The 144,179-nt window shown below is 32.8% G+C and overlaps 4 protein-coding genes across 13 annotated transcripts in view; 2 read left to right on the forward strand and 2 right to left on the reverse strand.

The window, feature by feature from the left end:
* LOC128671767 (uncharacterized) overlaps positions 1-610 on the reverse strand; it is a 3,768-nt gene extending 3,158 nt beyond the window's left edge. Inside the window, exons 1-2 of the mRNA XM_053748514.1 lie at positions 490-610; positions 1-159 (exon numbers count right to left, since the gene is read on the reverse strand). The exon at positions 1-159 is cut by the window's left edge and continues 67 nt beyond it. Coding sequence (XP_053604489.1) covers positions 1-159; positions 490-544 — 214 coding nt within the window. The 5' untranslated portion in view covers positions 545-610. The remainder of the gene's footprint in view (positions 160-489) is intronic.
* A 2,612-nt stretch (positions 611-3,222) lies between these two features.
* On the forward strand, positions 3,223-6,735 carry LOC128671843 (uncharacterized). 2 transcript variants are annotated; one of them, XM_053748643.1, is made up of 5 exons: positions 3,223-3,378; positions 4,040-4,226; positions 5,253-5,371; positions 5,655-5,801; positions 6,195-6,735. In XM_053748643.1, exons 1-5 carry the CDS (start codon positions 3,324-3,326, stop codon positions 6,338-6,340), a joined length of 654 nt encoding a protein of 217 aa, XP_053604618.1. In that variant the 5' UTR covers positions 3,223-3,323; the 3' UTR covers positions 6,341-6,735. The 2 variants fall into 2 exon arrangements, with proteins under 2 accessions (XP_053604618.1, XP_053604619.1); XM_053748644.2 differs by having other exon boundaries at positions 3,315-3,414.
* Positions 5,426-11,132, reverse strand: LOC128671841 (juvenile hormone-binding protein-like). Its single transcript, XM_053748642.1, has 5 exons — positions 10,973-11,132; positions 10,382-10,610; positions 9,449-9,573; positions 7,984-8,136; positions 5,426-7,605 (listed from the first exon to the last, which is right to left on the reverse strand). The coding sequence occupies exons 1-5, from the start codon at positions 11,028-11,030 to the stop codon at positions 7,442-7,444; spliced, it is 729 nt and encodes a 242-aa protein (XP_053604617.1). The 5' UTR covers positions 11,031-11,132; the 3' UTR covers positions 5,426-7,441.
* Positions 8,319-113,308, forward strand: LOC128671840 (alkaline phosphatase-like). 9 transcript variants are annotated; one of them, XM_053748634.2, is made up of 14 exons: positions 24,380-24,653; positions 24,797-24,998; positions 26,592-26,698; positions 96,546-96,742; positions 99,134-99,215; positions 100,121-100,262; positions 103,020-103,194; positions 105,490-105,668; positions 106,271-106,478; positions 109,739-109,915; positions 110,831-111,025; positions 111,965-112,159; positions 112,575-112,705; positions 113,059-113,308. In XM_053748634.2, exons 4-14 carry the CDS (start codon positions 96,646-96,648, stop codon positions 113,287-113,289), a joined length of 1,812 nt encoding a protein of 603 aa, XP_053604609.1. In that variant the 5' UTR covers positions 24,380-24,653; positions 24,797-24,998; positions 26,592-26,698; positions 96,546-96,645; the 3' UTR covers positions 113,290-113,308. The 9 variants fall into 9 exon arrangements, with proteins under 9 accessions (XP_053604615.1, XP_053604609.1, XP_053604611.1 ...); XM_053748636.2 differs by having other exon boundaries at positions 24,797-24,984; XM_053748635.2 differs by having other exon boundaries at positions 24,928-24,998.
* The last annotated feature ends 30,871 nt before the right edge of the window (positions 113,309-144,179 follow it).

Consider the following 144,179-nt stretch of genomic DNA (forward strand, 5'->3'; position numbering starts at 1 on the left):
TTAATGCTTCTTCGGGTACATCCACTTCATCAAGGATCATAGGGTCCATTGATTTTACTCCAAATTCAGTACTGCCTCCACTCAGTTCGGTGAAGAATTTCTTCATTCTTTCTTTCCGACATTCTATTTCTGTCTTTGTACATTCTTTATATACCGGACCTATAATCAATAATAGAAATAAGTTCATAAATTTATTATACATATAATAGTAAAGTCGTAAAGTTTATAGCTTTTTGCAATGTGATGTTAATACCCAACATACATATTCCTACATTTCTTCGAGATCTCTCCGAATCCTATCCTACTAATGTTATAAATGCGAAGTTTTATGACGATGTATATGTTTGTTACTTTTCAGGCAAAATTTACTGGATGGATTGATTGTACACGGGTAGAATATAAACTGGAATAACAATGGGATACTTTTTATCCCGAAATTCCGAGCGTAGCTAGTAATTCATATAGGAAAAATAATAAGAAAATACTTACGTCCGAAAACGCAGGTAACAAGAAGAAGAGCCGTCGTGAATTTTAGAAAGTACATATTGATCACCAACCAAATTCGAACAGTAACTGATCAACTTGTTTATATTTCTTTTTTTATACCTATAGCACAACAGATGATAAAGAATATAAAAATCTGGTCAACAGTGACTGAATTCAGAACTAACGGTTCCGTATCAATACGAAAGAAAGAAAGAAAACATTTATTTGCCAAAAACATGAGTACAAATAGTCAAAATGAATTAGACCTACACGTTTTACCGAATATAGGTATGCAAATATAAATAAATAAAGAGGAGCATGCTATCCACTACAAATCCAAAACAAAAAAATAATTATAATGTACTTATACTAGCCCTAAATTCTATCCGAGTCTATCATTAAAGAAATCATTTAAAGTATAATAGCATTTATCAGTTAATAAAGACTTGAGGTGCTTTTTAAATAGATTTAAATTTAAGCTTTTGTATTGATTTGGAATTTTGTTGTACGGTACGGTTTTAATTATTAGGTTTGCTCCACTAATGCAGCATGAAAAAAATATTTTACCCCTTTTACCATCAAATAAAAGAAATAAGGTAAGCATTTCTCACTTACCAATACTGGAACTCCTAAGTCAATAATTATTATAAAATGAACAATCATATTTGTGTAAATATGTACATAATTAAAAATAGTAGAAATAAAAAGGTAAATGTACAAACAATAGTGAGCTTATCACAAAGGGATTTCTTCCAGTCAATCAGTATTTAATTCTTGATTGCGCTGACTTTACATTTAGAAGCTTAAGTTTTTTACAGCTTAAAAGGATTATCTTCTTTTTCTGAAGAATTAGAGATCTTAGTAATAATGTATAATTGTGTAACTAATATATAAGTATTTTACCGTGATAAAATCGCGGATTCTTGAGAAAAAGGTAGTCAGATATGTGAATAATAAAATGAAGAGTTATTTTTGAGATATGTTACGGAACCCTAAAATTTATCATCTAAAACATAAGGTCAGGTATGATAATATCGAACTTATAACTTTGTATGTGTTTATGTCGTTATTTAAATTCTATTTGTAAATATAGCATTAAATTCATAATAATATTACTAGCCTTCCTCCGATATTTAGTTGATCTCCATTTCTCGCCTACTTGTATGGGTTTTTATGTTTCTTTGCTCCTTATATTATTTTATTATGTTTTAGTTGATATTAATTAACTACTAGCGTCCCGTCTCGGCTTCTCTCTCTCTCTCGGGTAAAATCCTAAATCCCCTTGACAGTCGAGCGCCATTTTACATCTGTCATGTGCTGGTTTCAAATTACACCCCGTTTTCCTCGCGGCATAAAAATTTAAATAACTTAAAAATTTTAGCCATTACTATATTGAAACTTACATACACGTCCCGGCTTCACTCGGGTAAAACCATAATAAATATACATTTAATCCTTTCTCAGGAATATCTGTTACAAAATCCGCGTCAAAATCCGTGGCGTAGTTTTAAAGATCGAAATGTACATAGGGACAGACAAACAGCTAGAAGCGACTTTGTTTTATACTATATCATATCAAATATCATTGTATTGGACTGGAATAGAAACCCAAAAAATATGTAACGAGGTAATAAGTGTTTAGGTACTTTCAAAGTTTGTTCTATCTCATTCTAACGTAGGTATTTCAGGTTGCAATTAGAGCTGCAACACTCCAAAGACCGAGTCAGCGTGTAAAGTTCCTTGCAAAATTTCCTGTCACATTCTATTTATCGCTGTCCTAAAATGCGTAAACATGATACCCACAAGAAAACACAACTGAATAATGAAACCCCAAAAGCATCTTACCAATTTCGCCGGCGCAGATTTCTGTCATCATTAGCAGATAAGCCTAAAACACGAGGGCATTACTTAAGATGACAGATTTTATTGCTTTCTCGTTTTCGTTTTTATGACATCGCAATTTATGGGCCTTCCAGTGTGCACTTATTCCTTTTTTATGAGCGCCAACTCTTAATTTTAGTTGTGCTTTCTTTTTAGAACTTATTGTCAATTTGACTCGTTATCAGGTGGTTCACAAATTAATGATGTATAATCTAATATAATTAATTACTCTAATTAATAATGTATAATATAATACATTTAAATGACAAGGTTGGTCTCATATTACTGCAAAAATTTGTTTTTTTTTTATTTTTAAGGTAAATCCTGGGTTTCTAGATTAAAACCAGGATCATACTCAGATGAGAGAGAGAGAAAGAGATTACGAGTACATAAGTACATGTCATTTTAGTTAAACTCACTCTCAATTACACTCAAACGTCGACGGAAACGTAACGTCTAACTTCAAATTACATACCTACGATTGATCCGGTATTATAAACGGTATATTTTACATGCCGGCTCCACACTATCGAACTCGGACAGATGCCATGCTACATCACCGTCGCGATTGCATAAACATTGTATAGTTTGTATGAGTGCTTTTATTTACCGCCATGAAGAACCAGTAATCTATTGTATGTACGTCGCAACTGCACCATTTGGTTAACTGATTGCCGATAGTGTTGAGCTGGCAAGCATTCATTTTAATGTAGCACGGATGGAACGTTTTCTCTTTGTGGCAGTTTTTCCAAGTTTGGTTTAGTCCATCTGGGGATATTCCACAAATGAAAGTGTTGTTTTGATTGTTTTTATATTTGCATTAAAATATCAGATAATGAGAGAAAACATGACCTGGAGGTAAGTTGTTATGATGGTCATTATCTTGCACTTGCACCTATAAAAACTCGAGTTTGTGAAGAATTTGTAACTAGTGACTGCGAAGTTTGACCGAAAAAATGTGCTCTGTTATGATATTGAAGGTTCTTTTGTTCGTTAATGCCGTCTATGCGGGTGAGTTGAGGAGCTATTACTAGCTGTGGAGTCGAGGTTCGTTTAGGTACTTTAAATTTAGAATCCCATGCTCTTCCCTGGATGTGAAATGCATAAAAGTATGAATTTATGTTATGTACATAAAATATACTACTTTCCATATCTAGTAATAAAGTAGACGTTCATTTGTTTTAGACCATGCTTACATTTTTAAGTAAAATCATTTTCACTTTATATGTCAGTTAGTCATCCCATTTCTCAGTTGCGCTGCGACGTCCTCCGTCATGTTGACATCCGTCGCCGGATCAACGCAGAACAAAGTAGAAATTGTATGAAGTTTCGACGTACGTCCACTGATATCAGTTTCAAACCCTAAACAATGGAGCACGACGGAGCACATGTGTATAGTCAACAGCACATCAACCTACCCACCGCTACCAAACTCGCCGCTATTACCGTGCCATAAAGGTTCATGCAGGGTAACTTTATGTGATGTTGACTGTACTGCATAGTCGCAATGGAGCGCAACTGAGCAATGCGAACGCGGCCTAGCGCAGCTGCGTTGTGATGCGCACAACGCACTTTTTTACCTACCTACCTTAAGTTTTTATAAGTGTGTGTGTGTGTTGTGTGTTTACATAAAGACGATTCTATTCTAAAATCGTTTTTATTTCTTTTTCAGCCAGCTTGCGGGAAATTGTCGAAAATGTTTTCAGTCATAGTGATGGCACGAGGATAACTGGGATGCATTCTCTAGATCCCGTCACTTTGGAACATTTCCACGTACTAGACGAGGGAGTGGGCTCAAAAACCCACTACACGAACTGGAAAGTTACAGGTTTCAAAAATGCTATAATGTCCGATTACACGTAAGTAAAACAAGTTTATTATATTGAGTAAATATACTCTCTAAAACTAATTGCTGGGAAGAGATCCCTTCATGGAATAAGTCCGCCATTATATACATATACTCGTATTTACCTTCTTGTTATGTATGTATTTTAACACGTGTTCTTTGTACAATAAAGATAATAAGTACAAACAAGTTTCTACGAGTTCTATACTTACCTAATTTTGAACATTATTCCAGTTGATTCCAGGTGTCTCTTTAAAAGTTAATTTTAACGATTTGAGCACATTCTTTTTGTTTTGCTCCTATATACGATTCTCGATTTTGTATGTGCCTACTCGTAATGTAGATAATGTGTGTATGCCATTACTGCCTTTAGACGCGGTAGGTAGAAGTAAAAGTCACATCAAATACCTTTAGGCGACTTGAATAAAATCTGACATCACAGTGTTAGTAATTAACATACTCGAAAAGAATGAGAAGATTTGTATTTAATAATTTCGTTAACAAACCATGAATTAATTACTCGTATAGGTACATAAAGTACTCGTGTAGGGTACATTGCATAACTTAGGTTATGTTTACGTGAGAGTATGAATATTTCTCGTTATCTTATGTATATGTTATATACCAAGTTATTAAATATACAATAACAGATTCAATACCAACAGTAGATATTAACTCAATTTAGCTACATATATGGTAATCATTTTATTCAGATTTTGAAATACTCTTGTTTTTTTTTAATGTTATAATCTACTAACTCATATAACACATAAAATGACTTTCTGATGTTAGTTTTGAAGATGTTAAGTTCAGCGTCCTTTAGTAGGTATGTTTGGAAGCTTTTATACACTAATCTTTTGGATAACAATTCATAAAATTACTAATGCTTGTGACACATACAAAATATTGTATTAACACATAAAACAGATCTGTTTTGGGTGTTAATAATAAATAAATTAAAAATAAAAATAAATAAATACAGGTAAGGATTTATACTATTTATATCGCCATGTTTGACTGGTATATTTTTTTTTTCTAGTGAAAACGGTGAAAATGTCAAATTCACAGTTAAATTCGACTTCATAGCTGAGGGTCCAGTAAGAATCGAAATCTTAGATAAGGATAAATCTCTTGAAGGAAATGTTAAATACGAAGGAGGTACGCCTATGCTCAATATAATAATAAACATAAGCATGAGTAAAATAACTAGAATAAAATAAACGATACCGTTTTTAATTTAGAAGAAAAACATTTAACTACACATTTAATTAAACAGTAAAAAAAAGTTTGTCAGTATATTTAAAATACTTACAAAAAATGCATGACTGTATAGAGCACTGTCACGGATAGACAGGGGCTTGGGTTCGATTATTGCCCAATCCTAGATTTAAAAAAATCTGTTTATTATTTTCAAAACTGACATAAATTATTGTTGTTGTAGGTTCCACTAATCACATTACCTTCAGTTACACGAAAAAGAAGGAAAATGACTTCGATTTGTATGAAATCGGACATTACAACATCTCGTGCGAGTCGGAGCACGCCAAGTCAACTATAGCTGATGATCTACGTACCGCTCTGAATAACGGTTGGTATCTATTATATTAATTATTTGTGGCTAGGACTATTATACGTACTAATAGTCCTAGCCACAAAACAGAAACAAGAAGAGACGCCTGAAACCAAGAGCCATTTATCTAACCAAATTTGTGTAACGATATGTGAGACTGAGGCAGACGGGTTGGAAGAGGTAACTTTCATAATAACAGTGCACAAGTTCATGAACTGTATTATGCTTATACTTTCAATCATCTTTATAAGTACAATACAAAACAAAGTCTTTTGCAGCGTATATCTGTCCGTTTACGCTAAACTCAAAGACACGGGTTTTTATAGTTTCCGAAAATATTTGCAGAATAATTAGTGAAAATCTTTTCACAACGAATAATTAGTGTAAATTTTTGATTAAAATTATTTTCAGATCCTGACGCGAAGTCTAAAGAATCTGATTACGAGAAGAATTACAAGACTGAGCACCAAGCGAAGGTTGTTTGCGCAATAACGAAGGCTGTATTTCATGAGTATTTTGAAAACCTTCAGATCCTCGGACGTGAAAGAAACCAGTGAACAGTTTTATTTTGATTCGATTTTTTAATTTTAAAATCATATGGGTTAATGAAATTTCATTGTTTTATTTATAATACTAATTAGGACGTGTGGTAGTTGATCTTGTGTTAGAAAGTGAAATAAAACTTTTGAAAATATGTTGCTCCGCACAACACTACTCCAATGGACATGAAATACTAAATAACTTATCTACTGATACATACTTTACTTTTATTTGTTATTTTGGGCAACTAATATCCTTTTATCAAATATTTGTCCAATGTAAAGACCAAAGAAATTGAAGAATTATGAAGGATTTTGTAAAATGTGGTAGCAACACTGATGTTTTGTTCATATTTATGATAATTATATGTTATAATTTAGGCTGCTAATAAAATTTCATAGATTCTTTCAAAGACTGACCTTATTTCAAGATCATATTTAATATCAAGTGGAACAAGAAAACCAAATTCCTAGACAACGTACCTCTGGCGTAAGTAAGGAGACACCTCTGGCGCAAATGTACGAGAAGACCGACTCAAAAGAAATAAATGAAGAAGGACAAAAGTCAAGTGGTATAGGCAAATATGAAAATAATCCTACTGACATTTTATCAAATTTATTTCACATTAAAATAACATACTTGTTAAATGGAATATCACCTAATCGACACATTCCATTAGAAAAATAAAGAATAATGTTTTCATTATAATTTTAATAGGTACTGTTACTCTATGGGTTTATATACTGTTTTATTATTTATGGAATGGTTTTTCGTGCAGCAAAGACTATAGATTGGAAATTATAATGATTATTTATAAACTGCTTATCCAGGTCTATATACATCTTAATAGTTCAACAGTTCCATTAAGCGACTAGTTGTAATAGTGGGAATGAATGCTAATTTTTTATGCACTTGAAAGAATAACTCCCACATCAACCATGTACTTCATTATGCACATTCATACATAAATAACTATTAAAAATATTATAATTCAGCCGATTAGATAACTCTGAGCTGTCCTGTCTCTTCTCTCTTCTTTTCACCTGTCCCAAGCTGTATAAACATTTATATAACAAAATATTCGCCGTAAATTTTACAAATCATATTTAATTTATGTTCTAGACATCTTTGAAATAAGCCGATTTGGGCAAAATTCTCGCTGAAGCCCGAATGTTGTGAATGGCCGTTATGTAAACTGTTTTCACGACGTCACAGATAATCTTCCGGCGAGTTTTCGTGGCTACTTCTAGGTATTTCTCTCGTTCTGCTTGGAAATCTGCGTCTGAAATATTTATAACGGCGAAATTTTATGAGAATGTTCGTTACGACTGTGCCAATTTTTCGATATCTTGATATCAGCTACCTCAATACCTAAAAATCGCGTACTTTTTATCATGAAAGTACGCGATTCCTTCACGGTTTAGTCAAGAAGCCTGATTTGTGCTTTATAAAGTAAATGCCGCTAATGTGTGTAAACGTAAGTATTATTTTAAATAATTGCAAGAGTGTAGTTACCATAGGTAGGTACAAAATGTACATGTGTTATATCAATTAATTAACATACAACTAATAAAGTTAATACACACTATTGATGTCAGCATAATTTTTTAAAAATTGAATTAATCAGTTAATTAATTCTAGGAATATAAATAAAACATACCATTTTGAATAGCTGACATGATTTCTGGGTTCACAGTGAACTTAGGATCGCCGAACACTTCGCAGGAATTCGTTTCGGGGCCCACTTCGTAGTGTTCCACGCCATTCTCATCAGTCACGAAATTGTAAGTGTACTCGGCATTACCTTCTGCATCTAAATTCAGGAATTATAAAAAAACATATAGACAACACTCAACGGCTCACTCTATGCTCTAAGCAAGCATTGCGAGTCCGATGGACAATACTGGCAAATACAGAAACGAGCACAACACACCCAGAAACGCAGATACAATAATTACAGATAATAATTTGTAACTAACAGGTAGTACAATAATTTGCCCGAGCTGGAAATAAAACCCTGGACCAGGTAGCAGACGGGTGTGATGACCACTACGCCACGGAGGTCGTCAAGAATAAGACGAAACCTAAAGGTATGCCAACTTTGTATTTATTTATTTTATTACCTGCAACTACCATTACAGTGTTTACAAGAACTTTCAGCTACCATACAAATGTGTCATTATGGTTCGCCCTACCTTGATAATCCATAAAAAACAGTACAGGTGTACAGCAGGTATACCAACATATTTTTTCAAATAAGATAGTTGCAAAGATTCGAAAGCTTTTCAGTTTTTTATAATTATTATAGATTTCATGCGATATTCCTCCCTTGTATTGTTTGTCTCACTTTATGGCAAAAATTATATAATATACCTACAGTATAAATATTTATATATATATTTTTTTTATATGTCACATGGTCTTCAACAACTTCTTTTTAGTAGTTAGTTTTTCTAGTCGATTTTTATTCTAAAGTACAGATGTACTTTAGAATAAAAATCGAAGCAGTTAATGGTTGTTTCGGACATGAAACTCATCAGTTAAGAAACTAACACATTTATCTTATTATCCCAATTAGAATATAGGAGCTTTACTTAAAATAACTAATTAATTATACTCTATCAAAAGTAAGCATGTTTAATTTTGAATAATGGATAATGACGTTTGTTATCCTTTATTATGACAGATAACATATTATCACAATGTAAATTAAATTGTGTTCGTTAATTACATAGTATAAGTCGCTCCTCGCTGTCCATGTATGTCTAGATCTTTGCAATGGATTTTGATGCGGGTATTTTTAATACATGGAATGATTAAAGAAGAAGGTTTAAGTACGTAGCTTATAATGGTCGGGTAAAACCCGAGCGAAGCCGGGACGGGCCGCTGGTAATAATACATATGACTTTAGTCTTCCAAATGTAAAGATTTATTTTTACGTGGGCGCCTAAGTTTCGTGGCTCATAACGCCACAAAGCTCAGCACCTTTTCATGTTTATATATGAAATTCCCATACTCGTCGTCAGAAAAACGGACGCAGTTTACCATTCATCGAATAAAAATTAAAGTTTACGTAAGAAATTCAGACAGACGAAGCCGCAGCGGAATATAATAAAAGCACTTACTGGCTTTAGCATTCACAGTCCCTGATAGCTTTTTGGATGGTTTGTGCAGCTCCACGACAACATCGCTCTTGAGGGTCAAGTCAACCTTCGTTTTCAAGTTTACCGTTTTGTAATCCTTATTAAGCCTGAAAAAAATATAATAAGTACCAATAACTAATTATGTAATTATAAAGTTATTAGATTTTGTCCGCGGCTTCGCCCACGTGAATTATCTGCGAAAGCGGAACAGACATGATTTTCATACAAAATTTCACCCCATTATAGTCATTTAGGGGTTGATTTAAAAAAAGTAGTCTATGTTTGAACGTGTTTTTATAATATCTTAAAATATTAATGTTTTACAAAAAATACAAAAAAGAAACAAGGTTAATTGTTGTCGTTACATATATCGTGTAAGTGAACTATTGAGTAGTTTCCAGGTTGGGAGCTGATCCTGAGTGCTCTGAAATATTTCCACGTCGCTTTAGTTTCGTGACAATGCAATATTATCATAAGCATGACGTAATGCATGCTTATCATAATAATACAATGTCATGGAAGCTGAAGCGACGTAGAAAATTTCATCTCTGTAGGACAAGCGGAAGTAAATTAACTTGCAATGTCCCAACAATCTGTATTAAATACAGGCTGTTGGGACATTTAAATGTATTGAAAAGCTTCATAAAATGATTAAACTTAGTAACTAAACTCTTCTGGAAGTCGGCAGTAGACTTTTTTGACGTCAGTTAATAATTTGTATTATTGTAAAGTTCAGTTACATCAGTCAATTTTGTCGTTAACCTCCGCATAAAAGTGCTAAGTACGCCATTTCATCATAACGCTCGCGCTGCGGTTACATTAACCTCAAAGTTGACTGATGCAACCCACCATAAGTTGTATAATTTCAATAGACATTTATATTTCGGAAATGCTAATAGATAAAAATTTACTTACTTGAAATACGAAATCTTCTGATCTTTAAATCCATTGACGACAATATTTTTAAAATGAAATGTGACTCCAACGCCCTCTGGCGTTACATCCAAAGACGATATGGTTATAGGGTCCAAAGGTTTGATGTCGTGTTCTGGTATTCCACCACTAGTGTTGTCCAAAAACACCTGAGTCACTTTGGTAAGGCATCCCATGTCTGACACGGAACATGGTTCAGGTAACTGCAAGGCTGCAATAAAAATATTAGCAATAATATACTCGTCACATTTTCAATAGTAATTCGATCTTGCCAAAGTCACAGTACGTTTAGGTAGATTTTGTTAGAGAACAAAACGATATGAGACTAAATGGCAACAATAACAATTCTCTTTTCGATATGAGACTAAATAACAATTCTCTTTTCGAAACTGAAAAGCGAACAAGACCATAGTCACTGCAACTGTCTTGTTATTGACTGCAAAGATCAAAATAAAAACTAGATTCCGACATCGACTTGCATTTTATTTTTATTTCTACGTTAACATACACTAACCTATTTATAAATTTTTAAATACCACTGTAGACTACAAACTTTTCAGTACGTATACATACCTGCAAGGACAGTTTGCAGAAACACAAAACACCAAATAACTACGAAATATACAGACATTTTATCGAACAGACTTAACACACTTAAACTGGCACAGGGACTGCATAAATTTATACATAATTAGACATTAAATAATAATCTGTGTGTAAACACGGACCGAGGAAAGAATGTGATAGCATAGGTCAGAAATTATCGGCTGCATATGTCAGCAGGGTTGAGCTATATAATCTTAATGTGATGTCATTTAACGATATAAATGGATAGAAATGACAACATAAATCGTCCAAATCGTTAAACGACAGACATATCTATAAGACTTATTCCTCAAAAATTTCATTCCCTTGATTTCCTTGTAATCAATAGACCGCTTCTCATTTTTGATTTTTGTAATATCTTTATTGTACATACAAAATAGGAAGTTATGTACTTATTATTATACAAAGGTAGACTTGTCCCATGAAGGTATCAATCTCTTCCAATCAACCAGTGATAGCTTGAGACGATATAATATATAGGATCTTGGAAAAAGAGTACAAGTTAAACATTAAATTTATAATGCCCTTGGATTACGCAAATAGCGGTATTACTCAGATTCACTGCGGCATAACCACTGCTAATACAAGGCAGGAATGGGAGAAGATAACAATGTAATGATGTGGTACTTTTTCAGAGGCATATACAGAAGGAAACATTAGATAAGTTGGTTGGAGACGGATATATAAGATCTATATATCCTGTGTATACAAAGAATGAAAAGACAGAATTGGACAATCTTTTAATAGCCGTTTTATCTTATTCTGGTATGACTTAAAATGTAAATATTATTTTTGGTGTAAAATATACATTAACATATTTAGAATCAGAGAAAATCAACAAGTGCACTCCTTCTATTTTATGTCCTAAGTACCAATTTGGTAATGCAATTCGTTTTCAAGACCGATCTGATATAAAAACACTTTGCTTTGCTTTTGCCTCCGAAAATAAATTTTCAGCATATTTTTCCAAATATTGCTGGTTGATATAGATGTCTACTGTTTATTGTTCTCTTAGCACATGCTTGTTTTTAAATATATAACCTTTTAAATACTCTTGAACGTACCTTTTCCAAACATAGCTAAAAATATCCCCTCATTCTGTAGTTGGGGTTAATAACGAATCTCTCAGTAAGTACACACTAGCTGGTATCTTGATAAATATGTATATTTAAATTTATCTACGAAAGTAAATGATATTAATAAACATATCAAACATAATTAAAATGCCAGAGCGCGTTGCTATTTTCATTTCGTTAAACTTTTTACATGTTTTACAACATCACACATTGTTTGTATAGGTACTTTGTGAAATTGTTGACGATATTAACTAAGTCATGATATTAGTTTCATATCACTAATTTCGTAACAGGTAGGCTTAATTTAACCAGCATTTGTAACCGTAATTGTATTTTATATGTAGTGTTAGTAGCTAGACACTTTATTGCCCCGAAGCAATATACAATTTTTTTGTAGAAATTTCAGCAAATAATTTTTTTCTGGAGCTATTGAAGTCCTTACTTGAAGAACCTCATCCTCTTTGTGCCCCTGCATAATTATAATTCATAAACGGTCCAGGTTTATGGCTATTATGTCAGTCGAAACTAGTCAAAGTGGTGGCACTTAGGATCTCATGCACGTAGCTCCTGGCAAATGGTATTATGACGTGCACTGCTTATACCATCTAGCGCAAATTGTAAATGAGGCACGGGCACTCACTACGTGTCCAATTTAACTAGAAACACAGTAATGTTATTAGGTCAAGTGTTGATATGACTGTGTTATCCACAAAAATCTACTGATTTACTGAAATATCTCCAAAAATAATCTTCTGATAGTTTTTTATTAGCCAACAAGATCCCACTGCTAGGCCTTTCTCTCCTACCTCCATTTATGAGATCCCTTTATCGAAGTGACATAAAGGCCAAAATACAAACTACTTATGGGCTGAATATAATAAGGAGACTTAAACAAATCACACAGATTGAATTAGTACTCTCAAGTAAGACTTGTGTTATGCGACATTAACTCAGAGATACTATATTTTATATTATAGGTAAACAAATATAGATAAACATCCTAGGTCAATCTGGAAAAGATCATTTTCCATCTTAACCGGGGTTCGAACCTGGGACCTCCAGTTAGAACATGGTATAATATTCTGACCTGTTTGTCAAACTGTAGGTACCTATTTAATTTGTTAATTAAGCAAAAACAAACAAAACAATTGTACGTTCATAGTCACCCAAAACTCGTATCCTTATTTGTATGGCAACTTTGCATTACCACATAAAACAGGTACACAATTTTCATAAAGGTCAATGATGGCAAAGTTTAGCCCTAAAAGCGACGGGAACAACAGTTTAGGAACAATAATATTGCTTCTTGCAGAAGTTACAGATACAGTATTGTTTGCCCTTTATCTTGTCGTTGTTTCTCACTTATCACTTCGTTCGATCTAATTTCTTTGGTAATGTGTGTTTTGCTCAATACCATTTAGGCAAATGGACATGCCTCTGAGATTCAAAAAATAGTTGTTGTTTAGAATCTCGTGACCGAGAAGTTACTTTTTATTTTATACATAATAGCATTTTATTGTCTTTACTGATTTTGACTAAACTATCATATTTAACATCTGATGACGTATTTAGATATGTTTTATTTTTTGTAGTGAATTTTTTTGAATAAAGATTAATTAAGTTTACGTAGAAAGTTTATTATGCTTTTACCTTTTTAAGGAACTATAAGTAGGTACTTTTATTTTGAAATCGAATATCAAGTATATTTCAGAAAAAATGGAAACCCGTTCCCCTTTAATTCTCACAAGCATTCTTTATTTACATTATTTGATAAACAACAATTTGTATGAAAATATTCCTATTTATCTAAAAAATATTTAAATAGCGTTTAGTTATAAATATGGGTTTTTGCTGAATCACATAAAATTGCAGGTAGATATTTTATAGAGGGCTGTCCTAAAGAATACATTTGATTTAGTTATCAGCCCCTAACCTGCTTTATGAGGGACGAGTCCTGCATACATTTAAAAGAAACCCTGATGCTACCTTTTTCTTACCTTCTAATTTTTCGTAGAATAGAAAGAGAGGAAGCATGAAATGTAATATGTATTAGAGGAAAATGTTTTATTTTTATATTTGTTACAGAATATGTTATGTCACATTTTATTTAAAATTGATCAATGTCAGCTTGTAAGAGCGCCCTAATATTGTTTCGCCTGCTGTTTTGTTTAGGATATTGGTAGTGACAGGCAAATATATGTATTTAAGGTTATTCACTCACATTGCGAGCGTCGACGCAACGTAGCGCAACAGGCTGAGAAACAGGCTGAGCGGCCATGTTTGTAGGCAAACAGATAAACAAAATATTCTTTGCATTTAGCATGAGTCTACAATATTCTTAGTAATCTCGCGTGTATATAAAACTAGCTTTTACCCGCGTGTATCTCATAGAAAAATCTCAGTAATTTTATCGCGTACTCTGTAACACTGGTAAACATATATGATTCAAATTAGCATTTTTTCTCATCTTTAGTTCAATTTCCCGTTTCCCGCTGTGTATCTCGTCCCACAAACTTGTCCAACTTGTCCGCTTCCTGCTATGTAATGTAGAATTGTAGTTATCCCGTACCGTTTCTTACATATTATGTGCCATCATGTTTTTCGCAATGTGTCCCGTCCCGTTATCCACTACGTGTCTCCTTCCCATTTCCCGCTCCGACTCCCACTCCCGCTTTCTGCAACACGTGCCGCCCCATTTTCCATGACGTTTTACGTCCCGGTTTTTTATTAACCACAAACATAAATGAAACATTTTTTGTATTTACTATTACTGTTAATTACTATAAAAGTAATAAGTAATTTCAACTATTTAGCTATCGCGGTTGATGAGATATAGCCAGACAAACAGACATAAAGACGTTGCCCGCGGCTTCGCCCCGTAATGTGTCTTTGGTCTGTCTACACCGTAAGAGATAAAGTCGTGTGAAAAAGGTTTCTATATAGAAAAAGTATAGCAGGGTCAAATCACACGATCTTATTGGCCTTGGAGAATTGACCTCGAAGGGCCACCTCGTCTGCTGTAAAATGGACGACGTAATGCGCGCAACGTTTGCACTGACGAACACCCAGGCTTTGATATAATCATAACAACCCCATTCCACCCTAATAGGGAAGATGGTATTTCCTTCCACCACGTTAGATTTCAAATACGTTGTTTTATTCGTAATCAGCGAACCGAAAAACCGTACAAACAATACCCATGTTGATATTTGACTTTATTAGCCCCTTTTCCCCCATTTAGGGGTAAATTTTTGAAAAATCCGGAGACCCGTATTTACTCATTTATTGATAGAAGTAATCCTGTACATGTAAAAGACGTAGCGTTTTAATGACTAATTATTATAGACAAGTTTTATCCCGCGGCTTCGGCCGAGTGAATTTTCCACCTATACCTATCTTATGATATTCTGCGTACTCCTATGCGAAGTTTTTGGATCATTGGACGTTTAGATAACAAATGATGAGGTAACAAACAAATAAACTTATTTGTTTACAACAATAACAATTATTTTCATGTAAACATTTTGATCTTAATGAGTTGTCAGCTGCATGTAAATGTCCGTATAATAAATAACCCAATAAATTATCTGTTAACAAAAGGGACCCTGTAGTAATATTTTATCTTTTGACAAAATAATGATTTTAGACTAAAATGTAATGATAATTGTAATTTATCAGTTATCATAATATTTTCCTTTTTTGTAAATAGTTGGGTATAATTGTTTATAAACACACATAATTTTTCCAAGATATTTACCAAGAATGTTTATTCTCATCCTTTGCTAGTCGTGTATAAAAAGAAGCAATTCTAAAATTAAACATTCTGTTTACAAATACGGAAACGCAAAACGTAATTCCTTTTATTGTGCCCGTAATCTGCTTTTACTGAAAACTCGGCGTAAATTTATTGATATTAAGGCCAGCAGGAAATTAAGGAGAGGCTACATCCAACGATTATCTTCTGAAATGACTATATTTTGCTGAGTAATTTTAGCGGGAGGTTGTTCCGTGCTGAATTAAAACTTTTGTCAAGACAACAGATATTAATTCGATTCATTAGAAACCAGAATCTACGATTTTGTTTGTGTATTTATCTCTAATAAGCTGCCTGCTGTAGTTTCACTTGCAATTTAATCTCGAGACACGTCAGGAGAAACCAATAGCTCGGCTGATTTTATTATTCGTTTTATTTATTGTTATAAATAAATATTTGAACAAGTGTAATGCTGTCCATGCATATACTTTTATTGATTTGAAAATAAAAACTTTGAATAAGATTTAGCCTTGTTCTTCAAACTAAAACTTTTCTTTGCTATACACCATAACAATATCGTATCGGAAAATGTTTAGTAAATAAGATGAAACAAAACTTTGAAAGCTATAGACAATGTATATTAATAACTATACGACTGAAATAAAGTATTTTATTTTATATTAGATCAGGTATGATCTGATGATTACTACAAATAGGTAATATCAAACCGTTCATATTTTTAAATGTTGACGTCAGGTACCAACCTACCTGACGGATTTACTAGAATAAAATATTTTGACAATCGCGTATACACTCGATGATTACTGGGGATGATTAATGATAAACACTTTCCACTCGTCATCAATATCCATTAATTTCATCAATTTAATATATTCTACAAAAATATGTCAGTTGAAAATCCCTGCAAAACACGTTTAGTCCTCGACAAAAATAATAATGTAAACCTACCAGTGATTGTACCTATATATGATTAGAATTGAATAGGTACCTACTGTTTTTTGTGAGAATGATAGACACCTTACTATTACAGTATAATAGTGTGTTAATAATTAAATACATATTTTATAAACTTGACGACCTCGGTGGCACAGTGGTGAGTGAGAGAGAAAGTGCTTGCCTTTGAACCGAGAGGTCCCGGGTTCGATCCCCGGTCGGGTCATGATGGAAAATGATCTTTTTCTGATTGGCTCGGGTCTTGGATGTTTATCTATATATGAATATGTTATAAAATATAGTAGTTGAGTTAGTATCCCATAACACAAGTCTAAAACATACTTTGGGGCTAGCTCAATCTGTGTAATTTGTCGTAATATATTTATTTATTACTACCTGCAAGTAAGTATATAGGTCCCGATCAAGCAATCAATCATTTAATTGCATACAAAAAAAAAACAGAAGAACAGTAATCTACACTGAGCCATTTGCGCCATACGAAATTTTATCAGGTGGCCTGTTGTAAAACCACAGCCGCATGTTTGAAATTTTAAGGTTATTTCTGAGGCTTACCGCGGGCTTCATGGCGTCACAGCCCCCAACGAAGTCGGTAAAGATAAGAGAGGTTTAAAAAAAAAATCTCTCTTGCTTTTATGCATATCAAATTTTAAGTGAAAAGGTTTTCAATCAGTATTAATTAAACTGTGAAGTAAATTTTAACTTTATCAGGTAAACAAAACCTGACAATACATTGTCAGCGATATTAATAACACAAGATTATGTTATCGCGTTTTTTAATTATCTATCTTGTTTACAAAATCTCACAAAACCTAATATCATTACCATTATAGGTATGATTAAACTGTAACTGGTATACTTTTTATCCCTATTCGAAGAGCCCAGGTGAAGTAAGCAAAGACGAGAGAAATTATTGTAATCTGTCGAGTTCGAAAAATATTAGAATTTCCATAGATAGACTATTTAACAGTGGGTTGCACTAGTCAACTTTGACGTTAACTGTAACCTGAGCAGAAAAATCTACAGTAGGTACCTACGCTATTCTGTCAAAAACGTCAGCGGTGCGGAGGTCAAAGTCAACGTCAAAGTCGATTGGTGCAGCTCACACTAACTGTACAATTATTTTAACGGGTTGAAACTTATTTGAATTTGGTATTATAGTTTTCGGCCATTCACTGATTCAATTAAGTTAATTTATGAACGCCAAGGGAACACCCGCTTTTGTACTTCTGCATTTAATTTCGCCCACTAAAACTGTACAATTAATAAAATTAATTAATGCTTATACATAGTTAAATGTACCTACGCATACGAATTCATAAATTTAGGTAGGTAGTATGGAGTAGGAATTTGGTTGGGATGACGTGCTGTTGACTGTAACAGCACAGCAACCCACTCAAATTATAAGTATATTTAAGATTTTATTTATTTTAAAAATCATATTTAGGTGCAAGTATATGAAACTAAAACGGATTTTATAGTTTTTCAAATATAAAGCTTATTTATTTTTAAAAGCTAGTTAAGTGCATATGTAACTCCATTTAGAAAGCTTATTCCACAGTGTATATACATAAAAATATCATGTATGCTCATCAAATCAAAATGTTTAGAGAGGAGGAAATAACTTTACGTTTACGTACACCACGTACTCTCGTGTACACATACTCAGTATGTTACCTGAGTACATTATTTATGTTTATAGTTTTCATACTAATTTTAATTAAGTTACTTACCTCGAAGGCCACGTTTAGCCGTACCTATTTCGTAATACAACTGCAGTGATAAAAAATAAATGTCGATATTACGAAAATTATTCCAAGTAAATATTTAATATTTAAGTCGGTAAGTATGTCTATTTTTTTTATAAATTAAAATCCTCCCCATTTATATTTGGTCATTTACAAAGGACACCAAAAATTACAGCTATAATTATAGTGGAACTTCCGATTTTACCTAGATATTATACTACATACATACTGTTCTCTTTTTTAGAGTAAATCATAAAGCGTGTCTATAAAACTTTCATGTCGCTATTCATGTAAGCACCTTTACCAAATGGCTGTGGGAAATGCGAGACGGCTATAAAATAGGGTGAGAGAGGCACATGACGTCGAATTTTGTGGAATAAACACTCTGTGTATTAAATAGTTACTAAAAAAACAGGTTAAATCTTTAAAACTACGCAATGGACTTTGTTGCGGGTTTTTTAAATAGATAAAGTGATTCCAAAGGAAGGTTTACATATATGTGTAATTCATAATATTGCGCCCGTGCGAAGCCGGGTGGGTCGCTAGTTGAAGATAACTTGTAAATATAGAGAATATAAACTCATGATAACCTCATTAGAAAGTCATTTTCAGGGCAACAAATGTGTTTCTTGGATGAATTGGGCCATGAAAATTGGTGAATAATCGTATAGTTAGAGTCAAACATTATCTTATTCTCTTTAATCTTCACACGTTTTCCGTCCATTTGCAACTGCGAGGTCAACAAGCCCGGGGTCAATGTAAAGATTCAAACCATAAAATTTTAAGGATTCACCTGTGATTTTACTACCAGTAAAAATAATCTTCTTTTCGAGTCGAATTTTTCTTATCTGTTATTTTTAAGTAGGTATGAAAAAAGGTTTTCATTTTCTATTAAAATTTTATCTAACTAGACATCTTTTTGATCCACAGATCCTAGTGCCATTGACTTCATGAAAAAGCTTTTTGAATTCCATCCGAGCCTGCTAAAGCTAACTTGAAACTGAATTTCGTTCCGGCTGCCATTTGTCTCAGTTCCGAACATGTGATAGCGAAAATGTCTTTTATTCATAACTGCAAGAACGCGTTTTGAATAATAAACGATTTTAAATTTCCATGTAAGTAATATTTCATTTCTTATATTATTACTTCAAATATTTCATATTATGTTAATTTAATAACATTTTATATTTTTGATTGCATTGTAGATATTTGTGGCATAAGTAAGTAATCACGAATGCAAATACTTTAAATTAACACTACAATTCAAAACTATTTTTGGTGAATTAAAAATTTAAAATAGATTAATTTTCGCAGCAAAGGAATATTTTGTTGTGGATTTTCAAATAAAAATCTTGTATAGTATTTTAAATTTTAATACTTACTAATTTGGAGTATATTTATGGTGCTCAGAACAAAAATCGAGCTATCTCTTTTATGGCAAAAATCAGATTAGCTTGAAGGACAAACAGGTATATTAAAAAAATATACGTATGCAAAGACTGCTATTCTAATTGGTGCTCTGAGAGGAACTTCTAAAAATCGATTACATACCAAACCGTTAACATTCAGATTAAGCCACAAGGACAACCATTTCAATCGGAGCCCTTCTATTGTGGGTGCTCGGTTCTGCTCGTTAGTCACCGGTGTGATATTTCAAAGGGATTCTTGTAAAACTGTATCGTTTTTTAGGGTAAAACGCTGGGCTAGGAATGCGTAATGTAAGTAGATCTTATTGAATGATTAAAGTTAAAATTTATAAATAAACCTCGTCGCACCTGAAGTTTTTCCATAAAAAATATAAGCCGAAAATTATATAAAAAAATTTATGTAATAGTTAATATATTTTAAATTTAAAAATATTTAGCTTAACGCCAAGTCAAAGGAATCAGTAAATTGGTTTTATGTATTACAAAGTTTACTATAGTCAAGTAAGAAACAAGGCTTCCAAGGAAGCTAATTAATTAATTATTGGGTTTGTACGAGTATATAGTGTTCAACTTGCTAACATGAAAATTATAAACTAAATTACTCTATTAGTTGGCGCTACAGCTTCGACGATATCAATTTTCCCTTATCAATCAATCATCCCTCTCCTGGGTGGATACTTAATGTTATTGACATCATTTCACTATATCATAAATTCTTTACTATCTACATAAAGGATAAATTACAAACCTATCTATTAATTTGGGTGTTTACTAAATACATACATATTTTACGATATGTAGTTTTAATTATAAGCCGACATCAAACAGAATATTCCAACACACAAATACTTTAGGGTTTATAATGTACTCTTTCCTACATTTTTTTAATTCTACGACACTACTTGTTTAATTGATATATTTAGTTTACCTTCTTATCACCGTTTTATTGTATAGAATTTGTTTTGTCCCCTGTACTTAGTAATGTACCTATTTCTTTTCCTGGTGGTACAGTGTATTATTATCGTTACGATATATACTATGTTCGATATATTTTTTTTTGTATAGTATATCTTCTCTATGCAATAAAGTTATGTCAAAAATATTATCGGTAACGAATTATCGAAGTCTTGAAAGTTTTTACATACAAATATATATTATTATTTTTTATTTTCGTGTTATCTATAGATATAATATAAACATTTTCATCAATTTTAATGTCATGAGTACTGGGGCACTGGCCTTCCTTTACAATAAGTACAATGTACCACGATCCACCACGCCTAATGCACATTGAAGGAATACAACCGGCTCCAAAAGCTTAAAGTTACAAAACACGTAAAAACTAATAATAATCCATTTTGGTCACCCATCGAATAACCAACTATTACGAAAATTGTTTAGCTGGCTATGAAACGAGCGCGAAAATCACAGCTCTACCGAGCGCCTAAATAATGCAATCAAAACATTCTACGAGCGACCTGGCCACGTGGTCCGACTGCTTTTGTACTACCGATCTGATGACAAGATATTATTTTTCGATTAACAATTAATTATTTTAGGCCACATGGCCCCACCAATCGAAATACGTGATCATAAAATGCAGAGGTACATCAAAATATCATCAGGCATTAATTCCACGTCAAGTCGTCCTTTCATAATATATTTACCCATTAAGAGCAAGGACCCAATTTCCTTCAAGAGTTAATCTCGGCATAACAGGTCCATTAGACGGACGCTCCTTTCGTTATGTTCATAAATATTATAAGCTGTTACCATATCAGACAACCGGAAAACTTGATTATCACACAAATAACTATGTAGGTGTTGATTTTATGAATCCAATTTATCTATTTTACTACAGTAATGTAGCCATAAAATAGGACCACCCTATATTCTTTCGTCAAAATACGAGGCGACTAAGTGACATGTAGCCTAGGCAGCAGATAAGCAATAATAGCTTTCCCAAGTAGGGTTGACGTGAGATTCTAAACCAAACCGGAAACACGAGCGGACGAGAACAATGATTACGAAATAACTATGAAAATAAACCGTTTGAAATGAACATATTACCAAAAACTTATTTAGATTCCGCTGTTATTGCTTATCGTCGATCCATGAGTGGAAATGAAGTAAACTCAGATCTATTTTAAGGCGGCAGCTACACGGGGACCCGGGGCTTCGAAACGCCATACAGCCAATTATGCAACCCCCATAGGAATTACACTGGCAAGAGAGAGAACAAAACCCAACGACTGTTAGTTAAATAAAATATTGTTTTGTTTAATTAACATGGCCTCGTTAATTTTAATTGCGCTTAAAATGGATAAACTATGAGAGGATTAAAACATGATCCCTTGTTCCGCAGTAGATATGCGAAGAACATAGACACAAAAGCAATATTAAACCACATGTTACTATTTTACCCAAAGATTTTAGTGAACATTTCATACTAGCACAGAAAATTTAGGTTGCAATGATTGAGTTTAAGGAAACAATGCAAATTCGTGATGTGTGGGTTACTTTATAATTCACTACAAATTTCCTTTAAAAAATCTTAAGTAGAGAATCATCATTAGAATCGTCTGTCCTCTTTCCCGAACTGTCCCTCCAGCTCAATAGAAGACTTGATGAATTTTAATTTTAATTTAATTTTAATGTTGTTTCGACTCGAAAAACGAAAAACATCTTAATTTGAGTGTGTTACTTAGTTCATGCTAGTTACTGCTGGGATTTGCTTACGTGGATATTAGAAGTTACCTACAAAGTTATTTACTGTACGAGTAGGTATGTGCCTTGTAAAATTATCCCAGCTATTTATTTATTTAAACTTTTTTGATAGTAACTATTTAATAGGTGACCATTATGCCATGAAGCATTCTCTGCTAGACTAAGGCAAACTTTGGGACCAGACAGAAATTGGCAAAATGAGATTTAATTTTACTTATGTTACATAATTTCAAAGTGTCCAAGAGATTAACAACAAACTTAAATATAATATAACCGTTCTATTCATGTACATTGAAAATAAATTTTAATATTAATAATTCATAACTACATAAACGATGAAATATCATGACGATATTATGAGGAAACTGTGCCGAGTGACTAAGTAGACAAGCCTGCCAAGGGCAATGTTACACCTCATTTGTCAGTCTTTACGAAACAGCCCTATAAATCTTCATGAAAATAATTCCCGAAGAAATATAAGGCAATACACGTTACCAACTTGTAGGTGCGTGCCATAGATAAAAGAAGTGCGTGCGGTAAACTGACAAGAAAGTACTAATGTGACCGTGCGAATTGGAGGACACAAAAAAGAAGGCGCAGCATGATCTACGGCGGCGGATGAAACACAGATTAAGCACAGATGGGTGAAAAGGTGAAAGAGAGGACAGAATGCAGTTGTTTACTGTTCTTTTTAATTATCAAGGTTTAATTTTTAGGCCAACTCGGGGCTTTGCTGCATTATAGCCCCAAAAAAGACCTGGAAAACGTTAATATGAGAGAGAGGTAAAAAAAAATCACTAAACACCTTTACACCACACGAAATACCTTTATTTCATAAATAAATAATGAATCAGTAGATAGAGTTCTCACAACAAGTCCAAAGTGCTCATGCTTAGAAGTTGTTTGCAATCCCCAAAGAACTGAATCCTGTACCTCAGTTGCATTCCAAATTAGCTACTGCACTAAACTTGATAATGAGATGAAAACTAATTTCTTTTGTTTTTAATAGGTTAGTTAATAGGTTTTAAGTAAAATTAGTTATTTTTCTATAATATCAAAAACAATATTTTAATGTAAACTTATTATCAACGGAGCTGATATCGACAAAAACTCTGCGGCTACCCTCCTCAAAAAAATTAAGTACCTATATTAGTAAACATCACTATACTAATTTAATTTTTGTAGTGTGAAATACCCTATCAATTCAATGTCAATGTAAAAGGCTTAACAGTTATTTGATAGAAATTGTTATAATTGAAATAATAATATTTTCTACACTGTTTAGATAAAATAAGTTTACTTAGCATATTTCAATTATAAATCATGAGCAATTAAAATCGGTGCGTTCGGGTATAAGATAAGATCGTGTTTACCTCTGTGCATGTTTATGAATAATAAAACATAATAATCATTTTCAAAGGATGTTTAATAATCATTAATAAGGAAATGAATGAGATTTCCGTAAACTAATTCATATCACGTTTCGGAGCTAGGAAAGTTCAGCCAAGTTTTATTAAAAACACTAGCCAAGTTTTCCAAGTAGCATTGTATCTGTATTTTAAATTTATCCAGGTTTTATGTTAGTATACTGGCCACTGATAAAAGAATAAATGTCAATGTGTTCTTAGTTTAAATATTTTTTCACATATTGACAGATAAGATTGCCGCCGATGGTCTTTAACATGTAAAATTACGATTTGTTATTTTGGAAGTTCAATATAATTATTTTTATTACGCTAGTTTTAATTTATTATAGACCAACTATTTGAACATTTTGGTACTCGCGAGTCGGATATTTATGCTAGCAATGGTTAGTTTAAAAGTGTTTGTATTGTGCACTTGATATTGGGACAACAATTGATGTTGTCGTGCTTCGGACCGCTTATATTAATGGGAAGCAAAGGAAAGACTAGTCAAGAAGAGGATTGAGCTATACAGTGTGAGGTATATACGGCGGCCGGGAGTTAGATTCCCGGAGAAATAACAAATATCTCTATATAGAGATATTTGTTATTTCTCCGGGAATATTCAATAAATCCATATGGATTTATATATCGATTTATATACGGCCCAACTATTTGGATTAGCGATTGGAAGTGGCTGAGATTGCAGTAACCAACACCAGGATGTACATATTATATATAGTGTTTAGTGAATCGCTTTTAAGCGATATGGTATGGAGAATAGATGCAAGCTATTCTGAAACTGTTTCCCACAGGAGATACGGACCCCACGGAACCTTGGCCAGCCTCATTAGTGAGTGATATACATAGATGTAAGTGAGAAATTGTAAGTACATTTGTTTATCTACATTTGATGATGAAGAGTTGTTTGTGTAGTGTCAGATTTGAATAGTGCAGCTCATATCGGTTTTGATTAAATGAGGTTTCACTTGTGTTTACTTATATATTTTGTTATGTACTGTACAATAATTAAATTATAGACCAGCTATTTGAATAAATGTAATATGTTCTTTATTTATCGTAAAAGAACAACAGACGGACTTAATGCTAAAAGCATTATCTAACAATCCACATTTGGTTCATACAGAAGTTGAATTATGGTATTGCAGTTTTGTACATAATGCTTTTGCTGTATAAATTACCTGATTAAAGTCGTGAGTTCTGACAATTTTGAATATTATGTCGCTCTTCTCTGGAAATAATATCGTTGCAAGCAATACATAAAGCCGCCAAGGCTATGTAGGTAAAACCTTGGATTTCGTACGACTTCTACGAGAAGAGGTAGGTCTTATTTGGAGCTATGACGCAGCGAAGCCCCGAGTTGACCTAAAAATATTCAGTAATGAATAGACATATAAAGAAGAATAAGATGAGACGAGGAGCTTAAGGGCGCAGCGTAAACGCGCTAAGCCTGTGATAACGGTCGTTCGATGGATGACCAAAAATGTGTCAAAATCTTGAGCTACTCTATGCTTCACGTAGTAATACGTTAAGCCATTGCTGGTGAATCGTGGCGCGTACTCCTTATCCGTCCATAAGGATGACAAGTTTTAGCAGTTGGGACATTTAAATAGGTGATGGTGATGATTAAAATAACGTTGAGTAACATACTACATAGGGTACTTTTTATCCCAAAATTAAATAAATATCATTTTACCTTAAAAGTCCTTAAAGTACATTCCCGTGAAACGTCATAAATGACTATCACTTGCTTGTAATTTTACAAGTTCTATATAAATACGTTCGTGCAAATAAGCAAGATTACATTTCACTTTATGGGTATATATTTGTGGATTACATACCGCAACAGAGGGTGAGCCCCAAACCCTCCCGTATCTATTTCTGAACTACAAAGTAAGGGTCTATAATTAATGTGTGATACACCATGTAGGAATGTTAAATACCTATATAACACAATGAAATATAATTGAAAAAAAAAGTCATCACAATCATGGTCAACATATAATTATGCATAATTACGTATGTAAACCCGCGAAAATAAAAATAACTGGGTACTAAAAATCACCGTAAATCATAGTATATTTATTGATTATAATATGAAAAGGGTTTACCAGTTGTTGAATTTTAAAACCTGTTAATTAAGTTTATGAAATTGATTGGTCTTTGTTTAGGATTGACAATGGTAGAAATTATCAATTAGTAGGATAATTTAGAAATAGCACTGGTTGTTATTTTCCTTATTAGTATGGCAACTCAGTGTGACACTTCCTTCGGTTCTTCCGGTTATATAGACACTTCAACTTTCGTATAGCTAACTTCTTGGCGTTCTCGTTTTTCGGTGATCCGAGTGCATCTAAAAGATTTTCGTGCGAAAAAAGGCAAATGATTAAGCCACCAATAGTAGTAAAACTAACTTTCCAAACGCCATTACGGCTGGTATCATCATTTTGCATTCGAGAGGAAAACCGGCACAGTGAGTTATGGTGAACACAGGTCGGATCCTGACGGAACCGTGATTCGGTTGGACCTGCTGAAGCTGTCGACGTTTTCAAGACCAGCCCAAAGGTGAGCCAACAAAAAATATTTCGGCTGTTCATATTCATAGAAATAAAAATCTTGTAGGGTAGATCGTACTGCGCAACAAGGGTGTGGTTTCGTATAGAAATCCTGTCTTTCGTTCCTACAAAAAGCTACAGTCCAATACAGTCATGAAAGTTTAGATTTTTTGAGTCAGCCATTTTCGATACAGCAGCGAAGAATATTGTGTTCCTTCCATTAAAATAACCTATACACATAGCAAAAAGTAAGTTAGATTCTAATTATTTGATTTTTATCACTGCTCTACAATTCCACAAATGTTGATTTTACTAAAATTCAATAATACATAATCTTTTGTTTCAGTTTGAGACATGAAAAATATTATCTCGAATTAACAATGGTATTTACTGTATTATAAATTTTTTGGTTACGATTTTCATTAACAAGTGTTCAAAATTAAATATTAAGTTGCAAATATTCTGGTTCAAAATTATTTTATAACGGAATATCCAGGAGATTATGAAATGAACCAATTAATATACAAGACGTCAGGAGCACTGTTCTGAGCAATAAATTTGGAAATTCAAAGATATTACTGGCCATTTATTCATTAATTTATCAACACTAAGTACCTTCAGAATTTTCATTACCGATCCAATTAGACTGGCGGAAATATTTCCACTGAATTATGTATTTTGACCTACGTCAGTGTTAAAATAACTTAGGGCTAAAAAAAGTTTTGTTTGCATGAACTTCAAAAACATAATAATTCTGCATTTAAAAAAGTAAAAAAGGACGTTATTTTCGAATCTCCAATATATAGGTTTATTATTAGTCTGCCTAGTTGATCCGATAGAGTAAAAACATACTCTTAATCCCAAAATTCCCACGGGATCAAAGCCTCGATGCGTAGTTTGTATAATTATATGATGAAGTAGCCATGTCAAAGGCCTTCTGACCTAATTATAGGGGGTCTTTAGCGTGAACTGGGTTCAACTGAGTAATAAAATTGGCTCGATAAACAAGTCAAGGCTGTTTAGTTATGATATACTAATATTGTTTATTTGTTCCTATATATATTATATGTATATGCTTTAACTTACACACATACTTCTATGACGCAATAGATAAAACTGGAAAAAAATATTAAGTATGAACTTTTCTTCAGGATGTCTTCATTCGTAGTCCGACTTCTCTTTATTATATTGCTCTCAAGAGCGGTCGTTCCGAAATATTAGTAGTTTAAGTAAATTTTGACAAACACTATATAATTTTAAAGTTGTCCCTTTTTTCGCACAAATTATTTTGATTGTTCTTTGGAATACCGGTTTTGGCGTGAAATATTGTGGTGTAATTATTGTTTTTTGACATACGAGTAAATGTGGCATAATTAACTATTAGGTTAGTTACGATTGAAATAGTTATACATAAACCGTTATGCGTAACGTTATGCTATAATACAGTATACTCTATTACATTATGGCTTAAATTTTTATGCTAATAGATAGAAACCCAATTTATAAATGACAAAAAAGTGAATTTAAAATGTATGTTAAAAAAGTTTGCTGTCACGATACCCCAACTAAACCGCTGGATTGATTGATTAAATTTAAAATAAATAATAATTTCGATAAAATTACGGACAAAAGCAAAAATAATATAATATTTTCCTTAAACGTAAAATATTTGAAAGTTTTTCACAAATTGTAAGTTTTTCAAAATTGGTGCCTTCGAAATAAGAAGATAATTTTGTACCGTCTTGTACACAAGCTTCAATTTCATTTTTACTGTTATTACTACTACCTAATGTGAGACTAGACGCGGCCCCAGGACTTTGCCAAATAGACAAGTTTAAATAATCCCTGCAATTCCCTTTGTTCATTTTACGAATTTGGGTGTTTAATGAATGATAACATTTCTTCGTCTTCATGTATTTCTTTATATAATTCCAACGAATTGAGATATTTCACAAAATTATTTTTAGTTACTTATTGTACAAATTATCATAATAAATTATTTTAATTAATAAAAATACAATTTTAAATGTAAGAAAATAAAAGTAAAATAATTTTATAAACCAGGATTTTACACTATAACTCACATAGAGAGACAGCTTTTTGATGCATTTTTCACTTAAATTAATTTCCTAATTTGTATGGAATCTGAGGTGTAGCGTGCTGGCACTTTGCCAGTGAGTCAGATAAGTCTCGTATTTAGAATTCAGAAGGTATAATATATAGTTAGTAATAGTTGATAATTACGAAACAATTCTAGAAGTCAGAAGAAAAATCGATTATGTGCTAGCTAGAGAGCTATGAGATGATTGAGATTTTTAACTCGCGTTTAATTCATATTTTCATTATTGCTCGATTGATTACTAATTGCTGGTTTTCTTATGAGTAATAATTTTAAAGAATATATTTCTAATTAAAGGTTTTTTTTTTAATGAATGTAGAGAAACGACGTATATATTTTAAACCATGTATTGTGTAGAAATAATTCTCAAAAATTTTAATTAATGGATAAACTCTTCATATATACGTATACGAGCATACTTGGGTTCTTAAAATATTTTCATAAATTAGTGGCTATCAGTCAGAATTTTAAAACACCTAACAGTGCACTTCTCGGAAGCAGCCCTCGTTATTTAAAATATTTGGGTGATATTAATTATGTTAGGTTTGAGCTTTTACTAGCAGAGAAAAAAAAACTCTTTTAATATCGAAATATATTTATAGCCAACTAAATTCAATATAAAACAGGTTTCATCCAATAACCATACAATCGGTTAAAAGAGAAAGGGTAAAAATAAATTTAAACTTTCTATATATTTGTTGTTCAGCTATAAGCCTTCCTAAATAGCAAGAACTAAATAAATATATAAAAATTTGGAACAATCTAGAGCCAAAAGAATATTTCTTACGGAAATGAAAAAACTTCTTTGCATATGTAGTAGTAGATAGGTATATCTTTTCTATGTCTATGGCTTGCAGTTTCGTAACTCAAACAAAGTTTATGCCTAGCACATACACGGTACAGTCAGCAACGGCAAATTTAAGAGCAGTTTTTCACTTGCACGGCTCATAACTGCAGAACGGCCGCTGGCTTTAGGCTGTTTTCATAAATATTTCCGGGCGAAACAGCACACATTCCCAGCAGTTTTGTATTATTGGCTTTTTTTGTCTAACCTGGCTTTAGATGAGTAGAATTTAAGTTATATATATAATGATATAGAAAAAATGCTAGTCATAGTTATTCGTCGAAACTTCAAGATGATAATTTGTTTTCATTTTTCAAGAGAAAACTACAAAATATTGATGACTAACAATGTATTTTCAAGTTAGTGAAGTTTCTCACTTTTCGATAGTGTATTAAAAGTTCTCGTCAATTTTTATTTTAAGACTCTTCGTAACTGTAGGCCGCGTACGTGCTTCATTCGAAGTGAAAAATGGTAACATCTGTTCGTGCACAATTTATTGCAATGTGCATGGTCAAAGAAATTCATTGTTTTTATGGTAAAAAAGATAGATAAAGGATATAAGTGAAAATAAACAATAAAGAACTCGTGCTGTACAAAGTTAACTCAAACAAAGTTTTAAATTAATCGCTTGGTAAAATTTAATTTATAATAGTTTTCTGTGTCTGTTCCTTGAGTGTCTGGAACGCTGTCATTTATAAGTCACTTTCTGGGAAGGTAGGTATTTGTTGAAATTATAAATCCAAATGACAAAAAAGGATCTTTGTATTGACTAAATTGGAATATGTATCTAATCATTAGTTCTTTGAATTCACCTAAATCACCTCGTTCATTTCTTGGTCGTTCGTTCGTTACCATTAAGTAGTTGTTTTGTGTGTTTTCTAAGTTTTGTAGTAAACAAATAAACAAATTTTCTTTCTATGTTACTCAATCAAGTACAATTTTACACATTTAGATTAAATTAGATAAAAATAATATTTATTTAAACACATTTTAAATTATTTTCACGAAATTCAAACAGAAGCAAAGCTCCTGGGCAGACTGCGTGAACAATAAATACCTGATACACAAATTTTCCCCATTAAATACGTAAATTTCAAAATGGTTTCGATATTGTCGCGTGCAAATTATCACCAAGCACAGACACTCTCTCGGCCAGTGCACATGACGTTAATTGAATTCGAAGCTCTCGACACGTAACGTGTTTACCTACAACAACAATTTGTCGGCCACACTGGTTACCTTTTATGAAGTTATTCCGATACCACACAGGCATCCACTGTCAATGTTGCTATATTTCATTCTGTCTTTTATTTTAACAAAGTCCTCTAAGACGTCTGTCTGTTCGAAATTAACTCAAACTCTGCTTCACGGACTTTCATGCTGTTTTCACCATAAGATAGTATGATTCCTGAGAAAGGTTTAAGTGTATATTTTTTTTATATTTTTACCGTAGTAGGTATATAGCAGATGTTACAGTACATAATGATATACATAATTTAGAATATTTTTGGTAAACTGGATATTACTACACCACAACATTGCATAACAAGTGCAGGTTATTGAATGTAATCAGTGAAATGCGGTTTAACTTTGAGTCGTTATTACATTTTAGTTTGTTAGTTCTAAACTTCCTGAACACTCGTCATTAGCAATGAAATTGAAACTATGAAATAAAATCTCATTTAATAAACTAAGGTTGGAAATTGTAGACAATAATACCTATTTACACTTTATATAGAAAAAAAGCTTTGAAGTGTTAGTAATATATTTTGAACTATTGTACCTGTTTAAGTTACCGTACTGCCAAATTAGTAATTTTATTTTCTGAGAAAACATACAGTAATTAAAAATGACAACAATCAGTGAATAGCCGATAAATTCAGTTAAATCCAATCTAAGAAGCTACATAGAGACTTAATTCTAGGATACCTATAGTGCGAATCTTCCAATGAAAGTTTTCCAAAGAACTGAATTGTTTGCACCGATATCTCTTTGAATAAAATAACTAAGAAAATATTCCATTTGCATTCCCTCAAGATAAGTACCAGAAATATGATAAAACATCGCAGTTTTTTGTCAAAATTGTAAAAAGTTTTGAAAAATAATAAAAACTTATTTAAAGCGATATGCAAATGAATTAAACTTTTAATAGCCACAACTCCTGCGGCGTCGTAATCTTCGGATTATATCAAAGTTATCTTACTTTTATTTTATAACAAAAAGAAAGTTATTATTTTTTTAAAACAAAACCAAGACTCTTTATACCTAATGTCTCTCATTCGTAGGATGCCTTCTGCTATTTTAACGATTACTATTCATATATTTTTGTTTTGCTTTTCACGTTTCTGTTGTATTTGTATGCCATCTCAGATACATTACTGACTCAAATACGTCTACGTTTTAATATTGACAAAATTGTCTCATCAAAGAGATTGCGTCGCGAGCGGTCGTTGGCAAAAACCTTAGAATCAAAGCGTTAACACGACATTGCGAATAAACAGTATTTATGTCGCGGAATATGGAGAAATATGTATTGATTCTTATAAAACCCTGTTGAGAAGCGAGGTTTAAAGCAGCTATGAATATATTTTTCCCCAGATCATTATACATTTTACTGAAAAATCATGTTAGGATCTCACGGCTCAATCACCTAAAGACTAACGACCTAACTGTTCCAATTATTATTTAACTAGATGTTGCCCAGGGCTTCGCTCCCGAGGAATTTTTTAGATAAAATATAGCCTATAGCAATCTTAGATAATGTACTTTTCTAATGGTGAAAGAATTTTTGAAATCGGTTCGGTAGTATCGGAGATTACCCGCCTCAAATTTACAAACTAACAAACTCACAAATGCTTACCTCTTTATAATAATAGTACAGATTACATATCAATGTTATTTCATTTTATGAAATACAGCTGAACTACTGTTTATGATAATAAAAGTCAATGGCATTTCTAATCATATTGCACATTGTATGAACGTTGAATGATCATGATTTAATATTAGGTATATGAACATTATTCATTCCAAAATCAGTTTTGTGTAATCGTTCATAAATATTTTCAGTAAAGGGAGCATCATATTACTTAGGTCGTTAGTTCGAGACTCGTAGTATTAAAAGAAAATTCAATATACGCTAGAGAATTTTAGTGCTCTTTCAGTGCTCAAAAGCTGGCTGAATATATTAAACGTAGGTACCATCTTTTAATCAAATAATATCCACATTTTGACCTCCGTGAAGGAATTTGTGGATACGTGAAAACCTGTGTAGTGGACTGGTGAATTGAATATAATATTCTCATGCCACACATTGAGTTTCGTAACTCTTCACTTGACTCTGTCTACCCCGTAAGGGCATACGTGACTCTGTATATGTAGTAGTAGCAATCAGTTATTTATTCTCGAATGGTTTAGTCAATCAAGTGACGTCATTATGTTTATTACAATAATTTCTACCACACAGGTCTTATTTAATCTTTACTAGTTAGTACTTAGTTGTAACTAATACTATATTATTTTTCAAAGAATGAAGTTAGAAATTTCGTGGCTGAAAGATAAATATTTCTTAGTAGAATAATTGCAATTGTGAACCGGTGACACAATGCATATCTACATTTTTACTTCTTTTCATTCATTCATTGCTCAGTTCACCATTTCCAAGCTCAGGCCAACTATTTCGTCATACGATATTTGATACTACAAACGATTACATACATTCGCAAATAGTTGCCATCTAAGACGGGGATAAATGGCCAAAGTTTCCGTGAGATATTGGTTGTTAAGTTTAATTTGAGAACATAGCCGCATTGCACAGCAACCCACTTCAAAAAAGAGTGTTCTCATGAAAGTTAACTAAACATAAATTAAAGTGCGAATTGGCAAATTGTTATTGTTTAAGTTCACGGTAAATTTGACTGGTGCAACTCACTCCAAGTATTGGAATATTAGAACAAAAACATTTCTGCATGAAAACGATTAAATTGAATATACCGATGCCGTAAATATGAACGGAAAATGGTACCATGTGTACGTACAGTGCATAATGTGCATTTAGCCAATTAATAACTTGTGGGATTTGACACATGTGGGTGGGAATATTACATTAGCACAAATACATGCAGTATCGTTTTGATTGGCATTCAGTAATTAATGTTTTAGCACTGCTAATTTAATAGCTAAAACAGCTAAAATGTATATAGCTAAAACTTTTATTTGTGTATTACTATTTAGAAAGCCTTACAGATAAATGAGAGTACGAAACAGAGAGCCAATGAAAAGTATCCACGGGTAAAATAAAAGTAAGAAAGAGAGAAATCCAATAAGCAAGTAGACATCAAATAGGTCAATACAAACTTGTTCACAAGTGATGATATCGTTTATTGAAAGAAAAGAAAGCGCTTTTAGCTTTGACATTAGTACTTTATCACTAAACGGCACTAAAAAAAATAAGTAGCATACATAAGGGACTATGAGTACATTTCTTCGACTATGTGTGCGATAAATTTATCGACGGAGGAGCTTTGTAATTATGTATTACCTACTTACTACTTCAGGTGTGTTGAACTAGTCAATTTTGACGTTAACTTTAACCTGCGCAGAAAAGTACGCCATTTTATCTAAACGACGATGGTGCGCATGTAAAAGTTAACGCGAAAATTGACTGTTGCAACTCACTCTTAAAAACATGTTTTAATCATAATCATTAACCGTTTTTATATCCCCAATTGGGGACACTGGACAATTTTTATAGATGTATATAAACAGTTCTCATATCAAATTACATTTTGTTTAAGTAAATAGAAATAACCGACCATAACCGTTAAAAATAACGAAAATTAAAATTTCTCTAATAAAAACAACTAAAATAATTGGTTTTATATTTGAAGTGTTTGATCTAAATAAGCAATATCCTGCTTATTTCATAGCTTCCGGGGTCGATGGTGCTCTTGAAAATTATATCACGGAATTTATAGGGCAGAGGTAAAGGTATCCTGACCGGAGATTCATTATTAACGAGAACAGTTTTACTATCACTGAATCCCAAAACATTTTACCCGGGTAACACTTAGCTTAGGGTTGTGCCTAGTTTTATTCGGTTTGACTTAGCGATGTTTAATTAGTTATTAGTTTCGCTTTGTATACAATTTTTATAAATTTTACATTTATTTCAATGGAATTGAATACCAATGTTATGTATTTTTTGGCTATTTTCATTAATATTAATGTTATTATAAAAACATTTTTCAACAATATTTTAAAAAAGGTATTTGCTCGTAATAGGAAATATATTTATAACAAAAAAATATTTACAAATTACATTATATAGTGGTAGTTTGTTTTCATCCAAATGAAATCGAATATCATTTGAATTCAAATTATTCAAATGATATTCGATTGGAATACTTCAATGTTAACTGAACTTATTCAATCAATAAATCAATTTATTTGTCAAACATAGTTACAATAATACAGATTATTTAGTAAACACATTATTAGGAATATAATTTATCATTACTTTCTAATCCTAATATATAATAATAGACCCGTACGCTGTGTTGAAAATGCAATCTCATAGTTTTCCTCATGGATGAGTATCATTATACAATGATAACGTGGAATGAAACACGACACAGACGAGAGCTCTAACCTCTGATCTAACGTATCGCTAAGATTCGATTTTTTAAAGTTAATTTTAAAATAAATATAAAAACTATACCATTGCATTTAAAATAGTACGTTGTAAACTGATTTTCATTAAATTTTTCCACCCGCCTGGTTGTTCGCTTTCAGTTACATAATTTCACATTCTATATTTAGACAAGGAATATAATTGTTTCCAAGCAGGTGACATATAAAATAACTTACAATATACAATAACAATTAACGTGATAACCCTATCAAGACATTTGAAAACAAGATCTCAACTTCCTTTTTAATAATGAATGTATGTCCTGTTCTTTCCGGTGAGTGGGAAACTATTATGGTAATGACACTGTTGGGAATAGATTTCTTTAATTCCCTTTCTACTTTCATCCCCTAGGTCAGCATTCCATTTCATCTGATTAAATAATGATACTGATTGGTGTTACTTAACATTTGTTACTAACAGAAAGTGGGACCCTTGTTATTTTTGAAACTAATAAATTGAAAAGAGAAAAAGTTAAGTAAAATATAGTTCATTCATACTGAGTGTTACAGCTAACACTGGTGTCGATTTTTATTCAAGTCGCCTAAAGGCACGACTTTTATGACTACCTAACGCCATTAGTGGCAAGTAGTCGCAAACACACTCATGAACTAAACTGTCCGCAAATGTGCACAGGTTTTTTTGCAAGTTTCCTCACGATGTTTTCCTTTACTGGAAGCAAGTGGTAGTCCATGAAAACTACGAGATAAGAGTTAGATTGGTGGTATACAAACACATGTAGCACGAGTAGGATTCGAACTTGGGACCTGTCGGTCATAGGCGGTCTGGATCGTACTGGGTCACCACCGCTTCAAATATATTTGAATGCATCTTAGCATAAAAAATCCTTCTTTTGGATATGTTGTTTAGTAATAGTTCCAGCCTATGAATAATTTGCAATGTGATCATTATTTTAGAAAAGAAAAATCATTAAATCAAGACAATACCAATAGTAATTCTTGGATGTTTTAATGACAGAGCGAATTTTCCTGGTGTGTGAGAACACCAAAGAGGAAATTAAATACGAAAGGGATGCGAAAAGGAATCAACGCAGTGTTTCCCAAAAAAGCGCCTTAAGACGATTTCTTTTTAGGTATTTATGTCACATTTGACAAATCAAAGATCTTTAGGTCGCGAAATTTGGATGGGATTCGAGAAAAGATTTTACGTGTATAGTCAACAGCACAATAACCTATATAAAATCATCACAAATTCGCCGCTATGCCATTACCATGGAATAAAAAGCCATGCAGGATAATTTAACAAGCGATTGAATCACTTTCCTGATTAAATTTAATATAAACCGTCATTACATTTTGGGTGATTTTTGGATTAATAGGAATTGTGTTACAATCATATGATTTCATTTTTGTATTACTATAAATTGATATGAATACGTTTTTGTTAGCGTAATTAGAAATTAATTTACAGTTCATTTGGGACAAGGCACCGAACATTTTAAGAAGAAATTAATCTGGAAGTGTGACCGATATTCACATTTAACAATTCTTTTTGCCTACGTACCCACGTACTACAAACTCGGTGAATAAAACTAAATTCTTACAGTGGCAAACAATCTCTCTCAATTCTCCATGTTACCAGCCACCACTGTGGCTTCTAACGCTCCAACAAAAGGATATTTGTGGCGACTTTTAAAAATTGTTTGCTCCAGATTTTGCCTCTTTGTTCGGGTCACTGTCCTTCGGGATCGCCGCCATATAGCAGTGGCGATCTGTTTATAAAGAAAATGCCTTTTAAACATATTTTACTGGTCCCATTTTGTTTGCTGCTTTATTGTACCTGTTCGACAAAAGAAATACGTTGGTTTAGGTCTTAAAAAAGGGTCAAAGGTTTATAATTTTAGAAAAAATGATTCAGAAATAGGCGAAGTATCGAGTACATTTTACAGTTCATGAATATTGAGTACATTTTTTTAAAGATACATTATATACGTTTATTTTGAACTCCTACGTTAAAACTAATAAACCTATCTAATTAAAATAAACGTCCTTAATTTCTTGTGGTCTTAAAGAATATTATTCTTAATAAAACTTTTATGACTTTAGTAAAATGTGAAACAGAAAGCTAAAATTCTTTGAACTCAACTACTCTATCTAGCATAAGTTATAGACAAGCATCCCAAGCACAGATTGCATAAAACTATAATAGTTTCCGAAATAATACAAGAATGTAAGAAGAGCTTACAATGTTCAAAAATATCGCAGTATTCAAATAAGCTGAGACGTCACTTATTTCCATTTAATCTTCGGCGACAGCACAAAGACGAGACTTAATAGCAATTTATTCCAGGAATAACCATTGTGAGAATAATATAAATTTTATTTCATTTTTTATTACAGCATTGTACAGATAATGTAAAAAAATTGAATTAAAGCTTCTTTTTCTTCTTTTGTTTTCTTTGGTTGCCAGGAACTGACATATTTGAAACTCGCGATTCATATGTCTTAGTTATTCATGCCTTAACGAAGAATTATTACTACATTATTTACTAGTTAATTGACGTCTTTGTTGAAAAGGCTACTTTGTGGAATCTAATGATCTAAATACTAAATTGAATAAATAATTTAAAGAAGCATTTACACATAGCAGTACTTTATATCTTGAAATTTTATCACAGCTAATTTACGAGTAAAAAAAAATACAAAGATAATACGAACGACAACCAGTTAATCCAAAACGTCCCAGTAATAAATCTTGGGAACTATCCTGAATTTTTATATAACGGCGAATGTTTGACATTTAAGAGCTGTATTTATCACCGCCGTAAATATCACGCAGTATCAAATATAGTGACTAATTAGTCGTGATCGTGGGACGTGGGTGGAAATGTAAATTAGCTGGGCTTCTATGCCAGTATAGATGATAAACTCTTTATTGCACCATTCACAAAGGAGTTATAATGTACGACAAGATATTCATATATTCATCAGTATGTTATTTAGCAATATAAAATGCTAATGTAGGGTTATAGAAAAGCCATAGCGACTCGAATAAAATATGACACCAGTGTTGCTGTTGTCAAAATTGTATTCAAGTCGCCTGAAGGTATTTGACATGGTTATTACGACTATCGTATCGACGACGTAAACGTGGCAAGCAGTCGTACTATATGAGTCGGATTGGTATACAAACTCATGTGGTACGAGTAGGATTCAAAACTGATATCTCGGTCGTTCACAAGCGGGTGGTCTCAACCACTTGACCACCAGACCGCTGGAACTAAGAAATCCGCGCAGTAGATTTCGCGTGACAGAGTAACAAACATACACACATATGTATTTGTGGATGTTTCCACAAACTTTCGCATTTATAATATTAGTAGGATATTACTACCCAGTATAATTTTTAGTATTCGATTTTAAAATACTATACTAACTGTTCGGCAGTCTAACGGGTCATTTGCTCGCAAAAACCGACGAATACTTAGGTATACTAACTACAGTGCCAGATTTGGAAGTCTAGAGGCCCTGGGACAATGAAGAAGCGGGATCCCGTATATTTTCTGAGAAAATAAAGTATTAATATAGAATTGTGCAGCTGTTATTCTAAAATCCTGGTATAGTTATTATCTTTGAAAATACTATGTAACTATTTAATTGAAATAAAATTGTGCTACTTTGACTGTATTTAGATTTTCATTACAGGATTTGATGATAAAAAGCAGAAAAATAACAGAATTAAAAATGTGCAAAAAGATAATTCTTAGGTAATATCTACATTTGTTTCTTTTTCTACAGTGGTCGTCTTGTGGCCCAAGGCAGTAGATCGGCCTGCCTTCTCATAGATATGGCCCTGCCTAACTACTTACTATTCTTATGCAAAGCTAGTACTGAAACAGTTTAATGTTAATATCCTAGAAGAGACTCGGATTCGCGAAGACTATATTATTACAAATAACTTATTCCTTCCAATTTTAAATTCAAATACTTCGGAGCGTTGAATGCAGCCGCAGACACCAAAAACTAACACTTTCAATGGAATATTCTTTGCCTTAAAAACCAAACTGAGTTCTGTGTTGTCGTAAGTGGTTACTTTGTATATCAATTTAAGTCAACTGTTCTGATTATCTTCACAATAATGTAAGTAAGGTAGCTCAGATTTTGGCAAGATTTTTTTATTATTTGGTGTGATCCGAAATTCAAAAGACCCAAAAAGAAGTGAAGCTCCTGGACACGGTTCTGAGAAACAGAAAGAAACAAAAAATATTGTAAAATATTTATTTTTCTTGATGCTTAAAAATTGGCACAAACGTAGTTGCAACCGCTAAAAGTGAAGCTAAAATAGAAAATATTTTCATTATATATATAACAAGATTTCGATCGAAGATCAGCAGTGCTTGCATTATTTTATTGCGATTTGGAGGGTGAAGAGGAGAGGATTAAGGAGAAATGTTTTTTCCACAATATAAACAAGATAATAACAGATTTGATTGCACATAACAAACTATACTAAAATTCCCTCGGCCTTAAAGTTGGCAACACGCGTGTAACACCCCACTGGTATTGTAGGCGTCCATAGGCAGCGGTGACCACCTCCCATTAGGTGGGCTACTTTGTATAGAAAAAAACAATGCTTAGCCAAACAACAAACAGCATATAAGTATTGTTCATATTAAATGACAATAAATAATTTTAAAATATCAATAATATTCAAAAGATTTAAGAATTACTTTGTCTTTGCAACAATTCTCGCACCGATTCTACAATTATCCTTTATAATGGGCCAATCAGTGGAGTAATCGACAAAAATACATTGAGCAATCTAACAAATTTATCTTAATGGAAACCTTCAATAGGATAAATCGCAAACAATACACGCGATTTGATTGAAAGATAACAACTGGAATCGTTTCCAATTATTCGATTAGAGCCTTTTTTTGTACGCTATTTTTTGGGCTTTTGGAGGGAATCGACGTTGAAAAATGAGACAATTCCTGTTCTGTAGCTTCCACGTTTATAACGTGTTGTCATGTTGTGTTCTTTTTTATTTTTCTGAAGATGGACATTATTCGTGGGCATCAAAGTGGCTACACAAATAAATAAATATATAAATATTGCCTTCAAATAGCACGCGGAAAATAGCAAATAAATTTTAACATGTGTGAAAACATCTCGATTTTCATTATTTTTCACTACATAATAATTTTTGTGGATTCAATTGTATATAAGTTCAATTGATTAAGATTCAATTGTTATATATTGTTTATGAAACATCAATAAAACGAAAATGGCTAATTTTTGGATATCGGCATGTATGTTCGTACATACAAAAATAATATCGAAGGTCGTACCTTCGATATTATTTTTTATTTATATATATTTACTTTTAGTTATAATGAAAGGCTTTGTAATTAATTAAAACTTAATTAACTCGTAATTTTCACCTCATTTCCCCGCTCGTATTGAAATATGTATATTCGTAGATATTATATTTTCGAATGCATGACTATTTATTGGCAATTAAAATGCAATGCTTATTAGCTACGTAAGAACTACCTACTGATGCAAATAATGTTCATTAATATCTTTTCCCGCGGCTTCGGTCACCTTATTATTCTAAATATCTCGGGGTTTAAGCAACTTATCACGATAAAACCCATATCAAGTTAAACTATCCGCTATACTACTTTGAAAACCAAATTCAATTCCATTCAGTAGTTTTAGCGTGACGCGCGAACAAACATTTTAAAAAATGGTTTTCCTTCTATTACATAGTCCATTTAAGAACCCCCCTAATTATTGTTCTTTAATATCTCCTACCTATGTACAGACAGCCCACTTACAGTTTTATTCTATGTATAGATTTCCCGTGTTGAAACAGGCGGGTTGATGAATATGATTGTCTCCAATTTCGGTATTACTGAATTGTGACTTAATTTTTGTAAGTAATTATTATGTTAACTCTAGATACCTCTCTACGGTCTCGACTTTGCCCGTGTTTTCACGTAATAAAAGTCTACTTTACTTCTGAATGTCGAGTGTATCATCAAAAATAGGTTTTGTTCTTTTTGAGTTTATTTGATAAACAATAATATAAATTTTTAGTCTTTATAAAATTATTACAGAATACAGATAGATTAGTCAGAATAAATTAATCTGCTAACTTTCTGTCGAAAATTGCAAGAAAATCTATTCAGTAGATATTTTGACCGACGATTAACAAAGAACAGACAAACATACAGGCACTTTAATAATAGTAGTTGTGATTTAATCTTCTTTGAACCTTGTGCGGCCTCGTACAATCATAAAATATCTTGTGTTCATTCCACCTGTCTTTTATGCGGTCGTTAACGGCGGCGTAACGCTTTAAGTTTGCGCACAAATCAAAGTTTTGTTATTATATAATGCGTATTTGGCGATTGATGCACAGATTAGTAAATATTAGGCTAGATACAGAAAGTTACAATTAAGTGTGGGTTACACCAGTCAACTTTAAAGTTAACTTTGACCTACACAGAGGGGTTAGTGCAGGTTAGAGCATTTCACTTCTCACCATCGAATCGATTCGAAGTGAAATGTAGCGAACCAATGACATTGCCGACGCAACGACAACCACACGGTTATCGTTGCGTCACAATGGCGTAATGTGATTGGTACGCTGTGTCTCGTTTCAAATCGATTCGATGGTGAGAAGTGAAATGCTAACCCGCACTTCGCCCACAGAAATCGTAAAGTACCTACGCCACTTTGTCTAAGCGTCAGCGGTGCGCAGGTCAAATACAAAATCAAACTGATGACTGATCAATATGGCTGGTGCAACTCACACTAAACATTCCTTAAACCAGCTATTTTTTTAGCTTTAACCTAAATAGGGACATACAGTTGATCCGGCCGCCGGCCCTAAATCAAGGATATCGAAATCTTTGATTTAAGACCGGTGTTTACCTACTACATAATGACATATGAATCGGTGTTTTTGTTTGGAATGTAACACTGTGTTTAAGATTTTCTAATTTTTTATTTTCAGTAAGTTGGAGAAAATTGATTTTGTTTTATTTTATGTAAGAAATATATAATATCCTTACACATAAAAATAAAAATATTATAATTTAAATATTAATATATACATCAGTAAGGTTTCCACCATTTACTCAAATGTTTGAGCAGGTAGATGAACACGTTGCAAACATGATACCTATTACATTATAGAATATAAAAAAGTGACTGTGACATACGGACGGACGGACAGACAGACATGACTAATCTATAAGAGATTTTTCCATTTGGCTACGGAACTCTAAAAAAGGGTTCCTCGTTTACTTCGGAACCCTAAAAAAGTGACAAAAATGTTATAGTGATGAAACGAACTTTGATTTCCCGATAATCAGACCCTTTATGGGGAACAGTGGTTGATCGTACCTAAAGGGTAAAACTACTACCTTCTGACTAGAAGTAGTCTATAGATATGTATTTATGTCGTCCCAATAAGTAATGTTCCAAATGGCGAGGCATGTTAGGGTCATTACGTGAAATCCCTTTAGACAGCTTGAAATATTTCACACTAGTGTTGGCGCACCCGAAAGTGACATTAAGCCTATTGACTTAATAGAAGCGTTAGAATTGTCGATCGAAGCGTAATATTATATGTTGCTACTTGGTCTAAAGCAATAATCCTAATTAATATTAGGATTATTGCTTCAGTTTGTTCGTTTGTTATCTCTTCACGCTCTATCTACTAAACCAATCTTCTTGAAATTTTGCAGTATGGAGAAGGACATAGGGTACCTTTCATCCCGGAAAATTAACGCGGGCGAAGCCGCGAGCACGCTAGTAAAGAATAAGTATTTATTAAGCATTTTAACAGTCGGTACCAGATCGCACTGCCTGTTTGGAGAACGGACGGACCGACTCCGGGTTAGTACTGGGAGATGAAAAGAAAATCGAGTTATGCTGTGGCTGCAAGTATAACTGCAAAAAAGAAGATCGCACTGGGGATCGTATCTACGCAAAAATACCAGTGTGCATCAAGTGCTTGTTTCATATATTTTGTCGCGAGTTTCCGACCTGTGATCTTACCTTGTTAGTTATAACACAGTAACTACCAGCCGTTATTTTTTCTAAAATCTACAATCTTCTACAAGAAACAGTCTGATAATATTTTTCTGAACTGATAACAGACACATAGGTATCATTTGATTAACCATAATAGGCAATATTCAGTATGTTATTAAAAATAATGTATGCACATTTATTTCAAGTAATTGTTACAAGCTTAAGTCAAGCCCAAGCTGAAACAATTGTGAGGGTCACAAATGTGATATCTCTCAACTACGGCCCAGCTCGACACAATTGTAAGCGTCAGAATTGTGATTTTGCATGAATATGGCTCTGGTTACACAATTATACGCCCCCGGAAAAACCAAAATGGCGGCGTGAAAATTCGGTAATGTGTGCTCGAAAATGGATAGCTTAAGTCATTTTACATATAAAAAAGTTTGAACAGTCTTCTTACATCTTACTTTAGTATTTTATGCTTAGGTCTGTAAGAGTTATAGGCCCATGTAATAATTTTATTACCTACTTAAAAAAATCGAAACAAAAATGCCTTTGTAGAAAATAGATTTCTGCCCTATGGATGGGTACAATTTCCAATAAGGTGTTAACCAGGTGGGTGACATGCAATTTCCGCATTTTGTCTGCATCCGTACAATGCCGCGGCAGTCTTTTGTACAAGTGGTCGGATACGAACTAGTTTACATGACCTTTTGTGGAATCTCCAGTTTGGTAGATTACGCATCTATAGGTAATATGAATTTGCGGCCTCAAGATTGGACGACAATATTTCTTGTAAAATATTGTAAACTTACTTAAAATTTCTGTAATAAGAAATAAAATCTGGAACTAATCGTTTGATAAACATAATATACGCCGATAAAGAAAATATAATCACAAGTAGAAAATCTACTTAAAATATGTGATTATTATATTTTCTGTTTATTAAAGAATACAATGAATACAGACGAGCTTATATTAATTGGAAAACCAATAGTTGTGGAATTTCGTATACTATATTTTCAAATACATACATATATTTGTTATTGCAATATTATTATTTTGTCAAAAATGAAGAGGAGTTGTATGTATCTGTCAGACATGACCGCAAAACAAACCCATTTTGAACATTTATCATGTCTGATGTCGCTAGGACATGATATATGAGCCGGATTTTAACTGACTGTTGTCTTTAAATGACAATTCAATTACAGCTTGTTTGATACCGAATAAGCTAATACACAAATACAATATTAATATTTCAGTCTCATGAAGAGTTGTTTGCACTAGTAAATTTTGACGTTAACTTTAAACTGCGCGCTGAAGCTGTAAGAATATTTTTTCACGACGTGTAATTTTTTACTTTCTAGTTACAAACTTTGTGTCCTAAGTGAGCGACAAAAGTGAGTTCAGCGTCAGTGTAAGAATACATACATAATATAATACTATCACACCTGTTTCCTACAGGGGTACTCTAATCATAATTGAAAAAAAAAATCAATGGATCACCAATGCTTGTGTATTAGCAAGATAATTGGTTAATTTTTTTTTCTCCCTTGAATGTCATTGATCTTCAATATAGATGAAAACGTTTTCAAGCCATTTAATAACTTATTACAAAGTAAAACATTTCAGGGTTGGAAAGAAATGATTGGCGTTCCGGAACCAGAATGTTTCCTCGAACAAGTATTCACAATATAAAAGCCTTTTACTGTTATTTCCTATTCTTTTGTACAAAAAACCTTCCGGCAGTTGTTTTTGGTATTTCGATTTGCGCGAGCGTATACAGCGATGTTTTGGAAATAACATTTTTTTTATTATAAATGCAACCCCAAAAAATATACGTAAAGTTTATAAAATCCTGGCACGTAACCTTGTTGATATTTGTCTATGGTATTGTGTATGATGTGTTTACTATTTGTGTTTGTGTCCTTCCTTGACAAAACCCATTGTGAATTAGTTTTGTCCATTACTTTATTTTTTTTATCAATATTGCTGAAGTACCTATAGAAAATAGTTTTTCTATAGGTAGTAGTATCTTGAAGACCAATTTTTTCCCACAGACATATATTTATAAATATTATTTTCTCATATCTTCTTAAACGAAACCACGCAACTGTAAACGAAATGATAAAACTTATGAACAAAATAAATGAAAAAGAACCATAAAAATGGTTTTGAAAACTAAATGAAAAGATTATGAATGAAAAATATGAAATAATTTTATGCCGTGGGTGCTTAATTTTATAATGCAGCTTGGAATGCTACCATAAATCAGGGTGGAATGCCCGAAGTTGTATATACTTATAAATATAAGGAAGATACAAATTATATTAGCTTCGATATATCACATATATTAATGTGATTTAATACGTAGCTTCGTGTTGAAACTTATGTCTGGCTTCGCACGGGTATAATAGCATATTATGTACAGTCTGCCACAGAGAAATCTGACACCCCCGCGATTTGAACACCATCTCTTAGGGCACATTCACTCTGGTTCACTCACATTTCTCTGTGGCAGACTGTACATATAACCTTCCTCTTGATATCTATTAAATTACTACTACTCTAGGTATCTATTAAAAAAAGACTGTTTATATTATGTAGTGATGATACTTTTAAGAATTAATTAAATTAAATTATGAACTTAAAAAAAAAACCTATTCTTTCCCTAATTAGCATGAAGAATCCTCGCAATGTAGGTTTATCGTTGTTCATTTGAGCTCTGGTGACCACATGAAATTTATGGAAACCTCTGGACGCTGCACAACTTCGGGCATTCCACCCTGATTTATGGTAGCATTCCAAGCTGCATTATAAAATTAAGCACCCACGACATAAAATTATTTCATATTTTTCATTCATAATCTTTTCATTTAGTTTTCAAAACCATTTTTATGGTTCTTTTTCATTTATTTTGTTCATAAGTTTTATCATTTCGTTTACAGTTGCGTGGTTTCGTTTAAGAAGATATGAGAAAATAATATTTATAAATTTATGTCTGTGGGAAACAATTGGTCTTCAAGATACGATAAACAAGTTAATTTCGTGAACATGCTATTGAATTTTTAAATATGAAAAGTTGTGATATTAAAAAATTTGAAGAAACTTTGAGAATTATATAATTATTTTCTTAGAACGCTCGAATTATTATGAATAGAAAAATAGGTATATACGTTTGAAATACATAGAATTACAATACAACAAAATTACATCGTCAATGATCATTAATTGTGATTGATGTCGAAAGATTCTTGAGTTGTGTCCAAGCTTTAAGCTAGTCAATTAAATGTTAATGTAATATTTTTATTATTAAGGGTGGACACCAGTCAACTTTGCCGTTAATTTTAACCTGAGCAGAACAACGCCAAATACGCCATTCTTATCTAATCGACGGCGGCGGCGTCAAAATTGACTGGTGCGCTCTCACTCTTAAATAATACGATAAGTTAAAACTGTGAATAGTGAAATCGCACGTTCAAACGATCAAGAACGAATTTCTCCAAAACGTGATGTAGACAGTGCACGGAATTAGCCGGGGATTGTTCGAAATATTTCAACTGTAACGTCTTGGCTCTGTTCCAGACCTAATAACGACAATCGAACCTTCAGCTGTACGAGATTTATGGCCCTACAGATTGCCTTAATAAATGAGTGTTAATATAAGTAATTAAGTACTTACGCAATCTGTTCATTCATCATGATTCTTGATATAGCTGATCGAACGACTTTATTGACATATCAAAGAATCTGGAATAAGATTTTTGGCATGTTCCATTATTTATTTGTCCTTAACACCTTCAAGGTAAGGTCAGTTAAGTCTGAATCTAACCAAGGAGAAATTTGTTAACTTTGACTCTCTTTTACCTTTTATTTTGATTTCGCATTCATTATTATACAGTTCATGATACTTAAGTCGCAAAATTACATGATTTTGTATTAGGTATTAAAACCGTTTATGAATGCAGTGTAGTTTGCCTAAAACTTTAGTACTAGTAGAAAACAGAACTTTGCAGTCTTGTTTTTGGTGTATAATTAAGGATAATTCAACATAGATTGTATCAAAAAATAGAACAGACAATATAGGTTTAGGGTGCAAGTAACTGGCAGTCGCCCAAAGGAAGTAAAAAAACAAACTCTAGTGGTAACCCTCGGGAAAGGAAAAAGAAAAACATACGAACTGGCAACATTGTAGGAAGTGCAGCTAATAAATACACTCGTGACTTGTGATTTATCTGCGAATCTTGTTACTCTCTTGAATAGGATTCATAGTAGTTTTAAAAGAAGTTGTGTTGGTTGGATTCTGAATGGACGGTCATATGTTTCAGACGAAGCCAAATAATATGTGTCTCCTGAGTATATATATACATATTTGATACCTAAGGCGAATTATTTAATGGGTCAAACAAAATGTGAAAAAAATAAATTCAGTTTCAAATATGATTTTGAATGATAGCCATAATTCATGAGGAGGGCCATGGGTTGTCCAGAATCCTGGATTTCCCAAGGAGGCAAAGCCATGAGGCATAGCTAGTTTAGATTGTATAGTATGTTATTATTTAATTCAATTCAACTTTCGGGATTAAGATGACTAAATAACTGTGAAAAAACTGCATCAAAGTCCGTTTAGTGCGTCTGCTTCTAAGAAAGCTTAGAAGCAGGCAAAAGCGGAGAGTTATTTTAGTTTATATTATTCTATTCTGATCTTTTCAGCAAATTTTATAATTAGACATTATTGTTAACCAGTCGAGTGCGTGGAATGTGGAATAGACTTCATCCATATGGCTGTTAAACAATGTAACTAACGATGCCGACGCGAATGCGTGAACATAGCGTAGTTTGTATACGAGAGCTTTTATTCACCGCAATGAAGAATCAGCAATGTATGCCGAATAGCCGGGATAACGTGTAGGCGGCATAAGACTATCCTACATCCCACGCACGTTGCTCTCTTTAGGAAACCATATACCTACATAATATAAGTAATGAATGGATTTCCTTACAACTATGTAAGTTGAGTATAATGTAGTACAAACTTACGGGTGTAAATCCTTTGGATGGAGATAAATTTTCATTCGACCTTTGCTTTGTCTATAGTTTCAAGTACGATATGAAATTTTAGCCGATATCGGAAATTCTTATAAGATTAGAGAAACACAGGATCCAAACAACTGCACCTTTCTGTAATATCTGTGTCATACAATGGTATTTAATTATTTACAAATTTATCTATAAAAATAATAAAACATTATTAAAGCGAAATAAATTAAACTTAAACCAAAAGTTCACAAATTAAATATTTACCAATATTTCAGTCCCAGCAATTCGTCGCCTTGAGGTAATGTGCCCAGAAGGCTGACAGCATTACCATGTTGTAGGGCAATACTCATCCTCTGAACGAGATATATCCAGCCCTCTGGTCACCAGTCACCTCTATCATTTTACAATGGCTATTAATTTGTATTGGCAATCTAAATTCTACAAATTTATTTATCAATACATGTAATAAAATTGAAGAAAGGCCAAATTTTTTTAAATTCTTCATGTTATATATATTTACTGATATAGATGACGAAAATATAGTTTTGGAAATTTTTGCCTGTCTGTCTGTCTGAATGCGCATCAATCGAAATCTACTGGCCCGATTTGCTTGAAATTTGGTATGTTTGGTATGTATTTGTTGGTACCTCATATACCGGGTTAATATCTTAGATACATTTCATCTTGGTAAATGGTCAGGTTCCCGTAGGATAATTGCAAAACTAATTATGAATCATAAATTTCTCAGAATCCCGGGTTAACATCTTACAGACATTTCATCCCGAAAAATGAGGAGGGTCCTGTAGAAAAATTAGATACATTTCATCCCGGTAAATGTTCAGGTTTCCGTAGGATAATTGAAAAACTAATTATGAATCAAAAATTCCTCGGAATCCCGGGTTAATACCTTATAGGCATTTCATCCCGGAAAATAAGAGGGTCCTGTAGGAAAATTAAAATAACAATCCACGGAAACGATTTACATTAAAATTTTGTAGAAAGGTGTAAACAGAATATAAACAAATTGTTTTTATCGATTAAAGTCTGATATAGATATAATGGGCGCAGTATGTATCAATATATCAGTATAAAACTCCGTTATTGACTGACAGACAACATACACCCGTAAAACTGCTGGGCGGGATGCTGAAATTTGGCATGTGTAGGTGAGCACCCATTCGGAGTAGAATTTCCAAAAAGGATTTTTGGAAATTGTACTCCGTAGTAGAATTTGGAAATTGAAAGGGGTGAAAAACTGTAAATATGAAAGTTCTACACCGTTGAAGTTAGTGACTTGAAAATTTGGATTTTGGTTGTTTACAACATAGTAATGAATACGTGTTTCAGATTTTTCTGAAAATTAACCGTCAACTCCTTCATAAGGGCACCCCCCTTATGAAGGTAGGTAGGGAAAAGAAAAAAAGATTGTATGGGAGTTAATACAATTTTCAAGATAAAAAGCTGAAAATTGGCACACTTACTTTTTGTAGTAAATAACATAATAGTAAATACAAAAAATGTTTAATTTACGTTTGTGGTTAATAAAAAGCCGGGACGTAAAACGTCATGGAAAATGGGACGGCACGCGTTGCAGAAAGCGGGAGTGGGAGTAGGAGCGGGAAATGGGAAGTAGACACGTAGTGGGAAACAGGACGAGACACATTGCGAAAAACATGATGGCACAATATGTAGGAAACGGTACGGGATATCTACTTAACATAGCTGGAAGCGGGATTGGACAAGTTTGCGGGAAGAGACACGCAGCGGGAAACAGAAAATTGAACTAAAGATGAGAACTAAAGATGCGAATTTGAATCATATATGTTACAGTCTTACAGAGTACACGATAAAAAAATTAGGGAGATGTTGCTATGAAATTCACGCCGGCGAAGCCGCGGGCAAAAGCTAGTATTTTAATATTTATGTAATACTAAGTTAAGCAATACGTCTCTAAATCTCATTAAAAGTTGTATCCTCATTATAATTTGCAACTAGAAAATAGCGCCATCAAGTTGTGCCATGCCCCTCATATTAATTTATTTACAAGTATGCAATTCCCCTTGGCAACATCTCCGGTGACGAACTTTGATACAAACCCTTATGCCTTAGGGAATAAAGTTTACACATAAGTTTTGTATCTTTCATACATGAACCTTCGTTGCATTGATAGGGCGTGACTTTACTCTTCCATATATAAAATTAATTCATATTCGTCATTTTCTAATTTCTTATCGTAATAATGCTTAAGTCACAAATGTATTTGGAGTGAGCATCGAAATGTTAATTCCTCGCGAATATCTTAGAGCCATGCAACATTGCAAAAATATAAAATGTAATATCCTACTAATATTATAAATGCGAAAGTTTGTGACGATGTATGTGTGTGTGTGTACATTTGTAACTCTTTCACGATGTGTGTTACTCGTGTGACGGATAGTAATGAAATTTGGTACACGGGTAGAATGTAACTTAGATTAACATATATGGTACTTTTTATCTCAAAATTCCCATGGAAGCGAAGCCCGTTAGCCAGTTATAATATAAAATTATATCGAGACAATAGACAATATCGAGAGATAAAAGTTATGTTTATTAAAAGTACATACAAATTTTAGAAAAACCTTATGGATGACATTACCCTTACTTCAAACTACTCCTGAAACCAGCTATAGACAAAAGTTAGTACGTAATAAAACCAAACGGTCTACATCCGCAGAACTCTATCTTAAGGCCACAGATGTGGATTTGAAAGCAGTTACAACTGGTTTAAACTAATTAAAACTACAATTGCATACTCAATGAAAGCCGAGCATACGGTAAATATACTAAACTTACCGTATAATCCTTGACATTATAAATTACTAGCTGCGCCCCGCGGCTTCGCTCCTGTGGGAATTTCGGATTAAAGAGTATATGTTATTCCAGTTTATATTCTACCCGTGTAGAAAATGTAATAACAATCCGTCCAGTAGATTTTACGTGGAAGAATAACAAACATACACACATACATCCTCCTCAACTTTCGCATTTATAATACTAGCGGCGCCCCGGGGCTTTGTCCCATGAAAATTTCGAGATAAAAATTACCCTATATGTTATATTCCAGGTTATATTATACCCGTGTACCAAATTGTATAACAATCTGTCCAGTAGATATTGCGTGAAAGATTAATAAACACACATACATCCTCACAAACTTTCGCGTTTATAATATTAGTAGGATTAGTAGGGTTCGGAATTTGTAAGCTGTAATTTACAATTACACTAATTGGGGACTACAATAATAACTTTTTGACACAGTTTCAAATGTTTTTGGAGTTCCGTACAAAAAAAAAAGGAACCCTTATAGGATCACTCTCTCCGTTTGTCACAGCCAATTTGCTCCGAATTTACTGGACCAAATTAGGCGTCATTTAGTAAGATTGGTGCAGTTCTATGATTACTATGAAATTAAAATGTTTTGCAAACCTTCTTGTGTTTTATATCAAATGAAAGGGCTCATTATAAGGATCTCAAATTTAGTTTTTGTTATTATTATAAAATAAACAGTTTCAACATTAATAGTTTTTATGAAAAACATAAAAATACAAGAAAATGAATTAATTTGAAATAAGTAGCACCCTTGTATACTCATTTTTACAATGTATTTTTTAAAATTACTGAGCCTAAAATTTTACGAAAACACACACACACCAATAAAATTCTATAAATTGTACGGAACCATCTTATAGATCGTTAGTAAAATAATTATTTTTCTCTCACACCAAAAATACAATTTTTTTTGTTAAACTTGTGTGTATGATGTATAGGTATTTAAGGTATACAATTAAATACTATTTCTTCTGTTGAGGAAAAAATATAGTTGGATATAGAGTGGGTCCTGATACTACATAAAATATAATGCAATTTATAAATTGATATCTCGCAATAATAAAAGATACCTCTATTTGAGGTTGACACAGTTTTTTCAGAAAAGAATGAAACACGAAACTCTGTCATTTAAAAATTCTATAGTGCGAACTCGTATCTTTTACATTGCAAGAAAAAGCGTTGTGCTGTGCATAAATCTTTTGTGGAAGAACACTTATAACTCTTTGTTACTCTGGGAGACATTTCTACAGAATTCGTGAATATAATTTATTTCACATGTCAAGTGAAATCTTTATTTGTTTTCTTTCTTTGTGCAACTGTCTTATATAAATATGGCGAGGTAAAAGTATAAATTATCTATTTGACTATAAAAAATGCCCGAAACCGTTAACATAATTTCGGAGAAACTAGTTATATGAAAAAGTATACAAGAAATGCTCGTTTATCATATATGATTGAACAATATTGAAACAATAAATCTCGATGAAAATAATCATGCCTTTGCATAACAAGAGCGATTTAAAACCTCAGTTTAAAATCCCTCGAGGCAAAAGCCAGAATATCCACAAACGAAAATTAAAAAATGACTCACAGATATTATTCATAAAAATAATTACTACTTCAGTGAGTTTGAGCCCAAGATGAATTTGCAATTGTAATATTGTCCAAAAGTGACATTTTCGTTTGAAGTTTTAAATACCAATTTTATTGAAGTCCAGTCTATTTGAAAAATGATAATTTTAGGCTTAATGCTTCTTTCATTTGCATTTATATCGGAATTTTTTGGGATGTTCAATTCACTGTTCTAAGCCACGACTTAAAATAGGTGCGGGACATATATTTAAATATTTTGCTTATCGTTGCAGACTCACCGGAAAGAAAAATTGCCCGTGGTCCACCCAGGTAAACTTACAAAGCAAAGGATCACGCTCGACGCTTCGACATTTTGACAATACTTAAATGTAGTTTGTCTGTTTTTAAGTACGTATAATTATAATAATATTGTGATAAAGGTACGTATTAAATTATTGATTTCAAAATCAGTGCTAACTTTTGAAACAAAACTTTATCCTGTAACCAAGAAAATGCTTATAGAAGTTTTATTTTTTTATCTATAAGCTAGTTACGAAATTGAAAAGGTGTCCTCAGAACGAGTGCGGTGAATTTATACATATTTTATTTTTATTTTAAAAATATAAGCGAATTTATATAAAAGTGAAACTGAAGTGCGAGTACATATTTCCGAAGATAATCCTAAATAATGCAAATTTATTATGAAAGAAACACGAAATCGTTCAAACTATATTAGAAAGCTATATACATGAAACCAAACTAATTAACATTTAATTATTGTTCAGTCTTTTTTCATAACCAAAATCATGGGTTCTATCAGAACTGTCACTTGGATATAGCGCATGCGCGCTTTGGCAACTGGCGACCCTACTATATTTCAGTGTATTCGGTCACCCGATTGGATACGGACCTGGCGCAAATTATATGCGTATTTATTTTCAGCGTGCCGATACTTACGATATTTTAATTTATCGAATAGTGATGTGGAGCAATAGACTTTTAGGAATAGTGACAAATGAGTTTTAAACTTAAGTGAACGAACTTAAATTTTGAAGTAACTTTGTTTAAGTTGTATAAAAGTTAGATTTTAGTGAGTTATCTGAAGTGATAAGTGCAGACTTTCTTCTTTAATGTGGAAGTTTAGAGGAAGAAAAAAATAATAAACGTAAGTTTCACGTTGTTTTGGAAAAATAAGTTATTTAATACAAATAATCTTTAGTGAACTTTTATAAAAGTTTTACCTACAGCATTTTTAATTATGTCAGCCATTTTTTTATTTAATAAAATATACATAAATTAAAAAATATATATCGTTGAAGCATATAATTCGACTCATAAAAATTAAAATTATTCTTTGAGTTTGCTAGAAAACTACCTACTCATATTTTGCTAGCAAACTTAAAGAAAACTAAGATATAATTATTTTCTGATCACCGTATTAAGCTGATTATAGACATAGAAATTTATCTAAAAATATCAAAGTTAAGGACAAACTTTTGGACGTCTTTGTTTTTACAAGCTTTTATGTAGTTTCGCCTGTTCAATTTCACCTACTTCCGCTTGTTCTACGGAGTTAAAATTTTGCACGTCGTGTAATTTTTCGTGACAATGCATTATTATTATAAGCAATGTCCTGATTGTGCATTCAGGATCTGCTCCCAACGAGGCACCTCAACGATTTACTGCACAACTTTTTGGCACGTGTCGAACGCAACAAAATCTTTCTCACGATAATAAAAGCTTATGGCAATAATGGTATTTAAAAAAACTTGTTCACTATTACGTACGATCTCCGCGTTGTTTCGTATTTTTTCATTTGTCATATGGCACCCATATGACTAAAAATGAAAAGGGACGACAACACCCGTGATAAAAACGCCCATAAAGCTGAGTAATGATTTTAATTTTCCCTTGATATCTCTTCACGTGCCAGATTGATATAGGCCGGAGGAACATCTCAGATGTTTCATTTCCGACAATTCACGTGACATATGTTTGGTATTTGTTACCTGACTTTCCCTGTTTCCAGGAAACTATCCTACAATATGTGTACAGCATATGAGCTATAAATTAAATGTATTCGTTCTTTTCGTTGTGCTTTATAATACCTGACACTCCATTATCACATAATAAAAAAAGTTTTTATTTGAAAAAATCGGAGCTCCACTATATTTCAGTGAACATAGCATTCTGCAATCAGAGAGGCTGATCGGACATATTGACGGATAAAATGAATGATTTTTTCGACAATAAACTTTTTTTTATTGTGTTTGAATCGGATACCCGGACTGTAACTGACATAGATAAAAGAGAAATATATAAAAGTAACTGTAATTTTTACGTGCAATTTCTAAAGTCTGTCACAAATTGGCTTATGACGTATCTTAAAGTCTGCGTAAAATTAGATGGTCCTTTCCTATTATTTTCATCGTAGCTAAGACGCGCTCTAGCGTCGGAAAATTTAACAAATTACTTTGTTGAGTACTACATTTTAAGACCTCTCTTTCTCAACCTAGTTTCTCATAAAAAATATAAAGAATGTTTTGTCACTTTCGCGATTCACAAAATTTGGCATTGACAGAACGAGAAAAAACATACTTTAACTCTTTTTTGCGAATAATGGGGTAAATAACTACGATCGTTTTCGTGTATAAAAAAAAATAACGTAATCGATAATGTCAATTTACTCAACAAAGTGCAGTATAATGTGAAAGAAAATGGTGCATTTATATTGAAATTAAAAAAAAAAGTAAAGCAGAAATTTATTTAATGGAATGAATTCCATTCAATAAATTTCTGCTTCAAATAAAGTATAAAAGAGCCATTTTCAATGCAATGGTAAAAGCAATTGCACTTCGACGATTTAAGATCGGAAAGATATTATGTCTTTCCGCTTCTCTCTCCAACTCCAAACTATAGCCTCTTAGAGGCATCACATTAAAACCTATTCATTGTGTGGGGAATTACAGCTACACACCGTTTATGCTACCTATATATCATAAACTATTTTGATATCTATTGTTTTTCTCAAAGACATTTTAGACGGAACCACAACACTAGTTGTTAACCCGTCAATATTGGTGAAGAACCTACATCAGAAAAATTTAATGTTTAGAAAATTGCTAAGATCAATCCTTATATAAGTATTATAAAACAAAGTCCAAAACAAAGTTGCTGCGTCTGTTTGTCTGCCTGTTCGCGATAAACTCAAAAACTGATGCATGGATTTTCAAGTGGTTTTCACCAATAGATGATGCGATTTCTGAGGAAGGTTAAGGTGACAAATTTATTATGTTTTTACACGTATGAAGCCGGGTCGCGCTAATGTACTGTACGTACATTAGAGATAAGTACTTTTTTAAAATAGACTATAGATAATTCCAATTAAAATTTAGTTGGCCGTTTACGTTTAGACAATATCGTTAGTTTTCGGGAATAGAGTCAGTTTCACCAGTTGATTTTGACGTTAACTTTAACCTACGCACATCAACGCAAGGTCTTAAAGGCGGCGGCTTACAGGTAAAAGTTAACGTCAAAGTATACTGGCGCAAGCAAAACTTCAAAATGTATTTTCTTTTGCCATTAGTTCTATTTCATGGAAGTTGAGGTATTCCACGTACTGAGCATATTGCGGAATATTGGCTGTTGTATAAAAAGCAAATATGTTTACAAAAAACAATTCTATTCCAATTTCAAACCAACCAACGTATGAAATTATTGGTTATTTTCGCATCAATCCATAAATTCGTTTCGATAACATCGAAATGTAGCCGAGAGTATTTCTCAGGTGCAGTGCAATAACATTTATTACAAGTTTCGCTCAGGGATTTCCACGTCACTTGATACTATTTGTTATGCGAGCGAACCGACAGCACTGGGCTTTCCAATATACATATATCGTGTCACTGCTCATTAAAGTTTAGTGTAGTTTCAAATAACCAATAGAATTTTGTCATTTGTTTTATTGGTTGTTCGAGACCCATAGCTTGATGGAGCACCGCGCTAACTAAACCAATAGAATTTCGGTATATTAGAGCTATGGTACATTTTGCACAGCACAGCTTTGTGCGTTTTCCTTCTCCAGAGGTAAGTTGTGGTGTATTAAATCACACATGAGTCAGAACGCTGAACAATCTGACTGAAATGAACAATAGGTAAATTTAGCTAAAAGATGATAACAAGTTAAGAAAGTGTAGCTGAAAATAGATTTCTTAATATTATTCTAAGAAGCCCGATATCAGATTGTTAGACAACGTTTGTTAGTAATCAGTTATATAAATAAATCAATAATGTTATATCAAAGTCGGAACTTATGACTTTTAACCGTCTACCGTTTTTATTTGTTTGTTTTCTACTAAGTACTAATTTAAAGAAATTAAAATACAGAAAAGCAATTTCTATGTGATCTACCCGAACAAGGAGGGTAGGATTCCGCATACACGATAAACTTAAGTTTAGTTCGTGTCCGTGGCATTGTAGCAGCCAAACGGCTAAACCGTAGATGATATAGTTTTGTTTATTTGATAGTTAAGTTTAGAAAATGTTCGTTCAACCGTTTGGAAATCAGCTCTTTTCCAGCAGATGAGAAACTTCGGAGTGGGGTTCCTTATATTTTAAATTATATAAATATATAAGTATCAGGACAAATCACGCAGATTGAGCTAGCCCCAAAGTAAATTCGAGACTTGTGTTATGGGATACCAACTCAACGATACTATATTTTTTATAACAAATACATATATAGATAAACATCCAAGACCCGGGCCAATCAGAAAAAGATCATTTTCCATCATGACCCGACCGGGGATTGAACCCGGGACCTCTCGGTTCACTGGCAAGAACAAGAGGTCGAAATTTAGTTCTTATAAAGCATGAGATGTGTTTTTCTAATATTTGCTTCTCTGAAAAGATAGGTAGTTGAAATCATTGAAGTGGGTAACTGTACAGTATTTTTTATGTCAAGTCAATTGTTTCAATGTCAATTGGCTAAAATGATTTCTCGTTACAAGTTTTAATATCCGTCGGATTTTTTTTTCGTTTGTTTAAGTACTTTAGATGAACTTAAACGGAGAGAAATGTAATTAGCTATTCTATTGTTGGAATTCTATAGCAAAAAATTCAAATTAGATGTTAGTAAGATGACAAATTAATAACAAAAACGTGAAATAATGTACATGTTTTTATTAATTACCTACTGCGCAGATATACTGCAGTGACTTATTTAATATTTGGAGATCTGTACTGTACTTATCTACAAAGTATATTAAGTAGGTAAGGTACTCCTATTTTTGACAATCTTCCTAGTAATATTATTATATAAGCGACAAAATGGTGTTTGCGTCACTTAGGAAGGTCGATGACAAAAACTATGTCAATACGTTCGATAGAATATTTTCTCCAGTTGGGCATTCCGCGTCGATTGAGATATGAGGGTAGTCGGCAAAGCGACGCGATATGAAATCATCCGAGACACCAACCCATCCCTTTCGTTTATCTTCGGAACCGTCACTGGGACAAAATACGATAGGAATATAAATTTCATTTGTTTTAAGCAATCTTAGAAATGTTTTAGGTATTCCATACGAAATTTCGACATATTTTTCACTAATAATATATAGAGTTGGCGTAGACCCTCAATATATTATTAAAAAGAGGGAATATTTGTTTTGAATGTTGTTGAAAATTTATAATGATTTTGATAATTGGCACAGAAATAGACTAAAAATAACCGTCGCAGAAAACACGCATCTCTTATTTAGAAGATGTGCTCCCTAGAAGTTATAAAATTAAAATACTTATTTATCAGTTCATAGTTACAGTTATACCTGATAGTAAACTATTAATGTTTCAAGAAATGTTGAGCTTTTTTGACATATACGAGTATACTTTACAAAGAGTACATTGTTCACCGAGAAATGAAAGTCACCGATTCTGTATGTTGAGAGCCGAAACGTCAGTCGAGGGTCGTAAACACAAGAGTTGTGACTCGTACTTTCTTTCGAGTGATACATAGTACTTTATAGGACACCTGCCTAGGACGACAATAAAAATAATATAATAAAATACAATTTATTGTTGGTACATAAATAATTACATTAACGTCCATCAAATATTCACATTCACACTGTTCGTTTTTTTATCATCATATTTTTTGCCAATCTGCATTAATACTTATTTAAAAAATAATACTTATTAAATATTGATGTAAAATGACGGAATCGTGTTTCGATCTCGATGTCTAAATGACGTTTGTATGCAGCGATGTTCACATTTATCTCGACCGGGTTATAATTCCCAAGGGTAACAATGGATTTCATACAATTTTTAGGCCGGTTTTTGTTCGACTTCAATTACATACTTTCACTTAAAAATTCAAATATGGAATTCGATTCTTTCAGATTAGGTGTCGTGTAAAACTTATTTTGTCATTTTCTAGAAATGTGATAAAAAGTCTTCAGTTACATTAGTTCTGGGTAATGAGCTTCTTTCGGCGTTTCTTCTCGGTAATGGTTGTTCAGAGAGCTAATAGATTGCCACTTCAAAGATAATAACGAGTATTTTGGTGTATCTTATTCTATAAATAGGCTATAGTGTTTGTATAGAATTTGGTCTAATTATGCGTAGGGAAATAGTAGGCAATTTTCTGCATGCTTTCAATACTTACATTAATTATACAGAAAATTGCATATAATATGGCAAAATCATATAAGTCGGATGCTAAAATTCAAATTAAAAGTGTGTATATTTAATTTTGTCCTTCTTTCATCTCAAAACGGAACAATTAATCAATGTGATTGTTTGTATGGTGATAGAAGAATAAGTTACAGGCAACTTTATGCCACGGGCGGAGTCGCCAGCAACAGCGTCCTCTGATATCCATGAAATAAAAAGTATTTTCATAAGGATTTACTTTCATTTGAACAGTAGTGGAGGAAACCAGTATTGGTTTCCTTCACTACTGTTAAAATGAAAGTAAAGTTTCCTTCCTTATTATAATGAAAGTAAATACTTACTTACACGTAAGTATCTTCTCATATAACTTTTTTGGCTTTTGTATATACAATATTGAACAATATACAAATAATAATTTTGATCTACTTAGATGAGGTTTTCCTCTCAGCATTTTTAATATTTTCGACTCCAACAGTTAGCGCCCATTAATCTTTTTTTAATTTTCTGTATATTTCAGTGTATTTTTTTATATGTACGTTAAGATTTTGTTGATCGGCAAATACTTTTATTATGGCTGGGTAATAAAATGTATGTTGGCCTAGCTTTAGCTTCGCCCACGCAAATTTAGCTTTTCACCGCGGGCGGATATTCGTGTATTGAACGTGGGATTTGAGCCTTAGGTAGTTACTAACCAAGTACAGTCAGCTGCATATTAAGTTACTCTGCATGAACATCTGTGTGGCGGTGATAGATGCATGAATTTAGACAGATTGTGGTACTTCAATCTAACATACGTTTCATACAAATGTTCAACTCCAAAGAAATATTCCAAATCCGATGAATGCGTTTTATTTCTACGCATTTACACCCTGAGAGTGATAGTTTTTAAAATTTAATAAAATATAATTAAACACATTTTTTTATGTAAATTCAAAATTTCACGTGTTAACTTTTAAACATGACACATTTTAAAATAAACTCCCACCGGGCACTTTTATTTTTCCAGTAACGTATTTATTTTTCTAGTATTAGTATGCGTATTTTTTATTTCTCTAGTGAATAACGATGTTTTCGTTCTTCGAGCCAAATATGAGGATAGCTAATATAATGCCTTGCGCAAATACAACGGGCTATAAAAGGAATCCAAACATATCACATGCCCTTCAGCTGGAGCCGTGATCCATTTACTTTTTACTACGGTCCTTCTGAAATAACGCAGGGCAGTAAAAAGAGGATTGAGTTGTTCATATTAAGCTTTAACGCTGAATATTTAATGTTAAATAAAACCAAGATAAAAAAATACATTTAAATAAAGTTTTACCTCTCACTTAAAAGCTTTAAATATTTTTGCATTTTGTTTGAACAATTCATTTTATATTATTTATTTACTCTTTCAATTAATGATTCAAGTATTTTGTTCGCCAAAAAATGCAGACACAGACATTTATATTGTAATTTACCTCTTTAATTTCCCTTTAATAAAAAAATTACCGAGCGAGCGAGGTCTACCATTCTACTTGGGCCAAAAATATATTTGTATGTATGTTTGTAACGCGATAACTTTCGAACCCTTGGTCAGATTTTTGTGTTGAAATTTAAAAAATATATAGGATCTGTCAATAGAATTTTAAAGTTCGTGGGACGTCAAAATCGGTTAAGTTGTTTTTGAAATATTCACTATTTTCTAAAAAAATATTGGGTTCGCGAGGCCTACATTCGCGGCTAATAAGTAGTTTTGATATTGGCTCAATAAACTTTTTGGATGAGTTGTTTTTTTCTGCGCAAGTAAAAATTAACGTCAAGTTAGACTGGTGCAACTCTAAATCATTCAATCACTTACCTACTGGTAAAGACGCCCACTTGTGATCGATTGGATTCCCAAACCGTGCCATACAACTGAGTTTCTACTTAATACAAATCTGACATAAGTATACTAGTACTTTTCATAGACCACCATTTGCTCCGGATGAAAGAAAACATCGAAAAAAATCCTGCACTAATTGCACACTCCATGGTTGATCATATAGCCCACTAGTGTGTACAATTGTATATAGTATGCTTAACTCTACTTGGTACCTACTGCGGTAGTCGTAAGTCATGTCAGATGTCTGTAGGTGATTAGAGTAAAATCTGACTCCGGTGACACACTTGATAATAAAGGAGACGTCCTCACAATGCAATATAAATAATTTTCATCAAATCCCCTACTACATAATAACACGGTTGATAAATGCATAAAAACATTCGATGCGCTAATGTGTAACATTTCACTGAGCTGACTTGCAACGTTGCAAAAGTAATTTAAGTGAAATATCATTTTAAGTAACAGCTAATGTAGCCATTATTTGTGTTAAATGTCTCAAGCTCTGCAAATAAAAAACAATATATGCTAGGTTCGTGTGCCAACATTTCGTATCATGTGAAACGTCATGTTTTATTTATATTACACGCCAAGGGTGAGTTGCACCAGTCAACTTTGATTTGCGGCCGATGCATTAACAAAAAGGCGTACGTTGTGTTTTTCTGCGCAGTAAACGTCAAAGTTGCATCTGGGTGTGTGCATCTCACCCTTAGTTTCCCTTAGTCTGAAAAACAATTTCTGTGTAAATCAAATTCAATGTATATCCCTAAACAAGTTATATTTAAGACGAAGTTGCCTCGAAATCTTTCGAGTGCAGGATTTCTCACAATGTTTGATCAATGAAAACTACGTGTTTATTACGTATAGCATTATACATATAGTATAAAAAAATCTCTTCCCGCTGTCAGTCTGTCCCTATGTATTCTTATATTTTTAAAACATATTTCGATTTCGATGCGGGTTTTTAAATACACAGAGTTATTCAATAGGAAGGTGTATAAGTACATAACTCGCAAATTGTACCCGAAGCCGGGGCGGGCCGCTAGTTAATATTAAAAAAGAAATTAATAAAAATGTGACACAAGCGCTAGTGCTATGTACTGCCGCCGAAACAAAATTACTTAAACAAAAAACACAATAAGATACAAATTAATAACAAATTAATTAAATAAAGGCACTCAACGCAGTAATGAAGCATCGCACTGGTCCCGCCAAGTCGCGGAAAGTTATCTGAACAATTATGAAAGCTTAATATTCTGTTTCATAATAAACAGGCAACACATTTTGCTTGTACTTGGGTAATTTCCGGTCCGATGGTTAGTCAGCGTTCAGCATTAGCTATTTTGTTGCGGTCTAAACTTGTCTGGTAAATTCATAGTCATAATTAAACAAAGTTCACTGAATACTATATATGGATACGAGTCAACGGCTTCTCGTTGTTAGATGGATGATGTGATGGTCTTTCCACAAATTAATTTAAAAAAGGATAAAATGTGCGATGAACAAAAAATATGATAAGAAATATGCAGTGCCTACTAGCGAAATATGATTATTACATGCGAAAAAATCTTACAAAAGCCTATCCAAATATCACCACAAACTTTCATTATAAAGATGTGAGACTAAACTAATTTAAGTTACAGATAACAAAGACAATTTGATGTTGGTTACTCCCTTGTTTGCAACTCTTTAGTAATTCCAACTTATAAATTATTCACACAATTAGGTAGGCATCTCGATTCCGAAATAGACTTGAAAACTTTAGCTTTGTTGGTGTCGTGTCAAATTAAATGAAAACTATTTGATTGACAGCCCCATTAAAATCAAAGTCAAATAACGTTGTTCACCTTAGGAACCTGGCCCAGCGTTAATTGGTAATCCATTCATCATTGCTTCAACATTTACCCTGCTGGTAGGCAACCCTAACCGACCCTTCAAATATTAATACCAAAAGCCATTGCGAAATATTGAGCGGTTCAATGTAATATTTTGTAAGAAATTGGTGGTTTACTAAGATTGCAAAATCGTGTGGTATGCGGCTTGCCCTGTAAAGTTCATTAGTGTCTTTTGTACTACTGTACATGCGTCTTATATTCGCCTGAATTTATACAAAGAACAGATATGATTTTCATACAAGGTTACGCTCCTCGTAATAGGTCTTTAACTGTATGCATACACAATCATATCAAAATTGGTCCAACGGTTTAGTCGTGAAAGCGGAATAAACAAATAGTCAGACTTTTGCATTATAATATTATATTAGTAGATATGGATTAGGTTCAGTTTTAAGTTTAAGTACACTCTTTTATTATTTTAGAAACTTAAAGATTTTCTTAAGAAGCGTAAAACTAACATACGTAGGTACGTACGTGAAATAACTTTCAAAATCAGTCACTAACAACATAACCGTGTAACTTTTGATATTCCCTTTTGACCGTAAAATATGAATTATTACTTTGATCGTGAAAGTTTTGTAACTAAAAACAAAGTTAAGGGTGTGCTATCGTGTCGAAGACTGTCTGACGTACATAATAAAATTTAAATTCACAGAGCAGTCAATATTTTCTCAAGTCACGGATTAAAATGGAATAATATTTTTCTTTATAAGAGTGGGTTAGACCAGTCAACTTTGACGTTAATTTTAACTTACGCAGAAATACGCAAAGGATTTTGTTTAAACGACAGCGGCGCGCTGTTTAAGTCGATGTCAAAGTTGACACGTTTTTCACGTTGGTGAGTTGCACACTCACCATAACAATTTTATTTTCATACAACATATTAAAAATATTCAATACTTTCACGGATGCACGACTTCTATAATTATGATTTTGATGCCCTTTCCGCTCAATTGAAATAAAACAGAACCTACACTGAGTGATAAAAAAAACTGTTTTGTTACCTGTGTTACTACCGATAGTAACACTCTAATATCAACAATACTACCTATAGTAACACATAGTATCATTAGAAGTAATTAGCTTTTACGAATACCTTGGTTTCACACAGTGTTCGAAATATAAAATAAGGCGAGCGAAGCCAAGCGAGCCACAGTACAAAAGCCAGACGAAATGCATAACTTGAGCGCTCAAGTCTAGAATTAATCTTATTAAACTCCTAAAGTGCATTCCTCTAGGACCCCGAGGTTAAAAGCAATTTAAATGTTCTCTATAAGACGACATCACGTCTTTTCATTATTTAGCGATCACACTCACTGGTTAAATAAAACGTCAAATACATCTAGCACATTGTTTATTATTCTTATTAAACGAAAAAAATGACTTTATATATAATTAAAATCATCTCTTTCGAAAAACTCTATAATAATATTTCTGATTTATTTACCATAATGTTAGTGAAAAACAACATGGCCTTACAATACTTTATAATGGGGCATTCAAGATGCTCGCATATCACCTCTAAAATGCTGTTTTTTATTGCTTCTCATAAGCTGTAAGTTAGAGGCAGTTTTTTGGACGAAAATCATCTTTATGGGCCTCCGCAAACATTTCTAATGCCACCACACATTCGCGACAGTTTCAGCAACAACCAAAATATGTTATTGTACTGGACTGCTGGTGTAATAGCATTTAAAAATGCTTTAAAAATGTTAGTTCTAAACAACAATCTTTAAACTGACAGAGATACGCGGTGTAACACAGCAAAGAAGTGGTATTTTAATTATGTCACAATTAATTTTGTAACTAACGAGTGAGATTAACTAAGTTCTATTACAGCATATAAATAACTCACAAACTTATGGTAACCCGTTCCTTTGAGACATTCGTGGGGTCAAAACCTTTTTAAAGAAGAATTTTCTCAATGACATTCATTACCATTCATTATTTTTTTTCTTTCTTTGGATACTAGAAATCTGCCTGTAGTAAAGAATAAAATTTTGCCATTCCTTAGAAATTCTCTAATTAGGACTCTCTGGAGCATTGTCATCTCCGTGACTCGCAACTGCCTTATGTGCAGTTCGAGCACTGGCCACGCTTCACTGCCATATAAAATTGCTTGGATCTATACTATTGTGTACAAAAAGTATCAAAGTGCCAGGAAATCGCACTAAGGATAGGTTGCTCCAGTCAACTTTGATGTTAAGTTTAACCTGCGCAGAACATCGGAACTTTATTAAGGTGGCAGCGCGCAGGTAAAAGTTAACGTCAAAGTTGACTGGTGCAAATAACGCTTTAATATCCCTTTAGTATTAACTTGCAGTTGCTAAACTATCAACTTTAATTGCTTTTTGTGGTATTTTGCGCGTTTAAATTCTACCTTCAAATTGTGCTCTTTTTGTTTCAACTTTAGCAATAGGTATATTGTATGCTGCGTCATAATTATTACTTCTATGACTTTTACTAGATTAAAACTACGAACGACAATTTGGTCAGGATGATGAGTTTTCATTGTTTGTTGACGTAAATCAACGCAGGGTTCGTTTATTTTCAATAAAAGTTTAAAATAAATTTTAATAAGACGTTTTGCGACTTTAAAAATTATTAGATAAGAAACTTCCAAACCAATAAATAAAAATTAAATATGTATACACAATTTATCACAGTAAATTAAATACCTAACAGTGTGATTTCAAATACAAAAACCCAAGAACTGGGTAACAATAACAGAGGTCACCAATTCCATTTTATAAACAAAGCAAACTTTTAAAGCAAATAGGATTTCATAAGTATTATTCGAAGACAAACTTAGATTTCTAAGCATCATCTAATTTGATTACGAACTGAAACGCAGTTAAATGTCAAGATTGGAGATACGCTTTCAAAAAGGCATTTAATTAAAGTCTTGAGTATATATGAATTAAGATAATAATGTTTTATTGAAGTCTATTCGAGCGGAGGGTGCGTATTAAGAGGATTCACGTTTGAGCTCCTTGCAACGATACGAAAGCGCGATGACGCTCTGTGGCCATGAAATGTGCAAATAATTTATATATTTTTTTTATTAAACCATTCGTTACTCTGCCGATAATGGGACTTATTTACTGGGAATTGTTGTGCAGCTGTTCTTTTGGATTTTAAATTATTTAAATTTGTTAAATCCCATTTCAAATACTTTATACGTATGTACAGAAAACATGTTTTCCTTTTAGATATATGCGACTTCATTTTCCAAATAAAACAAAATAATTGGAATACAATCTAGTACCATTGGAATACAACATAATATTTAAACCATGTGATTGAACTTAAGTATAAACTTAAGCCTTACTTTTATTTTAATTTGTTTGTGTATCATGTAAATAAATAACACAGACCTGCTCATCATATTTTTATGATATCATTTATTCTCTAGAATGACTTTTGCGTTATTTTCTATTGTTTAATTTTAAAATTTGCCCATCAGCGTTTTTTTTACTTGGATGATACAAATTTATTTATTCACATTTTCTTTATGTTCGTAATTCTGGCTGGAGGTATCAGCCTACCAGCAGGTCGACCAGCCTATAGCGCAGCAATTGTAGCCAAACATTCTCTTAAAATAGGACTAATATTATTAGAACGTTACGGTAAGGACACAAAGGAAAGGAAGACAAGGAACTTTCAGAAACAATCTACGTAAACTTTATCATATTGAATATGCGAATATGGTTTCAAACTCATCGCTCTTTGTTAAAATATAACGCTTGAGCACCTTTTTATTTTAAGTACCTCATTTTCAGAAAAAAATGTGTTTTCTTTACATTTTTATCGCCGGTTTAGTGGCCCAAATTGTATAAGCTTAGGAAGGATGTAATGTTTTAAAACGCTACCAGCGCTCATTGTTGGTTAAGGAATGCGTGCGTGCCTCTGTATGAGTTGCGTAAACCCAGTCGCAAAATAAATTATGCACAGAACGACAGTTTCCTGTATAACTCACTCCATTCACACACATTAATATATATGTAATATAAAATATGTAATTTTTATGTATTTAAATATCAACTACTAACTACTAAGTAGTTAGTAGGTAAATATTTTGTTGTATTTATTTATAGACAGATCTCTGGTATCAGCAAATATAAACGCATTTAGATTTTTTTCTGTATCACTTACATCCCATTTTTATTTTTAATTCGAGTAAACGGAAACATAATATTATTTTTTAAATTTGTATGTAAATGAAGTCTCATTGTTTAAATGAAACGAAGAGTTTTTATTGTTTTTAATGTGAAAAATAATTAAATGCTTAACAAAAGCTATTTATAAAAGCGCTTCCTGCTATGTAATGTATAGTAGATATCCCGTACCGTTTCCTACATATTGTGCCATCATGTTTTTTGCAATGTGTCCCGTCCTGTTTCCCACTACGTATCTCCTTCCCTTTTCCTGCTCCTACTCCCACTCCCGCTTTCTGCAACGCGTGCCGTCCCATTTTCCATGACATTTTACGTTCCGGTTTTTATTAACCACAAACGTAAATTAAACATTTTTTGTATTTACTATTACTGTTATTTTCTACAAAAAGAAAGTGTGCCAATTTTCAGCTTTTTATCTTGAAAATTGTATTAAGTCCCATATAATATTTCACCCCCCTTATAAAGGGGTTGAAGGTTAATTTTCAGAGAAACCTGAAACACGTTTTCATTACTTTGTTGTAAACAACCAAAATCCAAATTTTCAAGTCACAAATTTCAACGGTGTAGAACTTTCATATTTACAGTTTTTCACCCCTTTCACCCCCTTTGGAGTAGAATTTCCTAAAATCCTCTCTTAGTGCTCACCTATACTCACCTACATGCCAAATTTCAGCTTCCCACCCAGAATTTCGGGTGTACCTTGTCTGTCAGTCAGTCAGTCAGTCAGTCACTCAGTAACGGAAGAGTTTTATACTGATATATATTGATACATACTGCGCCCATTATATCTATATCAGGTTTTAATCGATTATACCTTTCTTAGATCGTTTATACCTTTCTATAAAATTTTAAAATAAATCGGCTCCATGGATTGTTATTTTAATTTTCCTACAGGTCCTCATTTTCCGGGATTTTTGATTTATAATTAGTTTTTCAATTATACTACGGGAACCTGACCATTTACCGGGATGAAATGTGTCTAATTTTCCTACAGGACCCTCCTCATTTTCCAGGATGAAATGTCTATAAGATGTTAACCCGGGATTCTGAGGCATTTTTATTCATAATTAGTTTTTCAATTATCATATGAGAACCTGACCATTTACCGGGATGAAAGGTATCTAAGATGTTAACCCGGTATATAAGGCAAAGTACCTACATACCAAATTTCAAGCAAATCAGTCCAGTAGATTTCGAGTGATGCGTTCAGACAGACAAAAATTTTGAAAATTTCCATAACTATATTTTGGTCATCTATATCAGTAACTAAGAATATTCCATGAAGAATTTTAAAAAATATCCAATGTACAAATTTGGCCTTTCTTCAATTTTATTATATGTATTGATTGATGAATATTTATCTGCTATTTTCCAACGTTACACTCTTGAAATGTCAATAAAAACTTCAGAATGAAATATATTACGAGTTTCAGCGCAAATTGGGACTAATCAAAGAGAAATAGGACAGAAAATGACGAAGACAATAAAAAGTAACAGCCATGTAGCCAATTACGTGTTATTACATACGCGCGATACGTTACTTGGCGGGACTTTCGGCAAGATTTCCTTTCGTTTCCTTTTATGGTCATTTTGATGAGAAACGACCTTTACGTGCCATTATAACTTATTTTCAAGAGTAATAAGAAAAAGTGGATCATGAAAAAGTTCTGGTTATGACCCTATTTTCCAGCGAATCAAATATACAAAAATGTTTTTCAAAGTTAACCTTGATTTATTATTTGTGTGGTATGGGTGGTACAACAAATTGAATATTTATAAAACGAATTACACTTAAATAGTTGGCAAAATTAGTATGTAAGATAATTGCTATATAACTTAAAGATACTAGCACCTGAATCTTGATAATTGCACAATTATTTTACTGTTTCGATATCGCGAAAATAGTTTGGCAAATTCTTGAAGATCCGCAAGCCAACAACGCCGTTGCCAACAAGTTTTAAAGAGAAACTTGTAACCGAAACGGTAAAAAAACGATCGAGGTTATATCGCGATCCAGCCGAACTTATTAACGCAATCCGGGCCAGGGTTGCTATTTTTTTTTTCTATTTTTTTTTATTACTTGGATTATTTTTGCTACTTGGGTTTAAGAGCTAGTTACGAAATCTTCTTAAGTAATAAAACTATTGAAAGCTACTTTCCTAATTTTGGAATTATATACTATCTGCATCTCCAAACTATTGGTAGTTTGGAGATGCAGATAGAGCTAGTTTCAGCAATGAGCCTTCTGAGTGCTGAAACATTTCATTAAAATCATCGCAGCTAAGATTATCTCGTGGGAACAAAATAATGTAGTGAAGGTAAAAATATGACAGGATCGTTGTCCTTTTGTCCCAACGGCTCGCAGTTGCAATTAAAATGAGATTTCATTGCTCTCGGAATTGAAAGCTAGATTTAATTAATTTCGTATTATAATTGGAAAGTGATTAAAAATTGATAGAATCTAAAAATGTTTGATTCGTGAATTAATAAAAAGGTACATTGAAAGTGCCCACGCAATTAAATAAACGATCGTATGCTATTTTGTTGCACACAATGTCAAAATATTTCCACGTATTTTTTTGTAATCCACGACTACTGACGATAATCTTAAGAACTGAAATAATAGGTAGGTATTATAATCATATTTTCAAGAAAAAATTGAATACATCAGAAAAGTTAGATCTAAGTATTAAAACCGAATATCGAATCTAGAGCTGTAAATAACTAAGACAGAGCAACATTTGGGTCAGCTTGTAAAGAAACACAAATTACGCATTGCTTTTAGTGAACATCTCTTGTTTTTTGAGAGAACCCTATCGAATACAAAACGCGGGGTAATTTATCAATGTTTCCTTTTTTGTTAGCATCCTAAAAGTTCCGGTTCGTTGCCATCAGAGGACGAAGGTTGTTTGACGTTCCTTATTTTACTTTCCAAATCACGTATTCGTCAGCAAATGGGTTCAGCTCGCTAACTAATATAAGGTCGGCTGCCAAATGATGTCTTAACACATGGTTTTTCAATTGTAGAATGGATTTCTGAGTGTCACCGTCGAGAATGAAGGGATAGAATGAGAAAATAACAGCTTCTTCTTTCTTATCGATTATGTTATTTTTAACACTGGTGTCAGATTTTATCAAAGTCGCCCAATGTCATCTACTTGCAGCCATCTAGTTATAAGTGGTCGGATATACGTACACTAAATTGACAACCAGTGTGCAAGTCTCCTCGCGATGTTTTCCTCACTCTATGAAAACTACTACATATGTGTCAGATTTGGGTGACACGAGTGGGGTTAGAACCTAGAACATAAGACCTAGTTTTAATCACCGGACCACCACTGCTTCAATATCAGCAGTAAATACTCGCATAAGATCTTTATAAGAATATATATATAACTTCATAAATCATATTAATATTGAATAATAAGTAAGTATATTATCTTTATATGCAGTATTGTGCCACGGAAGTTTGAATGACAATAAAAATATGACTAAACAATTGCTCTGTGAATATGAAGCAAATTCGTTAATTTGGTAATTAAATTCATTGAATAAGAGAATTTAGTAATTAACAGGTGCCCAACAAGCATTGTTTTCTATTATAATACCTGTTCTGATCCTGATTTGTTTCAGAATGGAGCTCAATTATTTTCGATAAAGGTTAGAAGTGGGGATAAGGTAAGGGTAACACACGCATCCATTTATTTTCTGGGAAAATCTCATTGAAAGACTTTGTAGTGGATACTTTGTTTTGATGTTTCCTAGAAGGACCACACCATCGATAAAAGAATATATCTATGGATCACACTATTGTTGTCACTGAAAGAATTATTATTTGAATCTTATAAATTCACATTTCTCGATTGCCTGCATAACATATTTTAATGTTAGAGTATTAGTAAAGTAAAGTATTTTTTTTTTCATTTATTATACGTAATTCTTGTTGTTTAAAACAAATGACATTTGACAAAGGTTATACTATAAATATATAATACAAAGAAAATAGAAAATATACAAATGCGAAAGTTTGTTTATTTGTTCGTTAATGAATCTTCTTCGAATCTTGCATACATAGGAGTACGAGAAGAAAATAATGTACCAAATCTGGAATAAAGTAATAATATGAAAACCTACTAAAGAAATGAATGGTATAAAATCCTCATGTTGGCTTTGGCCTGCAAACTCCTTGAATGACAGATTTCAAATTCACAATGGAATGTGGTGGCCGAAAATGCGTAGCTACATAGTAAAAAGGAATACCTAAGTTACTTCCTTTCATAGTATTTAAATAAAGACAATCATATTAATTATTAGTAGATCAGGAAAAGGATTCGAAATATTCCCCTTTTTCCGTCCCCAAAGGGAACACTTCGCAGAGCACGACAATATAAATGAACAAAGTTGTATTAATCCGTAGACAAACAATCAGTCATTGGCTTTAATCTAAAAGTTTGTTAAAATGAATGTTAGCTGAAAAGACGGAATAATTCAGTATGGTTTCAATGCTGAATTCGTTGGCATTTAAAATTAATCTATAAACAAGACAATTGTTTAGTTTTAACAAAGGATAAATAAAATAAAATTCATTTATTTCAGATTTCATATACAAATTCAAAATCGTTATGGATAAAAGCGAAGAACATTATATCTTTTTAATCTTTTTCTTCTTCATATGCTCTTGGCAGAGCAGTCGTGGCCAGGCATCTTGTTTGAAGACGCGTTGCACTATAGTTCGTTTTTACTGAAGTTGCCATTTGTCTCGATCAGATACTTGGCAGGAAATTAGAGATGTCCAGTTTTTTAATATAGAATTTTTTTATACATCTTCAACGTAGTATTGGTATAAATACATATTTGTATATAAGAATATAACTGGCAAAGAAAGCTATTAAGGTAATACGCAATATCGCAATACTAAAAAAGAAAAATTATTATTTAATAATTCAGTTTACGTTGAAAACTCTCAAAAGATATTTTTATGCATGGCCAAACTGGCAATTTTCAACTGAGAGGCTGTGGCTCAACTTGCTCAATTATTTGCCAAATTTTGTTTCACCGCTTTGGATTATCTGCTCGGGTAATTCAAGAAAAGTTTATTCGGTAGAGATCTGAGGTTTAGGTAAAATAATCTCCACACATTTATTTTTTGTCTCTGATAAATGTTAAAAAGATTCTTCAGACAATACTGTGACGAAAATAAACAAATTAAATGAAAAAGGGTTCTACACTTCACGGTCCCCACTTGCCACTAAGTTTGTATCGTGGTTCTGAAGGACACAAATATAGAAACAGTGTACCTGCGTCTGATCCAGACATCTCCAGTGCGGAAAAATATCTGTGATATTTTATCCGAAAATTGAAAACAAAAGTTCAGATTAGAAATAGCTCTACAGAAGTAGTATTAAATAAAATAAATATAAAACATGCATAGGTGTAAGTTACACAGATTGAGTTAGCCTTAAAATAAGTTATTTCGTGTTATGCGATAACCCAATGTGTGTAACGTAATCTATACTATTATTATAAAGAGGTAATCGTTTGTGAGTTTTTTTACTTTGTGAGTTTGTATGTTTGAGGCGGGTAATCTCTGAAACGTTTATAAAAATTATTTTACCATTAGAAAGGTACCTTATCCAAGATTGCTATAGGCTATATTTTATCTTAAAATTCCTACGGGATAGAAGCCCCGGGCAACATCTTGTGTTATTATAAATAGGTAAGCGTTTGTGAATTTGTATGTTTGAGGCGGGTAATCTACGAAACTATCGAACCGATTTCAAAAACTCTTTCACCATTAGAAAGGTACATTATCCAAGATTGCTATAGGCTATATTTCATCTCAAAATTCCCACGGGAGCGAAGCCCCGGGCAACGTCTAGTGTAACATATTTTGACAGCATAGCATTCCATTATTGCATGCACCTATTTCGGTTATTCCTACAAACATAGCTGGCATTCACTATGGAAATTAAAACGTCAAACGCATATGGAACAATATTCGTTGACGAAGAAATGGTTCGCAATCGTATGATTTTGGTTCGTAGTCGGAACAGAGGTTCTGTTCCGATCAACCTGTCAACAAACATAAATTAGTTAACTTTAACGTGCGCAGAAAAACGCGAAGTATGCCATTTTGTCTAAACGTCAGCGGCATTCGGTTCAAAGTCAACGCCAAAGTTGACTGGTGCAACTCACCTTAATTATAAAGGTGGGTTGCAGGCAAATTTGACGTTAACTTTAACGTGACGTTAACTAAAACGCATGGTATGCCATTTCTTTCGGAATTTCTTTTCAGCAGTGTTCATTCCTAAATATATTAATGTATGTAATAGTTTGAATATTAAGATATTAAAAGAAATTAAAAATGTTTGTATGACAGAGTTTATTTTTGAAGTGTCTTAGTATTCTTTTTCATTATTCAAAAGCTATACAACACTAAAAAGTTTTATAACATATTTCCCCTTTAATGAAAAAGAATCAAAACGTACAGAAAAAATCTGAAAAATGATACAAAATAACCGATATAGCTATATAAAGAATATAAAGAAATATAAATAGAAATTAAAATCTATTTATAAAACCCATATCCTTTATACACCTGACATGTGCTATTCGCCTCAAAGGCTTAGTCAGAATGTCGGCACTCATTTTATCCGAAGCTAGAAATTTTACATCTATTATTCCTTCAGAAATCTTTTCACGGATAAAATGATACTTTGTATCGATATGTTTTGTCCTGCTATGATGGACGGGATTGTGCACAATCTTTTGAGCGCTCTGACTATCGTTGTACAGTGTCAATGTATCAAACCTACCAGTTATGTCACACACTAACCTGCGTAAGAATACGCCTTCCTTTGCAGCACTACATAAAGCCATGTACTCTGCCTCTGTCGAAGAGAGAGCAACCGTTGGTTGTTTTTTGCATTCCCAACTAATTGGACCCCCTGCAAGTACAAAATAGTATCCAGTGTATGACTTCCGGTCACTTAAGCAATTTGCCCAATCTGCATCCGTTAAACCTCCCAAATATTTGCCAGTTTTTCTGTAAACAATACAGAAATCCGATGTACCTCTCAAGTACTGTAAAACCCTTTTAGCTGCCAACCAGTGCGATTTATCAAAACAGTTGTTGAACTGGCTAAGATAACTAATTGCATACGCAATATCAGGTCTAGTATTAACCGCGAGGTACATTAAACAACCAATTAAGTTTTGGTAAGGATAAGAAGAATCGCTATTACCTTTACTCTTCTCTAATTTGTTGTTATTCAAAGGTGTTGAAACTGCTTTGCATTGCGTCATGTTAAATCGACTCAACACATTTTCAATATACGTTTTCTGATTTAAAAATATTTCCCCTTGAATGGATTTATTTATATTTAAACCTAAACAATAAGATAATGGGCCTAAGTCTTTCAATGAAAAATACTTCATTAAGTCACTTTTGACTTTGTCTAATGATATATTTTCTTTATAAAAAATAATTATGTCATCAACGTAGACCGCAATAATTATGGTTTCATTACCAACCTTTTTCAAATAAATACAAGGTTCCGAAGAAGTTTGTGTAAAACCTACAGAAGATAAAGTTTGGTGCAATTTTATGTTCCAAGCACGAGCCGCCTGCTTCAATCCGTAAATCGATTTTCTGAGCAGACATACTTTCCCTTCTGCCCCTTGTTCAGAAAATCCCTCAGGCTGCTGCATGTATACTTCTTCTTCCAAATCGCCATTTAGAAATGCAGTATCTACATCTAAATGATGCATCTTCAAATCCATTTCTGCCGCCAATGCTATCAGCGTACGGAGAGATGAATTGCGTACTACTGGCGAAAAAGTTTCATTGTAGTCAATACCACAAACTTGACTGAAACCTTTTGCAACTAGTCTTGCTTTATATTTGACAATTGCTCCATCCAAATCTCTTTTGATCTTGAACACCCACTTGCAAGGCACAACCCTTTTATTTGGTCTTTCTACTAATGTCCAGGTTTTGTTTTTAATCAGTGAGTTGTACTCAGTCTCCATTGCTGATCGCCACTGAAAATTATCTCCAGACTCTATAGCCTCCTTGAAACTCTGGGGTTCATCAATGTCACCTGTATGGCTGACAATATGAGCATCATCACGTCTAGCCAAACGATTTCTGAGTGGATATCGTTCTTCAGGAGAAATTACTGTCTGATTTCCTGAATCATCTTCATCAGAAATATCATTAGCAGTAAAAAATTCTGAAGTATTTGGATCATTTACTTGATGAAGATCCACTTCAGGCTCCTGTCGCGAAGATATAACACCCACAGAATTTTCTTCTGATGAAATTCGACTTCTTGTGTGACTACTCGGCGTATCTAAAAAAAATACATCAACTGATGTTGAAGGATGGGATTCTGTCTCTTGAACTTCCAAGTCTGAGAACACATTTTCAAAGAAAACGATGTCTCTAGCTTTTATTAACTTTCTAGGACAACTTGGTTTCCGAAATAATAACTTCGTGGATCTTCTGAATATCCAACAAAAATGCATTCCTGCGCCTTAGGATCCAATTTCTTTCTATGAAAATCTGGAACCTTCACCATTGCTCGGCAACCGAATACCTTCAAATGAGATAAATTAGGACTATTACCATACCAAGCCTCAAAAGGCGTTTTGCCGTCCAGCTTTGCATGCGGACAACGATTTTTCAAATAAACCGCAGCCTGTACAGCATCTTGCCAATAACTTTTAGGCAAAGAACTATCTGAAAGCATACAACGTGCCTTTTCTACTATACTTCTATTTGTTCTTTCAGAAACACCGTTTTGTTGTGGGCTGAATACAACCGTAGTTTGGTGTCTAATTCCCTCCTTTTCTAAATAGTCTGATAACTCTTTATTAACGTATTCAGTACCGTTATCAGTTCGTAAAGTTTTGACTTTCATCCCTGTCTCACGTTCTATCATGGCCTTAAAAGCGCAAAATTTATTTTTCACCTCACTTTTCGAAGAAATAAAATAAATAAAAACCATACGTGTAAAATCGTCAATAAAAGTTAGAGTATATTTATTACCCTGAAATGACTCTACCTGAAAAGGTCCCATGAGGTCGGAAAAAATTAATTCTAACTTAGATGTTGCTTTGCGGTATTTTATGGGTTTAAAAGGTTTCCTAGCCTGTTTACCTTGTATACACGCTATGCAGGGCTCTTTATCAACGTTTTTATACTCTACGCCAACATTACTACCTTTTAATGTATGTAATCCTATTCGGCATAAGTGACCAAGTCGTTTGTGCCATAAACGAAAATTTGATACATCACACTGTACTTCGAACGCTGATAACTGTTTGGGAAGACTTACAGTACAATCTAAGGAGTACAATCCACCATTACAGGACCCATGCAACATAGCATCACCTGTGTAAGAAAAAGTAAGAGCATCAAAAAATGTACAACCTTTTTGATTAAAAAGAACAGTAAATCCGTTTTCGACTGCTTTCTTAACGGAAATTAAATTAGTAGCTAAGTTAGGAACTAATACTACATTAGAAATGTTCTTTACTTCTTTAATACCACGTCTTGAGTTAGAATTAGTGGTAATAGGAACATTACCTACTCCGGCACTCAATAAAGTCTCTCCATTTGCAATGGTTATTTCAGTTATTGGAAAATCTCTAATATTTTCCATCCAATCTGACCGACCGGACATATGCGCACTCGCTCCAGAATCTACATACCATTTATCTTTGTTGATTTCCCCTACTGTATGTCCATTGAAAGCACAAAGTAAATTCGAAGATCTGACTTTTTCTTCTCCTTCCCGTTTCTTTTTCAAAATTGGACAGTCTGGTTTCTTATGACCTGGCTTCTTGCAGTTAAAGCAAATTATCTCCTTTTTCTTATTGCGCTTCTTACATTGAACACTCATAGCAGTATCAGGTTCTATCATTTCAGTTACAGATGTCCTTGAAAATTCTGTTAACAATTTCCCTCTGACATATTCGCTCGTAATCTGAATCGTAGTATTCTCGAGTGCCATTACTAGAGGGTCATATCTGGCTGTCAAACCTCCTAGTAGTATCGCTGCTAAAGATGTATCCTCAATCTCTTTGCCTATATCTGCTAAATCCTGACAAGTAGACATCACGGCATTTATGTACATTTCCATACAATCAAAATCACTTAAATTGTACCTGTACAACTTCCGCTCCAATGCTAACCTACGTCCCAAGGATTTATCCTCGTAAGCCGCTGCTAAAGCACTCCATGCTTCTTGAGCACTCTTACATTTCCTGACGTTTGTGATGGCTGGGCCATCCAAAGTCAAGCATATCTTGGCCAAAGTGATCTCATCATCTCTTTCTTTCACATTTATTGGAGTACAGTCACCTTCTGGATAACCCCTTATACAATTCCACAGATTTTCATGTTTTAAATACATGCTCATTCGGAATTTCCAAATCGCATATCCATCTCGCCCTTTTAGTGGAGTGATCCCCGCGAGAGAACGTAGACTTGATCCATTTAACTGATCTCCAGATGACATCTTCGAGTCCTTTTTGTTTAGTCTCGAACTCCGAGTTTATTCGAAAGAAAACCACAAAATCTTTATAAAATACACAGCGATAGTGACAACAAAAATATATCTGCTTAAATTCCTTTAAATTCTAGAGCTCCTCGTGCTGATAACGAATATTAAGATATTAAAAGAAATTAAAAATGTTTGTATGACAGAGTTTATTTTTGAAGTGTCTTAGTATTCTTTTTCATTATTCAAAAGCTATACAACACTAAAAAGTTTTATAACATTGAAGCTTTTGGAAAAATACTGTATAATTTAAAATTTGACGCGAAAAATGCCTGGGAAAGTTTAATTTCTAAAATTACTTTGACTTTAATGATAACACTTATCAAAAGTATTTACATCATATTCGTCATGGTCAGTATTAGATATTACATATAGCGTAATTAAGAAACTCAGACGGATTTTGTAAACGACAATTTTATGGATAGTGATGTTAAAATCCATATTCAAAAGCTTTTAGCATTGACAGATTCCATTGGACGAACCGATGCGATTTTGCTGTATTTTATCCGCCTACGGCGAAGCGAAAAAGAAGGGTTATGATTTGACGCACTGTTGCAAAACTATTTTAGAATGTTGCCTGCATATTCATATCACATGCGAAAACTGCTATTTGTTCAGATTGCACATGTCAAGTTATGCTTGGACTCTATGCTCCTGAAATGAATACAACGAAATTGTGCTATTCTGTGGGCTGTAACAAACGAACTAATTTTAATTTTATTAAAGAATGTAACAACATAATTTGTGCATAATTAGACTGTGTTTATAACTTTATTTAAAATATATACTTTATAAGAATGACATCGTTTTTATAAAAAAGTAGATCTATCTAAAGATGATCTATAGTAATATAAATGTAAAGTCTTAAATAAAAGACTTGTATAGATCTACCCACGGATTTGATAAATGACAAAGTTTATTTGACATTATTTATATAAGTTCTTGTGAACGTTATTAAGAAAAAAAAACATCTAAAAAAAACTCAAACATTTCTTGACAATGACGACCATTTTGTGTCTACTATAATTTTCTTTAGAATATATCTCTACATATATGATAAAATGCAAAAGCCGAATTTATTCGACCATCGTTCATAAGTATACGAGTATATACGTTTTCTATACATACATAAATATTGGTTTCAAACCAATCACACTTAACTAATAAAAAAGTTATAAAGTACAAGCTACTATTTAAAAAAATAACACAATTTTATGAACAAAACACTGTTTCACAAAACTTACATAAAATTATACATTACGCGTAGAGGCGTGGAGTTAACACACGGACGTGGTCGCCATCCAAAAGAAACGTCTTTTAGTTGAGAACAGTATTGTTAGCCACAATACGTACTACCACGAAATATATGGCCGGCCTCTTTATTGCCTCTAAGATAAATGGCGGTAGTCGAGTCTCAAGGATGTCGGTGCAAATCGGTGTATGATGTACGTTCACATGTATAACATAGTTGTGAAAATCCATACCAATATTATAAACGCGTAAGTCTGTCTGTTCTGCTTTCACGGCTAAACCTCTGGACTTGATTTTGATGAAATTTTCTATGCATGCAAAAACCCCTGTTCAAACATAGGCTACTTTTTTCAAAAATCAACCCCTAAATGACTATAAAGTTGGGTGAAAGTTTGTATGAAAATAATGTCCGTTCCGCGTTCGCAGTCAAATTCACGCGAGGGAAGCCGCGGGCAAAAGCTAGTGGTCATATAATTTTACATGACTCCCCAATGTAATACTTTCTGTACATGCTTATACTCGTAGTATAGTACCCAAGCGAAGCCGGGACAGGCAGCTATTATCTTATAAATGAAGAAGCACTTACAAATTTTAGACTACTCTTGAGGGTTCGTATGTTCTTCCTCTTGTGTTTTTTACTTTGAGCATATTGTACCTTGTACCTGGGTTTTTCTAAAATAATTCTGTATTGAAGCCACTTCACGCTTTTTGTTGTGCGTAATTTGATTATTGAGAAACCTTTTAACGGTCTGATGTTTGCTAGGCGTATACAGTTTTAGTAACAAACAAAAAGCAATTAATTATATTATAATATTGTATTCAGGATGTATTTATATGGCTTTTCCAACACATACGATGCAAGATGAATTGGTATACGAATAGTGGAGCATTACCCAACATCCTAAGCGAAACACTAAGCATCTGAGCCCAGGGTCCGCTTTCCAACTTTTTCATCTGGTTCGCACAGTCGTCGACATCTCTAGTTGTCAGACTATGATCACGGCAACAACATATAAGTACCTACATATACAATTCAATTTCATTTTATTTAATATAATATGTTCAATATCAATCTCCGCCAAATCAACAACGTTGAAATTCCGAAACCATCCTTTTCGACTTAAACTTTATAAGCAGGTTCGCATAAGCCTAAATCATCCTTAATTCACCATTGAGATGTAATATTAGCTGAGAAATACCCAAAAGGGTCGCTTTTCCAATACTGAGTGGGTGTTTATGTACATTTACACCAAAAAATAGCCGATAAGGAAGTTTCAATGGAAATCCGATAGCGAGCGCTATTATGATTAGGTTTGCATAATTTTATCTATGTTTATTACTTTCCGAAAGAGAATAAACGATTTGCTTTCATGAAATGTAAAGTTAAGGCTAGAAAGACATAAAAAACTTGGTACTTCTTTAAAAAAAATTAGTTACAAAACTGATCTTTAAATTAATCACGTTTTAAACTTCTATCATCAACTTTTATGATAATCCCATTAAATGTATTATATACAAACTTTTTCATTAAAAACACTACATAGAATGAAACATAGACGCATCAGTCTGTTTATTACCAATAGTGCAGCTAGTTGATAGATAGATATGTTAAAATTACGGAAAAGTAAATAATTTTTCATGAGGAGACCCGACCCTGAAATGGGATAAGGGGTGAAAAAGAAGAAGGCCAAACAATTTTACACTACAACTATATTTTTATAATAAAAGTGCTCAAGACTTTGGAACAATTCGATCAATTTAAAAAAATATTTGTTTTTAGCGACATTATTTAATACATATTGAATTATTACCTGGCATATCATGGCAACGCCCCAGGTTTCAGTTAGTATAATATAATTTGATTTCCAAGATTCTCGGCACTATGTCACTAACAAATAAAGCTAAAGCTAAGTAAATACTGAAGCAGAACTCAGCATGACAAATAACTTAATTCCCTACTTGCGTGCGTTTGCACATTATACACAATATAACCCTTATTAATATTGTTTAAAACACCGTTTTTATAATAATTAATTATTTCTATCCCCAAAAATAAAGTGAGGTGGCGCATATTTTATCCCTTTTCTTAACTATTCGCTTCATCAACCTCATTGATATGGACAGCAGGGCCTTTTTGATCATCCTACTGAAAGGTTTTTTTCGAGGAAATGGAAACTGGAGACGTGTTTCTGGGTAAACTGCTCTGATTAGGTACAAAAAGAGGCTAGATATAACTTAATAACCGTAGTGAATTTCAGTAGTAATTGGACTTTGTTACTTTATTGAAATTCTAACGAAGCGGATTTACTCTCTTGGAGATTTATGAAATTTTTTATATTCTGCAAAGAGTAACAAAAAGGTTTCCAACTTCGGCTATTAAAATATTATAATTAATCTATTTAAAGCATTTGTATAGGTTTATATAGCCTAGCCTAAAAGGTCGTTAATATGAGCTGGGTCTCTCCCGAATTCTGTATTATACACAAAGGTTGTATATGACCAGACTTAGCAAAACATTAAATAGGATTAGTATCTCTGTCTTTGTAACGGCTTTTGATCAATTTCGATCCTAGAAAATCATGGATTTGTGAGAGGGTATAAAAATATAGATACTTTCGGTAATTCAGTATTTCGTTTAGTGGTTAAATTTGTGTACAATACAATATACAATACTCTTTATTGCACCAAAAGTGTAGGTACCTAAACTTTCGAAACCTACTCGTGTCACATGAGTTTGTTTATCAATCTGACTCAGGTATTAGTAGATTATATTATATTATACATCTACCATCATATACTTACAACATAAAAACCTGCACTCTAGTCAATGATATAACTATGATATCTGTGTAAAATAGAGAAAGTAATGTCAAACACTATATGAATATATTAATTACAATACGCGTCGCTCAGTGACGGTTTGACCATGGAGCGGGTTGAATCATATTCGATTTGAGAATAAATAAATAAATAAATAAATAATAAATAAATATATTAGGACAAATCACACAGATTGAGCTAGCCCCAAAGTAAGTTCGTGACTTGTGTTATGGGATACTAACTCAACGATACTATATTTTATAACAAATACATATATAGATAAACATCCAAGACCCGGGCCAATCAGAAAAAGATCATTTTCCATCATGACCCGACCGAGGATCGAACCCGGGACCTCTCGGTTCAGAGGCAAGCACTTTACCACTGCACTTTACCACAGAATGGTTGAAACTACCTGAACTTGAAACCTAAATGATTGAAACTATAGTCAACATCTCAATCGATTAAATGGAGTCCGTTATTGTATTTTTTATGTCTATTTCTCTTTAGTTTAAAATAAAACACTACCTTAATATAGTGGATGGCCATGACTATCAGTCATGAGGGATATATCTATAATATAACTTAGGGTCTCCTGTTCTGGCCTTTATCTATCTATAATCAAATTTGCATCGACACAATTCCTTGTTTTCAATCAAACTGAAACTGTTTTCTAAGTGGTGGTCGAGTGGATAAGACACTCGTAATGAAATTGTAATGAGCTTCGGGCTCTGCACATGATTTTGGAAAGCAGTCTGTCTAACGTGAGAAGTTATCTTTCAATGAAAGAAAATATAAGGAAGTCTACAACTGGCCGTAAACAAGTGTTAATAAGTCTGTCTGCTCCGCTTAACTGCTAGACTTATTTCGAATGAAATTTGGTATAGATAGTTTAGACATACCCTACGTTTTTCAAAAATCTACCCCCAAATGAGTGAATATCTTCAATATATGAGAAAATCATGTCCGGTTTTGCAGAGATTCACGCAGACGAAGCCGCAAACAAAATCTATTCAATAATATATGTACGAATAACATAATATGTTTTAGTTATTATTTCATATACTCACAATATACGACTATATTTCAAGTTAAATAACTTTATTTTGTAAAGAATGACTAGCAAAATCAGCATAACAATAAGGAGATTCCTTCTAAGACAGAAATAGGCCAATATCCCTCGTCTGTAGGCTCGTTTGTCACGTGACACGACCATTGGCGTGTGTCAGACGGCGATAATCCGGAAAATTCGAGGCCACTGCTTCACAAACTAACGGAAAATAGTTGTTTTTGCTCTATCGACGCATATGATTTAACTGGTCGCAAACAAATTTCGAAATCCTGTTTAAATATAAAAAAATAAAATTAATGACATGATTTAAGCTCATAGATATTAATAAAAAGGATTAATTAAACACAGGTAGTTTAAAATCACTTCTATTACTGACTAAATTAGTAGATTTGTTTGTCCTCGCAGGTCACCATGTAATGTTATTGAAATAAATAAATTAGACGAGTGTTCGTGAACGTAATTGAATAAATAATATAATTATATACTTATATGCTTACTACAACGAAATTTATTAAATGGTAAAATATTAATAGTACATTTGCATGGGATTACTAATACACTGATATTTATCTAACTTAGCCCTAATTTGAGCCAGTTATAGATAGTTGTGACATTGAGTATAGTTATATTCTTGGTGATTTTAATGCTGACCCAAGCAGGCGTTTCGGTTTAGAGTTAAATAATTTTTGTATAGAACAAAATTGGAGCTGTGAAGACGTTGAACTCCTTGGTGTGGATTCAAGTTCATATACTTATGTGAATGACTGTCATGGTACTTGCAGCTGGCTTGATCACTGTGTAGCTACCCAGGCAGCTAGGCAGACTATTCATAGTGTTAATATTATGTATAATGTATATTGGTCAGACCACTTGCCACTACAAGTGAGTTGTAATTTAAATGTAGTGAGACCAAAGGTAGTATATTCTACTAGGGACACTAATGCCATTATTTGGGGAGAGCGGAATGAGTTTCAGACCTTGCAATATACTGAGTATTGTAATAGTAAGTTGAAAGAAATTGATTTTCCACCTATTTTCACAGACTGTGCACATAAACTTTGTAATAATGAAGACCACAAAAAGGAGTTGCAATTGTTGTACAATAAATTAATTAAAGTTTTAGTTGATGCTCCTGTACATAGTTATAGGGCCAGTCAGAGAAACAATTATAAACATAGATATATATGCGGCTGGAATAAGCATGTAAAAGCTGCACATAGTGAGGCTCATTTATGGTTTCAAAATTGGGTTATGTATGGTAGACCTAGCTATGGTTTCGTCTACAATAAAATGAAAGAGACAAAGAATTTATTTAAGTCAAAGCTTAAATGGTGTAAAAATAATCAAAAGCAAATAAAAATGAATATTTTATCAGAGCAACATTCAAAGAAAAACTTCAGTAGTTTTTGGAAGCAGACAAAGAGAATAAGTCCAAGGGCAGCTTTACCAGCTAGTATTGAGGGGCAGAGTGAGCCGCAGCATATAGCCGAAATGTTCAAGAAACATTTTACAGTTCAGCCGTCTACTGGTGAGGTTATGTCTGAAACGGATACTTGTGATGACAATAGTAATTGTCAACAGTGTGTTTTATTTACTGCATCTGAAATAAGAAATGTACTCAAAAATATGACCAATGGTAAGTCACCAGGACATGATCACTTAAGTATTGAGCATCTACGGCATGCTGGGGTTCACCTGCCTAGAATTTTAGCTATGTTTTTCTCTCTTTGTTTGAATCATGAATACTTACCTGATGATATGATAAAAACATTAGTTGTACCTATAGTAAAAAAAATAAGACTGGTAATGTTAGTGATAAGTCTAATTATCGGCCTATATCTCTGGCGACCATTATTGCGAAGGTATTGGACAGACTGCTTGAGCAACAGCTATGTAAACATGTGAAAATACATGATGCTCAATTTGGATTCAAACCTGATCTCTCCACTGAAACTGCTGTTCTTTGTCTCAAGCAGACTGTCCAGTACTATACTGCTAGGGATACTCCGGTATATGCTGTTTTCTTGGACTTATCACAAGCCTTGATTTGGTAAAATATAATATTTTGTGGAAAAAGTTATATGAGAATACCACCATGCCCAATCAGATGATTAACACTACTAACTACTAACATAGTTTGTAAGACACTCTGTTACTAACACTATATAGGTTTTTAAACCTGAAATAAATTATTTTTATTTTATTTATTTATTTATTTTAATATTATTATAGCTATATGTGACCTTGGCTTTAGCTATTACGAAAATAGCTTATGTCACTTTATCCTTACAATTAAAAATTAAAATTAATTAAAATTAAAAATTCGTTTATTTCATTAACTGAAAGTGTACAAAGATACATATTGTAAGGACTCTCTATTATATATATATATATTTACATTTATTGCTCTGATTTAACGTGAATGCAGTATGTACATGTCGCACATACTTGCATAATTTATTAATATGGATTACTTGCTTTGCTCTCTTAGTTATTAATATAAATGAGAATGACTCCAATCGTCATAATCTCGTAGATTCAAATAACATCGTACGTATTGGATACATTCAATTATACATTTTTAATTGGCGCAGTTAATTTAAGAACCAAATTAATATTATATAACTGTGTTTCGGAGCTAGGCTCCCGTAGGAATACATGAATAAAAGGTACTCGAGATCACTTAGGGATAATGTAACTTCCTACTGCTGAATGAAATGTGGAAATCTGTTGAACAGTTCAGAATTACCCTTTTCAAACAAACTTACAAACAGTTCCTCTCTAAAATATACTATTCTATTAGAATATACTCCGGAGATACACTTTCCCCGTAGACACTTGGAAAAACTACAGTTGTATCCTTCGGAAATACACTTATTTTTTAGTCTAAATTAAAACATACATATATTGTAAAAAAACAAACGTTACAAAAATTTTGTAAATGTGATTCCATATTTACAATATTGTAAAAAAACAAACGTTACAAAAATTTTGTAAATGTGATTCCATATTTACATTAAAACAAATGAATGAATTAAAAAGAATGATGTACTCTCAACTTTAGCCTGCGCAGAGAATTACAAGAAAATGAAGATTTTAGAGCCAGGCAAATGTGATATTATCATAAAGGTAATTTTAGCTCTAATTTTTGCAACTAACTACAGCACAATTACGTATAGTTTAAGCGTTAATTTTGTGTTATATCAGAATAACAAAGCAAGTAGGTACTTTATTAAAGTAGGGCGAGTAGATGAACTATCCGCTTCAATTTTTAACTAGTAACTACAATGTTACATTTTAATAAGGACCAGCCATGAGGCCAAACTAGCCATGTTGATCTATTATAACTTGCAATAATAAAGCATAAAACCGATTTTTTTAGCGTGCATAATAATATAATGTTTTGCGCGATTCTAAAATAATATAATAGGTACTTAAGCAATTTGTATTATTCAAATTTATTTCCTACAAGCTGATACCCGCGACTTCGTTTGTGTGGACTCTATGACTTCAATTATAAAAACATGAGTTTGAGTTTGAGTTTGAATGCATGTTTATTTTGGTCCTTTTCATTGTCTTGACGAAAACATTGTGAGTTGAATTGAATATGCTGGCACAGACAAACATGTTTAGTCGTACATGTATATTTTGTCGGGACTAGATGATACATTTAAAATTCTGATACTTGTTTTGTGCTTACAAAGCAGTTAATTTCAATAAAAAATGATTTGACAAAAAAGACAAAAGTGTTTAGTAAATCCTCTTTTTTATTGTTTAGCAAATAAATCTTCGCCTTAAATGATAGGATTGGCACGGTAATTGAATCATTCAGGAGAACTCCAATAACTTGCTACGTAACTCTATTTCCTCTGAGATATAAGAGATTGCAGGCCCAGCTTCATGAAAAAAATATTGAAAATTGTTGCTAGTATTTTATTTGCGGTCTTTCTTTGTAAACGTTTTCACGCTGAGAAATGAGGCTTGTTGATTTTCAGTCTAAAATGATATATGTAAAGGAAAAATACGTAAGCTACAGATATGATATGCTATAATATCACATCATCAATATTATGCATATACTTCGGTGAATTTTCGAGCATTTTGACCGCCGTCTTCAAAAAAAAGAATCTTTCTAAAATCTTAAAAATATATAATTAAACAAATATTGATAAAATTTTGTCCTACCCCCAATACATATTATTATTCATTTGTCACTTGTACTTACCCATTTATACTTGTGACTTAAATAATTTTGAATCTTCATAAATGAAGGACAGTAAAAAGATTCTTTCTCGTTGAAATTTGAAAGAGTACTGACGGTGCGATCAACGCTCAAAAATTCGCCCACTTTGCTACTACTCGGTACCGTTTATAAGCGAGTGTGACTCGTAGTTTTTCATTAATGAAATGCATTTCCATCACTCAAATACCTTCTGGTAGCAACTACAATCTTTTTGCCGTATCGGCAATGTATATGATGGCAAACCATCGCCAAAAGCATCAGTATTCACTTTTCACTGTATCAATGGTTGGTTTAGTTTAGCTCTTTGAAACTCCTGAAAGCTACACATTTCTATCTAATCTCAATGCGGAGTTTAATTTAGCAAACGAAGCATGTTTTAATACGATGTCATCATAGTGATAATAATGACATAAAACATCAAAATCATTAAACTTTTTTAATAATAATACAATACAAAGTCAATACATACAGTTACAAACTTGATAAATTACATAAAAATAACAACGAGATTTTTTATTGAAATTAACATCACGAAATTTATAAATAACAATAAGCCTACATGAATATTTCTTTTTAGATAAATTTGAATAAATTTACCGATATATAAGTATTCCATTCACACCGTCTCTATTGGCTACAATTACTCAACTCACGTACTTTCTTCTTGATTTTTTACGTGCCTGGTTGACCGATTGATCCAGCTAGATCAACGTAGCCGTTCCGCCAGGAAACTAATTTCCCGACTTGTGAAGCAATCCAGTTAGTACATAATCTCGGGGAGTCTGGGACAATCGACCATTCGCCCTCGGAACTGCTTAGAGGATTACTAAGTGAATTAATACCTTAGAATAACATAACGATTATTCTTTATTCAAAATCTAGAGAACAATTATTAATATTAATAAGGCAGTCATGATCAATGATTTGTCAACATTTTGAATTGAGAGAAGATTTGTTTTTTTTTTGTAATGAATAAACTCGAAAACTACTGGACCGATTTTGAAGAAATTTGGCACAGATATAGACAAAACGTTCAAGAGTATCATAGGCTTTCTTTAATTATGGTTTTACCCGAGCAATAAGTTTTAGCAGTTTTACTTTTGCGAATTTACGGTAAGTTAGTTATTCAGTTCTACAAACCAACAGGTTTGTGGATCTGAATGTTTTTATTAATTAAAGTTCCTTTAAATTAAATCATTTTATTTCTTTTATGTCTTATGTAAGACATATTCAAATTTTTTTTTCTTACAATAACAATGTCACTCTATGAGATAATCATAAATAATATATAACGATGGAATATAACCTTTAAATGTGGTGGCTGTCCACTAACTTATGTATACTCAATAAGTTATATCACTAGCCTAAACTTAAAAATCATAGTTTATGATTTATGCAAGAAATAATTTATGCTCACATATTTTGGAAAAGTAGTACTAAAACTAAGTACTTATTGCCTGTTAAATAAATATATGGCTCCTTATTGGCGTTTTTAGTCCTAATCTTTGTTTAAGTTCGGTTCTCCAAAACGTTCCATTCATTCTTCCGCCTCGAATGCTTTTAGTGTTCATTCGATTAAGACACTTTCTTGGAATGCCGTGCAGAAAATTGATGATATATTCAACAACAGATACAATACCATTGTTTCAGACTCCGCTTGACATTGTTGTATTCTTTTGACAACCTCGGTGGCGCAGTGGTAAGGTTCTTGCCACTGAACCGAGAGGTCCCGGGTTCGATCCCCGGTCGGGTCATGATGGAAAATGATCTTTTTCTGATTGGCCCGGGTCTTGGATGTTTATCTATATATGTATTTATTATAAAATATAGTATCGTTGAGTTAGTATCCCATAATACAAGTCTCGAACTTACTTTGGGGCTAGCTCAATCTGTGTGATTTGTCCCAATATATTTATTTATTTATTTATTTAAAAAAAAAAAAAAAAAAAAAAAAAAAAAAAAAAAAAAAAAAAAAAAAAAAAAAAAAATTCTTTAGTTGGTTATCCAGATGTTCCTAAGAATATGCAGCGCTCGTTGAAATGGCCAAGAAGGAAACCGATTTCTCCAGTGTAATCTAGAACCAGATTTCTAACAAAACTTTGTTATTTAGAATCTTGTGCTTCCAAACCCATTGAAAACTAATCACCACCACTGAGTCAGTATTTCACGTTTCTGGACGTTGTATCGACGACTGAAGCAGCATCGAAATAGATATGAAATTTGACAAATTGATAAATGATTACAAAGAAGTATCTCAGACTTATAGTATCAGTTTTTGTGTGTTGTGTGTACTTTGAAACTGGTTATCTAAACTAATAAAAATGTATTGATAGTTGTGGCAGAATTTGAACTAATTGTTTTTATTGAAAAGTATAATACTAAATTATAATGTCAGCGTTATAATGTGATGTAAAAATGTAGTATCTTATGTGGGATTATCATGAAGCGGAGAGCAATATATTATACGTAACGATCAATACAAACAACCATTTGTCAAAGAATATTTTCTAACACACACTGCTTAAAATGCTTAAAGTTGATTGAGTCGTAAAACATATTCTATTAGTAAATTAAGTCTGAATTTTGACGATTATTTTGAAAGATGAAAAGTTTGAAGTTGGTGTTAGTTGTAACATGAAGTTTACTAATGTAGTTTAGTTTTGTAATATAATAATATTAAAATGATAAATCAATAAAACTTAATATCAACATAGGTTTCTACGAAATCTTGGTAACTTCAAGGCGAGAATTAATCAAGTTCTAAGAATATATGTGTAACTATGGAAATTTTCAGGGCTGAATACGGGCAATCTTATTGTGGAGCTGAGAACAACAGGATTACGACCTTTGTTCCAGTAATTTTGCCTATGACACAAAGACAAAGCTGCTTATTCTTGAATTTATTTTCTACTAACTCCTTTGTACAAGGAGCAAGTAGAAAATAAATTCAAGAATGGGAGCTTCGCAATATAGGATATTATTTCTAATATTTACAATGGAAATTGATGAATATCATTATTTTTAGTAAAAAGGCTTTACACGTAGCAACTTTAAATAATATGAAGATATTTTTAGATACAAGGAACCTACTTAAAATTTTATCAAGGAAATATTTTTTGAATTTTGCTGTTTTGAAAAAGATAATTTAGATTCTATATAATAAAAGATTCTATCTAATAAGATGTAGTTATTATTGTTAGTATATAAGATTGGCTACATAAGCGACATGCAAGAATACCAGCTTTCAAAATCATTGAAGTTCTCGCCATGACGTAATCGGTCAAACATCATAATTATACATGAATTTAATAAGTACTTCGTACAATGGAGTACCTACTAATTCCATGTCATCATATATCCAGCACCAGAAACATTATAAAAAATTTGCATTAAGATTTTATGAAGCTGTTTTAGACCAAAATTCTGAATAGCAAAATGTGTAATGACGAAACAACGCGACTGAAGAGAAAGTAAACTTTAATAAATGTAAGTACTTATTACAACTACATTGGAAGCAGAGTATGAAAAACCTTTTCTGTATTGTATGAATTCTGTGAAAAGCTTGTCTATGTTTTCGCATATTACCGCAAATTTATCGCGCCATCAAATTTTTATTATAAATAAATAAATATATTATGCAGTAAGGTTGAGACTTGTGTTATGGGATACTAACTCAACGATATGTATTTGTTATAAAATATATTTTATAACAAATACATATATAGACGTCGGCCAAATGGCTGAAATGCGTGAGACTAATGAACTAAAATATAGCTCAATAACGGGTAATTAGTGGTGTTACCATGCATAGAACTTTATGCTACGGCAATAGCGACGAGTATTCAATAATTTTGGATAGCTTGATGTGTTGTCGACGTTTACGTTTTTGTTTTAGCGCTGATCTTTCGACCAGACCTATTCATATGATAAGTAAACTAATTAATAAATACAGTATAACAAATACTGTTCGTAGTCGTAGTATAATAATAATTACTCTCATTTCGCGAATACAATGATTTCATTACAATGGCATTTTTTCAGAGCTAGTGATATATGCAAACCAATTTGTCGGCTATGTTTATTTGTCAAAGATCTATACTTGTCTACTGATTTACTTTAATTTTCCTGATGGTATTTAAGTAGGAATAATTTGAAACGATTTTGTTCCTTTTGCAGAAAGTCTTTGGACTTGGATTCCAGTTTCCCTCGAAGCTAAATCGAAGCACTATATTGTTTCCATGATTGATCGTTTAAAACTAACTTAGCTGAATTTCCCAAACGCGATATACATCGGATTTTCTGAAGAATTGCGTGTCAAACAGTAATACAAGTTTGTTAGTTATTTTTTATTGCCCTTGTGTATTATATCGTCGTTCTAACTAAGCGCAGCAGCGCAACTTGTATGTGATCTTTTCTGTCGTGTATTATCGCCCTTATCACTGATAGACTCCACGCTGAAGAAAGGTTGAAGTGAAAAGTGTATTCTAAAACTTACTATTTTTTGGGACTAATCAAGGAGAAATGAAAACCAGTATACCAACGATGTATTTTTGAGTAAATCAATACAACAAAATTCCTAGATAGGATAGGCACCACATTACACCTCCAGCTTAATGCTCTTTAAGTGAAAAGTGGTGTTAAAACAAATAAAGTTGCTTAACATAAACATTTAGACACACCATGTCGTAGCACGTAGCACCGGGGCGGGTCATAGGCCGGTTATAACAAAGTGGGCGGGGCTTGCGTAGCGCCAATGTGTGCGCGTAGCATCTCGTAGATGCGTAGGCGCCGGAGATGGGGGTCCGATCAATGAAGTAGTACTGGCGTGATTTGACCCTCGTTTTAACGATGCAAATTACTTGCATATCCATCACCTGCAGCTATCGTGTTCCAACTGCCCCATCTCTTGCATGATAAAGGACTAAACGAGGCCAATAATAGACCCATAAGCTTAGCTATCCATTATATAATAGCCATTTCGACTCGACAAGAATAACAAGAATACTGATAGATGCAAAACGTAGTAACCACAACGCGTTGTGAAGCACTTCGCAGCGCAGCTAGGACGCCAGGTAAAGCTAGGAAAGTGGAAATTGGTTCAAATAAGTCGTGTATAGGGTCGAGGGACGATTGTGGTTTTTATTCGTAATGACCACGGTGCAATTATGATACGTAAATTACGATCGCATGTTTAACAATAAAAATTATAAGAAAACGGTACTCGCTGCAGTTGCGGCAAGATTAATGTTTTTATAGCAATTAGTGAAACGTATTTCAAAATCATTTATTTGCAATGCAATATCTTGCACTAATTTTACTTTGCCATTATATCTTGGTTTTACTTTCGACTTTTGTTTTACATATCTAATTTTATATAATAATGCCTAGAAAAAATATTTAATAATAGGGTTCGAATAGTCATCAAAATATTATAAAAAGAACTCATTTTCTTTTTATTTTGATGGCTATTTTAAGGCCCTTATATAATTAGAAACAATTGAAACAGTGAAAAAAACACTGTGATAATGACAATGTTATCTTAGATGTGACAAAAATAAAATCACATAATTAGACAGGTTCAAACGCTCCATACTAAATCATATTATTATTCTAATGTGATGTCACGATTGTGTAATACCTTAGCTAGTATATCTATCTAGAGTAAATTGATAAAAAAATATGTCAATCAAAACGTAAAAACGTCTGAGTTGTTTGTATACATAATATTTTCAATATACACAGTAGGTAGGTTCTGTAAAGACCGTATTCTCAAAAACAGTTCTACCCCTAGCGTTTTCCTGGTCCTTTCCGCCGCCATGGTGCGTGAGGAAAATGAAATTCAATAGCAAGTGAAGCAAGACTCCAATTAATAGCATTCACCTTCCTTAAATAACAAAAATCCTGTAAGGATTCCATATTAACAACATTTTTCCGTATCCAGAAATATACATTTCTTAAATTGACATCAAACAGAAACCAGAAGCACAGTGTAATAATGAGTACACTAGAAATACGAGTACTTACGTAATTTTCCATCACAATTCCGACGCAAAATTAATTTCATACAATTTATCTTATACGGAAATGCGGAAATAATTTGTTATTATTCGAAATTTTGTGAACATCACCAATGGTAATACAGTAAAGAAAAAGTCGATTTGTCTGAAATCGACTAAAAGGCATCGCGTAACATGAACAATACAAAATTATTATCCTTAATTTGTAGCCACGTGTATGTGTTTTTTGTTCTTGTTATGTTCATGTAGGGCGTAGGGTTCTATTCTACGATTAAGGACTACATCATTTGTGGATCGCAGTAGTGATTATAAGTTTTAATTACACTGTATTGTAACATCGCCTACGTAGTCGCTCTTAATATGCTACATACTTAGGCAAAAATGCCTACTAGGTACTATGTATAGTACAAAAAGTCTTTCAATATTTTATGTAAACGGCGGCTTATACTTACTTACACTCAACGGATTTTGATGCCGCTGCACTTAAATAATTTAGATATATTTTTAATTTGGTGATTTATACTACATTAAATTAGAGTAATATTTAATTAATAGCAAATTATCTTAAGTGCTTTAAAAGTTACGTGAAAGTATTTTTAAATTTTGACAAACTAGAAAAGGTTTTCATAAAAAGGTGAATTTTACTCGATATTCATCTACCTACATTGACTTGATAATTTATGATGCTCGCATCATTTCTCGTGTTCCCTCTTTGTTTGTCTGCCCTTTTTTACTGCCGTCCTCCATCTGTCCCTCGCATTTATTAAAATTAGTACACCCTACTAAAACACATTCGGGGAGACGGCCGACTTTCCACGGCTGATTTTCAGCTAATTCCTGGATTACTGTCAATCAACAAAACAATACAATCGTTATATTATACACAATATTACATATTATATGAAGATTTATAATATCTTACAATCACCTATCAGCTGCCTGGGATGAAACTCATTGTCACCCTTCAAACCGAAACAACAATATGCATTGACAATTGAATCGGGCTTTTTATACAGATGTAAAATATTTGTAAAGACAATGTTTAGATCGTACAGTCAACAGCACAGCAAGTTACTCTGCAAGAACCTTTATGACGTGGTAATAGCGGTGAATTTGCAATGAATTTGGGTAGGTTGATGTGCTGTTGACTGTACCTATAAAGTTTGTCTTACAAATCGCTGAAAAGTAAGACAAGATATTACCCGATGAGTTAGAAAGTTACCTAAATTCTTAAAAGGTCTCCGAAGTTGTGGCTATCTAAAGGGTTCAGGTAAGAATTTAAGCGGAGTTCCTCAAACTATGTCGAAGATTAAAGAAAATTTGCTCCCCTTTATTTTGATTTCATTACTTCTTTTGTATGAGACTGAAGATTTTGTATAATAATGAGAACTGATAATTAATTTGTTTACGTAATATACCTAGATATACAAAACCACCATTTGTTTAATAAAGTTTGCGTGTAGGTACATTACATTAAAATATATAAATATTACACAAAAACAATAAAATTTTAAACTTTGAAGGATTGTGAGCCCCAGTTTATATGTTGTCATTTAGAGGCCAATAGGTACATGCCATAATACATAATAATTTCTTAACATTTATACTAAACGGAGAAAAAAAAAAACAGATTTTCTCCAATAAAATTTTTAAGAACTTTTCTGACCATATTATAATGACGTCTTCTAATATAAGTAAAATAATAAACAAATGAAAAACTGAGAATCTTCTGCAAAAACACCTACAAATAAAAACTTCTAAAACAAGTAAACAACATTCGGGGATGTTTACTGTAAACGAAGAAATTCACGATCCATATCTCCTTAACTGCAAACTTGCGTCGTGTAATAAATTAACGATAATCCCCGTATGTTTTGGAGCTGACATACTATATTACACAAGTTTCGACATCCCACACCGTGGGGCCCCGGCATTATCGGGTTGGTACGATCTTGGATTCCTAGCAAACTTGACAGTTTATTTTCATAAATAAACTGCCCCAAGGGTACGTAAATATTTAAATTTAGTTTGGGTTAGATCACTAGTCAGTATGACGAACCATGACTATCATGAACTAAAACTATTAAAAAATACTTAAGTACACTAATATAAAGAGAAAGTGTTTGTAAGGGGTGATCTTCAATCGATTTCCAAAATTATTTGACCAGTATATATTTACGTTATTCTTTATTGACTTATGTTTGGTACATTTTATTCCGATATCTTCATCCCAAGTTGTAACTAGTTACTATTTTTACCGTGGAATCGTTAGAATTGTAGTTAAATTGCCTCGAATTAAGTTCCTTCTAAAACGCTTATCTGAAAATGTCAAATGAAAATTGCAACGCAACGATTCATCGAACATTGTATTTCACGGACCGAATTCATTACCCAACGTCCTAAATGAGCGGTGACTTATTATGCGACGCCATGATATAGGGTATCATGTGGCACTGTAACAACATAGGTCTCACTTAAATGATTTTGTAGCACTATGCCTACTAGCGCCCTTCGTCCACTTCAAAATAATTTTAAGCAATCGCCTACTCTTTGGTACCGCGCCGCATTGTGCTGTCTTGTCGCATTTGTAGCTTAGCTAGGACAGGTGCAATGCTGCCCAACGGGCAGTTGCCAGGAATTGTTCGAAAACCGATTACATTCGTACAGCTTTGGTGATTAGGGATCACATCTGTTTTAGATAGTTTCGGAGCTCTTAGGGAGAAATGATATTACCTACAACAAAGTTCAAAAGTATTACATAAAATATGTTAATATGTTACTTGCCTACCTTTAAATACAACGGCTGTAGCCGCGGCTATGGCATACACAAAAATGTTCTCTTTTATCTGAACGTTGTCTCGATCACACTTTTTATCCTCGACTTTGCACGATCTTCGGCGTCCTTAATTGACAAACTATTGACATGACGACATCAAACGAGCACTTCTTGGGCTCGCTTCTTCTGTCAAGGCCAGGCGGAAACGAATACACTCTTTTGATTTATTAATTTATTTAACCAGAAAACGATCAAATAATTAAGAACGCCGAAGGCTGTGCAATAACTGAGAGGTAACTTAGAAAGGAGAGAAATATACAAAAACAACTCGCTATCATATTTCACTTGTTCCAGAACATTCTTCCCCGTTCATCGGCCATGTTTGCATCAAAAGCGAGATAAGGCTTTCTTGGTGGCCCGAAATCGAATGCTGCACTGATGTGGCTGGTGAACCATGAGGACGTGGTGCTGCATCGTGATCATTATGACCACGATCAGTACGAGCGCGCTGCTACCGGCGCCTCAGAAAGCTGAGGTCAAGGAACCTTACGGTAAGCCAGTAATATTGCCACCGTTCAAAAGAATAATTTGTCCTACCTTTTTGTTATTGATGAGAACCAGCATCTTAATTATAATACTGCAAGTTAAGTGCTGGCTTAAAGTCATTTAGAAGGATATGTGAAATGGTCTGACGATAATGAATTCCTAATATTGCCCGAGATTGTGTGAAGTGGAGGAGAAAAAGGAAAAAAGCGAACCATGGCTCAGGAAGAAACTGGAAAAAGGCTCAGATAAGAGCGATATACATTTTATACAAATTTAATTTTGTGCTATCTTTGGTCTATTACCTCTCGGCCTCCTCACGATTTCCCCACGTATAGGTGATTCATAATTTACTGCATTACCTGTCGATACATTACGATACGATTACTGAGTGAACTCATTGGGTAATTTTCCACGCGTCATTGAACGAAAAAAATGGAACGTTAGTAAAATAACTGACTTCGTATGTAATCTAGTAAATAGTATAAGACGTGTCACATGAAATAGAAACTTATCGCAATGGACGAATGTTTATATTGCATTGGCTATGCATATTCATTTGTAAACTCCATATAGAAAAATCCCTTGTGAGGTCCAAAGACTTTCGTACCTAAACTACGCGATGCTCGCCCTACAGGAGATAATTACGAATCATCTACGTAGCAAATGTAATGAAGCTCAGGACAATGTAAGGTTTGAGCAAACGTCATCCATTACATGAAAAAGCATTCCTCAGACGTGACTAATGACTAGCGCAAGATTAACGCACAAAACGCGGGAACCTTCCTCTATTAATGGGGAATCTCGCGGAATTTTGTTTGTGTCATGTTGGTTTAGAAATATTGGAATGATTAAGAATCTTGGTATACCTGTATTTACTCATGAAAGTGATTTACTAGGCGAACGCGATTGAATCCGCCACTGCTAGGGGTACTGGTGTAGAGAAAAGTGATATTTGTCTTATGAAAACGTGCGCGAGCTTTTTTTAATTTTAGCCATACTAACAGGATCTTCGATCAGTAGTAGCACCAAAAATATGGAAGACTCGCGTCATTACTTTTAGTTCTGAGAAATTAAGACATCGATTAGTTTGTCTGCCAGGATCCACTTGATTGATCCCTCAAAGCATTGATACTGCATACAGCATCTCTGTAATTAATTTAACAGTCGCTTGCTCGATAACGAGAATTGACTAGTATTCTAAATGAAACTATTTGAATTGGTGCACAAAACTGCATATATACTATTTTAATCTATTTTAATGAAACTGACAAAGTAACTACAGTCAATAAGAGCATAGGTGTCTATTTCAGGATCTGTATAATTTTATGCATTTGTAGTTAGATTATGTAAGTAGTTTTAATAACAGTGTTATTGTGAAGATCTGTAAAATTATTAGTATCTTTATACTTGGTAGTACAAAAATAAAGTAAATAGCAGCTTATAAACAATGTCTCAAATGTAGTTCAGTTTCAGTATGTTTGAACGTTCCCAACGTAACTCGGTAACACTATTAAATTTCCCTAGTCACAAGACCCTTGTCACTAAGTAAATGTATTGGATACGTCAAAATTAATAAACATAGACCTATATTTTCATATATAAATTTTAATATTTTGGTAATAATATAATTGAATGTATTCTGAAGAACAAAGGTTCTTGAGAAATTTACGCTTAAAATATTCATAAAGTAAACTCCAATTTTATCACCCGTCGTAGAACTTTCAAAAGTTTGAAATTTTGTGTTTATCTCATACATTTTCAATTAAAATACTGTGTAATATCGTTTGCTCATTAATAGTCTGCTCATTACGTATTTTAATTTTAGAAAAGATGCCCTGAAAAGCAGATTGAGTTTCGCTAACTTTAGAATTGTACGTAAAATAGATGCAGTGTAAATTTCTAAACGGCTTAAAACAGGTGTGGTTCTCAATTTTAACCGATTGATTGTGTTATTTTTTATATGCAATTTGCATGAGTAATCGAACGGGTTACTCAAAATCGGATATATGTACATTTTTTTAAATCTCGAGTTTAATCAATTTGATAGAATTAATAATACTTGATTAAGCATTACCTATTGTAGAATCGAATACTTAACGCACAAATGTGAAGTCTAGATTGCTCCTACTTTTTTAAATGCTTGAAGATAAACAGTAACCAACGTTTTATGATACCAGGTTAACAAAAACCTAAAATCGAGTTTTAAAATAAAGGGTGGAAACCCATTTACAAACATTAATTTAAATCTGTCCGGTACCTCAAAAAAAATGTCAATAATTTCCATGTTTATAACTATTAAAGGATTGTGATTAACATTAGCTAAACATTTAAAAACTAGAGGGCTCAATGGGCTCATATACGTATAAAAGTTAATAATGGGTATTTTTTCTTCATAGATCGCCTGTATTGGTACGCTCAAGCGCAAGAAACGCTGCAAAAACGCCTTCAGTACGCAACCGATAAGAATCCCGTAGCAAAGTAAGTTTCTTATCAATACCACAGCTATGTATGATTTTTATTTTTATAAAATTTCTTTAGACTCGCGAAAATTTTTTTTTTTGCTTAAGATACAGATGTGATAAGTCATTATTCCTTATGGGATAGACAAAGTCATGACTGACTTCACCAATATGGTGTCCAGTTTTTAATAACCAACATAATTTTATCATTTGTTTATTGGCTGTTCGAAACCTAGTTACGGTGTCCTCCATACTTCACAGCTCTAGTGAAGACCTAGACTTGAATAACAGGCTTTTTATTAGAAAATACTTATTACTATTAAAGTTTGAAACATCTGGGACATTGTATATTTGACTCCCGGGACGCAAGGAAAAGAAAAAAAAAACTAGTTGGTTATTTCAATTTCACGTTTACAATGTAATCAGAGTTTCATCAAACGTAGTTTCAAAAATCTAGTTGTGTTTGAATATAATTATTGTAACTTTTAGGACCTATCGTCCTTCTATATTTCTGGCGAGTGAAGTTTGATCCCAGTGGTCGTAATTTTAACAACTCTCCAAATTAAAATTTTCCCTATGCTTTGAAAGTTACGTAAAACGTTGCGCAACTTAAACATGACATTTTAATTGAAGCGACCAATTTATTATACCAACCTAACGGGTGTGTTTTTGCTTGGTCTCCGATTTTATTTAAGTCGCCCAAAGGCATCTGACATGTTTTTTATATACCGCCATTCCCGGACAAAGGTTTAAATAACTATTTTAATATCTTTATGCATTTTTAATCAGTTTCGACAACAATGACGACGAATTGAGCTCATAATATTTTAAATTTCGTTCAGCTTCAGAATCGCATAGACTTTTTGTAATATTTTTTTCTTGAATCAAAAAATTTGATTTATATAAGTACTTCATGTTGTACAGGAACATAATTCTGGTGGTCGGAGACGGGATGAGTCTTACGACGGCTACAGCAGCGAGAATCCTGCGCGGACAGCGTCAAGGGCAGTCCGGGGAAGACACAGACCTCGCCTGGGATACCTTCCCGGCTGTCGCGTTGGCTAAGGTAAATTGACGCTTATTGTCTTGTTGATAAAATCGGAAATGCGTCGAGCCTCACGATGAGCGAGTGCTGCGACACCTCGCCATGCCGCCGCCGTCGCGATGGTTAAGGTTTCTTCATGATTAACATAGTCTTAACGTTATTAACAAACCAAGATGACAAGATAAGACATTTTATGAAGCGGTGGTGACCTGTTAAGACCTTCCGCCTGTGATCGAATGGTCCTAGGTTTGAATCCTACTCATACCACATGAGTCGGTATACCAATGTAATTCATTTATAGTACTTTTCATAAACCACCACTTGCTTCTGGTGAAGGAAAACATCTTAAGAAACTTGCACATTGGTGGACAGTTCATTTCAATAGTGTGTACCTGCCTCTATATAGATGGCAGGGTAGGTAGAAGTAAAAATCATGTCAGATGCCTTTAGGCGACTTGAATAAAATCTGACACCAGAGTTAGTAATGATGATGAAAACATTTTATTCATCAGCGGACTCCGACGATTAAGCCTGCGAAGAAAGCCAATTCGTTATTTCATTCAATGTTAACATGTGTGTTTAATATTGAATCTGTATATATGGTATGCAAGATATGTTGTCCGGCAAAATATCCTCCGAATCAAATCCATGATCCGATGTTTGCCAACTGAATCAGTTAGGTTTACATAAAGTGCTAAGTACATAAAGTGCAATGCATATTGCAGTTTGTGTATCCCCGGCAAAGTTTACACGGGAATCCTTTGTCTGACCCTGTTACTACCAAACCGATAAACAGAATCTCCTGTTGTTTATATCTTAGTAAGTGATTTTAAGTTTATTTATTGAAATAGAAATTTGCATTGAGGTTATTCATTTACTTATTAGGTAAATATAGTTTAGATGTGAGGAAGAGAAGGGATATATAGACTTGAGCCCTGTTCATCGCTGCATCCTGAAGTTATACTAATGGCCGCAAATAAATAGGTATATTATTTATGTTTACTACCTACTTACGAAGCTACGAAATATATGCAAAATCGTACAATCATGGTAGGTGTTTTTAACGTAATCAGTTACAAACACGCTCTCAAAAACGGAACACAATAACGGTAATTATGAAAAGGCAGAGCAAAGAAAATAATTAATTTATAATTACGACTGTTACCACCCTATTTAGAGTTTCATCTTTGCAACGCCGAAAATGTATTTGAAAATAACTTCCTTTTCAATAAAAGTACGCCATTTCAAATTGTAATTTAATTTATATTTTGTACCAGGCAATTACAATTTAAGCCTTTGTTAATACCAAACGATAATGTATCCATGTTTCCATGGTTTGTTATTACATATATTTATTTCATTTTAAATATAGGTATGTTGTGTAATTATTGATACGTTGATGAATACCAAGAAAATCGTTACGTTGGCTCGCATTTTCCAAATATTGTACATGAATGCACGAACAGATATTTATCAAAATCTGCAGAATATACATAACCTTGCCCTAGGAAAAGTCCAGTTATTTTTCGATGGAGAATATTCCTTGGATATAAACAATTGTGCTTTAGTTATGCGTCTATAGTACTTTTGCACATTTATTAAGCTACATAATATTTTTTTACTATTATACCTAATTCCCTGTGCAGCACTCGCCAATTTTATTTGCTCTTATCTCAAATTTATGGTAAGATGATAAAAAGGTCGATGAACCCCGTACGTGTTGTGTTTCTGAGCACGTTTATTTACAGCAGCCGTAACACGTACGGGAGGCTTGAGAATAACTATAAACAAAGAACACAAACGAGATCTTGTTCGTACGCGACATTGTAGGGAAAAAAAAGTAAAATCCAGTCATTTCAATTAAATAATTAATTAATGTGTTCATAAAAAAAAGTGTTACGTAAAAAAAGTCATAAAATTATATCATAATATTATCTTCGAAATAAAATGAACTCTTTCATACTCATACAAATATTTAAAGTATACTACCACAAATCAATCTTGATTGACGTTCGGTGCTGTGTTAAATATTCTAGCGTATTATTTGTGAGTTTTCAATATATTCCGACGGCTCGTGCTATAATCATAGATTAACTCATCTCGGTTCATTTATTATTCTGGGTCGTGGTAAAATGTATACACTGGTAATACTTTATAAAAGCCAAACGTTTCTTTAAATTTTATACTTATTAATGAATAGTTTTTTTTTAACTACCATCCCAATATATGTTTTCATGTACTCAAAAAAACATTCGAAGTACAGATAGCATAAATGAATATAAATTGATTTATATTCATTTATGCTATCTGAAGTAGAGTAGAAGTTTTTCACGAACACGACCGTAAAAAAGCGCAGATTTTTAAAAATTTTAGGTTTAGCAAAGTATGTTAACGTATTTGTTAAAAAATAAAACCCATATAACTGATTTTTCATTAAAAAATTTAAAAGTAAGCATTTTTCACAAGAATTTTTAAAGCGGCATAATGTTATATTATAAACACAGTTATCACGTAAAATGGAATATCCAGTAAAATGGAATCAAATTAATACCATTATCGGACTCATCGGATCAAATAAAGTATATTTGATTTGATTTTATGCCGAATATACAAACTCCGGGAAATCTCCTGTGCCACTGGAATTGCAGTTGTTTCTAGACAGCGGTAATCACTTACCTGGTGACGCATTTGCTCGTTTGTCTTTCTATACTATAAAGAAAAATGTATTGGGATTATTATCTCTTTCATAACGTTATTAAGACTTATTTTTGTTTTTAGACCTACAACATAGACGCTCAAACGGGTGAGTCATCAGCGTGCGCGACTGCTCTGCTTTGCGGCGTCAAAGCCAGATTCGAAACATTGGGCTTGGACGCCGGAGGCCGGTTCAACAATTGCGCTTCGACCATCAACTCGAAAGTCACTTCACTTATAGATTGGGCCCACGAAGCAGGTGAGTGACCCCAGAGAAAAACTTTTAATTTTTTTCTTCTACTATTATGCTGATTTACTTCGTTTTAGGCGAGTGGTACCCGAATTAATTAAGATCGCTGTGATATATCTGTGAACTAAGGGATAAAAAAGATTGATTGTGGTTTTACGACGGGCAAGCTGCCAGTCTTAAAACAGCTAAATTCTCAATTTTAATATGAAGCGGATTCCGAGCTTCGAGGCATCATGACCGTAAATTAAATCGGAAACACGCGAGAATGAGAGACCTTTAAAAAGCAAGTTTGTCATCAGTAACGACTGCAAGTTAAAAATAAATTACAATACTTCTGTAGGTACAATATTACATAAACCCTTACAATCCCAAAGAAACGAGTTAAGTCAAACACGTGTCTTTCTTTATCATCGTATAGAGTCGTCAAATAAATCACGGCAGAAGTCATGAGGAGACTTAGCAACTCGGAGTATATGGGTCGATTTATCTTATTGTACCTACTCGATAAATTTATTTGGAATAAAATTGTCATATGCTTACTCTTGATACCTACTATAATTTGAAAGAATAAAAGAAAAAATAATGAAAGCGAAAAATAAAAGGCTTTCATTTAAATATAATTTTTCAGACTTTCAGGCCACCACATACTTACGTATTTCCATTTTAATATTATAAAGTGAAAAAATTGTACTTTTGTTTTTTTTTTTTTGTGATCAATAAACTCAAAAACTATTGGGCCGATTATGATAAAATTTGTAACATAGATAGGCGAAATCTGGATTAACATTTCACACTTTTTTGTTATGGTTTTATACAAACAAAGCCGACGCGGGCCGATAGTATAAAATATTTTGCATCAAAAATGAGTATTCTTCTCGAGTAAGCCGAAGTGATTCGCAAACAGCCAAACGTCAGAGTTAACCGTTTCCAACACTACAGAAAGTGCTTCAACTACTCGGCTGCTAGTTTAATGCATCCAATGCACAAAATTGCCGCAAAAGTGATTACATGAGTGTTAAATGAAAATTGCTTTACTTTGTTATCTAGTTCCGTTAGTTATTGCTCAAGTATACTAATACGAATTGGTAGAAGTTATGAAAATATTTATGCTAGGAATTATACCAGTACCCAACAAACTTTATACTTTGACTAGCGACCCGCCCCAGCTTCGCACGTGTGCAATATATATATAGATATAAACCGTTTTCTTGAAACACTTTCAAAAAAACCCGCATCAAAATCCGTTGTTAAAACAATGCAATAGTAAAAACCTCGAAATCATAATCATAGTTGCTGTTCAGATGGTTACCGTGTGTTTTGTTACGCTGGCACGAATAACCAGTAAAATATCTTTCATAATTTGATCATGAAGTGTTAAAAAATAAACAACTTTTTCTAAAGAATGAGTCAAATATATTATGGAGACATAAGACTATGAATATGGAGTAGATTTATGATATTAGCACGATAATCTTCAACATTACTCAAAGATTTATAAGACTGCACCACGTGCTGTAATAACCAGCTCACAGGGTATTTCAGGAGTCATAAATCTATCACAGCGTGATATTATCCGGTAACCTGCCAGCATCCAGCCTCTGGCACAGTATCCACAAAAGCGGTATTCTTTATACCTAGATTATACCTTAGTAATACAACACAGACATTAATATGGCAAACCACTACATTAATAATGCCAAGAAAGTCTTTATGTGTGTTTCATTTTACGAATCGACCGCTACCCTGAGCCATGACAAATATTACTTTAAAGAAGAGAACAAAACACACTATTAAAACAATATTGTGAGGTTTTGGCTATCATAACATGAAACAACGACGTCAGCTTCCACAAAATAATATATTTAAATGGAATATTCATAGAGCGAGAAATTACCATCTTTTTAATTTTCGAGAATCGAGTTTTCTTTCGAATAATGAGTTTTCTGGAAAATGTAATGCCTACTTAAAGAAATGTTATTCGCGTTTTCATTGTACTATTACATAATGTGAAACCACTAAAAACATAATAATATACTTCTTATATTCTTCTTCTATAAAATTTATGTATTTCCTTGTTAAGGCATTACGTAATCGTAATGATATGACAAAACTTTTTTTTTACTCTTATAAAATCAGTCACACATCTGTCTGTCTGTTCCGCTCTGCCCACAATATTCACAAGTAGTACGCTCCAAAAAATTTAGTACAAATGAGTCTGTAACCCAAACACGGATAAGTTCTAAAATAAATGAATTCATTTAAAAAGTAACTAGTATTATAATTTGACTTGTACTATCCCAACAGGTAAATCCAGCGGTATAGTGACTACAGCCAGGATAACGCACGCCACGCCAGCAGCGTTGTATGCGCACGCGCCGTCTCGGTACTGGGAAGACGACAGCAGAGTGCCGCCCACTGTTAGAAAAGACTGCAAGGACATCGCCCTACAGTTGGTGGAAAACGAACCGGGAAGGAGTATCAATGTAAGTTAAATATCTTCTTCTACATAACTTACTGCGTCCCGGGGAGGACGTAGTAAGGCACGACACTACGAAATTCGGGAATTGGGGAAATAATTTTTCGGGAATAGGGTGAAATAAACATAAACATAAAATGTGTGTGTATTACAGTTATAAACGACAAGCGCATATTATACACATTTACACCTTTTTAGCACATTTTCCTTTAACTTTATTGTTGTTATTATTTCCAAACAAACACACAAAGTTACCCCTGACTGTTAGAAATCGTAAAACTGTCTAAACGCCCAATAAATATGAAATAGAAATAACAAGTTCCTGTGATTATATCTTTACGACAGTTATATTTCGCTCCTGAACACCGTAGTTTTGGTTCGTTTAACAATTTCCTTATTTTCGTTTATATTTGCTAACCCTTTTATTAACCGGGTAAGATAATATTTTTATGTCCGCATAACGCCAAGGTTCACATAATAATGTGCCATTTTTTATCCTTTTCCTGTATGTATATTGAAACAAGTTGATAATATAATGAGAAACAATTATTTTAATATGATGAAAGCAAATTAATGAAACAGAACTTATTGGTATAAATATCTGTTTAGGTAATTATGGGCGGCGGCAGGAGACATTTTATACCAAACGTGACACCAGACCCTGAGCATCCCAACCGGGAAGGAAGGAGGCTAGATGGCAGGAACCTCGCAGAAGACTGGGCCAGGGAGAAAAAAAGACGGCGGTTACGGGCCCAGTATATTTACTCTAAAGAACATCTGGCTAAGCTTGATCCTCGAGCTGTTGATTATGTTTTAGGTAAGTAGGTAATTATGGGTAGGTAGTAAGCTTCTGTGCTGGTCTGTATCGACAACCATAAAATGCGCTACTTGTGATCTATAGAAAGAGGTATAATCTGAAGTTCTAATACATGATGCTAGCAACCTGTTACTATTTAATCTCAATTTCACCTGGCACTATTTAATTTCAAATTGATGAAATTGATAACTCGAAGGACACGTTGTCCTTCGAGTTTCGCTTCTGTTTGCTCAGTCTACCCCATTCTGTTGAGTATAAGTAAGTTAGTGGACAGCCACCACATTTAAAGGTTATATTTTATTATAATATATTGTTTATGGTTATCTCATAGAGTGACATTGTTGTTGTGAAAAATAGTTTGAATTTGTAAGACGTTAAAATGTAGCTGATAGAAATAGAAGAGAAATAAAATGATTTAATATAAAGGAACTTTAATTAATTGAGGCATTCAGATCTACAAAGCCAATACATTCTGTATTCACAAAATAACATGTTTGACGTTTATGTGAATAAACTTAATATGTGATTTATGTTTTTAATTTGATGATAATTATAATCAATTTATTTTTTAACGATTTATTTCAATATTTTAATAAAAAATAAACATTAAATTCGGGAATTGGGGAAATAATTTTGAGGATTACCACTAGACAGAAAATTACTTTCCTCCTTGTAATATTAGTGTACAAACATAGATTATATCCACTTCATGTAGGTCTCACAATGTATCGTCTTTCAAATTCTTTAAATTCAATTTCATTTCAATCACGTGAAAATCAAAATTTTGTTCGCAAAATACCGATAAAAATAAGCATTTTTATCGGTATTTTGGGAATTAATCGCTTGATTAATTCCCAATTTTCGTGAAGTCAATATTATATTAAATATCAATTATTATTAAATTCCAATAAAGATACGCGTGAAACCGACAAACAATAGACAACTGAGACCAAAGGTCATGGAACGAAAGCGAACACAATTTGGGGTTATAAATATTTTTTTGGTAAAATTAAGTCGACTATAAAGTCGACCTTATTTTATATTTTTTCCATAAAAAAATAATTTTATATTTTTTCCATAAGAAAACCAATACACCCCATTTTTCACATAGTATGCACTTAGCTTAATTAATGGCTACATTTTTTTGTCTGGCGAGCGTCAGATACGCAAATGTGAGCAAAAAAACAAATATAACTCTTTCTGTAAAACCTAATCCCGGACAAAAGCCAAATAATATTTCCTTATTATATATTTTCGGAAACCCTGTAATAGCGAGGTAAAAGGGCTATTATTACAGCATTACTCAATATAATTTGATGTAATTTGTGAATTCAATAAACTCATTACAGAAACACGAATCTTTTGTACACGTTGGTTTATCTTTGTGAAAAGGTTGGCTCTTAGTTACTTAGACTTAGCACGGTTTGCACGGACTTTTTAATAGCAATTTACTTCCGCTTTCTACTGATAATTGTTCAACAATATATTTTTAAAGAGTAAGAAATAAAATACAGTCCACTAGCCCTTATTGTCCACTAAAAAATACTTAGATAAATAAATATGTGATGTACTACAGGTAAACCTTAAAGTCTATTTTTAGATAAGCATATTTCTATGATTTGCTACTCAAAAACTAAGTCACATATTTTTTGCTATAGTGTTGGTGTAAGCATAAATTATTTGTTCGTAATTAATTTTCATTTGTATTAGTATTTAAAATAAATTATTTTAGGCAGGTTTCACTGTGAATGGATCCCTCTTGGGTATAGGTCTACTGGATTAGGTAATCGATTCCACTTCTTGAAAGTATAGAGGCGTTTTTTTTATTTACACATAAATTATGTTCTCTGAATAAGAATACGCGTAAATTCGGAATGCTAACATTTATGTAAGTAAATGACTGACGCAATTTCGATTATTTCTTCAATAGTCTTAAATGATTGTATTATTTAATCCCATAATTTTTCTAAAGCTTCCATAATTTTATTATGTTTATATATGTTTTTATCGACCACCACATGCTTCCGATGAAGGAAAACATTGTGAGGAAAAAACCTGCGCACTGGTTGATTATTAATTTGTGTGAAATGGAGAAGGCAATATTGTAAACCACTCCATGAATAGCACCAAGAACGTTGTTGTGTGTATTTCATACTACGCAATGATTACGACCCGGCCCTAACCACGAAAATTACTGCTAATCCTAATTATTAACAAATTCAAATGCCATTTAGACCGGGTCAGATTTCGGATTAACAGATTAACAGACTACAAAATGTCGTTTTATTATAATACTCTTTTGACTGCGTCAGTAATATTAGTACTATTATTAGTATTATTAGTAGTTTAGTATTTCCTAGTTTAATGTATATTGATAGGTTTTTAAATCGAAATTCACTAAATTAAAAAAAAATAACTACTACTAAACTACTTATTAAGAGTTGGTTCAAATTTTTGGATCAAAATTTTTAATGGTGCACATTAAATTTTGATGTTGATTTTAACCTGGGCGCTGCAGCCGATTAGGTAAATGGTGTATTTTACGGTGTTCTGCGCAGGTTAAAAGTAATGTCAAAGTTATCTGATGCACCCAAACTAAGAATACTTCATAGAAAATATTATTGTACTATTACTGAAAGTTAAACATTTAAAATACCATTATGAGTAATCTCAGTAAAATATAAACCAACATTTTTTCTAAATTAAAAACTTCGAGCGAATCTATAGAAAATTATAGCAAAGTAATTATAATGCTAAATAGGTATAATTATTATTATTATTCTTTTAAAGATATTTTAGTTAATGCAATATAATTCCGCCCCGGTAAAAAATTGTCCACTCTATGCCACCACAGCAACCTCCCTCTCATTTTCGTGTGTCCCTGTTACAATCACGGCTGTGAAGCCCGAAGCCCGGAGACATAGTAAAAAATAAGCCTTTATGTATTCCTTATTTAGCTCTGATTTTATGACCGCTCGTCTGCAATGTGTCTTTTGTTGCTTCGTACGACATCCACGGAAAGATAAATCCTATTGTACCTCGGGCGCAGCATTCGTGTTTTATCTTATTCGTAAATATAAAAGGAAGAAACTGTCGCGTATGTCTGTATGAATGCGATAAACTCAAAAACGACTGGACATATTATTAAAAGATTTTCAATAGTATGATCTCTGATAAAGATTTAGGTGCATAATTTATTATGGTCCGAGTGAATCTTTTAATAGTCTTTTTAGAAAATTGTAATTTTATCTCCTATATAGGTTTATTCGAGTATTCACACATGGAGTTTAACGCTGAGCGGGGCGCGGTGACGGATGCAGAGGACGGCACCACAGGGGCTGCTGTCAAGGCCGACGACCCATCCCTCGCTGACATGACGAGAGCAGCGCTATCAATACTCACCAAGAATGATAAGGGATTTTTTTTACTACTCGAAGGTTGGTAAAGTGGAATATGAACCACGTTTTCTGGTAACGAATTGCGAAAGTGCAGATTTATAGATTAGATAGTATCACAGGAATCACAGGAATCACAGGAATTCTACTGGATCGATTTTTAAATGATTTGTGAACAAAAATAATACATACGTGTACTTTTTATCCCATAATTTCTGCGAAATAAAGTCCTGGGACTTTATTTTGGTTAAAATTGAAGATGTAAGTGATTTCATTAAAAAAATAGAATATTTTTGAAATATTCCTTCTGTAATATGAATGACGACTTAAACCATTATCGTATATTAGTTACAGTCAACAGCACATCAAGTTATTCAAATTGAAAATTCCCTGCTATTGCCTCTATATAGAATCATACATGTAAAGGGTCGTACTTGTGGGCTGTAAAATCATATAAGTATTATAATTCCAGCTGAGATCTTCCAAACAAACTTACATCATATATACGTTTACAGCGCATTTAATTTACTGAAAGCAAAATATTTCGTAAGAATTTTTTTCTCATGTTTAATTCATAGGATGAACGAACATATTTGAAAGGCATTCCGTGTCCTGACAGACGGGATTTTCTATAATAATCGCTTTAATATGAAGGAATATATTTAACATTCTGGCCAGTGATGCATTTCCTTTTAATTTATTTTTTAGAAATTAATAATTATAAATATTTATGGAATTCTGATTAAATATTCAATTATATATATATAGCCGCAATCAATTTTAAGCTGAATTTACGCAACGCAGAATTTATGATACTTTAGTATCCTTACTAACATAGTTTCACAATATAAACAAATCTCAAGTTCGATATAAAATGTCGTTTTAGAATAAGGGAAAGGAAGTTGTGACATAAATATACTAGCAAGATTATAGTACTTATAATAAACTTATCAACAGGAGGACGGATAGACCACGCCCATCACTATAACAACCCCTACAGAGCCCTGGACGAGACCTTAGAGTTGGAGACAGCCCTACTTGCAGCTTTAGAGCGAGTCAACCCTACGGAGACGTTGATAGTCGTAACCGCAGACCACGGGCATGTGATGACCTTTGGAGGTCAAGCAACGCCTAGGGGTCACCCCGTGTTAGGTATGTCATTTTAAATAAATTTATGTTTTATAACAAAGTCCTACGACTTAAATGCCCTAACGGAGTCATCTACGATTCAAATATTTTGATCAATCTGACAATAACAAGTAATTGATTCGTATTTCATCTTACAATATTGCAATGTATTTGAAACAAGTTTTTTTTTTTATTACCTAGGTACTTAAAATAACATGACATATTTTTTTACCTAGATAGGTAAACAAAAATCTACAACCTAGAGGCCACCTGGATGTGGGTATGTTGTATCGCTGAAGATGCAAAAATATTGTATGTGTCGTTTATTCATCTTTGACTAGACTCACTTAAAACACATGTTAATATTGAAATATTAGAGCTCAGAAGCTGACTTGGTGGCCTATGTTCAATAAATTGCGTAATTTAACCGCAGATTCCGATGCCATAACCTTATCTAATGGCAACAGCTGGGATTAACGGTTAGCCAGAGACTGGGACGTCTCACTTATAGAAGCAAATCACTGAGAAATAGTACCTGTGCTGAATATAATTGTTAAAGCAGTTAACATGGATTTAATCCTCAAGAATATTTATTATAAACTTGCGGTCCGTTCTAAAAATAATAAATAATACACGGAAATCTTCCTCGGGTATTACACAATTTATTCGTGAAAATCGCATGAAATTCTGTGTATTAGTTTTTAAGTTTATCGCGAGCAGACAGACAGATGCCAGAGGAATTTCTTTATAATATGTAAGGATAATATTTTTATATAATTATCATTGAAATCTCTCTTTCTCTCGCTTTGAGAAACTATTCTATGAAAAAGTCTTGACTCGTTAAAAAACTTCACAGACTCATTATCAAAGAAGCAAGAAAAATGTCTCAACAAAGTCGCCGTTCATGAAATATTAAAACTTAAAAAAGTGGGTCAACATTTTAAGAGCAAATTTGAATTTAAGGTGCGGACACAGTGGCTTCGGATATTGACGGGTTGAGATACACGACCTTGCTTTATGGCACTGGGCCAGGCCACTCGGAGCCGAGAGCACTACCTCTCAATTCTACAGCGTCGGCTGCTGACGCGGTGCATGCGTCCGCTGTGCCACGGCAATGGGCGACGCATGGAGCGGAGGACGTGCCGATTTACGCTTTAGGTAAGTTACCTTTGTAATGGATGCATTTTGACAGCTTTATGGAAATGATGCAGATTTGTTATGCTGCGCGCTGTATATTTTATTTATAGAGCCTATGCTCTCTGATGGAAAGATACAGCGCTATATATACTAGTGTATTTATTTTTGCCAGAAATTAATAACATTTGGTTGTTTAAAATAAAATATTAATATATTTATGTAACCATTTCAATAATATGCAACAATATACAAGTTTCATGGATATTAAGCTGATACAACATTGTTACAGTATGTTATACAAAATGAAAACCCTAAAACAAACCCTTCTGTAATAAACAAAAGTAAGCATATTGCATGCATAAATAAATAGCAATGCAATTTAAGCATGAATGAAACAATTTATCGGAATTGTGATACAACATAACATTTGTTTCAGGTCCAATGGCAACAATTTTATTCACAGGAGTTGTAGAACAAAGTTATATCCCTCATGCTATAGCCTACGCTGCCTGCTTTGCTCATCATTCTCGCCGATGTCAAGATAAGAGCAACTTCACGCAACCACCTGTAAGCATAATAAGCTATTTAAAATTCATAAGAGATGTTTAAGTAAATGCATAATGTATTCTAAATAAGTACAGAACAAAGTGCTCCACGGAAGTTGTAGAACTTTCTTTTGCATAATTGTTATCGATTATCGTAGTACCTACTCCCAAGTATTTTGGGTATCCATGCAATGGGGATCATTGAAACCTCTACTTAGATATTGCTTGATGATTGTTATTCAAAATAGTAATTTATCATAATATTTGTGATAATAAAATAAAAGAGAATTGAGAGAGATTTTTTAAATCAAATTCGATTATGAAATAGATGTTGACTACCATAGTTTATGTATACATTAATGTTTTTTATCGTAGATAAAATTACCGAAATGTGTTTCGCCTGAAGTAAGCAGCATATCAGCGGCAGATGAAACAAGAAGTGACGGTTCCTCCGGGCGCCGCATCGTTGTTGCTTCCAGCGTAATGTCGGACGAGAGGGCGCAGCGCTCATCCGCTCCGCTAGTCGCTCAGCTTATCGCCAACTGCTACCTTATCCGTCTTAACGTACTACCAATTTTATTATCATCGATCCGATTCCTGATTTAATGATGCACATTTTGGTCACTTTATGGATTTATAAATATCAAATTGTTAACGAATTCGCACACATGATGCAATCATGTCTAAAGTTGTAATTTTTGTACAGGGAATGACTGTAGATAAAACACATAACAAAATAGTTTTGTAAATAGCAAGTGTGTAAATAAATACTTCATTAAACTATGTTTTTGTCTACCTATTCATTTTTTTAATTCCTATGGTCTTCAAATTTCTTCAAGCGTCCAGCCGTATCTAAAAATATTCACATATATTTATACATAATCAAATGATTTATTCAGAAACTAGACCTTCACAAAACTACAAACTACTGATAAAATTAATTTGTAGTCACTACTGAATTATTTTTTGCTTACTACGTACTTATTATAATAATAGTATATTATAAATAGTTTAGACACCTTATGAAAGGAAGAGGTCCAGGGAGACCGAGGAAGAGTTATGCAAGTCAACTGAAAGAGAAGGCAGGCGTTGTGTCATATCGAGACCTTAAAAGCAAAGCCGAGGATAGAAAGGCGTGGCGTATACTCCACCGACAAGAGCATAGCTCTTATTAAGAAGAAGTAGTAATAATCTAATTATTAAATATTTATTATATACATACTATATAAACAATTGTTATAATAAGTACGAAATGAAAATCTAATGTTATTTACCATCCTACAAACCATATAGAAGACCCATGATGGAAATATGTTCATAAACAATCAATTTGGCAAAGTTAAATATTCAAATTGATGAAATTTATTGAGCTTCAGATCAATAACCCTCTGAAGGGAATTGTCCTCCTTTTAAGGCTTTACTCCGAAAACTTGAATCATTGCTTCTGATTAAATTATCTTCGAAGATATTTGAAATGGTGTAGATTACAAAAGATAAACCTAAGCAAATCATTATTAATGCTAATATTTCGAATATAAATTGATAAGAGACCTTAATTCGTTTTGTTGATCTTTGCACCCCGTATGTAAATTTTGTTAGAATAGAGTTAGTTTAATCTTCTACAAAATTTAAGACTTGAAGCAAGGAAGAGACACTGAAAACTGGAATTTATCGCTCTGCGATAGGAGCTACCACCTGATCACGATACAATACAATACTCTTTATTGCACTAAAACAGATGAAATATAATTATATCACAAAGACAAAGATTATTTATTTGCATTTTGCACATGAGTACTATTATTTACAAAGTGGTGTTAAAAAACTTAATCCTACATGTCACACAATATATATAACAAGGCAAAAAGGAGAACTTATCGCTAAAGCGATCTCTTCCAGTCAACCTGAGGATGGGAGGAAATGAAAATGATGAGAGGCAAAGCAGTAAATATAATATACTAAAAACATACACAAAGTTCATATAACTAACATACATAAACACGCAAAGAAGAAGTTTATTTGCTTTAACAGTTGTTGCGTGTTATTAATAAAGTTTGAGCAGTATCACAACCATAATCATGGCGCAACTGATAGTCGGCACCAACGAATGAAAACTTTTCATTATTTATCTAAGTAAATGCACAATTTAGTAATAATGATATGCTGGGATAACATAGTCACTGTGTGACAAAACCCCTTGAAATCAATGAGGAAAAACTAGTATTTACAATACATATTATAAGTATCAAAATAAATCTAAAACCTAAACCTAAAACCTTGTTAATCTTTTTATACCTTTTTATGGGTAGTTATGTATGAATTACACTGTCACATGAAAATAAGAGTCGTAACGTGGCTCAGACTAAGGTATGAATTGGTCTCGATGGAGCAATTTAAAAGCTACCTCATAATGGTTATGATCATATGGAATTGCTTTTCATCTTCAGGTCTCTAGAACGTACATTCCATTTATTGGAATAATTTTTAAATGAAAGAAAAATATTGCAAAAAAAACATGAGTATATACAAATGGTGTTAAAAGGCTAAGCTTACACATCTTTTACCGACTATGTTGATGTACTCATGTGTTGATTTTTGAGTAAGCAGGAGGAAGAGGTTCAAATAAAATACAAACAGCTGACTTTAAACATATTTTATGACTTTTATTTACTCCGTGAGTATTATACCTAGTTACCTAAATCAGAATTGACTTTTTTATTATTCATTTAAGAACATTGTTCAAACCCGTAGACTGAGTTACTGAGTTTAATCCATATCTCATTCCAAACTTTTGACAGGTTGACTGTAGCTTTTTCGCGACGCATACATTTTCCTAAGAACGAAAACACAGCAGCATATGTCAGTATAAACAATACAAAGGAAACATTTAAGTGTACTCCAAACAAATTAAATTTTGGATTCAGTCTTTGTCGTCAGTTGTGAATATTTACATAAAATAATAAGATGGCATCAACATCATTTTAGATTAAAGATTCAAATCACTGTGTATGTAAAAATTGTGTAAGTACACATTAGAGTTTGAAACTACGTCACGGTAATATCCCTAATAGACCGTTGATATTAAGACAGTATAGATAGATTAAGGTAGTATAGATCGTATTGAGTATAGAAAGAAATCTTCTATCTTTCACTGGATCTCTGGCTTTCTCAATCTGGTTACATGTGAATTTTAACACAATAATGTTAAATATCATGTTTTTTTATTGTTAATAATAGCATAATCGCATTTAGTTTGTTGAAACCTGAAATAAGTTTCTTATTTTGAAACAAAAATAATTTAACAATTACTTGTTTCTATTTATTTTTGTTTATATATTTCAAAATTAATACGTACCCGTATAAATATTAATTTTGAAATGAAACTGAAATTAACGAATTTCTTTATCTACATATTTATTTAAGCCAAAAATTATTTATATTATAATCATGACTATATATTTTACTACATATATAAAAAAATTGTGAAGAACTAAATATGTCTCTAAAGTCACGTATGTTGTGATCTACAAATAATTAGTTAACCATTAAAACTGTTAACTGTACTTCAACTTCATAGTCGTCTTCCTCATGGCTGAGGGTCGTGGTCATTACGTGGGATGACACACAAGCACCATATTTTGTGTTGTGTGTAAGTTAATAAGCAACCAATGTACAAGTTTCCTCACGATGTTTTTCTTCTCCGGACTCAAGTGGTACAGTAGTTTTCATTGACGGTGGTCAAGTACTAGATTTCATAGACCACCGTCTATGAAAACTACTATATATAAGTCAGATTGGTATACAAACTAATGTGGCACAAGTAGGATTCGAACCTGGGACATTTCGATCCACAGCTTAACCATTACACCACCAACTACAAATTACCTGAATAATATAAAAATATCATAATGTTAAATCGGTTTAAATCCATCCGGCCGTCCAATAAAGTCCCATAATACTTTGTTTATATAATTAACCTTACTTCCGGCAATAAATGATAACCGCAAATTTGCAGTTATGCAATACAGTTAATTTGACAATACCACATAATGGGTATTATGATAGTTATATCAAACTTAATATATACCCATATATATATACATATAGAAAAATAAATATTCCCTTAAGCGCTTTATACAACAGCCACGGCAGGATATGGAGAGGTCTCGTTTTAATATTCCACACTGAAGATATTATATTTCTTAACTAACCTAAAATATTTTTTAAAATAAAAGATTGCAACGAATTGAGAAGTTCTTATTAAAGATGGTTAAGAAAAAAATCTAGGCAACAGAAATAAAGAGCCAGTAACTTTCTTTAAAATAGTTTTACCCGTATCGCTTATCCTTAGAAATAATCTAACATAGGTATATACTAAAAACCGGTACGATCCGTTAAATTATTTTTCCTGTGACGTCGCTGACGTGATGATGTGTAGCGAGAGGCCTTTTTAGGCCTCTTCGTTTATAAAAAGGTTGTATCTCTTTATAAAGGTGCCAGTTTACTTGACGAAGATTTATGACTTAGAAACTATGACCCGCGAAGGGAAGTCTGCAAAGGACGTAAGTGATTAACTTTCTAAAAAATGTTGTCAGGGGTCTTTTTTTGCAGTGTAGTGGCCTGATTAGATAAAATTAGGTGCCGTCTATAGTACATCACGCCACACAAATTCAATTTAACTGTATAGACATACGGTGGACTGTACGTTAATCTCAACATATTATGTAAGAACTGAATATTAAAATATCGTTATAATAAATTGTTTTGAAATAACAGAGCTTCAGATTAAAGTATAACTTTATTCGATAATTATTAAATTAATGGTAAATGTGAAAAATTATTTCGCATTGCCGACTTACTATATATTCATAATTCTTAAAGCCTTTTCAATTCAAAACGTTATCAGTATAAAATATAGCCAATATTAATTACTCTAGCTCTTTTGTTCCGAATTCGAGCAGATTCCGTGTGCTAATTCTTTTAAATCCAGTTCATTGGCTCTGAATAGGGGCAGTTCTTTAAACGTACCAATACACAAAAGTAAATGGATTTTTCAGTTCAGTTGCAGACTTGTCATCGTGATCAAGTGATACACCGGACAAAGCAGAAAAAAAATCTTTTAAACCTTTTGCGTAAAGTACATGAGAATTAAATTTATCTGGATATGTGTGAATATTATTGTTATTGATGCTTTAAAATCAATTTAAATAAATAAAATATTTCATTTACTAGTATAAGAGTAGCAAATTACAAAAATCTTCGTAACTAAAAATCGATCAAGAAAGCGCCCTGATCCGTGGAAAGTCACAAAAATAAACTTCAACATAAACAGCCAGAATGTGTCACTACAAAAATGTCCCAAACTTTGGGATGTTTCGTACAATATCCAAACGTTCCATTTACACGGTTTATATTCACGAATACGTGGCAATACACGCAGTCATCGTCGGTAAAATAAGAAAGTTACAGATCTCTCTCTTTTTAAAAATAAAACTCATTTAAATATTTGAAAACAGAATTGCACACGCCGAATAATCTTTTTGAAATTTTTATTTAGTAGGTATGTATATTTAAGAAAAAATCTTTGTAAATTCATTTTCATTTTATTACTTATGTATAATGTGACTTAATTATATTTATAACAACACAGTCCTACTGATGCATCTTGCTAGATATTGCAATAGGCATGACATGATGATGATGATTAATTAGGTGATATTTTAGGAACCTATATTTTTTTATTAATCAGTTCCGATTTTGTATTATTGGGCAACTTATTAAACACTCTCATAGAATGTGTAAGGCTGTTAAATAATAGTTTGGGTTTGTGCTTAATTTTTTTATTTTTTAAGTTTCCTGCGTCAATAATGATAAAGTTGGTTCAATATTTAACAGCTAAAGCTACATTTATTTCCAAAGAACCTCCGTTTTGTACCCTCTCATTTCGTGTAGGCGTGCCTTTCTGAGGGAAGTACCGCAGACATGCAGGCCGCGGAAAACGCAGGCACGCGGGGTTTAACCGTCTATATATAATTTATTTTATCGTCGTTTAAAAATATTTTTACTAACATAAAATACGGACAGTTGCACTAGTCAGAAAGTTTTTTGTTTACGGTAAAAGTTTACGGTGGTTGTTTAAAGTATTGTAATACGTTGTACCCATTTGTTTTTATTTAAAAAAATGAATCATAGAGAAATATAAAAACGTGTACCTTGACTAGGTGTACTAGGTAGAAACTACTGAATATATGCAATAAAACAATATCTTTATCAATAATATAATTTTCGTAATAAATGGATGTTCTAATGTTTTACTAAATAAAGACATTTGTACACCATATTTACATAACGTAACAATTTAAATAATTTACTTTATTTGTAAAACAAACAATTTTATGTATCTAAATAAAGGCTTCGTAAAAAAACAAATACCCATTAACATATTCTCAAATATCAAATAATTTGTTTAATATTATATAGGTACGTAAACAAATACAAAGTGATTTTTATTACATATTGAAATTAAGAGCATTAGAGCTCCCGTGCGAGAAAGAGTTTTATTTAAATGTCTCTCATGTTCTCGATTGCTTGCAGGGCTTCAACGCCGCAAAGCTCGGGTTCACCATTAAAAATATGCATTACATTTTGAATATTTAGCTGAGATTTTACAACCAACCGCCTGTCTGAGGTCAATCCTTTTATCTATTTGTTATATTATCTATAATACTAGGACACAAAATAAAAAGTATTCATTATTATTATCACTACATAGTTTAAAACAAAGTCGCTTCGCGCTGTCTTCTGCCCGCCTATGTATGCATAAATCTTTAAAACTACGCAACTGATTTTAATCGTGTTTTTTAATTTTTGATCGTATGTATATAATTTATGGTTTTACTCAAGCGAATCTGGGACAGACCACTAGTATTATATTTTTGTCGTTTAATGTACTACGTAGTTTACACCCTTTTTGGGTCACTTCTTTCTCTTTCCGCTTAAAGGTTGGCCCGTAGAAATGGCTTTTACAATATGCCCGCCTTTGCGCTCTTTTATATTTGAATACCTAGTTAAGCTTAAGTTTCTTCTGTAAAGTGTGCAATAAAGAGTTCATTCATTTATCTATCTTTTACAGAAATTTATCCAGAAGTTTCGATGGTTATATTCCAGTTGGATAAAGTAGTTAAACCATTCCGTTTGAACTAGCCCCATTGCTCAGTAGTGTTCTGTTGCGACGTCGCATCACGTCGCAGCTCCGTTGTTTTCCATAGGTTTTGACACTGACGTACGTCGAAACTCCATACAAATTCCGCGTTGTCTGTCGGCGGACGTCAAAATGACGGAGCGCGACTGAGGCATGGGACAGACGAAAAAGAAGAATCGAATGTTGAATGTACGAGTATTTTCGTAATCCATTTGCAATTAATTATTGCGACTGACAAATGGTAACTATAATTTGGTATTCAATTAAACAAACAGGATCATTTGTCTGGCTATCACTACATTTGGCCTATAGCTACCCATTGAGTACATAGTGCAATATATATCACACATTCGTCTCCGTATACAATGCCCATTGCCGAATAGGTAATATAATACGTCCAGTCGAGTAGCACGTTTGATTAAGCAGAGAGCCGCTGCGTTCATTGCATTTGATGGGAACTCTGTGGCATTGGCTATTAATGCCTATTTACTTTCGATTGAGAAGTCCTATTAATGATTGACAAAAAGTGTTTCCGCCCTGGCGAGTGGTTCTACCGTGGCGTGTGGTTCCGCCCTAGAATAGGACCATTCCATATCCTCCCGTGGATGTAGTACGAGGCAACTAAAGGACACTCAGCCTAGGCAGCTGATATGCAACCATAGTATTCCCAAAGACGAAATTCAGGAAGGCGGCCGGTTGTAAAATCACAGCTGACTCTTAAAATTTTAAGTTTTTTTTTACGCTGACTCTGGGCTTCGCGGCTTCACAACCCCGAACGTTGCCGCAAACATGAAGAGATGAGAGAGAGGTTGACAAAGGCAAAGATTATTTATTTACAAAGACATGAATTTACATTATTTACAATGTGCAAATTTAACTGGAAAACGACAAAGGTGTGTGACAGCAGGTATTCCTTTCGAAATGCCAGTGGTATGTAGATTTTTGAGAAATTACTATATAATATAAAATTTTACATGAAAAAGTGCCTACCTAATTTTTGAATATTTGATTTGATTTCGACTACTTTCATAAATACATACACTACCTGTTGTTAAAAATAATATGAATTAAATTATTTAAGAAATATGTAGAATTATTTCAACAACACGCTTCGCGCGGCTTTCATCTACCAGCAAGGTATAAACCACCCTATACGTTTAATATGCGTAGACTTTCATTGCTTAAATGTCATTAAAATTCCGTGAAATAATTGAAATTAAAAGGAATATACTATGTCGATGAATATTTATAATATGGCTATACCTTTTATGTATTTACCTCTAATGGAAATAAGTATAAGCTCATGAAATTCCATACCTTTCCTACGACAATAAAAATTATATTATACTTATTTATAAAATAATAATGTATGACAAACAAAAAACTTATGAATTTGGTTTAAAAATAGAGTCGAACGATGTAGTTTAATAATTAAGTACATATTCATCATCAACATCATCATCATCAACAGCTATTTAAACGTCCCCACTGCTGGGGTCTTCCTTATGGATTTAAAAGAAGTTTGGGCCATGACCCACTACGCGGGCACATTGCGGATGGCCGGTTCCAACGACTGCAAAACCTACGGCTTACTTGCCTTCCGAAGCACGTAGGAGCTCAAGATAATATGGTCACCCATCCAATGACCGACCATAATTGTTACAGTGTCTTAACCGCTACTATTACAAACCGAGCGCGCTTACCACTGCGCTGTTTCACCTCAGGTACATATTATGCGAAAAAAATATCTTAAACCAATTAAATTATACTTAAGGCTAACACAACAAATAAACGTAAAGTTATTGGTGTGTGTGTAACCAACCGGATAACTTCCTGAAATAATTCCAAATGAGTTTATTCCGACACTAATGACCCAAACCGTAATTATGAAAGATATATTGCACAGCCCTACACCATAATTACAAGAAATGTTTTTTTTATAGCCATGTAAGTCAGCGAATTAATAGGACGGGAAAAGATCACATGTGTATTTCCGAATGGAAAATGATACGATGATAAATCATTTTTTTAAAGTAGCATAGCCTTCGCTTGTTGAATGTTATTGTCTCTTTTTATTTTGTTTATTAGATGGTAGTCCATGAAAATGTATGTAAACATATAATTTTGCAAAAGAAAATCGCGCTCACAGTCCGTGTTTTTAATTACACAAGTATTGTAGTTATTTAAAATATAGGAATGGTGCGTGGGTTTTACCATATTTCCTTTTTTTAATTTCATATTACAGAAATTTTATATAAAATTTAGTTCGGAACTTAAATTATATTCCATGAAAATCATGGAAAACTAAGCTAAAAATACACAGCATTGCAGGTTTAGTTATTATTAATACTGGAATTTTACAATACCTATTACGAGGAAAAATCCAATTATTATTTTTGAGAATAATATTGAGATGAAAAAATATTTGGAATTGTGGGCGTGGTTACGCCCACAATTATGACAATCTTGTAAGCATTTGGCCAATTTCAAATAAAGAAAAATTGGGTTTCCTAAATCATACTAGAGCTACTTCTATGCTATTACTAAATTAAACTTGGAGTGAGAAAGGCATTGGTATTTACTGGTTCATCTCGATAATGATTAATGAATGCGATGGCTCCATTAATCATATTCAACATACCTAATATACGCTTGTTAATACTTCTATTGTACCTGGACATTATCCGGTCTCAGTCATATATTAATACTATAGACATAGAATTAAACTAGACATTAGACTAAAATTTAATTATAACAGCAATAGTAGTCGCTAAGTCTAAGTCGCTAAGTCTTGAGGTCACTACATGGTGATCTGCCACAATAAGAAATGAACTTCGTATTATCTTCAGCAAAGTCGACTACAGAGTCTAGTTTTTTATTTGCAATCTCATATTATGAGAAGAGTGAAAATTGGGCCGCAGCCAATTTCATATCTGGCGGATTTAACGTCAGGCCTCATAACCTTTAAAATATTAATGCTTCACTTATTTCCAATATTGCATATCAAAACTTAATAGAGTATTAATTAACTTTCATTTAAAATGCGGGAATTGTAGGCATTATTTATATATGTTTCTCCTTTTGTTCTTTGAAAAGTATTTATTTTACATTATTTCTTTGCAAATTTAGTTTGTAGAACTTATGATTGATCCGGACTTCCCGATGTCATAGCCCTAAATGAAACCCGAAACACGTGATCGTTCAACTTATATTTGCTGATTTGAAATCCTCGTATTTCACGAGTATATACCTACGTTTCATCTCATCTCATTTCAAATATGCAATAGATAAAAAGTCCATTATTCTATAATGCCACTTGTTTCACAACAAAATCACGTAAGTTTCCAATAACACGGCTAAAACAAAAGGCCCTTGACGTTAGCACATCCTTAAGAGGGTTGTATCGAAACCACCCTCCAACACGTTTCCACCGAGTCAGCGTCGAGCCTTGACTCCCCCACTCCCCCACTCCCCCGCGAGACAGTGTCCTTTTTACACTGAAAGCCGACAAAGGAATTACTGACCATTACATACTTTAACTAGCGTGCCACCCCGGCTTCGCTCGGGTTTAACTTTGATAAAAAAGTAACCTATGTCACTCCAAAAGGCTTCGTCTATCACTGTGCCAAATTTCATCAAAATCGGCCCAGTAGTTTTCAGTTTATTCATAATATAGCAATAGTGGAGGTCAAGTCACTTTCGCAATTGTCGGTCATTGGTGTCCATTGGTTTTGCCAAAATATAAATCCTACCTGTGTTTTTAAAGTAAATTAATATTTTTACAAGGATAGATATTGAGTATTATTTTGATCAACGATTAAGTAAATATATGTTTAAAACGCCCCCAATATTGTAATGGATATTTATGATGAAATATTTTAAACATACTTTTACTGCAATATTGCAGCTATTAGCCAACTCATATGGTTTCCGAAACGCGCGCATTTTTGGTATAATTAAGCGCTGGTGTGATGATTTCATTAGTTAAAAAAATTAAAGTATACTTACGCCAAAATATGTTTTGCCATTATCGCACGTTACAATATTTCACATTGACAGAACGAGACAAAACATACTTTAGTAATGGACGATTTATACCAATAAACATAGTTTAAAGTATACTTTAACTTTTTATGACCAACAGGGTATGTATTTAAACTTATTACGAGTACAAGGTTTTTTTATAAGAAATTAAAGCATCTGTTCCATCTATTTAGAATATTGTTCATGTAACTGGTATATTTATTCCAAGTAGTTTACACCTTAGACTTTGAACATCAAACCTTTACTTTCCGTAAATCATAATTATAAATCCATTGTACTATTACTCTTGTATTTTCAATATATCAAAATGTTTAAATTTAATGCTAATAGAACTATTTAAAAAAGAGAGTACACAAATTTGCTTTTCAGATTGTGAACAGATTTCAGACACAGATACATGTGACATGGTACTAAACATCATTGTCAGGAGTCTCGATCGACTCGATGTGTTCTTTTGAAACGATAAAGGTGTTTTGTTGTTTTGTGGCGCTGGACGTTTGCGGAGCGTAGTCAGATAGTATAGTTTTCATTCAAATATAAATATTTATGATAAATAAATGTATATGTTGAAATGCTTTAATGGAATACATCAAAGCATTTCAATATATGCATGATAATTATTTGTATCAAAATACTGTTTTAATCCAAATAACAGGATATATTTGTTTAATAATATTTTATATATAATATAATAATAATAATATTTTGATTTGGTGCCTGAGTATTATTCAAATCGTATATATATATCTAACCAGTATTGTGTTTATATTTGATATGTTAAACTCCTAATAATATTATACACTTGTGGAAGTCTCCATGTAATCTAGGTTACAAACCAACGACAATGCTATAAACATACAAACCTAACCTCAACATGTTATACGCTTTGAATAAAACTCAGGTTCCGCAGTCCTTCATGAAATAATATTGAATTTGATTATTTTTTGTACAACAGGTATAGCGTGCACTGCAGTACGAAATAAATCTTTCAATTTTAAGATGGTATGGTTATTCAGCAGTCTAGCTAGCTACTGGCTATATTTCTGGATAGAATGGAAGTAGATAAATACATAAAATTTGAATAAAATATTCTTATTTTATTAAACCGATGGGCGAATAGATGGTGCTTTTCCAAATGCCTCGAACTTTAGTACCGTTTAGGTTTTTAAAACTTAAGATTTAATAATATATAATAATAATCATTTATTTCAGATTTAAATTCATATGCGATGAAAATTAAAATTAATTGCATCTATTCTATGCTGAGACACAGGTATACGCTTACAACACTGTATGCAAGCGGATCCAGTGCGTCAGCATTGGGGAGTCCCATCGATCAACCAAAGCGTTGATCGATGAGTCTCTCCAGGGGATGATGTTGGCGCTGGACCGCAAGCGGGACAGCAACGACGCGCACCGCTTCCTGATGACGGCATGAAACCATATTATTTTAGACAAATTTCCCAAAAAATATATGTTTCTCATATCGGGTCATGGTCTGGATTTTTACAAGCTTTTATTTAGTTTCTGTTTGTACATAATCAAATGTCGCAATTTAAATTTCATTTACTTCGTCCTTGTCCAGAGTTGAAATCTTCCACGTCGCTCTAGTTTCCATGACAATGCATTATTATGATAAGCAAGCCATTCTTAGATGAATTTTTCCGACCTCCTCTGTCAGATTTATGCACCCTCTAACGCCGAGTGCTTTAGTATTGCGTTACACTCCATTCAACCATCTGAGTTTTATGTCGCCCTCCATGAGTTCCAGGTTGCCTTACCTATTGAAAGGATAGACTCCTAACGAGGGAGCTCCTCATTGGTTTACTGCCCAGACATATTTTATTTTGACTTTGTCACTTTTTAAATGCAACAACATCTCTCTCACGACTATAAAAGATTGCGACAAATGCATTATTTTATGTTAGTTAGTTTCTATCTCTATATACACAGACTAACTTGCGATTCTCAAATAGAAAAGCGTTTTAAGTCGAATGGCGGAGAAGCTCAGAGGACTTCAAAGTCGAAGCAAACTCGACTGATGCATGTATTTTTAAAGAGAATATTCACAGCATACGAGTCCAGCCAGTAGCGTAGCTATAGGAACACAAGACGGGGCTCCTCCAAGCTTAGGGAGTCTGTATTTAATCACAAATTAGACCTTTACATTCGCTTTTCCAAGAGAAATATAAATAATACTCAAAATTAAGTAAAAATAACTTTATTTTACTCCACAAATAAAATATAAGTACCTACTGAATGAGAGTTGTATAAAGGATAAATACTATAATAATTTTTACAAACACTAAGACAAGTGACAACCCTGTTTATCAAACAATAAAAAAAATCACATATAAAGCAAATTGACAACGTTCGCTACCAATTTTTCGATTTTATTGTCTAACATTGTAAATATTATATAATATTTGAATTATATTGAACTAATCTACTTCTTTCGAACTAAACGAACAGTTTTTTCGATTTAGCGATTATCGCCAGCAGATATGCCCTAGCACCTTTTTCTTCACATGGCTCGTCACTAAAACGAAGCGCAGTCAAAATATGTTTTGCGCATTGGTTACCTACTCACTGTGCCTACTCAGTATCGGGCCACATTCGGGGCTATAAGGCCTCGAAACCCGGGGTCAGCGTAAATATAATAAATCATAAAATGTTAAATATTCAACTGTATACACTTGCCTAACGTTAATCCTCCTTGGAAATGATATTGTTGTTGGTCAGCCGCCAAAGTTATGTGTCGTTCATGTAGTACATCTATTCTAGACCTACGAGATCACACGCCTCACTTCAGTTACATGTAATAATTATCTCGCATTGGGCCCCAGATGTTTCATGCACTAGGGCCAATGGATATAACTACGCCACTGAGTTCAGCAAAGCATTTCGCAATGAATAATAAAATAGACGAGCTCTAATGTTTTCAATCTCTTTCAGTTGACCTTTACCTTCACTTCTAGTCAACTATAATATATTCATGTATGTGGACAGTTTTGAATACTGTAGTTATATCTCAGATCATAAGCGAATTATTAAGGCTTTGAAGATTATTCATAAAGTGCCTATAATGTCACCTCCGACGCGACATGACATAGGTGCAGCCTGATGGTAAGTGGTCACCACAACCTATCAACGCATGCAACACCGGGGAAATCACACACGCGTTACCTACTTTATGGCCTATTAAATCTACTGTAATTACACTCTCACCCTTCAAACCGGAACACAACAATGCAAACACTGCTGTTTGGTGGTATTTATACCTAGTACTAAAACTATAATACGGTGAATTTATATTCACAGGTATATTTTTAGTACTAGGTATATATAAGCTTTATTCAAAGTAATAATTTTGACCGGGACAGACACTAACAACTACTGAATGCAAAATTTCATTAAAACTTCAATTTTCTTCAGAAAGTTTTCATTTTACGAGCAAAATATTCTTTATTATTCCTTAAAGTAGATTTTCCGGATCCATAAAAACTATATTTTACAATGTTTGTTTACAAACTATCGTAATATTAAAATTACAACTAGGTACTTATACTTACCAAAATTATGACAAAAGTCCAGTAGCAAAATATTGTATAAATCGTTTCGAATTCAAATTTTAATCCCATATAACAAAGATACATGTAGTGCGGGCATATATATGGGCTGTAATTGACTCACGAAAATCATCTAACTATTAACTGCGAGGAAATTTACTTAAACACGTTGTTAGGCAAGAGCCTTGAAAATACTTACAACTTCTAGGCAATTTTCTACTTTAATGGCTTTATTAGTGTTGTGAATCTCGATTCGACATACGCCCTTAAAATGCTTACTTAATAAGGAAGTCTACAGAAAAATATTGAGATTCTTACGCAAATACTATCCATGACTTTCTGATAATACGCGAAGAAAACTATTTAGATAGATAATACGGCCTGTATATAAAGTACTTATTTATACACATTTATTTTTAATAATATTTTCGTATACTTGTATTATCATACATATCAATATTTTATTAAACTGTTTTTATGAGTCAAAATAAATCCACAGATCACCACAATTATTCCCTTCTTCAAATATCTTGCTATATCTATTACCTGCCTTGTTAATTAATGAGATTATTGATTAAATTAAACTTTCAATTGTTTTGATGTATGCGGTGCGGTGAGGGCGTCCCCAGTGCTCGGCTCGACCAAGGTTTTAAACTCTTAGGTATTTAAATACTTTTTGTTATTATCTAAAATATTTTAATGTATCTAAATAATAAAAATGGCCATTAATAATACCTATATCGGTAATAAAATATGTCGATAAAATTCCAAAACGCGTACATCACTAGACGAAAAGCTTTTTGGTGCATATGGTACAGATACAAACCGCGCGCATGCTGCGAACGACTAACGTTATTTACATGTTTTAATAAAAAATCGAAAATTCCCAGCCCATATCTAACATCCCGTTAATAAATTTTTATCTATGGATTAACTAGTCATCAAACATTCTATATGTACATAAAGCATCCAAAGTTCTCGACTTCCGAACTCCTGAAATGGAATTACAATAATAGTGTTCGTGTTATGTTGTTATAATATATGTATGTACATTATATAGATTTTATTTTTATATGTAAAATAGCTTATGTCGTAAGCCATTCTCATTAGATATCTAATCAAAGATTAGAACAAGCAAGTAAAAGTATCTAATAATGACCCTAGATCCTATCTTAAAACCAAGAATAAGATTTTAAGGATGGGTTGCACCAGTCAACTTTAACCTGCGCACCGCTGGCGTTTTTTTGCGCAGGTTAAAGTTAATAAGACTAATTCAGATCTAATCACGTAAAAATACTTATATCATCATTTCACAAAAGTAATTATTTTTGTCTTGATGACGCATGTAGTAGACATTATACAATAATCACTATCCTAATTCATAATTAGTTCTCTTTGTCTATTAGCCCTAATGACTATAATTTCCGACACATATTATTAATACCTAATCTCCTGCTTCCAAGAAACATATTTAATTTCTCAAATATTGGTATAGGTGAGCTAATTATGTGCCATCAATCAAAATTCCATATTGCGTCCTTAGGGCACGACCCTATTACTAATGGAGAAGTTATGTAAGGTTAATACTTATGTTATAAGCACCCTTTATATATTTATACCCACATCATTATAAAAAAAGTCGTTTGGTTGGAACATTTACTTAAAATATTTTTTCATGTTAGGTATTTAAAATTCATTAATTCAGACTTCACATTTCAAAATTTGAACAACCTACATAACAATTATTAAGGATACAAACTACCTAAATAGTAGTATTATTTAAACAGAGGGTTCCAAATAAAGGTCTTACGCATGATATTTCGTGTTCATTGTTATTCGTTCCTATTTTTTGTTTGTTTGTTGAGAAGTTCAAGAAATGAAATATTATCATAAAAGGCACTGAAGTCGTGCGACTCTCAACCTAAATCTCGAAGTGGCTAACCCAAATCCATATTTATATTTCGACGTGAAAATTGCTTTGCCCATGATATGGAATACCCACAGGTTATTTCCTTTGGAATCAGTTTTCTGACATACCAACTGCTCATATCGCAACACAACGATTTTGGGTACCGTACCCAAAGGTACCAAACCTAATATACCCACGCACAACCAAACTTTAGCATCCAATCCAATATTACAAACGTGAATGTCTGTCTGCCTGTCAGTCGCTTCCTCTTTCACGGCTTAACCGCTGGACCGATTAATTAAATTTGATATGTATGTGGTATTTTTTCAAAAATTAACCCCCACATAATTTTAATGGGAGCGAAATTTTGTATGAAAATCATGTTGCAATATGACCAAAGATGACTTAATTGGCTATCACACAAAAATATTGGTTCTAGAAATTAAAAATCTGTCGTCAAAAGTAACTATTCAACGCTAACGAAGTCGCGGTTCTTTATCATACAAATATATGACACTAATATTTAATTAACTTTTGAAGGGAACTCGCAGAGCACGAACCCAACTCGTGCTTGGCCAGTTTTTTCATTTCGTTGTATCCCTTGTCATTCGTGTACTGCCAGTATTGTGAATTTACGAACAAAATTTTCCCTATATGAGTTGGCCAACATGTCCAATTGTCCAGTACTAAGTAGGTATGTTAAGTCGATTGAAAATATCTGCTTCAAAATTTATTTACAATTCCACCCGAAAAATAAAAGTATGTAAAAAGTACGTACGTTAACAGGTAATCTGTTCACTATTTTTAACTAATTTATTCATTGATATATAATATCCCCTTTTTTAGATCTCAAACCATATTCTACAAAAACTAGGATACGCATAAAATGCCAATCTTAATAACTAAAGCGGTCATTTTTTTTTAAATATCCCCGAACCATTTTCGGTTGTCAAAAACTGGCACTGACAAAAAAAAATATGAGAAGAGTGAGAAGGGTTTTACACCACCTAAAAAAACATAGATGTTCGCTGACGTCTCAAACAAGGCTACCTATAATTGTCACATAGGTGTATCAATGATCACGTATGGATAATATTGTAATAATATTACAAAACAATGTTTTTGTGACTATTATTAAGGTAGTGTAATGCCAAAATAACGACTATTATCAAGATATTATTTGTTATTTTGTTCCACCTTGTTATTAGCAGTAAGTTTTCAAAAAAATAAATAAATAATATTAGTAGTACAAATCTATGTTCTTCTCTAAAATAAAAAAATACACTAAATTATATCTTCGGCATTTAGGGCTATAAATTAAAATATATCGGCTTGCAGAGTAAGTAGATGTTTTAACAAAAAACATAAATTCATTCTGATGAAAAATAATTTATAATAAAAATGTTAAAAAAGAAACCAGCGAAACAAGATCTTTGCATTACAAATAACCGCTGAACTTAACTCGACTTAAGTATTCGAAGACGGTTGTTAAGTTTTCGCTTGAGTACCCTTTTATCTTTTTTTGTCTTTGTAGAGTTAATTGTCCAGCTGGTATTATAAAAAGGACAAAGAAAACGACCAGTGAAGTTACTTTTGCATTACGTTATTGCATTATGACATTATAAAAAATACTAACCTTATTTATGTAACATCTTGCTACTATTTTTAATAAACCCATTCGATTACCTATCTTACTTCTTTTTTATAATCCAGCATTTTGTAGGTAACGAAAACCTATCCACTGTTATCACAATAAAAACAATCTCATAATACGCTCAGGTAACAGCAGTAATATTAAAATATAACGACCTTAATGATGAAGTCATTAGTTTAGATTCATTGTATCAAGGTCTTCTAGGATAGAAGACCATCGTGCGTGCTTGTGTGTGTGTTTTAAAATTTCACATAATTTTCAAAAGCATTATTAATAGTCAAAATGCATTATCACGATTTACATAGTCCAAAATCACTATGTAGTATAAAATAAAGTCGCTTCCCGCTGTCTGTCCCTATGTAGGCTTAGATCTTTAAAACTACGTAATAAATTTGGATGTTGATTATTAATAAATAGAGTGATTCCTGAGGAAGGTTTAGGTGTATTATTTATTATGGTTTTACTCGAGCAAAGTCGGGCCGGGCTGCTAGTAAATAAATACTCTAAAGCATCTGTGTACAATAGTATAATCCTAATGATTTATCAAAACATAAGGATGATAGAAGTACCCAAAGAGATGGCGGGCTAACCGACCCATGCCCCAAGGCAAGTCAGTTGAAAATGATATATTGTGGCCATTTTCTATTCAGTATTTTTATTTACAAGGTCCTAAATATAAGTACAGTTAAAATATGGCTTCTTAACTCATAAATATTTAGATACTGTAATGTTTAAGTCATGACATTTCTGATTCGGAGTGTATTTTTGATTTACACATTTGATTTATGTACAGAAAAAAGTTCTTTTCGTAATAAATTGTGTATCGGTTTCCTCGTTTGAGAGCGTTCAGCGCTCATTGAGCGTCGGAGCCCAGAGTCCTCTTTCCAAATTTTTCTCCTCCACTTCGCACGGCCTGACATCCTTTTGTTATCAGATCATTGGCACGCATATCATCCATGATGACATCAACCCAGCCTTTCTTGGGTTTGCCCCTTCTGCCAGGGCCAGGTGGGAGTGGCATACATATCCTAGCATTACTTAGATCCAAGTAAGTATCGACACGATAATCTATTGTAGTCGTAACATTTCGGAAATAAATCTAGTTATATGATTCAAATAAATGTATTAGGTACTTGTGCTTATCAGTAAGTCATCATTAAAAAAATGAAGTTCAAAGTTTTATAATATTAGTTTAGACAGATAAACAGAAGTAAATAATTATTATGAGGTGCAACTTTTCCATCTGAATATATTATATTCCCTTATCTGGAAGCAAAATTAATTTCCTGTGCTTACGAGGAGCCTTAATGATGACGTCATTAGTCTAGATTCATTCCTACGAGACCTTTGTGCGTGCTTGTGTGTATGTATTTCCTACATAGACTCTGGAACCAAACATAATTAGGAGGAATTGTTCACATGATTTAGCATTAAAATTATTTCATAATAATTCAAATCAGAGGTCAAAAACAATTTAATAGTGGAAATCGTATAACAGGATTATTACCCCTATATTAGTCACAGAGCACCGAACGTCATTTTTACTCGCGAACAAAATGACGTTCTGTGATATTCACTCATATTGGTCAAAGAAAATTAATCATAAATTATCGTGCCTTGTTTTTGAAATCTTATTATATTTTTTATGTTTAGGGTGTCTGTACTGTATACTGTCAAACAAAATAAAGTTATGAGCCCATCGCTGGTGTATAATGGTATTCTGTCCTTATATTAGCCTAGTTACTAGATAAGTTCTAATAGAAATTTAAAACTAGAAAAAAAAAATGTTTTAAGTTCTGGTCACGCGAGGGACAACATGTGTGAAATGATCAATAAAATTAGGTCACATAAATAATAGTAAGAATAGTTAATTATATCTAAAATAAAAAAAATACGGGACACACATTATTTAGATATTATTTTATTATCATAGTTTTTATAAAAGTGGTGTAGGTACGTGAGCCTTGACGCAGTGTAGGAAATTCTTTCTTACTTCCAACACAACTACCTACAACAGTGCAAAGTGAAGAAGGTGAAGTGGCAAGAAAAATCATAGACAATATCGATTCCCAAAAATTATTAAAAATACGTAAAAATCATTTTCTTACTTATTTAAACCTAAGTTTATCTTAATATACCACAGTATAGTAATACAGTCAAAGGCGGCATGTCAATTTACTCTGCATGGCACTCTACGCGACGATAATAATATAACTGGATATGCTGTTGACTGTACAGAGTGACATTATAATAATATATATAATATTCCAAATGACAAGCCTTAGATCAGATATAAAAACAAACAGTAAACGATTTCTTCTTTACGTGTAACATAATTATTTTTTCAAGATATTAGAAATTTTAGATCAAGGCGTTATTCGAGGTTTTACGTTACAGATGAATCGACTTCAAATAGGTTGAAACGTTATTACACACGCCTACATTAAGCATTATATATTTTATCATAATGTAATAATAACGAGAGGGGAAAAACACAAATTTTATTTCGAAACTCGCTGTTTTATCCAGTTTAATCTACTAGACAGAAATTGTGAGTAAAAAGTAGCATAAATGTTCAGATTCGCTGCGAAACCGTAAATTTTAATCCCCCAATAGCCACTTTTACTACCAACAGCTTATCCACACAAAGGAGTTAAATATTTACATAACAGAAGAATAACACATAACTTTTATGTCCTATATTTTTACTTATACTTACATACCTCAGTGTACATTTGCCCAAGGAGCTACATACCATTTAAATAATTATTTTTCTCGTTGTCCCTTCCTTAAAATCAGTGTGTTTAAATAAGCAATAGTTTTTTAAAATACTTTTACAAAAATAAACAATTGCATGCATGCATAAGAACAGTAATGTGTGTAGCGAATACTTCACCCAAAATAATATACAAGCTTTAAGATACTTAATAAGCAAAACGTACCTATAAAAAATAGTCATTCTAGAATATATCGATAGCAAAATCCTTGTTTTTGAATATATTTCTGTAAGAAAACATCATTAAAAATTCAATTCTATGTAATATATATTTAGAGCAACGTTTTTCGATTCTAGCTTTACCTACCAACGTATTACCTAGAAGTGCTGAAATCTAGGTTTTTGGAACAAGCACAGCTGAGCAAGGAGCAACATTGTATACAATGCAGTCACAGACAGGATACCGCACTGTACACAGTAGAATTATAGGTAATGAAATACATAATTTCATTTTAACAATCTCAGAAATGTATCACGTGCCAAATTTTAACTAGATAAATTAAAAAAAGGTTCGGCACAGGAGTAATGAAGATAATGAGAATTAAATAAAAGTCATTACATTTCATTAATGATTTCTGTTCATCTTATTAACTGATGATATAGTTTATTTAATTTTATAAAATAAAATTAAGGTACATTGATGACTTCTTTGAAATCATGAAGCTCTCAAATTGTAATTATCGATCTTATTGACCAATCATAAAGTTCATAACTACCGTTAACCGTAGTGATTTTTTTCCGTCAATGACTTCTTGCAATAAGCCGACGATATCAAGAAAAATTATGAAATAAGATCTAAGTATAGGGTTTATATAGGTATAGCCCATATCAAGTGAAAGGTCTCGGAAAGACGGCCGTCAGCAAACCCTTACAACAGTTAAAAGGTCGGCAAAAATGGAAAGAGTGTTTGCTGTTCCGCCCTAGATAATTACCACTCCATATCCCTCCCGTGGATTTCGTATGAGGCGACTAAGGGATACATAGCCGGCAGCTGATAGGCAACAGTAGTATTCCCAAAGAGGGTTGACGTCAGAAAGGCGACCGATTGTAAAATCATAGCCGAATGTTGAACATTTTTTATGCTGACCTCGGGCTTTGCGGTGTCACAGACCCGAACCATTTGAAAATGAAAGAAAGATTAATTAAAATTTGAAAATGACATGACAAAACATGTGAGAAATACACGTGTGACTAAAATAGGTACGTTTAGTAAATAACCACTTTATCACATCAATTCCCAAAGACGCAAGTTCTAGGAAATCGATTTTAACATAGCCCATCAAAGTTTCGACTTATTTAGATAATTATGATAAATTAGCTTTTGCCCGCAACTTCACCCTCGGTATTTCGTGCGTCCGCTCATAACTTATATAATCGATATCTCGGAATCTAAACAACATATAGCGATGAAACTATACCAGATTTGTAATTATACAACTGTTCAAAATCTACTATATTTTGCGTAATGCGCGATAATAATAGTCTGAGATTAAGCCTTTTGTAACTGTTAGTTTTATAAATCATATCCTATGTATAATTGTATAATAAATATATTAACCATATATTGTAATTACAACGTTAATTTTTTGACACATAAATGTCTGTTGCATACGAGAATTGATAGCAAAACTTAACAGCCGTTGCGATTAAGAGGCAATTAGAGGTCGGTGTATATGCCGCAAGTATCTACAGGCACAAATCCTGACATCGCAGAAGTGAAGTTTAATGTTTCAATCAATAAGTACTGCAGGAATGGAGAGCCTATAGCTTGGCTTGCTCGTTTATCAAAATAAAAGCAAAATACATTCATCAGGCCATAAAACAAGGTGTAGACTAAGCCGGCGTATTTTTTTCCTTTGTTGTTGATCTATGGTTTCAAGCCTAAAACTTTGCAAAACTGGAAACATGCTGAAAAAGTATTCTTGCATGATATTTGAACATAACATTTTAAGACGTCACCTATCTGTGTTGTACCGTTTTCAATTTATTCCCGAGCGCATGTTCAGAGCAAAACCATTATGTGGTCGGAGCTCTTGAGACACCACAATATAATCGAGTAAGCAATGCCGTAATGACAAATAGATGGGTAATTGAGAAATATCTTTAGAATATGACCATCAAAAAGCATATAAGAATGTTGTCCTTGCCTGTAGAGCAACGTTCATTTGCGTCTGTTTTCTACCATATATTTTACCTACCTATACGAAACCACCTTTTTCTTGCAACTAATCTATAAATACCTTCGTTGCTTTCCTTTCCCTGCCAGAGCCGGAAAGTCGAACTTTTACTTCAGTCAAAAATTTCATAAAGTTGTCGTGTCGTATATATAAATTATCCTGACCGCAATGAAAACAGTGAATTTAAATACTGAGATCTTATTTAAAGAACATTTCGAAAAAAAAAATCGTTTGAGAGGTACTATAAATAGTTGTCATTATTGTACTATTCAATTGTATTTGTTTTTTGCGAATGGTACGATTTGAATATTTTTACTCATCGACCATAAATAGTATTCCTTATGCTTTAAAATGCATTGTTACTTTAGCATATTTAGTGAATATCTAAATATAGATATAAATATATATTCAAAAATTTGCACGTGTTGTCAAGGAGAAACGATCTGTAAGTTGATTTTCAGCATAGCTTTTCTCGGTCAACATGTCTGTGTGACTAGGAATAGGAACAACCAAACGTGCACATACAAACAACCCTACCTATACCCAATTACCATATACTATACCATTTTGATCTAAAAGTTCTAATTTTAATCTGTACTTAATTAAGTACTAATTTAATACTTATCCAAATATTTATAGACAATTTCATTATTATTTATTTGTGTAAATCGCAATTTTAACGAAAGTCCGCCAAGATAAAAGTATTACAGTTAAAGCCGTATTCGATACGTGTATATTCATTAAACTGACACTTGAAATCCTCGGGTCGAGCGAAATGGATTACATGGATTTTTGTGGAAAATAAGTTTGCTTTTAGATTGGATTCAAATACTAAACAAAATAATGAACTATTTCACTTGCTACAAATGTTTCTTTTGTTTTATATTTTCGAAGTATTCAAAACCTTTTTTTTTAATTATATAGAACACTAATGTAATAAAAAGCATTCAATTAGGAATTCTTTTATAACAACTAAAAAGTAATAAATAAAATTAAAATTACATAAAACCGTCGTTTTTTGTTATTGAAATGCTTTAAATAAATTAATGTTTAGTGTGAAATATCTACCAGAAACTCACACACAAAATTTTTGACAAACTTGTTGAATGAAATGTGTTTGGCTCGATTATGGTCCAGAGTTTATTTCAGGAAAATATGACTACAAAAAGTGACATGTATTATAATACATAGTATAGTAATTTTGTTAGAGCAATACTAAACAAGTGTTGCATCGCATTTCAAAAGTAAGTCGAAATGCTGTAGAATATGTAAAAGTTTCAAAATCAAAATCAAATCATTTATTCAGAAATTCACAGGCACTTTTTCACGTCATATTCTAAATTAAATGATGTTTACCAAAGCTACAAACTACTAGCATTTCGGAACGACCACTGCTGAGAAGAAATGCCGAAAGAAACTCATTCAAACAGTGTTGGTCCCTATTATGCCAGAAGGGCTTACCATTTCTTAAATATAAATTTATGTATATTTTTTTATCAGTAATATAACAATGTAAGTAGACAATAAAGTACATGGTCAAAAGGTATACTGAAACATATTATGATTGTGATCAAGTGCTGATGAAAGGAAAATAATATATATATACATATATATGATTAACCAAACAAAAAAAAACTTATAATAAAAGATCGAGCTGACCAGTTCCCCGGCAGCACCCGTTCACGAGTTGACGCGTGAGTCAGCTATCGCGAAGCTCAACCACAATAGAGGGAACCTCCCGACCCAATCCACGACGCCGCTACCGGTTTGACCATTTGAGTGTGCATGACATACTTGATCTCCATAATCTAACATAATAGATACCTATGTTACTTTCAGACACTTGAAGATCACAAATCACGTATATGTTTTACAAGTAAATGTCAAAATATATGTAATAAACATGTCAAGAAAATATATAATAATAAAAAAATTAAAATCAAGTGTGAGAGGTGGAAGTTTTAGGAAGGGTCCAAGGTTTTTTATCATTTAAATAGTCGCTAATTGTGTAATAAGCATTAGCAATAATACATGATTATAAGATTGTAAAACAATTTTTTTTCCTATATCAGCTGCATTACCCCATATTAATAATTTTATGTTATTACATATTTTATTTAATTCAAAACTATCTTACAAATTTTCTAAAGCAAAAGTATCTTTACACAGAAGATATATTCCAAAGTTAGTAACACTTCACTAGTTTTCATTACTTACCAGAGAAGTGTATGGAGTTTGTTGCAATTTACAAGCGTGAGCCAAAAGACTGTGACAGTCTCGAATAAATCATATGTAACTTGGCAGTACAGCGAGTTAGTATGTTGTACTCTTTATTCTACTGCGTGGCACTAACTCATGTTGTATTTCAATTGTATCACAAATAACTAGTGGGACCAAATAACATCTGACGCAAAAATAACAAATGAGTCGAGTGATGATCTGATTACTTGAAGTTTTATGTCATTCACTATATCACTCGAAACTGACAATGCATGGTCAAATTGATAAAACTAAAAAACATTTCTTGCATTCACCATAGTGATTCACCACTACCCATAGTGCTAACTAATCCCAATTTTATTATTTGTTTATTCAATCTTAGGAAGACTTACAGCTAAACAATTAGGATTGATAGAATAAATAAATAAGAAACGGAAGCTAATTAAAAAACTACAGGTATTGCCAGTAAAATAATTTAGTAACAACTAAAGATTAGATCCAAATATAAAACGAACAAACACAAAAGTCAGCTAATAAGTTTAGCGACCTAAAAATTCTATAATTAAAATTATATAATTTTAAATAAAAAAATGGATTAAAAACTCACCAATGCAACAGCAGATTGAAGACCCAAAATTATTATTTCACATTTCCAATATGACTGGAAAATGTTGCAAAATATTTTTTTTTTATATTCCCTTTAAACACTTTCGGTCACAATATGAAAAAAGTAGTATATAAAAGTATTGAAAAATAAATCTATTGACCTTATGTTTGTAAAAACCTGTAACTTTTTTATCTTGAAAAAGTAAGTACGTTACATTTTAATAAAACACACTATAGTTTTCTTTATGACTATTTCAGCTTAAATTCTTAACTACATCGTTATAAAATCAAATATAGTATTAGGAATAAATGTAAGCGTCAAAGGGTTCTAAGTCTAAAATCTCACTGTGAAAGTTCAGCAAAGGTCAACTATAGCATACGTGATCGGGTGACTCAACATTGTGGATACAAATAGGTTGATGGCTTTAGCTCACAGATCGAATATGAATTATTCATCACAGCTTCCTTAAGTCAAGGTTCTTGAAAAAGTTCAAACCACAGATTTTAATTTATGATACTATAAGTCTACCGTTTAGAATATAATTTCGATGGTTTAACGAGATATCAGGCTGTGCGACTATATCGTGCAAGGGATGATATATTATAAATTAATATTTTAATTTAATATTTTTTGAGTGTATAGTCATTTTCAACTTTATTCAAGAAACATAAGTAAACAGTTCACTCTTAAATGAATTTTTTTTTGAAAAACCAACACAAAATGAAGATCAAAAATTTAACAAAAAACATCCGTCTCATGTCCGATCCAAAGGTCTCTATAACCCCTGCAGCTTGTTGTATCAATGGGTTTGGGTGGCCAAATAAAAACCTATAATCAAATATGAACCAGAACATCGATTAACGTTAAAATATTAACATTATTTGATCAACATCCTTGCCAGACGGCACTGGTATCAGTTATCCTAGATTGCCTATAAATATGAATCATATATATAAACATGAATGAATGAAAAAAAGGAAAAAACTTGTTGGTAACATTATAAAGTTAAATCTTCCTCTGTATTTCCCAGGAGTAAACTGCCTTTGTGTATAAAAAAGTGAATATATTAGCATAACCCAATGCGTCCCATTCATAACATCCTCAGTGTATCATGGGGAAAGCTATTACGGAAAAGTAAAAGACTGTTTCGGGTTTGTTTACATTAAACAAGCGATACCAACTAAAATATATTTTATGAATCCGCGCCGCATCAGGTCAGATTTTCACCGCCCACCATTTGGTAAATGGTTAAATACTAGAAATACAGTAAATAAATGGTTTAATACTAGAAATACAGATGTGATGGCAAATCAACGTACATTCCGAAGTAATTATCTAACGCATGAAAAAACCAGCCGTTGAATTCACCGTGTTGGTCGAAAATGTGGCATTTGTTTTTTTCTAGCATAATTAAATAAGCGCATTTAATGTGCTACAAATATTACTCGTATTTATGTGCGGTATAGTCGGCAGTATAACCAATAAAGCAATATAACCGTTTCAATTACGACATTGATACATTAATCCTAATATATATATATATTTACTAGCTATCATAGCCCCCACGGCTATGTGAATTGACCCATTTTTTCAATAACTGTACTGAAAATGTAAGCGCATCAAAATCGCTCTACCCGTTTATCTATAGACGATACCTAATCAATTATCCGAGATGCCCTAAGGTACGACTTGCTACGTAAGTGTATCATTATTCAATGCCTTTGCAAAGCGCAACGATTGCTATTGCTCATATTTTATGAATTTTATAGAAGTAAAAAAATATGTTAAATTATCGGAAGTTTTCGATTTGCCATTGCATTTATTGCATAGTTGATTCCGAAATTGTAAAAGTAAAATATTGCGAGTGTTGGCAATTGACAGGTATTAGATTAGATCGATTGGAGTACCTACTTAATACAAATATAATGTATTGTAATTCTATTATTTAAGGAGGCCTAAACCCAGCAGTGGGTCAGGGCCGCAGATGATGATGACCATAGCCTGGGACACACAATTAGGGCACTAAGTATCTCAATATTTCGATGGGAGCCCGATACGCAGTTAGTCATAACCTTATATTAAGTTACATTGGTTCCCACAGTCGAATATCGAACGCATTTACGCAGAACAATCGTTGGGAGCCTGAGAGATGCAGGAAGAGCTCTTAACACTCCATACGACCCGTCAAGTGCTGTAATTTCTGGAAAATTAAATTAAAAAACACATATACAGATTCACATTTTGTGACAACCCTGACTGCATTATCAACACTGTTCTGTTTCGTTATTAGCAAGGCCGTCGAACAACTGTATGAATCTCATTAAACGGTGGTTACACTTAGGTGGACGTCATAATGATACTTAGATAGACGTCATAAACAGAGGGCACATAGTGCACCGTGACGTCATTAAAGCCGGCGTCAACGATGGTATTGTTCAGTGAGTGCACGGCGCCCTAGAGACCTTTGGTGTTTCACAACAAAGCCAGCTTAGCCACGCTTTTGTGAAGTACGAGCATACTGGTTCATACCAGTTACAAATAGCCAAAACGTAGACAAGTTTATGATTTTTAACAACTGTTTTATTAATTAGAACTCTATTGCAAAGAACCAGAAAGATTGCAGCAGAACCAGCTAAGATGCGAAATTCAAAAATTGCAATAAACTTCAAACTTCTTTCTTAACACATTTTTAAAACGTTTATTTTTTATTTTATTATTAGTAGCAGCTCTATGTGTATTTATATTAATTACATAATGGGCATACAAATAATCGATATTGGATTATAACATTTTTATTTCTTGTAGAATAAGTCTCAGTTCTTAATAACTAAAGAACAGAACAGAAATATATAAGTAATCTCTTTAATAGCGAGCGAATACAGCGCGAATTCCTCATGCGAATTATTTTAATTAGATCGATTAATAACGCGAATTATCAATAATTGTTTGAAGTTGCTGCTCCACTGGTGTGATCCTAATGCAAAAATAGACTTTAGTTTTTATTAGAAATATATCCTTTTCAGACTCCTTCGACAGTTATTATAATTATCGCATAATTATAATTAACAAATAATAATTAATTACAAACTCATAATTATCGCATAATTAATATATTATAATTTATTAAGTTAGCACTTCTTTATTACCGTAAAATAATTGACTTTTATTAAAATTAAAACGAAAGTAGAAGAATATATAAATTTCCTTTTAAGATATTTAGTTAATTGTATGAAAATTTAATATTTATTCACTGACCTTGGAAAACAATTTTCTGATATTTGTGATATTCCTTTATTGAGATTTCAATCGTTATTGAGATTTAAATTTACTTACTTGCGCTTCTATGATATAGCCTCCACGGGTTTATTCGAGATTTTGATAATGTATTTAACATCTCGAAAAAAACGCTACACAAGTATTTATAGGCAAATAATCGAAGGATCAAAGCGCGATGTATTGACTAAATAATTGGTATTTATTCCAACCCACTCAAGAAATATTAAAATTGGTATCAAAGACATAAATCAATAAAAATTACGCTTTAGTGATGTATTAATAAGACTTATTTTTCCACTATCATATTTAGGTGAAATGAGTTTCATTTTTGGCTTGTTGAAGAGGATAAAACCGGTCACCACAAAAGTTAAAAGCTCTCATCTCCCCGATACGGGATATTTTATTGAAAATGTTCTACTGAAACTTATTAATACCTACTCAAACTTCATTAAAGTGACTATTTTCTGGAGTCTGTTAAATTTATTTTACATTATTAACCAACTAATAATAATGAAATATTAAAATGATTACGGATATCGGTGTTCTTCTCTTCTATACTTATATAATAACGTTCATCGAGCAACAACGTTATATAGGTTCAAATATGGATTAGAAAAGTTATTTCTTTCTAATTTATATACTAGCTTGGCAGCTTTTTTTTAAATTTACAATACTCAATTGTTTTAAAATAAAAGTAGCAATTAATTTATTCTAAAACTGCGACGTTTATTTCTAAGTCCAGTCAGAACTCACCCATTTAGACTTTCAAATTAGTTGTCCATGAAGGATTCAAAAAGAAAACTAAAATTTTGCCGTCATTATTTTCCGAATAAAATTTTTCTTTTCCGTTAGAAACTGCCAGGTTGTAGTGTTCAAAATCCCTTAAAGAAGTGGCAAGTAAACCTAAAGTTACAGCCTGGATTACGGGTGACGGCGCTAAGCCAAAAGAGCCATTAGGGGAGCAGTAGGCGGCGAAGCGTTGTTTTCTGGATAAATAGTGTGGTCAGCGTTATCTTTGAGAACATCGCTTTGGTATAATATACATACTCTGCGGCTACTGCAAAGTACAGTTTACATGCAGTTAAAACAAACACAGTTCAAATATTTTAAATTTACTATCAATTTTCAAGAAAATATATTGTTTTTCATTTAGCAAGTAACGATCTAGTCAAAATGTAGATATGCGTATCAAATTCACTTCACTTCGCAGTCTTTGGCATCTCTATTCTGAAGACCTTGCGAAGTTGAAAAGAAAAAGTAGGAAAGCAGACCCTGGACTGCTGTGGAAGCAACCGGGAAGACGCTCTGATGTTATAGAAAGTAACAAAGTGGAAAGCGCGATTACATTAGAACAAATGTACCTACCGTAATTTTTATCAAGTATTAATATTAATGAAATTAATTTTTAAATCTGGAGAACATTACACCAAAGCACATAATTTTATGCCGAAGTCATATAAAACCTGTCAATTTTAAACTAACTTAAAAATGAAATACTTTTAAAATGAAACTGAAATGAACTATCTACAGCAAAAGTTTCATTGTTTTTAGTAAATCTACCCTAACGATATTTTTTAATTTAACTCTCTCCCACTCTGCTTTCAATCATAGTTATCTTAAGTATCTGATGAATGTCCAGACATATTACCTATGTTCAAAATAATTAAACTCCAACTCCGGACGATCCACAGTTAGAGTAACAACTAACATTATAGAGCGCGCTCTATAATAGCATATATATATGCTATTATAAAAAGAACGCGAATCGAAAGAATTATTGCAATTGTTTGAAATAACTTCTTATCTGGCTTATCGCGATTTACAGTGTCCATTGCATCAAATCTCCCGGAAATTAAGTAGGAATGGATGTGGTTGTAAATTGTCTTCCTATCAAATTCACTGAAATGTCGCCGAAAGCAGCAGGACTTAACAAAAGACATCTCGAGTCTCGAGCATCAATGTTACTGGTGCAACTGAGATTTAAACTAACACTCAATTATACCATGGCATCCAGATAAAACATTAAACTGTACATATGTATACTGTATTGAAATCGGTACTTA

This window comes from Plodia interpunctella, chromosome 8, assembly GCF_027563975.2.
Source record: "Plodia interpunctella isolate USDA-ARS_2022_Savannah chromosome 8, ilPloInte3.2, whole genome shotgun sequence".
NCBI lineage: Eukaryota > Metazoa > Arthropoda > Insecta > Lepidoptera > Pyralidae > Plodia > Plodia interpunctella.

Coding starts and splice junctions, on each gene's coding strand:
- LOC128671843 (XM_053748643.1), top strand. CDS start 3,324: ATGTGCTCTGTTATGATATTGAAGGTTCTTTTGTTCGTTAATGCCGTC. Junction 4,227..5,252: donor GCTATAATGTCCGATTACAC/GTAAGTAAAACA, acceptor TTTTTTTTCTAG/TGAAAACGGTGAAAATGTCA. Junction 5,802..6,194: donor ACGTACCGCTCTGAATAACG/GTTGGTATCTAT, acceptor AATTATTTTCAG/ATCCTGACGCGAAGTCTAAA.
- LOC128671841 (XM_053748642.1), bottom strand. CDS start 11,030: ATGTCTGTATATTTCGTAGTTATTTGGTGTTTTGTGTTTCTGCAAACT. Junction 8,137..9,448: donor GACTGTGAATGCTAAAGCCA/GTAAGTGCTTTT, acceptor TCCTGAATTTAG/ATGCAGAAGGTAATGCCGAG. Junction 7,606..7,983: donor CATGTCAGCTATTCAAAATG/GTATGTTTTATT, acceptor TAAATATTTCAG/ACGCAGATTTCCAAGCAGAA.
- LOC128671840 (XM_053748640.2), top strand. CDS start 96,646: ATGAGGACGTGGTGCTGCATCGTGATCATTATGACCACGATCAGTACG. Junction 105,669..106,270: donor AACCGGGAAGGAGTATCAAT/GTAAGTTAAATA, acceptor ATATCTGTTTAG/GTAATTATGGGCGGCGGCAG. Junction 112,706..113,058: donor GCAACTTCACGCAACCACCT/GTAAGCATAATA, acceptor TTTTTATCGTAG/ATAAAATTACCGAAATGTGT.